Source organism: Hemicordylus capensis, chromosome 2, assembly GCF_027244095.1.
Source record: "Hemicordylus capensis ecotype Gifberg chromosome 2, rHemCap1.1.pri, whole genome shotgun sequence".
Classification (NCBI taxonomy): domain Eukaryota; kingdom Metazoa; phylum Chordata; class Lepidosauria; order Squamata; family Cordylidae; genus Hemicordylus; species Hemicordylus capensis.
The window spans coordinates 247685680-247820656 of record NC_069658.1 but is presented as its reverse complement, the minus strand read 5'-3'; the positions used below and the strand labels follow the sequence as shown (position 1 = coordinate 247820656).

Here is a 134977-nt window from a genome sequence, read left to right as displayed (position 1 = left end):
TGGTTATCTGGACAAAAGGTTGTTTAGGCCACACAGAGGATATCTGGTCCTCTCCTATGGCACAAGGCCCATAAGAGCTGGCAGCAAAGCAGAAAAGGGCCGGATAGCACCATGGACAGCTCCGTGGAACATGTTCATGCACATCCCTAAGTTCCTAATGAACTGAAGCTCAGTTCATGCACATCCCTAATCTAGGCTAGAGATGCAGAAGCATTTCCTAACTGTGCAAGTTGTTCAGCAGTCTACCTTTTTGTTTTCAAACAGAGGCTGGATGGCCATCTCTCAGGGATGCTGAAGCAGGTTCCGGCACTGAGTGGGGGGTTAGACTAGAAGATCTCCAAGGCCCTAAAATGATAAGCAACTTCAAGGAAGCAGATTCAGGCTAGACATTAGGAGGGATCTTCAACAGTGTTCTTAACTGTTGGAGACAGCGCCTTCAGCCTGCCTCACACAGTGGTGGGCTCGCCTTCCCTGGATGTTTTCAAACAGAGGCCGGACAGCCATCTGTCTGGCATTTCCAGATAACGAGTGGGAAAGACTCCTGTCTGAAACCCTGAAGAGTTGCTGCCAGTCAGAGTAGACAACGCTGAGCTAGATAGACCCAACAGTCTGACAGCTACCAATGAAATGAACCACATGCTTAACCCTTCCGTTGAAAGCCATGGGGCTTGGATGCTGTTTCCACAGTTTTGGATTCTACTCATTTTTCATAACATAAATCTTTTAGAACTTCCTGTTTAATCACAAAGTACTATGAAGATGCTTCTGTGGTGGCCTAGCATCATTTTGCCCATCCCCATTTCCTCCCCTTCCCTCTAGCTTTACCCCTTTATATCAGTAAATTCACCGACTCGACGGCACACTTTACCTTTTTACCTTACAAATAGGCCCACAAAAGGTACTGGGTACACAAACCTTTTCCTAGTCAACTTGCCTAAAAATGTGTGTGTGTGTGTGTGTGTGTGTGTGTGTGTGTGTGTGTGTGTGGTTCCAGTGGCTCCAGCTTTCTGTTTCTCTCCAACTTTATATACTGAAATAACAGGCACCAACTATAGTAAGAGAGAAAGCAAGTGAAGGAGGAAATAATATTATATTACCTGGTATTAATATCCTTTATTGATTAACAGAGGAGTTAATTCATGAAGAATGAGGAAGTACCACAGGGACCAATCTGCCTAGGACATTTTGTTTGTTACATTTGTACACCGCCCCAAACCCGTGTCTTTGGGTGGTTTACAACAAAAATAAAACAAAAATTAAAGCACTGACAGTTTAAAACCACAATTCTAGTTTAAAAGCTTGGGTGAATAACTGCACCTTAAGAGTTGTTTTAAAAGCTGTCAGATGCGGAGGCTCTTATTTCAGCAGGGAGTACATTCCAAAGCTTTGGGGTGGTGATGGAGAAAGCCTGTCCCTAAGTAACCACCAGATGAACTGGTGGCAGCTACAGATGGACCTCTCTGGATTCTCTCGGTGGGCAGTGGGGCTCACAGTGAAGAAGTTCTCTTATAAAGGAGGCTGAAGCTATCAAAATTAAGAAGTAAACTATTAACGTTAATTTTCAAGATTACCCCTTTAGCTGAAGAACACCCTGTTCATGCACCATTTGGTCTAATAAGCACTTACCTATTGATCAACAGCGGGAGTCCGGGTTGATTTCTTGTTCTGTTATATGATGTGTTTAGCAACAAATGTGGCTCATAACCATGCTTAATTTCCTCATCTAGTCACCTGGAGGCTATACTTAGCTCACCCCAGGCGAGTGGCTGTTTTACAAGTCTGGTAACAACTATTAGGATGTGAAGCCAAATATATGTTGATAGCAAGTTGCAAAAAGCCAGGCATTGGAAATGTTGAGGTTTATCCCCTTTAGTCCACTGTAGTAATAAGGTTATTTCCCCATATATAGCGGCAGGGGGAAGCCCTCAAATGTAGTACTAAAAACAGATTTGTACATAGAAAGTTATCTAGGAATGTATTCTTCCTTCACTTATTTCCCTCCACCGGCTCCTCCAGGGGTGGTTCCATGTTATTGGCCTAGTATTGCCTCCAAGTAAGGATGTAACTTGTGGTAGAAAAATATGCGACTAACTTGGTTCTAGAAATTTTTGTTCTAGGTGGCTTGGGATTTTTAGGATAAATTCTTAGCTTTTAAAAAAAAGTCGCTTAGAAAGATGTATTTACGGATATGTAAGGAATACTGAAAATAAATAAACTTTTTAAGGGTATTGGACAATGTATTTTTATATATATAAAGAGTTAATAATAATCTTGCTATGCATGCACTCCTGGAGTGGAAGAGCAGCACCAGAAGGGAGCAGGGGAGAGGCTGCCGGTTTTGTGACAACAGAAAAGCAGCACCAGAAAACATCCTGCAGACACCCAGGGACAGCCAAGGATTGCTGATATCCCAGGTGAAGCCTGGCTTTGGCACCCTCGCCCTCTTCACCCATGTGGGTGCCCCCTGCCCCCTTCGTCTGTGGGCGGCTGCCTCCCATCATCCAAGCAGGTAGGTGAGTCGGTGGGCAGTCCCCATCATCCGAGCAGGTGAGTAGTTCCTGTTGCCTTTCCACGCATCCACTTGCTGCCCTCGCCACTCGCTCCATTGCCTTCTTGCACAGCTCAAGCCCCTGCCAGCTGCCACTGGGCAGCCAGCCGGCCGCAGCATGTTATGATGACGTTCCTGCACGACGTGGCAACATTATGATAACGCTGCATGGCAGGCCAGGTGTCCAAAAGCAGATGGCATTGGCAGGAGCAGCAGGCAGTGAGGAGAGGAAGTGAGAGGCTGGGTGGGTGACAGGGATGGGGAATCTACGCTCATTCCAACAACCGGAGGTGTGCATGTGCGCCTGTGGGGTTGCCCACACAGGCAGAGAGGGCAAAAGCTGCAATAGTGCACCCCATAGGTTGCCGTCCTGCAGGGCCAATCCTGGTTTTGGCTTAAAAGCAGACCTCCTTTTAGCTTGCTGGATGGCACATGACCCAGGCTCTTGGTGCCCCTCTTCACTGGGCACCCTAGGCAACTGCCTAGTTGACGGGCTGGCCCTGTGGACACCCATGCACTCTAGGTTACTGTTGGGGTAGGAGCAGATCTGGCGCTGGCTTGGCCTCTTCCTGGTCAAACTCCAATTCACTGGTGAGGGCACCGCTCATGACACGCTGAAGGGACAGCATGCTTTTCTGGGAGAGGTCCAGCTGTCGCACAAGGGAACTCCTGATCTGATCCTTGCAGATTTTAAAGGTGGCTGGTGTGAAGGTTAGTGGCAACCAGTCCCCAGTAACCCAAATTGCCATCAAAGACAGGATAGGTGGAATTTGAAGCTCACCATTTGATCCCTGCAAGCTTCAAATGTGTCAGCGGGATTGGAACCAACATTTCTTCCGGCATTTCTGATATTCCTTTCAGAATTTCAGGATTCCCAAGGAGTAACTTGAAAGAACTATCTCAGATGCTTTCACCCCGTAAACCTCAAAGCTCAAAGAGGTAAGGCTTCGTGTGGATTCTTCTGATAAAAAGAGCAAAGGTAACCAGCCAGGCTTTTTGAAGGCCCCTCCTCACGAAGCTTGAAAACATTCTGGGGACAAACAACAAGCTCTGTGGCCAGCCACTTACTCTGAATGCACAGGGTCCCTGGTTCAATCCCTTGTCTCTTCAAGCAGGGCTGGGAATTTCCCATCTCCAGCCTTTTGTATGGTGGGAGGGGGTATGACGATGGCCCTGTACACAGTGCCACACTGGGAGGGAGGGTGGTCAAGGCATCACTTCTCCTTCCATGGAATCCCTCCCCAGCAGTGCCAGCAAAAACAGATGGGGGGCACTGAGGGGGCAAAGTGTATTTCTGGGGAAGGGTCAAGTTGTCCCAAAAATCCGAATGTTGATCCTTGCAGGCAGTTCAAAGGTAGCAAGGCGACAAAGATGCTGGCAAGGTCCCCTCCCTGATCTGAACTCCTGTCAAAGCCAACGGGTGGGTCAGACCCAGAGCTCTGTGACGAGGGGGCAGAGTTGAGCAGCTGCAAACTGACTTGTAAACAAATTAACACCTATCACTGCTTTCCAGAATGCAAGGTTTCTTTCCATTCTTGTCTCCGAACCTACAGCTCGGCTGCTCAGGGGACCTGCTACCATGGATTGAGGAGCCAATTCTGCGAGGCCAGAAGCCGCGAGTCGGCAATCAGCAAGTCCAGCAAATATTGTGAATGCAGGAAAAGAAGCCGGTGAATGGATTGTTTAGCTGGATGAAGTGGGGAGAGGGCTCAAGGCCTAGAAGGGGAATGAATAACTGGGGGTTGGGGTGGGGGAGTCTCACTTGGCAACATCAACCCAACATTGCTAATACTGAATCTAGGTGGCTCCTGGTTTGGAAGGGAAGCTAAGCTACTGGTTGCTGATGGTAAGGTTCAGGCTTTATAGGAATGTAGAAAAATCATACATTTATAAATTAAAAGAAAATGTGTCAAAAACCTCCAGACGGCCCTGTGGGTTTTTAGGATCTTCCCCAAACAAACAAACAAACAAACAAACATTATATGTATATGCCACCATATAATCATAATCTTGAGAGGATACAGAGTAATTCAAGTTATTGTCTGGATTTGGGGGTTGGGGCACTTTATTAATAATAATAATAATATTATTATTTTTACATTTATATCCCGCTCTTCCTCCAAGGAGCCCAGAGCGGTGTACTACATACTTAAGTTTCTCTTTCACAACAACCCTGTGAAGTAGGTGAGGCTGAGAGAGAAGTGACTGGCCCAGAGTCACCCAGCTAGTTTCATGGCTGAATGGGGATTTGAACTCGGGTCTCCCCAGTCCTAGTCCAGCACTCTAACCACTACACCACACTGGCTCTCTTTAGCCCTGTTTAGTACTTATGGATAGTGATGTGCGGTTCGGTCCGGATCCGGATCGGTTCGTCCCGAACCGGTCCGGATCCGGCGGTTCGATCCCGGACCGAATCGGGCCCTTCTGGGACCGATCCGGACCGAATCCGAGTCGGTTCGGCTCCGAACCGGCTCGGGTTTCCCGAACCGGTTCGGGAGTTCAATTGAGTCTCTGGAGTGTCCCTTTAAAGTTTGAAGTGTGTCCTCCATTTTGTGGCTCATTCCTGAAACTTTTGCTCCTAGCATCCATTTTGTGATGCTATTTTCAGGCATTGTATTGGCTGCGCTATTGATCCTTTGATTGGCCAGAATGAGTCCTTTGGTCTGGTAGGCTGCTTGGCTGTTGCACTGTTGAGAGCTGGCACCCTGTTGGCCGTGGGGGAGTGCAAAGGTGGGGGCTCCCAAAGGAGGGAATTTCAAACCTATATAAACCCAAGCCTCTTCTCTGGAAACTTCTCTTGGCTGCAGTTGTGGGATCATCTCTGAGACCTTGCTTGCTCTTTTGCTGCTGGTGTCTGCTGTGAGTCCCTGCTGACTGTGTGTCACATTAGTGTGTGTCTGTCTCTCTGCTCTCTGTGTGTGTTGTTGTGTGCCACCTTGTCCATCTGCCCTCTGTCTGTCTCTGTCCAAACCTCTTTAATACTTTCCCCTCAACTTTTTCCAACTTTTCCTGTTGTGTGTTTTCTGTTCTCTTCACCCTTTCTCTCTCAACCCTTCTTCCAAAGTTTTGGCTTTCCCTCCTTCCCCCCCCCCCACCCCCCTCTTCTGCATTGCTTTCCTGTTTTTGTGCCTTGCCTGACTTTTGTTCCACTTTTTGAGTTGCATTCAATTATTGCTTCTGTGTAAATTTATATATTTGCTGATTTTGGTTTTTAATTAATAGCTATTGTTATTGCTGGCTGCCTGTCTGAGTTGTGTTTCTGAGGATTTAGTTTATATTATTGCTGCAATTTGATTCCTTGTGTTCTGATTTTGATTGTTAATTTGTTCCCCTCTGGCCCTGCTCCTAGCTTCCCCCCTCCCTCCCTCCCTCCCACCCAGATAAGATTGTTTCCCTCCTGTGCTGCTGCCTGTTGAGCCTTGCATTCTTTGGATTTCTTTGTGGAATTAGGTTCTGGTTTTGGTTTTGCTCCCTGTGTGTGTCACCCACTCCCCCAGTCCCTCCCCCTGGTAGTTGTAAACCCCCCCCCCCCCGCCCTGAGACTTTCTGGCTGCCCTTTGGTTTCCTTTTTTTTACTTTGTGTATAGATTGTTTGGATTCAAATTTGATTGTTCCCCTGTGGTCCTGCTCCTAGCTTCCCCCCTCCCTCCCCTCCAGAAACCCACTCCCCCCACTGCCACCTCCTCCTCCACTCCTGCCCTGCCTGCCCCCTCCCACCCAGACTGAGTGTTGTTCCCCATCCTCCCTGGTGCTGCTGCTGCTGCCTGTTGAGTCCTGTCTTAGTTACTTTGGTTTTTTGTGTGAAATCAATTAGCTTCTTTTGGTTCTGGTTTTGCTGTGTGTGTGTCCCATTCCTCCCTGCTGGTTGTTGTTGGTTCCTCTCCCCCCCCCCCAGACTTTCTGCCCATTGTTCCCAGGTGTTGTTTTTTTTTTTTACCCCAGGCCCCCTGCCACAGACTAGCCCCCAACCACACACACCCTCTCTGCTCCCCCCACCCCACCTCTTTTCCTCCTTGCCCCCGACTCTCTCCACTCACCCCAGGCCCCCTGCCACACACTAGCCCCAACCACACACACCCTCTCTGCTCCCCCACCCCACCTCTTTTCCTCCTTGCCCCCGACTCTCTCCACTTACCCCAGGCCCCCTGCCACACACTAGCCCCCAACCACACACACCCTCTCTGCTCCCCCCACCCCACCTCTTTTCCTCCTTGCCCCTGACTCTCTCCACTTACCCCAGGCCCCCTACCACACACTAGCCCCCAACCACACACACCCTCTCTGCTCCCCCCACCCCACCTCTTTTTCTCCTTGCCCCCGACTCTCTCCACTTACCCCAGGCCCCCTGCCACACACTAGCCCCCAACCACACACACCCTCTCTGCTCCCCCCACCCCACCTCTTTTCCTCCTTGCCCCCGACTCTCTCCACTTACCCCAGGCCCCCTGCCACACACTAGCCCCAACCACACACACCCTCTCTGCTCCCCCCACCCCACCTCTTTTCCTCCTTGCCCCCGACTCTCTCCACTTACCCCAGGCCCCCTGCCACACACTAGCCCCAACCACACACACCCTCTCTGCTCCCCCCACCTCTTTGGACCGCTGCTACTGCTGTGTCCTCCCCCCACACCTGAATCCCCCCTCCCTGCTGCGCTGCGCTTCTCCTCTCTCCTCTTTCTCTCTATCATCTCTCTTTCTCCTCTCTCTCTCTTTCTTTTCTCTCTCTCTCCTCTCTTTCTCTTTGTCCCTGCCCCCCCTCTCTTTTCTCTCTCTCTTAGTCTTTTCTCTCTCTGCTCCCCTTCACTTTCCACCTCCTCTCCCACAGCTGCAGCCACACACAGTAGCCTACCCACCTGGCGGCTGCCATCGGTTTTTTTTTCTTTTTATAGTTTTTGGTTGATTTTGTCTCTGCTTGGGGGTGAGTTGAGCGACACAAACAGTGTTGTCTCCTCACTTCTGCCCCTCCATCGTTGTTGAACTACCCCGGTTGCCTGTGTGCCTCGTGCGGCCGCCCTGCTGTGTCTCAGCCCAGGGTGGCTGGCTGGCGGCGGCGAATCCGTGACCAGCAGTGAGCGGCAGGAGAAGGACCGGAAGAAGAGGGGTTAGTGCGTGTGCGATTGTGCACCTTTTGTTGCCCCTTTCTCTCCCTAGCTGGCGGTTTTAAATAGGGACACCCCTATTCTGAAATGCATTTGGGTGTGGGGAGGAGGGAGGGAACCTTGGAGAGGAGATGTACTGTTGTAAAACTTGTGTCTTCATGCCCATGCCCAGTAAAGAAATTGCTGCTGTGTGTTGCGTTGCATTGCATGCGTCTTGCAGGTGGTTTTTGAACAGGTGCCTTCCAGAGTGCTTCCTTGCCTCTGGGGCAGTCTGAGTGGGGTCCAGGGTTCTGATGCGATGCTGCCACTGCTGGGCCCATGCCATGCCAGAGTGCTTCCTTGCCTCTGGGGCAGTCTGAGTGGGGTCCAGGGTTCTGATGCGATGCTGCCACTGCTGGGCCCATGCCATGCCAGAGTGCTTCCTTGCCTCTGGGGCAGTCTGAGTGGGGTCCTGGCTGGTCTCTGATGCTGCCACTACATGCTGGGCCCATGCCATGCCAGAGTGCTTCCTTGCCTCTGGGGCAGTCTGAGTGGGGTCCTGGCTGGGCTCTGATGCTGCCACTACATGCTGGGCCCATGCCATGCCAGAGTGCTTCCTTGCCTCTGGGGCAGTCTGAGTGGGGTCCTGGCTGGGCTCTGATGCTGCCACTACATGCTGGGCCAATACACACGCATGATGATGATCATGATGTTCAATCCATGAGGCTGCCATCAAGTGTTTGCTGCTGCTTGCTTGCCATGGCATTGGGCAGGCAGAGTCACAGAGTGGGTGGGTTCAACCTCTGTGTTGGTGTGACTGGGTTCTGGTTTTGGTTGTGTGCAATTTAGAGTCACTAAATAGGCTGCATTGAGTTTGAACCACCCCCCAGAACCCACACTTTGTGTTCCAGTTCACTAAATAAGGGTTTCCTCCTTTGATCTGCAGGTTCCCAAGCGTTGACTGCATCCCTCCCCCACCCCCGGTAGGTGCTGTGCCCTCCCCCCATCCACTCCCCCCCCCAAAAAAGCTAAAAACTTGCCACCCACACCACAACTACTCCACCCAACTGCCCGTGCCACCCTCCCACACCGGGGTTCCACCCTTTAACCCCCTATTTTTCTAAAAAAAAACCCTCCCAGACCCATCTCCCCAATTGGCTTGGTGGTTGACTCCCAAATTCAAAAAGGACACCCTCCCCCTCACTTCGATTGGCTTCCCCCCCCATATCAAAAAGTCTTCCTTTCCCCCCCATTGGCTTCCTTTTTTCAAAACAAACTTCCCCCCCGCCGCCTCCAAATCAGCTGCCTTTTTTTTGGCCCCTAAGCCCCTCCAAATTATTTTTTTGACCCTGTCTGGCCTTCCTCCTAAAGTCTCCCTCCTTCTGACCTAGCAGCATGTCTGAGCGCCGTGTGGCGGGCAGGGCTCGCTCAAGGCTGGCAGGCAGAGGTGGGAGAGGCCAGGTGCGGGGTGCGCCTGCGGCACGGGGAGGGAGAGGACGCGGGGAGCCTGAGGACACCCCAGTTCTCCCCATTGGAGAATTCTTTGCTCCGGCCCCATCTTTGGTGCGCAGGATTCAGTTCCCCACGCCTGCTGCCGCCAATCGCGGCAGAGGCAGAGGCACTGTTAGGGCTGTGGCGGGTCCCTCCTCGCCGGCGGCACCAGGTGCTGCTGAGCTACCGCCAGTTGTTGAGGTGGAGGAGACTGTGGAGTTGGAAGAGCAGGTAGAGGGCGGTGAGGACCGTGCGGCTGGCAGCGATGCAGCCAGGTTCTCCCTCCCTCTGGGGCCCCTTCCCCCTATCCTTTCGCCGCTCAGTGGGGCCCCCCCTCGTGAAGCCCGACACTCTGGTGGGGAGCGGTCTGGCGAGGTGGTGGAGGAGAGGCCTGCCTCTCCGATGCCAGTTCAGCCGGGCCCTTCCTCCGCTGTGGAGGGCGGAAGGGGCGGGTTGGGTGGCAGCAGTGGGCAGGCAGCGGCGGCCGCCCCCCCCCTAGGACTGCAGCCACCCTGCGAGAAACGGCCTAGGACGGCGCCCAGGGCGCAGGAGGCCAAGGGCAGTGGTGCATGGGTGCATTTTGAGGTTCCTCAAGATGACCCATTCCACGCCCGCTGTGTCCACTGCAGGATGCTTGTCAGCCGTGGAAGGGACCCTGCGCACCTGGGTACGACGCCTATGTGGAGACACCTAGAGCGTCACCACCCAGGTCTCAGGGGACAGGCTGGCAGCGCTAGTGCGCCTTGTGCATCTGCCACTAGGGCGGGCAGCGGCAGTGTGCCAGCCAGCAGGCAGGCTACACTGCCCGTCCAGCGGTGGACGCAGTCCTCGGGCAGCCAGCGTATTGTTCGCGTGGACCATCATCACCTCACCCGCCTCATAGGGGAGATGATTTCCACCGATGACCAGCCGTTTCAGGTGGTCGAGAACAACGGCTTCCGCCGTATTCTCCAATACCTGGCTCCCGAATACGTCATCCCCTCAAGGACGACGTTCAGCCGGAACGTGGTCCCCTCCCTGTACCGCCGGTGCAGGGAGCTCGTGTCGGCCGAGCTGCGTGCAGCTCCGGCCGGGACAAGCGTGCATTTCACGACTGACCTCTGGACCAGTGTCAGTGGGATGCACGCTTCTTTCCTGGCCCTCACTGCCCACTGGTGGGGACCGGAGAGTGAGGGGACCTCCGCGGGCGATGCTTCCGGGTCCGGCGCGGCTCCCGATGCACTACGGCACAGGTGGGCCGTCCTGCACGTGGAGACGATGGACACGAGGCACACCGCGGAGGAGGTGGCGGCCGTACTCGACCGCCAGATAGAGGAGTGGATTGGCGGGTGTCCACACCTCTCCCGCGGCTTCATTGTCACCGACAATGGAGCCAACGTTACCGCCGCTGTCGAGACAGTCATGGACTGTGTGAACATACGGTGTATGGCACACACGCTCCATCTGACCGTCAGGGACGCCCTTGGCCTTAAGGAGCTGAGGGCGTCCCAGGAGAAGGGGGCCCGCCCCATCGCAGGTGCTGTTGCTGCCACGGCCACGCTTGTGGATAAGTCCCGCAAGCTGGCCGCCCACTTCCACCGCAGCGAGAAGTCCAGGAGACTGCTTCGCCAGAAGCAGGATGACCTTGGCCTTCCTCGCCATCTCATCCCTACGGATGTGGAGACGCGGTGGAACTCCACCTTCCTCCTGTTCCAGCGCCTGTTGGAGCAGGAGAGAGCCCTTGTCGCCCTGGCGAGGGACGAGTCCTTGGATGTCTGCGACTTCTCGAACGCAGAGTGGAAGCAGATGTCCGAGGCGGTGTCGGCACTCGAGCCCTTCCAGCTTGCCACGAAGGGCTTGTGTGGCGACACCACTCCCTTGAGCCAGGCGCTGCCCACAGCTGTTGGTCTCGAGAAGCTGATGGGTGGACTCCATATCTCTCTGACCACGCCAGAGGGTCGTGCTCTGGCTGGGAGGCTGAGGTCTGGGGTTGACAAGCGGCTCGTTGATGTGCTGGGAGACAGGGAGGAGTATGTCCTCGCTTGTCTCTGTCACCCAGCCCTCAAGGGCAATGCCGTGAGTGCCGACGACTTGCCCAGGTGGAAGGGCATCCTGGTCGAGAAGGTTAGGGAGGAGGAGGCCGCTAGGGCCCGCAGAGACCAGGGTGTTGGTAGTGGTGCGGGGGCAGCCCTCGCGGCCCAACCCGCACCCAGCAGCAGCATGGGCGGCCAGCCGGCGTCAGCTTCCCCTTCCCCTCCCTCTTCCCAGTCCAGCAGCGCGGCATCCCAGGCGGCGCCATCGCAGCAGCCATTTGCTACCGACTCGAGATCCGCCCAGTGGTTTCAGCGGTTCTGCTATGGCGCCATGCCTGGTATGCGGGAGGCTCGACCTGCCAGGCCCCCCTCCAGTGCTGAGCAATGCGTTGCGCAGTACTTGGAGGAGCCTGTGGAGGGAGACGGCGTGGACTGCGCACAGTTCTGGGCGAGCCGCCGCCAAGTCTGGCCGGACCTGGCGGTGGTGGCTGTGCGCCTCCTCTCCTGCCCCCCAACCAGTGTCCAGAGCGAGCGGGTGTTTTCACGTGCCGGGGACGTGGTGACACCCTCTCGCTCCCGCTTGGACCCTGGTCTGGTGGAGCAGCTGGTCTTCCTTAAGGTGAACCTCCCCTTGTTGGGCTACCCCAAGCTTGAGTTTGAGACGGGCGAGTGATTACCGTGGGTTGCCCCATGGTTGGTCACCTGCCTGGCTCGACCTCTGCTTATCCCTCCCCTCCCCCCTTCCACCTCTAGCTGAGCTGACGTGACAGATGCTGAGCCGTGCCAGCCAGTTGCAGCGTGTAGTGTGCCCACACAGAGATGCAGTTGTAGTAGTAGTTGTAGTGCTGCGACTGGCCAGATGTTTACAATGCCCACGCCCACCTAAAAAGAAACCCAATGCTGACCAGCACAGGCCCTTTATCTATCCACCTGTCAGCATTTGGGGACCTGGCGTGGGCACGGCACACCCCCCCAAAGTAGCACAGCCCACGGAGTACTAGACTTAGCGGCAGCGGCGGGTATACGTTCAAAAATGCAGTGTAGATATGTAAATACTGTATGTAAATAAACATGTAAATAATTTTTTCTTTAAAAACCCCATGTCAAAATCAAGCCTCAAAATTATGCAAAAGAAAGAAAAAAAGGTGACAAAGGGAGAACAAAATGATGAATGCCAAATGAATTGATTTTATTGAAAATGTCACCAGAAATCATGTGTGGGGGGCTTGGTTTACATGGAGAAAATGATTGGGTGATTTTTTGAAATGAAACGAATGAATTATTATCATCTTATGTTCATCTTGATTGTGGTCACTGTTGATGTTGGCTGATGGCAAAAAACCCAAAACCATCAGAATAGCAATGAACTGGCTGCCAACACAACATATTGATTGATAACTGTGCAGGGGGGGAATTGGGTCTGTGTGTGTGTGTGTGTGTGGTGCAGGCTCAGTCTGTCTCTTCCTGTTGTGTGTCTGTCTGTCTGTCTGTCTGTGTGAATGGATGCCTAGCACTGTCTCTGTGTGTGGATGCTTTCTGTGTGTAGTGTGGTGTGTGTCTGTCTACATGTTTTTTTCCTCCCCCCTCCAACTCCCTCCATCCTTCCCCTCTCATCCTCTCCCCTTCCTCTTCACCACCTTCCATCCTCCCTCCCTTCCAGCCCACCACCGCCTCAACTGCCCCCAACCCCGGTCTGGCAGATGATGAGAGTCTGGTCTCTCCCACCGAAGCACACACGTGAGCACGTGTGTGCACAAATATGTGGCTGACCAACTCTGAGCCGGACCCTCCCCCCTTCAATCCCCTCTACATCCCTCTCCCCCTCCCCTTTCCTCCCCCCTGCCTCCCAGCCTCCCTCCCTGCCTCCCTCCCCCCTCCTAGCTAGCAGCGCACACATACACACACAAAACACCTGTGGTGGCAAACACCACCAGCACACATGCACTCACACTGGTGCCACCACCTCTGCCTTGGGCCTCTGTGTCCTTGAGCAGATATGTGGTGGTGGACCAGAGAAGCATTTCTTTCCAGCAAGGCAAAAGGCATGCACTCACTGCACACACACACACACACACACACGAAGAGGTGAAGACGAGAAGAGGCAACTTCTAGAACCAGCAGCAGCAGGTGAGTGTCGTGTAATTGTGTTGCTTCCCAAGGCCACTGCCCATGCTCAATGCTCAGTCTGCTGAAACTAAAGAACTAGCTACAGTCACCCTTCCTCACATGCAGCTCAGCTCAGCTCAGCTCAGCTGCACAGCACACTGACTAACTAGACACTACAGCTGGTGGTAGAAAAAACAGAAGTCTAGATTCTAGAAGATGTCCTGGTGGATTTTAAACTTTCAAATCTGTGCTAGGATTGCCTCGCCCGCCTCCTCCTCCTCCTCCTCCTCCTCCTGCCTGTAATTGTGCCCTCTCCCCTTGCAGTTGCGCCGTCGTGATGGGTTGGTGATGTGCGTGCGCCGTCTACTTGTTAGCTCTCTCCTCCTCATGTTGGCTGGGCTTGCCAGGCACTGGCTGGCAGCAGCTGTTGGCTGTGTGCTAGGCTCAGGCTGTGGCGCGCGTGACTGGACTGGGAATGTTATTGTAGCGGCAACACTGGCTGTGGTGGTAGCAGTAGTAGCTGTTGTTGTTGCTGGGCTGGTGGCTGCTGGCCTGTGCTGACTCTGCGCACTTGGTCTGGTCTGGTCTGGTCATTGGGATGCAGATGTAGGGTGTGTGTGCATCATCCATGGGGAGCATCAGAGCAGAGCAGAGCAGGTTGGCTGGCTTCTGTCTGTCGGGCCTAGTCAGTGGCAGGCACTGAGTGAGGCGGTGGTTTCTTTGGGCATCACGTCACCCATCATGCGGAGCAGCAGGTCTGCTGCTCTGCTGCTCCGCCTCCTGCTTCTTCTCTGTGTGTGCTGCTCTTGTGCTTAGTGTGCTGCTCCGCTGCTGCTGCTGTGCTGGCAGGCAGCACAGCTGTGGCCTTTTTGTTAGATCAGAGAGTGGGTGTTGTCTCTCTGAGTGTCCTCCTCTTACTTGCTTGGATAGGAGTGGTGGTAGTAGGTAGGCATTAAGATGGACTGACTAGGTGTTACGTGTTAGGGCGCCCAGAGAGAGGCGCCAAAAAGATGGGGTGGCAATTGTTGGGTTGCTCCTAGTATTATTGGTGAATTTCTGAAGAAAAATTTTTTTTCCATTGGCTAGAATGGGGGTTCGGGGCTGCCCCAGACCCGCCTCTGTGGGGTGGCAGCACCCCCAAAGTGGGTCCGGGGCCATGGCAAAAATGCCCTCAGTCCCTCCCAGCAATCCCCGTAGAGATAGGAGTGATGGTTCTGTTGTTTTTCTGAGGTGTTCTGAGTGAGTGTGGATTCTGTGATAGCAAATGAGAGTGGATTCATGGTGTCTCATTGGAAATCTCATAAGCTATCATAGAATCTACACTCAGAATACCTCAGAAAAACAACAGAACCATCACTCCTATCTCTACGGGGATTGCTGGGAGGGACTGAGGGCATTTTTGCCATGGCCCCGGACCCACTTTGGGGGTGCTGCCACCCCACAGAGGTGGGTCTGGGGCAGACCCGAACCCCCATTCTAGCCAATGGAAAAAAAATTTTTCTTCAGAAATTCACCAATAATACTAGGAGCCACCAATTGCCTTGGGATTTTTGGGGTGGAGGACACCCATGGGTGGCTACCACCCACCCCAGCTTTTTTGCCCCTAAGGGCTCCACATTGTGAGTTATGGGCAAAAATTTATTTTTTGAAAAAAATTTGTAAAAAATCAGAGGAAGGTCCAATCGACTTGAAATTTGGGTGGCAGGTAGAACACAATGTCCCCTTCAAAACCAGCCACTTTTTGTGATCCGAACCGGTTCGGTTCGGATCCGAACCGGTTCGAAACCGAACCGGACCGGGGGGGTGGTCTGCCAAAACCAAAACCGAACCACCCCGGTCCGGTCCGGACCCGGTTCGGACCCGAACCGAACCGGGAGAACCGGTTTTATGCACATCCCTACTTATGGATTCTGAGGATACTTTACTGATGCAGAGAATCAACTGTACAGACAGAAGGAAGCTTGAGGAGCAATTCCTTACCTACATTTTGGGAGGAGAGCTTTTGGGTGACGGATAAAAATTGAAGATATGGTTTATGAGGTTTAGCAGGGGACTTCAGTAAAATGAAGGAACTCACATGTTTGGGGGCAGGATCTGCACCCTGCCCAAGCTTGCCCTTGCAAGCTTTGCCCCCGTGCCCCACCACTCTATGCAATAACAATAAGCTTTTGATGTATTGTTGATGTTTTAATGTATAGGCAGAATTTCAACAGGTGTTGCTTCCATCTTCATATGCCAGACAAATTGGTACCTGGTGAATGTCTGGCTGTTAGATAACTGTTAAAAGCCCTGGCCTCTCAGGGCCCTTACAAGGAACTCAGCAGTCCCTTCCCCTTATAAGGTAGAAGACTTTGGTAAAAGCCAAATAGGACTACGGCCTAGCAGTTTTGAGGTAAAATGGAGGAGGAGGGCACTGTCAGAAGGAGCCAAAATGTAACAATGGGGTGGGGAATGCATGTTTGGCCTACAAACACAACTTTAGGAACATAGGACATAGGAGGCTGCCATATACTGAGTCAGACCATTGGTCCATCTAGGTCAGTATTGTCTACACAGACTGGCAGCGGCTTCTCCAAGGTTGCAGGCAGGAATCTCTCTCAGCCCTATCCTGAAGATGCTGCCAGGGAGGGAACTTGGAACCTAGATGCTCCATCCCCTAAGGGGAATATCTTACAGTGAGAAGTGCTCACACTTCTAGTCTCCCTTTCATATGCAACCAGGGTGGACCCTGCTTAGCTGAGGAGACAAATCATGCTTGCTACCACAAGAGCAGCTCTCCTCCTGGCTTTGATCTTAGACCTATGGCTTAGATCTCTCTCAGCCCTAGCCTGGAGATGCTACCAGGGAAGGAACCTGGAAGCTAGTTGCTCTTCCCAGAGTGGCTCCATCCCCTGAGGGGAATATCTTACAGTGCTCACACTTCTAGTCTCCCATTCATATGCAACCAGGGCAGACCCTGCTTAGCTAAGGCGGCAAGTCATGCTTACTACCACAAGACCAGCTCTCCTATTTCAGGTGACACTAGCCTATTCCAACCGCTTCAGTCTCTTGTGGCTCTAGAACCGGTTCCCTACTTCCAGGCAGTTTACTTTGTTTATTCCTTATGGGCAGAGTGGCTCCAAAGCATCATCACCCAGATGGGGATGAGAGTGGAGCCGCCGAGCAGATGTTGGGAAATGCCGTCGAGAGCTCTGGGAGCCAAATGTAGGCATATTCAAGTCCAGGACTCCCAGGGTAGCATTCTCTGTTTCACATGCAGGGCCAGCAAGACAGGCAGAGTTGAGAGGTCTCAATGGGCAAATGAGACAGTGGTGCCGGGAGAAGAGGTTTAGATTTGTTAGGCACTGAGATGCATTTGGGGGCAAGAAAGCCAGTGTGGTGTAGTGGTTAGAGTGCTGGACTAGGACTGGGGAGACCCGAGTTCAAATCCCCATTCAGCCACAATAGTTGCTGGGTGACTCTGGGCCAGTCACTTCTCTCTCAGCCTAGCCTACTTCACAGGGTTGTTGTCAGGAGAAACAGGGTTGTTGTCAGGAGAAGTATGTAGTAAACCGCTCTGGGCTCCTTGGAGGAAGAGCGGGATATACTGTATATAAGTCTGTACAAAAGGGATGGGCTATATTTGAACCAAGAAGGAACCAGACTGCTAGTGCTTAAAATGAAAAAGGTTGCAGAGCAGATTGTAAAATGACACCTTGGCTGTGTGTGGGGGAGGGGGTTGCCCACAGGAACTGGGTGGTATCTGGTTCGGCAAGCAAAATCCCCTAAGGTGCAAGGGTGCAAACTCTTCAAATAAACCCGAAGGGGACAGAGTATAACCAGGAGTAGAACAGATGGACAGCTGGTCAAAAAGGTCAAATGACAATAAGGGAGATAGCACATGCCAATGGCAGGCAAGAGACTTGACATATAGGTGTTTATATGTCAGTGCCGGAAGCCTCTGAGCCAAGATGGCCGAGCTGGAGTGCTTGGTTGCTAACGAAAACATAGATATAGTGGGCATAACGGAGACATGGTGGAACAGTGAGAACCAGTGGAACATGGTTATTCCTGGATATAAACTCTATAGAAAGAACAGGGAGGGGCGGATTGGGGATGGAGTAGCACTGTATATTAAAGAAGGGGTAGAATCCAACATGCTAGAAAACCCAGGAGGACCGGAGTACTCCATAGAATCATGATGGGTGACAATACAAGGACTGAAAGGAAATGTGTTACTAGGGATGTGCTATTGCCCTCCAGATCAAAATGCTGAGAGTGACCTGGAGTTGGAGAAGCAAATCGGAGAGGAGTCGAAGAGAGACAGAGCTGTAATAATGGGTGGTTTCAATTACCCTCACATAGACTGGGCAAATTCATGTATGGGTATTGACAGAGAGGCCAAATTTCTAGTCACGCTAAATGTCTGTGCCTCAGAACAGTTGTGGAACCAAGGAGGGGAGAGCTGGTCTTGTGGTAGCAAGCATGACTTGTCCCCATAGCTAAGCAGGGTCTGCCCTGGTTGCATCTGAATGGGAGACTTGATGTGTGAGCACTGCAAGATATTCCCCTCAGGGGATGAAGCCGCTCTGGGAAGAGCAGAAGGTTTCAAGTTCCCTCCCTGGCTTCTCCAAGATAGTGCTGAGAGAGATTCCTGCCTGCAACCTTGGAGAAGCTGCTGCCAGTCTGTGCAGACAACACTGAGCTAGATAGACCAATGGTCTGACTCAGTATATGGCAGTTTCCTATGTTCCTATTGGGGAACAGTGACCATAGTGTGATCTAATTCAGCTGTTATGTGAGTTACTAGGACTGCTCCAGAGCACTGGCTTGATGCTCCAATTATCTTTTGGCTTTAAGTGGAGAAATTAGTTTGGCCTGGGGGAACAGTTTGGTTCCTGTATTAACTTAAGCAAGACTTGGTGTGTCTGGAAAAGATGAGAAAGCAAGAATACAGTTTTAAACTGTCTTAAGAATAAAAAATAGGGTCCAGAAAGCAAACATCAGGTTAAGGAGAGGCAATAAAACTTAGCTAATGTTCTAAACAGTAACCTCAATTGCAATAGCTTTGGCTAAAGTTCTAAACCAGAGCATGGCTTCAGGCTTTCAGTATAAGGTGCCAGAAAGTAGAAAAATAAAGAGGAGAGAAATGGTGAAAAAGAAGAGTAAGATGTCAGACCTAAGTTAAGAACAGCCCTGCTGGATCAGGCTCAAGGCCCCTCTAGGTCAGCATCCTGTTTCACACAGTGGCCCACCAGATGCCACTGGAAGCCTACAGGCAGGAGTTGAGGGCATGCCCTCTCTCCTGCTGTTACTCATCCTTCCTTAGTTAGTTGGACCATTTGTTGCCCATTGGTTAGCCTCTTCTCACTCCTTGATGGTACATGAGAGTCAGAGCCACCAACATGTTCTTGAGGATGGAAATACTTGTACGGTAAAACATATCCTGAGGCAATGGCCAAGCCATTCCTTCTTCCTCCTCCAAGGCGAGGAATGCTTTGTAATACAGGACAGTTCATTGTTACATGAGCTGAGTTCCTGGGTGGATTTGACCTGACAGCAGCTGAAGGCAACAAGCTATGAAAATGTGCTATGTGTGGTGAACTGAGTGGAGCAAGATTGCCTATCGCAAGACCAGGGTGTACTCAAGACGTGAGATTACCTATCTATAGAATTTGATAGGCCACTTCTCCACTGTCCTTACTAGACAATTTGTGATTCATACGGGTTTGGGAAGGTGACCTCTTATCTATGTAACTGGTGTGTCTCATGAAGAGTGATTTCTTGCACCTCTTGAGGTGAGGAAATTCGTCCCTGCTTGCTTCACCTTAGAAAGGATGTCTGCAGTGGCACGGTGATGCATCCCTTTAAGGGCTGGTATGTGTTGCATACCATGTGTTGCAAACCAACAAAGATTAGAATTGTCCGGACAATGGTTTTCCCCGTGACACTCTATGGATGCGAAAACTGGAGCTTGAAGAAGCAAGATAGAAAAAGCAAGATAGAAAAGCCCCTGGTGGTGCAGTGGTAAAACTGCCGCCCTGTAACCAGAAGGTTACAAGTTTGATCCTGACCAGGGGCTCAAGGTTGACTCAGCCTTCCATCCTTCTGAGGTTGGTAAAATGAGTACCCAGAATGTTGGGGGCAATATGCTAAATCAATGTAAATCGCTTAGAGAGCTCCGGCTATAAAGCGGTATATAAATGTAAATGCTATTGCTATTGCTATTGATGATTTTGAACTTTGGTGCTGAAGAAGACTTTTGAGGATACCATGGACAGCCAGGAAAACAAACAAATGGATCCTAGAACAGATCAATCCAGGATTTTCACTCAAGGCACAAATGACCAGGCACAAACTATCATACTTTGGACACATTCTTGAGAAGTCTATATAATGCTGGGAAAGTGGAAGGAAAGAGAAGAACAGGATGACCAGCAGCTAGGTGGATCAATTCGATTACAACAGCGATGAATGCACCACAGAGAGACCTTAAAGGCCAAGTTGAAGACAGATCATCCTGGAGAGAATCTATCAGGAGTGTAGGGAGGCTGGCGGTGGTCTGTGTGGAGCCGCTGATGTGGCTCCCTGGCCCCGCCCCCACATCTGATGTCAGATGCAGGGGCTGGCTAGCCATACGCCCGTGTCTGACATCAGATGCAGGGGCGTGGTCTCTCTCCCCAACAGGGCTGCGCTTAGACAGGGAGAGTCATTCTGGCCATGCTGCCAACGCAGCATGGGCTGATTTCAGTTCCAAACAGGGCTGTGCGACCCTGTTTGGGATCGCAATAACGCCCCCCATGTCTGACGTCGGACGCGGGGGGCGTGTCTGGGGCTGCGCTCGCGGCCCCCGATTGGTGGCAACCCAGGTTCTTTGAACCCGTTTGCCTAGTGGTGGCTCTGCCCCTGGAATCTATCTGTGTGGTTGCTAAGTCGACACCGACTTGATGGCACTTAATTATCAATCAATCAATGTGTTGCAAAAGCTGTTCCACTCCCGCCAGGAACTGGCATTGTTGCCCGACTGCCTCTGGACCAGGTAGATACCATTTAGCCACCATGGCTAATATGGGGGGGGCACTATTTGTCTGTCATATCTAGATGGCACCTACCTACCTACCTTTCTGCTGTGTCTGCTAGAGCAGTCTGCAGGGGGTAGTGGGAGTGTGGGAGAGGCACAGGCACCTTCCCGGAAGGGTGAGGGATCATGTAGCCTCAGACAACCTCTGCTAACTTGGCAAAGAGGACCTTTTAATGTGGTGATTCTCTTTATTTAGAAGGGGGAGAGTAACTGGCCCTCTCCACCCCCAGCACAGTACCTCCAGTGACTGTTGCTGGTGTCTATCTTGTGTTTCTTTTTAGATTGTGAGCCCTTTGGGGACAGGGATCCATCTTATCTTATTTATTTGTTATTTCTCTGTGTAAGCCATTTTTGGAAGGGCGGTATAGCAATCAAATAGAAAATAATAATAATAAGTAGCCCCACCACCACCACTGTGGGACTCTATGTGGGAACTCAAAGGAAAGGTACTTATTATGTACTGAGGAAATTATTTAGTTTCAATAGTTTCGTCGGAGCTCCTTTCCTTCTCAGTTGCCAATGAGAGGAGAGTCAAGGTTAGGGGTGTGCAAAAACCTAGTTTCCCCTGCACGATTTCATTTCATTTTCATTTGTTGTGCTGCATAAAATCTGTCCAGCCTCAGCCCACAGGTCAAACTAAACTAAACCTTGAGTGGATGGTTTGGTCTTATCCAGAAAGGACGCTCCTCGGGACTATCTCAGGGTTAAAGAAACAGAGTCGGGATCTCCCTAGAGCAGCCTGGATCCTGGGGAGGAAGGGGAGGAGAGCCGAATAAGGATTTCACTTCCTGTTCTGTCTGGCGTGGGAAATCGGCTGGTGAATTTCCCAGGCGCGCCATCCGAAGTTAGAGGAGTCTGGTTGGTCGTGTTTTCGCTTTTTCTTTGCTGTTTTTCTGGTGGATTCAAAGGGTAGGTGGGCAAAAGGGATCCAAGACAGTGCAGTGGGAGGGCGGAAATTACAAAGTAATGATTAGGAAGGAAGACATGAGGGGGAAATTGTCTTCTTAAAGAAAGTGGTTATGGAGGGAAGGTGAGCAATACCGCAAATGCACGACTGCAGTCAAAGGGGAGGAATCTGTGTAGCTGATCCAAGCCGATTTCTTTCCACAAACTTAAGAAGCAGTGGCAGAGATGGTGCTGAAATAATCTTAGAGAAGAGTTTTGCAGAATTGGGTCCCAGACGTCATTGGACTACAACTGCCATCATCTCCGGCCACAGTGGCTGAAAATGTTGGCTGCTGGGAGTTGTGGTCTGACAATGTCTGGGGTCCCAAGGTTGAGAAGCCCTGCTCTAAGATTTGACCTGTTAACTGGGGGAAATGAATGACTTAAAAAGGATTTACCCATGGCCTTTGGAAAGTATTGGCTTTTTCTGATGAGTTGTTCTGAAGATAAATGTTCATCCTCACTTGAATGCATTGCAGGGACCAGTGGGAAATATAGTGTATTGCATGCTCTTCACTTCTTTGAACAGTAAGTAACATAGGAAGTTGCCTTATACTACGTCAGAGAGCACTGGTCTGTCTAGCGCAGTACACTGACTGGCAGTGGTTCCCCAGGATTTCAGAAGGGTATTTCCCAGCCCCAGCCAAGAGATGCTACCAGGGATTGAACCTGAGACCTTCTACAGGCAAAGCAGATGACTGAGCTATGGCTCCATTTAAATGTTCCCCGGGGGTGGGGGCAGCACTACCTAGGTTTGGGTTTCCTGAAGAGAGCTGGTCTTGTGGTAGCAAGCATGACTTGTCCCATTAGCTAAGCAGGGTCTCCCCTGGTTGCATTTGAATGGGAGACCACATGTGAGCACTGTGAGATATTTTCCTCAGGGGATGCAGCCTCTCTGGGAAGTACATCTAGGTTCCAAATTCCTTCCCTGGCTTCTCCAAGATAGGGCTGAGAGACATTTCTGCCTGCAACCTTGGAGAATCCACTGCCAGTCTGTGTAGACAATATTGAGCTATATAGACCAATGGTCTGACTTAATATATGGCAGCTTCCTATGTTCCTTCGGAGAAGAGAGCACTGGAGACTTAAAGGTTTTAGTAATATTTGCTTTATTTACAAATATATGAGTAGATAGATAAGAACACCCTGGCTGGATCAGGCCTGAAGTCCATCCAGTCCAGCATCCTGTTTCGCACAGTAGCCCACCAGATGCCTCTGAGAGCCCACAGGCAAGAGGTGAGGATTTCCCCTCTCTCTTGCTTTTGCTCCCCTGCAACTGGTATTTGGAGGCATCTTGCCTCTGAGGCTGGAGGTGGCCTATAGCCACCAGACTGGTAGCTACTTGACCTTTCTGATTTTGTCCAAGACCCTTTTAAAGCCATCCAAGCTAGTGGCCATCACTAATTTGGATGGCAGAGAATTCCATAGATAAATTACACACTATGAAAAAGTACTTCCTTTTGTCTGTCCTAAATTTCCCGGACTTCAGTTTCATGGGATGACCCCTGGTTCGAGTGCTGTGAGAAAGGGAGAAATTTCTCTCTCTCTTTCTACTCCATGAATAATTTTATACACTGTCTCTCCTTAGTCCCCTCTTTTCCAAATTAAAAAGCCCCAGAGCCTGCAGCCTTGCCTCATAAGGAAGGTACTTCAGGCCCCTGACCATCTTGGCTGCCCTCTTCTGCACCTTTTCCAGTTCTACAATGTCCTTCTTAAGATACAGTCACCTTTATCCACGTGCCTGTCAAAGAACTCCAAAAGGACTCTCAAACTCTCAAAGAACTCTCAAAGACCTCCAAAAGGTTAGTGAGGCAGGACTTGCCCTTGCGGAAGACATGCTGGTTCTCCTTCAGCGAGGCCTGTTCTTCTATATGTTTAACAATTTTGCCCCTAAGTATGTTTTCCATCAATTTACCCAGCACAGAAGTTAAGCTAATCAGCCTGTAATTTCCCAGATCCCTTTTTGAAAATCTGGGTTACATTAGCTACTTTCCAGTTCTCTGGTACAGAGCCTGATTGTAGGGACAAGTTACTTACTTTTGCTAGGAGATCAGCAATTTCACATTTGAGTTCCTTCAGAACTCTTGGATGGATGCCATCTGGCCCTGGGGATTTAATTTGTGGTTTTTCAAGACAGTTTAGGACGTTCTCTCTTGTCACCTCAAATTGGCCCAGTTCTTCAGCCTCCAAGCCTGAGAAGCTCAGTTCTGGAGTGCGTATATGGTTAGTATCCTGTGCCGTGAAGAGAGATGCAAAGAACTCATTCAGCTTCTCTGCCGTCTGCTTATCCTCTTTAATAATCCCTTTCATGCCCGCATCGTCTAGGAGTCCAACTGCCTCCCTGGCAGGTTTTCTGCTTCTTATATATTTAAAGCAGTTTTTGTTATTCCCCTTGACACTCCTAGTTTTTGTCATTCCCCTTGACACTCCTAGCGATATGCTCCTCAAACTCTCTTTTATATCCCTGTCTCCTTTCTCATAGCTAAGATGATCCTGCAACAAGTTAAGGGGTTATAAATCCAGATGTTCAATAATGGTGGATTAGGGAGAGGCATTATCCTAACAGCTGCAAAAAAGGTAGTTTAGTCTTAGAGAAAATATGCAAGTTTGTATTTAGCTACATGGGATAAATTCCTAGATCTGTCTGCAACCTGAAGGCAAGTATGTGGTTTTGATAAATTGTGTTTTACTATTTTAATTGGCTTTGATTTTAACCCCTTTTCTGTAAACTGCCATGAGATTTTATAATTTGATGCTATAAAAATGCAATAAATAAATCATCTGATATTGGTGATAGGCTTGGTAAATTTAACCACTGATATTGCAGGTATGTCCTGAACAATGAATCAGGACTTCCTCAGTTTGACTCTTGCCTCTGCCATAAACTCACTATTGCTTTTATTTATTAAAAGATTTATATCCCACCTCTTTTCCATAGAAACTCAAGGTGATTGGCAACCAGATTTTAAAATCCAAATAAGCAATAAAAACAACAAAGCCAATTGCAAGAGAAGAGCTGTAACATTAAGACAACCAGTAAAGGGATTGAAAAAAAACCACAATGGGAACGTAACCACATAAATTAGCAGTAGTTAAACTGCTTTTAAATCTGACTAGTGTTACTTTTTAAACTTTTAACTGTTATACTTTTTATTATTCATCTGTTTGCTTTTGTGAACTCCCTTGTAGGGATGTGCATGGAACTGGTGGGTGCGCACACATCGTGCCCACCCACTCACGCGCCCGACATGTGGCAGCATACGCAGGCCCATCAAATACTTCTGGGTAGTTCCGGTAAACTACGCTGCCACCCTCATGGGCTTTAACTGAAATTGGATGCCGGCAGGGGAAAAGCAGCGAGAGGGGTAAGTGTAGCCTTCCCCGCCGGGTTCCATGCACATCCCTGCTCCCTTGAGCTGCTGGATTAGGCAGTATATATATATATATATGAAATAAGAGCCAGTGTGGTGTAGTGGTTTGTTGGACTAGGACCTGGGAGACCAGAGTTCAAATTTCCCCCAACAATGAAACTCACTGGATGACTCTGAGCCAAGCCTAACCTACTTTACAGGTTGTTGTGAGGATAAACATACAGTGCTCTGGGCTCCTAGAAGGAAGAGCAGTATAGCAGTGTAAGTATAAATAAATCAAAACCAGTTTGTAGTAGCTGGATTAATTATCAATAGACAGAATTCAAAGAGGGTGTGGATTGAGCTGTTTAAATCGGGGATCTCCAGATACTGTTGGGCTACAACTCCTATCATTCACAGTCACAATGGGGGTGATGGGAGTTGTAGTACAACAACATCTCAAGACCTAGGGATGCTTAAACAATCAAGTGTTCAAATTCTGTTTAAAAACCAGACTTTTAGATGAGTGACGTTTTTGTTGCTGCTGCTCTGTATTTTGTGGTCCCATTGTGTGTGTCTGTGTGTGTGTTAAACTTTTAATAAGATTTGTATTTTTATATTCCAATTTAATATTTTTATTGTGTAACTGTTTTACAGTCTTAGATTGTTTTAAAATATATGATAAACCCCCTTGAGGTTGTTTTAATGAAAGGCGGCATAAAAATTTAATGATAAATTTAAACCAGCTGTGAGCATACCATCAGCCCCCTCCCCTTTGCTGGGAGGTAAGGTGTGTCCAGTGTCCCCAGGCTCTGTTGGCTCTACCATTCAAAACAATGCCAAGTTGTTGCCAGTTATCTCCCAGTCATCAAGGAAACTGGTTGTTGCCAGTTATCTCCCAGTCATCAAGGAATGATGACTGGGAGATAATCCCAGCCTGCCTTCTTGATGGGCCTCTTAACAAGTGATCTCCCTAACAAAAGAAGCAGTACTACTAAGAATACCTTCTAAAGGGGTTTGGCTTCTAGAGAGCCAACCTTTTGCTGTCTGCACTGGGTAATTTTGCTTGCAGAGGTCCCCAAACTTGGGTCTCCAGATTTTGACTACAACTCCCATCATCTCCAGCTGGGGATGGGGAACCCCTGTTCTAGTGTAGATATACAAATATTTTCATTAGCAATATTTTTATTGGCAACCATGCAGACGGCATGATGTAATGCCAAAGTGTGCCATGGGAGAGAAATACCGTATTCACCTAAATCCAAGACTAGATTTCCCCCAAGTTCTTTGGTGTTAGAAATCGGGGGTGGTGATCATCTTAGTTTAAAGTCCTGTTCCTTTCAGGTAAATAAAAGTATAACCTCTCTTTCTTAAAGTGGTTGCTTAAATTCGGATTTCTCTTTTGGGTCAATATGAGTACTTTAAGTCGTTCACAGCTCCTAGGAGACTCTAGCACCATCCACAGAAGGCACTGCTCCCCCATCTCTGCATGATTCACTGTCCTGCTCTTGCCTCCTTCCAGTCAGCCTCCACTGATGATTGGTGCCACATATCTGCATTGGGTGTGATTGGCTCATTCAGTCACTCCCAGAGCAGTGATGCAATATAACTCCCTCAACAAATGCAACAGTGGCGACTCAGAGTGGCATGTCTTCATGATTCCCTGTTCGGGACTCACCTCTAGTCAGGGGCGTATCTAGGGGTAGGGCAGGCAGGGCACGTGCCCCGGGTGCCACTTGAAGGGGGGCGCCATTTTGTAAAATTAATTTTAAAAAAAAATGGCTGCCAAAAACAAAATGGCCACCGTGCATGCTCAAATGGCCTCTGTGAGGCTCTAGGTCATGCCAGGCTTTGCAGAGGCCATTTGAGCATGCGCGGTGGCCATTTTGTTTTCAGTGGCCTTTAAAAAAAAAAAAAAAAATTAAAAAACCGCCACTGCACTTGCTCAAATAGTCCCTGCGAGGCCCTAAAGGCCAGCGGGGTGAGGGGGAATCTTTGCAAACACCCCCAGCCTTTAGGAAGCCCCCCCAAAGGGGCTACGGGTAATAATAATAATAATAATAATAATAATAATAATAATAATAATAATATAATATAAGACACTGTACACATATTCAGTTTGGCACTATGTACAGAGAATCAGGGCTTGTGAATACTGAGCTGACGCTTATGAGCTAGGATTGTATTCATTTTCTCTTACTTTGCTTCTTGTGATAAGTGAGTTAAATGTGATGTCTTGCTAATATGGCTATTAATGGTGAGTTTGTCTTTGAATCAGTGTGAAATCCTTAGTATTAAGGCCCACTGGGAGTTTCTTGCTCTCTTTCTCTCATTTTAACTGTCTTTCTGAAAGACTAGAATATATTCCAAGCAGTGACACAGTTTACTCTGCATATCCTTTAATTATTTCCAGAGTATCTGGGAAAAGTCAAATTCTCCATTGATTTTTAAAACTTATGTAATGGTGATGCTACAATGCATAGTAGAGAATTAGACAGGCACTTCTGTTTAGTTTTCCAAGTACATCTCCACATAGTATTTGGGTATTTCATGAGCCCCAGCATACTGAAATTTGTAGTTTTCCAGCATTGTTTGGTCTGGCTAAGTCCACTGCTAAATAGTTTTTGAAATATTAAAAGATTAACGAGCTTGACTTGTATTTTTCAGCTGATATTATGGTAAAGTTATCTGAAAGATGGGTGTCAGATGCTTGGACAGGGGGCGCAATTTCAGTGTTTGCCCTAGGCGCTATTTTCCCTAGATATGCCTCTGCCTCTTGTGAATCAGAAGGCACATCCAGGACAGAGAGTTGCCTTCAGTCTGAGTAGACAACACTGAGCTAGAAGGACCAATGATCTGGCTCTGTATAAGGCAGGCTTGCATGTTCAAGACCACACAAACACCCTTCCTCCTGTACCACTGCTAGCCTTACAAGGCATAACTGAGACTTGAACCGAGGACTCATAGCTCACGCTCTTTTGTTTTAATTTTTAAAAGCCCCTTTCAGCTTCTACTAACTGTTTTTCCCCCCCAAAGGCTCCCAGATAAATTCAGACTATAAATCTTCCTTATTAATGCCCTATTCACACGTTTTGTTCAACACACGTACAGTTTTATGTGCAATCTGTGTTCAGTGTACGTATATACAGAACTGTGCACATGTATAGTTATTCACTCAGACAACATGATGTTCGAATTGGGCTTAAAAGTACTCATTGCAGTCTAAATTAGAAGCAGATGACGTTTAGGTCCTGATCCATTCCAACTTCCAGAATTCTATTATTTGTAGCCAACTGCAGGATCCTTTCCACCAGTAGCTGAATCCTGAGAGGCATGCATAGGAGCAACATTTGCAGCTGGTGAACCCACAACACTTCCTAGCCCAGAAAATGCAGAACTGGGTCAGAGAAGATGACCCCCAGGCTTGCACCAAAGCGTCGGTCCTGACGGGGGGTTTCCTACAGAGGCAGCAAAGTGCTGAGAAGGTAAGAGTGTTTCATAGTAACTTTCAAAAGGTTGAGAGTGTGGCCAAGAACCAGTATGCACTCATTATTCATTTAGTGCCCTCAGTGTGCATGGCAATTTGCAAATAATGGTTTGCAAGTCCCTGCCCCAAGGAGCACACATCTAAAACCAACATAAGGGAGTCCACACAGGAAGGGAAGGCAAATGGAGGAAGGGTTAAACAGGAGGAAAATGAGAATATTTCACATTAAGAGCCAGTGTTGAGATCTTTATTTTTACTAGCCAACCGCAAAAAAGGGGGGAAGATCTCCCAAGGTGCTGATATATTTGCTTAATATGTTTTTATTAGTACACTTTGATAAAATTGGTTCAATGTTGCCTTGCACGTTTTGAGACCAAAACAAAAGCAAGGGCGATCACGGAAATACAACCAAGCAAAACAGAGGGGGGGATAAAACCCAACCGTGACTAAGGCGAACGTGTATAAAAATTGTATATAGCAAACAAACAATAGAGATATGTATAAATATACAATAGACCAACAGTAAGGTAATCTCTGATTTGTAGCACTGATAAAAAATTAATAATTAAACCAAACATAACAATTCAAAATGGAACATGAATAATAACATGTACAATGGTGATCAAAGACATCCCCAGTTTCTGGGCATCCTGAGGGAGGAGATGCTTGATTTTCCTGGGCAGACAACTGGCAGAAGCCACCCTCCCGGCTGATCGACCAGGAGCCTTCTCAGGTGTACCTTAAACCATAATTATGGTTTATGTTCTTCATTATTTTAAATTGATCAGTGTGTTGTTTTTTTATGGAGCCTGCTTGGCGTACAAAATGATACCAATATTATTTGTAAATATATGCAATTCAAATTGATAGAAAAGGCAGGGTATTGATGAAGTGTGTGTGTGTGTGTGTGTGTATGTGTGTTTACCGCTGGGAGGTGTACACAATTTAAAAAACAGATTAAAATACAAAAGACACAATAAAGTATACAACAGTTATTAAAACAAATTATTAAAATTAATTCTAATTAAAACCTTGCAAGAACAGGAGAGTCTTGAGGGTTTTCCTGAAAACAAAGAGAGAAGGAGATGCTCTTATTTCAGCAGGGAGCATGTTCCAAAGCCCCGAGGCAGCCACAGGAAAAGCCCGGTCCTGAGCTGCCACCAAACGAGCCGGTGGCAACCGTAACCAGACCCCTCCAGAAGATCATAACATGAAGCAGGGTTCATGACAAAGAAGGCGCTCTCTTAAATAGCCTGGACCCAAGCCATTAAGGGCTTTATGGGTAAAATAGTAAATACTAAGCCAGGCCTTGACAAATTTGCTTTAGATCTAGGAGCCAGCTAACGGAACACTTGACAAAATGACCAGACTTATTGACGGACATTTGCGGGGGGTGGGTGGGTTTAAGGGCTTCTCTTTATCCCCTTCATAGTAAATGTGCTTTGAACAGAAACATGGTCCCTGGGACAAATATAGATTTTATTAAATAACTCTATCTCTTGAGTTAGAAATGTAGCCGTGGTGCCTAGACTTAAGTCCACTGGCACCCTGTACAAGCTATTTGTTAGTAATTTTTTATTATTACTATTATTATTATTATTATTATTATTACATTTATATCCCGCTCTTCCTCCAAGGAGCCCAGAGCGGTGTACTACATACTTGAGTTTCTCTTTCACAACAACCCTGTGAAGTAGGTTAAGCTGAGAGAGAAGTGACTGGCCCAGAGTCACCCAGCAAGTATCATGGCTGAATGGGGATTTGAACTCTGGTCTCCCCGGTCCTAGTCCAGCACTCTAACCATTACACCACGCTCAGTAATCTATTATGGTTATTGGCTGACATGCCACACAGCAGAATGTCATTGTTGGGGACTTGTGCAGCATGGAATGCAGCCTGTTGTGGCAGCCGGGCGACAGGGCAGCTACAGAACAACTTAAAACTGCTCTGGGGCTGCTGTGCAGTGCTACTTCCCCGGTGGGTCCCTCCTGCTTCTCATCTGCTGTGCACGATATTGGCCACCCTTATTAGCATCCAGTGTGGTGTAGTGGTTAGAGTGCTGGATGGGGGACACCTAGGTTTAACTCCCCTCCCCACTCAGCCTTGAAGCTCACTGGGTGACCTTGGGCCAGTCACTTGCTCTCAGCCTAGCCTACCTCACAAGGTTGTTGTGAGGATAAAATGGTGTGGGGAGGTTGTTTGTTGGTCTGAGCTCCTTGGGGGAGAGAGAAGAAAAAATGCCACAGAAATATAGAGGACAGAAGTAATATTATAATATTCTTAATGGAATCCAGTTTCCAGTGGTGGTGCTGGAGGAGGAGGAGAGGACAGAGTCAGAGAGGACTCCAACATGCAGCTGGCAGAGAGCACCTCACAGGATGAGCAAACACGCAGAGGACGAAGATGCCACCTGGCTGGGTGAGGAGCCCTTGTTCCTTGTGTGGGTGCTCTTGAGATTTCTAACAAAGACTTTCCCTCAAGCCTGCCTCACTCACTGGTGCCACAGAAGTGTGGCCTGGGAATCGCTTGTCTCTAGTCAAGATGGCAGGAAGGATAATATTAAAGCTTTGAAATCAGTTTCTCCCTCCAGTAGAAGGGTCGGTTCTAGGAAGAGCCATAGAGTTGGGGGACAGGGCTAGAGTGACAAGCAGCCTGGCAAAAATGGAAAGCCTCCATTGGCCGCAATCCTCTACTTATGTTGAGCAGCATGGTAGAGCAGTCCTTGGGGACCTGGAACTCTTGGGTTGGGGTAATAAAGCTGGGAAGTATAGAGTGTGGATTATCACAGATTATTTATCTCTCCCAGAACTTGTCATGATATATGAAGCTGCCTTAAACGGAGCCAGAACATTGGCTCTCCTTGCTCAGTGTTGGGCCAGTTGAGACAATGCCTTGCCAGCTTATGTGATTAGGATGAGGCGAGCGTGTCCATCATGACATAGGAACATAGGAGCATAGGAAGCTGCCATATACTGAGTCAGACCATTGGTCTATCTAGCTCGGTATTGTCTACACAGACTGGCTGCGGCTTCTCCAAGGTTGCAGGCAGGAATCTCTCTCAGCCCTCTCTTGGAGATGCTGCCAGGGAGGGGAAGATCTTACAGTGCTCACATGTGGTCTCCCATTCATATGCAACCAGGGTGGACCCTGTTTAGCTAGGGAGACAAGTCATGTTTGCTACCACAAGACCAGCTCTAGCAGCTGCCTTATACTGATGAGTCAGTCCATTGGTCCATCTGGCTCAGTGCTGTCTGCAATGATTGGTGGCAGCTCTCTGGGTTTCAGGCGGGAGGCTCCTCAACCCAATCTGGGGTTGCCAGGGATTGAACCTGGGGCCTTCTTCGTGCACAGCAGATGCTCTACCAGTGTACTACGACCCCATCCCCATATCATCTTCTTGCTAGTATCATCTGGTTGACTGCTGTGAGGAACAGGATGCTGGATTCGATGGACTTTGGACTGATCCAGCAAAACTCTTCTTAGGTTCTTAATCATACTAGCTCAGGCTTCCCCAACCTGGGGGCCTCCAGATGTTGCTGAACTACAACTCCCAGCATCCCTAGCCACTATTTATTGTGTTTGGGTATGCTGGGAGTTGTAGTTCAGCAACATCTGGAGGGCCGCAGGTTGGGGAAGCCTGTGCTAAATGGAACTTTCAGATTTAGAGGCAGCCTACCCCTGAATACCCGCTGCTGCTTTTGGAGAGGCATTTATAAGTCTTAACTGGCTTTCTGAAATCTTCCTGTCACCTTTCTCTTCCTTGCAGGCAGCGGGATGGCATCGCTGATACCATATAGACCATTTCCTCTTTGTGGTGGAGAGGAAACTGCTGCCTGGAATCAGCCACTTCAGGTACATAAGAAGAGCCCTGCTGGATCAGGCTCAGGGCCTATCTAGTCCAGCATCCTGTTTCACACAGTGGCCCACCAGATGCCTCGGAGAAGCCCACAGGCAAGAGATGAAGGCATACACTCTCTCCTAGTTGCTCCCCTGCAACTGGTATTTATTTTCCCTCTGAGGCTGGAGGTGGCATATAGCCATTAATAGACCTCTCTTCCATGAATTTATCTAAACCCCTCTTAAAGCCATCCAGGCTTCTGGTGGTCACCACATCCTGTGGCAGAGACTTCCACTTCTTCTTGTTGTTGTTAATTTGATTTCTATACTGCCCTTCCAAAAATGGCTCAGTGTGGTTTACACAGATAGATAGATAAATAAATAAATAAGATGGATCCCTGTCCCCAAAGGGCTCACAACTTAAAAAGAAACATAAGATAGACACCAGCAACGGTCACTGGAGGATAGGGCCAGTTATTGGGGCCATAAGGGCCATAAGTTAATTATGTGTTGTGTGAGAAAGTACTTCCTTTTGTTGGTCTTAAATTTCTTGGCAATCAGTTTCATCGGATAACTCCTGGTTCTAGTGTTATGAGAGGGGGAGAAAAATTTCTCTCTCTCAACTTTCTCCACACCATGCATGATTTATAGACCTCTATCATGTCTCCACTCAGTCGTCTTTTTTCTGAACTAAAAAGCGCCAGGTGTTGTAGCCTTACCTCATAAGGAAGGTGCTCTAGACCTCATCTTGGATGTGGGTGTCAGTCTGTCTCTCCCTGCCCCATAGCAGTTTCTCTCTAGCCCTATAAACACATTATGCCAACACTCGTACAATCAATGTACAGTGGCCATCGTGACTGTGGCTGATGGGAGTTGTAGTTCAACCACATTTGGGGACCCAAGGTTGAGAACCTCTAGTTTACAGATTATTTTTTTTGGTAAGGGGGTTACCAGTAAACACTTTCTTAATACGTCAAGAGATCCTGTTCATCATCAGTATTTCCCAGATCTGTTCAGACCATACAGAAGTGGATAGAATTCTGGCTCAGATTCTCACAATTAGTGCATGTGGCAGCACAAAGTATTAGAGGAATGGATTCTCTGATCATGAGAAGAACGTGTTCTCTTCTTTCAGGAGCTGGTGACCTTTGAGGAGGTAGCTGTGTATTTCTCCAAGGAGGAATGGAATCTACTGGATGCCTCACAGAGAGCCCTGTACGAGGCAGTCATGCTGGAGAATTATAGAAATGTGATCTCCCTGGGTAAGGACAACAACTCATACAGGCCAAAAGCATGGACTCCTATTGCTTCTCTCCCTCCTCACTGCTAACTGAGCAAAGAGGCACCTTTTTAAAGAGGTGATTCTCTACTGAGCAGGGGGAGAGCCACTGGCCCTTTCCATCCCCAGCACAGCATCCCTCCAGTGGCTGTTGCTGGTGTCTATCTTACATTTCTTTTTAGATTGTGAGCCCTTTGGGGACAGGGATTCTTTCTTTCTTTCTTTCTTTCTTTCTTTCTTTCTTTCTTTCTTTCTTTCTTTCTTTCTTTCTTTGTAAACTGCTTTGAGAACTTTTGTTGAAAAGTGGTATATAGATATGTCATATTCTTCCTGCCCTGCCTGCACCTGCTTGCCACACTGATCTCTCTACAACACCAGCATTTCAGGCTCTTTCCTGGCCTGCTAGGTCGAAGGCTCTAGGGGTATCTCGAACTAGTGCTCCCAGTCAGGGGTGCAGTTATAATTGAGCGGATGGGTTCAAACAACCTGGACCCCCCATCTCCACCCCTCCCTATTTTCTTCATTCTCTCCCTCACACTGAGTGGCCACTGGGGAATGGGGTGAACACAGGCCCCCTCTCCCCTAGCTACGCCCCTGCTCCCAGTGGCCAGGCTCTGGTGGCTTATCTCCTGCACTGCATTCCTGGCAGAGTGTCCTGTCAAAGTACTTCTATTATTTTTCAAGCAGGGGCCACTTTGGCAGAAAAAACCTTTCAATGTGAGTGCTATTTCCCTCTGTGCCGATCTCTGCATGTTACTGTGCTTTTCTTGGTATTTGGGAGGGCCCTTTAAGAGAGATGGAGCCCTCTCTCAAGAGCAATAAGGGGAAAGTGCTGGGAAGGACTACACTTCCCAGCAGTCTCTGGATGCCTTCCAAGATGGCGCAGGAGCTCCAGAGGGCTCCGTTTCACTTAAAGGAGCCCACTGACATTAAGCCAAGTGCAGCACTACATGGCAGGAATGGTTGTCTCCACCTCATGCCAGAGGAACAAGGCACAGTATTCAGCTTTGGCTGCAGCTTCACCCAGGCCCAATAAACAATTAGTTGCCACGCTTAGGGTTAAGAACATAAGAGCAGCCCTGCTGGATCAGGCCCAAGGAGGCCCATCTAGTCCCGCATCCTGTTTCACATGGTGGCCCACCAGATGCCGCTGGGGAGCCCACAGGCAAGAGAAATGGGCATGCCCTCTCTCCTGCTGTTGCTCCCCTGCAACTGGTTGATAGTGGCCGCCACTGGCCCTGGGCCGTAAAATGAAGAACCCTGATCTAGGCTGCAGTACTGGCCAGTCTGAGCATCCAGTCAGCTGACCCCCATAGGGCAAACCCTGTGGTGTAGTGGTTGGTGCTGGACTAGGGGAGACCCGAGTTCAAATCCCCATTCAGCCATGAGACTTGCTGGGTGACTCTGGGCCAGTCACTTCTCTCTCAGCCTAACCTACTTCACAGGGTTGTTGTGAGGAGAAACCTAAGTATGTAGTACACCGCTCTGGGCTCCTTGGAGGAAGAGCAGGATATAAATGTTAAATTAAATAAATAAAATAAAAAATATATAATATAATATTATAATAATAATAATAATTAATAGACCAAAATAATCCCAGTGGTAATTGGCGCCCTGGGTGCAGTTCCAAAAGACCTTGAAGAGCACCTCGACACCATAGGGGCCACAGAAATCACCATCAGCCAATTACAAAAAGCAGTTTTACTGGGAGCATCCTATATTCTGCGACGATATCTATAACAGCAACAACATTGACAATAAAATTCAGCCATCCCAGGTCCTTGGGAAGGACTCGATGTCTGGATAAAACAAACCAGTCAATAACACCCGTCTGACTGTGTAAATAAATAAATAAATAAATAAATAAATAATAAAGCCCTAGCCTCAGAGCCCAATCTGAGCAACATATGTCTGAGGACACATGTTTAGGCTGCTGACCGCTTCTGCTGTTCAGAGCATCAAGAATAAATGGTTTGTTTTTCTTTCCTCCCGAGAGGGGCTTTTGATTCTCAACCGTAACTTCGTCTCTGATCTGGAAGAAGAAATGGCAGACCTGTTTGCCCAGAACTGGAACTTTGAAGATGAGCCGAGATCAAGAGGTAATGGCTTGGGGAGGTGTGGACGGGGTCCATTTATGACCCTTTTACAAGGACAAAAATCTAATTTATTAGATCAATAAATAATTTATTAAATTAATAACTAATTAATGATTTAATCTGATTTATTAGATTATAAATCTAATAGACAAACAATCTAACATTAGAAGGGAAAAGAATAAATTAGGCCAGGGTGACCTTCCCAAAATTTTGAGAAAAACTTGCAGGCTGTGCTTGCGGGATCACTTTGGCAAAACAGTTGGGAGGAGAATGCAAACAAAGTCGAAATGTCAGTGGCCTTCACTCTCTTTTTCAGCTCCTGGGTGCCTTTTTTTTGTTTTGGCTAAGATCCTTCCACTCCTTCCTCTCCAGACAGGAAGTACTGTTTCCTCCTTCTGCTGTCACTTGAATTTTGCTTCAGAACAGTACTATCAGAGTGAGGGCAGAAGAAGGAAGCAAGGCTTCTTGTCTGGAGAGGAAAGAAGGCAAGGAACTTTGACAAAATGACACCCAGCAGCAGAGAGGAGAGGGACTGAACAAGCAGTAGGCACAGAAAAAACGGTGAATGAGAGAGCGAGCAAGATTTCAGGAAATCTGAAACGATAGGAACATAGAAAGCTGCCATATACTGAGTCAGACTATTCGTCCATCTAGCTCAGTATTGTCTTCACAGACTGGCAGCGGCTTCTCCAAGGTTGCAGGCGGGAATCTCTCTCAGCCCTATCTTGGAGAAACCAGGGAGGGAACTTGAAACTTTCTGCTCTTCCTAAAGTGGCTCCATCCCTTGAGGGGAATATTAGGGATGTGCACGGTCCGGAGCAGTCCGGACCGGCACCGAAGGGGGGCCTTACTATAAGGGCGGGGAGGGCTTACTTACCCCTCCCGGCGCCTCTTTGTCCCCTCCAGCGCCCGTATTCAACAGAATAATGGGGCGCTGGAAACCAGCCACCACCACCCCGCTTTGCGGGCCTCCGGAGGTCGGCGTGCTTTGCGGTGCGCGCATGCGCGCGCGCGCAAAGCTTCTTCAGTATGGTACAGGACTCCCTAACGAGAGGAGCTTTGTTCGCTAGCTCCTCTCATTTTTTTCAAAGAGATTGGGTGAGGACTTGGGCGGGCGGGCGGGCAGCTAGGAGGGAGGGAGGGCTGGCGGGCGATGGCGGCGGCATTTGTACCTTGAGTTTTTGGCCAAATCTGCCCGCAGCGGGGGGGGGCGGCTGGTTTCCAGCGCCCTGTTATTCTGTTGAATACGGGCGCTGGAGGGGGCAAACAGGCGGGAGGGGTAAGTAAGCCCTCCCTGCCCTTAAAGCAATACCCCCCACCCGGACCCGGACCAGCCAGGGCCGAACCGGTCCGGCAGTTCGGCCATTCTTTAGAATGGCCGCCGGACCGGTTCGGACACACCCCTAGGGAATATCTTACAGTGCTCCCGCTCCCAGTCTCCCACTCACATGCAACCAGGGCAGACCCTGCCCAGCCAGGGGGACAAGTCATGCCCGCCACCACAAGACCAGCTCTCCTCCAAAGAATCTTGAATTGGTCCCCGAAACAGATCCTTATTTGTCGTTACATTTTTATATCAGCAGATCATGAACTCTCTTGGGGATGGACTAATAATTAAAACAATAAAACAATTTAAAACAGCTAAAACAAAACGTCGACCAAATACCTGATCAAACGTGTATCTAAGGCTTTCCTAAAGGCTGCCAGAGATGTTTGGTCTCTTATCCTGGCAGGGATTACATTCCAAAGCTCAGGGGTGGCTACAGAGAAGGCCAAACCCTGAGTCACCAACAGGTGAAATAGAATCCGCTTCAGGCATTCTCCCTAGTTTAAGGGCTTTAGCTTCTGCTCTGCTTATTCAATGCTCTAAATGGCTGTCTTTCTTGGTAAGCCTTGCCCTGTATCCCTCGGATTCTAAAATTAGTTTTGGCTCACATTGCCTGTGTGAGGGGAAGGCATTCATGGCAGGACTCTCTGTTTAACCCAGCAGGTGATAAGAAAGAAATGGGTGTGAGGGAGCAAAACCAGCCAGAAAGTTCTAGAGAAATGGATTCATGTGACTTGTGGTGGAAGAAAGCCAAACTGAAGACGGCACTTCTTAGCGGTTCAGAAGAAGGCTCGGAGAAACTGCAGGGCTACTACCCATATGAAGACCAAGTCAACCTAATCAATTTCTTGGGAGGGTACGAGGAACCTGATGGCAGCTTGGTCCAGTGGGCAACCTCCAAGACCGGCCGAGGATTGGAAAGTGAGAAAGCCTTTGGATGGGGACCCGATCTTCTGGCACGTGCAAAGAAGCTGACGGGAGAAAAACCGCACAAGTGCGCCGAGTGTGGCAAAAGCTTCCGCTGGAGGACAAAGCTGCTTGTGCATGAAAGGACCCACACAGGAGAGAAGCCCTTTAAATGCCCCGATTGTGGGAAGGGCTTCAAGCAGCAGGTGCACATTAGCATACATCAGAGAACCCACACGGGGGAGAGACCCTATCAGTGCCCCGAGTGTGGGAAGAGTTTTGCTGACAGCACCTCCCTCAAAAGGCATCAGAGAATCCACACGGGAGAGAAACCCTTCCAGTGCGCCGACTGTGGGCGGCGCTTCAATGACCGGACATCCGTCAAGAGGCACCGGATGATCCATACAGGTGAGAAACCCTACAAGTGCACAGAGTGTGGGGAGAGCTTTCTGTACCAAGTGCAGCTTATTAATCACGAGCAAATGCACCCAGGAGAAAACCCATATCAGTGTTCCGTTTGCAAGCAGATCTTCAGCAAGCCACAGTCCCTGGCCAGCCACAAAAAAATCCATGCAAAACAAGAACGTAGGAATGAGCAGATGCACCCGGGAGAGAAGAAAGCGTATCCATGCTCAGTTTGTAAGCAAAGCTTCAGTAGGCTGCAGTCTCTTGCCAGCCACAAGAAGATCCACTCAAGACAACTGGGTGAGAACAAGGAGATGCAATTAGGAGGAACGGCATATCGATGCTCAGTTTGCGAGCAAAGCTTCAGTGAGCCACAGCCTTTTATTGACCACAGGAAAACCCATGCTATGGAGCAGTGCCAAGACAAGCAAATATATCCAGGAAACGAAATGTATCAGTGCTCCGTCTGTAAGCAGAGCTTTGGAGAGCTCCAGTTCCTGCTTAGCCACAGGAAAATTCATGCCGAGGAGCAACAGGAGGACAGGCAAATGCAGCCAGGAAAAGAAATGTATCAGTGCTCAATTTGCCAGCAAACCTTTGGGAAGCTGCAGTTCTTTATTAACCACAGGAAAATCCATATTAAGGAAGAACGCGAGCATCCACAGGACAGAAAGGGCTTCCCACAGGAAATGCAGCTGGCTGTGCATCAGATGATGCCTGTGGCAGAGAAGCAGCAGGGACTGGAGTGTGGCAGAGCCGTGCCTGCCAAATGCGCTTTTGTGCAGGTGGACGGAGAGAAGGCATTTGTGTGTTTGGAATGTGGGAAAAGCTTTGCTCAAGGGAAAAGCCTGACTGAGCACGGGAGAACCCACACAGGAGAGAAGCCCTATGTATGTGCGCACTGTGGGAAAAGCTTCAGTGATCGGTCATCGGCGAGGAGGCATAAGAGAATCCACACAGGAGAGAAACCCTATCAGTGCCCTGACTGTGGGAGGCGGTTCAACGACGGAACGTCCTTCAAGAGGCACATGACCACTCACACGGGCAAGAGGCCGCATATATGCTTACGCTGTGGGAAGAACTTTCTGTATCACTCACAGCTTATTAATCATGCGAGAATCCATGCAGGAGACAATCTGTAGAAATGCTCTTGTGTGGGTTGGGGGGAGAGGGGTTGGACATTTCAGTTCAAAAACCATTCTTGTTCATTTGAAGTATATATCCAAAAGCAGGCAACAGAATTCGGGTTCCTGAGAATTGTAGCAAACAAATAAATAAATATTTAAAGCACCTTCCTCATCCATATGACTCACAAAATATACTTGAAAGCATGTAGTAAAAGCTGTGAAGCTGGGACCAGCGTATGTAGCTTCAGTTCCTCTATAGTCCCTTGCCTTCCTGTGACTTGTGGAAGTAGAATTATCTGCATATCTGGGCAACTGTGCTTAATTTGCATAATATGGCTCCTAGGATTTGGTTTTTAGGCAGGATGAAGAGGGCAGCATGAAACTGTCCCCACCACATGCATTAGGCCTGGTAGTAGAACAAAGTTGAAACTTGGCAAATGGACTGCACTAATTTTGACTGCTGTGGGGGGGGGGGATTCTAGTTTTGAATACTTTGTGTAAAGAAAAGGGGGAGAAACCTCCCTGCAAATAGAAAACTAGGACAGCACACATCTGTCTAGCCCAGCTGCTCTGTGCCAGTTGAGTTGTGTTTCTGATTGCAGCTCTTAAAATGGATTATTTTAAAAATATTACTCCTCCACTTGCAGGTAGTGTGAAGTGGTACAGTCTGTTTTCCTGTCTCCGCAGTCTAACACCTCGCTTTGCTGCATGTATAAACCAGTTTCTAGTTCCTCCAGATTAAAAAAAGCATTTGTTGTGGCCAATACCGAAAATCAGATTTGGTGTCCAAAATGGAAAAATATCTGGCTAATATTTGGCGTACAGTAGAAATAGATAAATTGTCATATTAAACACACTTGAGAGTATGAGTGGAATTTATGTTTTGATCATATTTTGTTAAAATTCTGGGAAGCTGTTAAAATGCAGATTATAGTTGTAATTAACTAGTTTATATGTCCCAATTTTTATTTCCCCCCCTTTGTTTTGTGTCTTCTGTATGAGGTATGTTAAATATATTTTTAATTACCTCTCTTGCATAATAAGCTTTTTGTTTGCTCATTATAGTACTGTAACAAGAAATGCAAGAAAAAAGAGACTATAAATAAAGAGTTCTTTGCGGGGAGCGGGGGAGTCCTGTAGATTTCAGCCCTCCAGCTACATTGATTTTTTAAAAACATATAATTTATATTCATGGCACTTTTCTCGGTGTTCCAATTTTCCAAATATACAAAAAAACTCCAACATCCATGGGAGAATAGAATTCCAGTTGGAGTGTGTAGATGGACATGGACAGGAAGAGGAGGAAATAGACAGGAAACTGCCTCATACCAAATCAGATTTTTGGTCCACCTTGCTCAGTATTGACATTGTAGCTGGGGATTATGGGAGTTGTAGTTCAGCAACATCTGGAGTAACACAGGTTAGGCACCTCGATCTGCACTGACTGGCAGCAGCTATCCATGGTTTCAGGCAGGCGTCTCTCCCAGCCCTCCTGGCGCTGCTGCCAGGGATTGACCTTAGATGCTTTCCCACCAGCTATGGCCCCATCCCTTAAGAGGAATAGTGCTCATGCATGTACTTATTTTATTTTTATTTTATTTATTTACTACATATACATATACCGCCCCAAACCAAAGTCTCAAGCCTGTTCACAATAATAAAACAATACAAATTAAAACATTAACATCAGTGAAAACTCCAAGAAGCTGCCTAAAATGAAAACAATTTACAGTATTTAAAATTACAAAAGCTAAAAGGCCTGGTTAAAAAAAATGAGTCTTTAAAGATCTTTTAAAAACCGCTAGAGATGGGGAGAGTCTTATGTCAGCGGGAAGTGCATTCCAAAGTCTCGGAGCGACAACGGAGAAGGCCCATACCTGAGTGGCCACCAAATGACTGAACACCAAATGTTCACGAAGAAGTGAACCCTCTTAAATACACTGGGCCAATGGTGCAGTGGAGAAGTGGTTGCTGGTTCGAATCCTTGCTGGTATATTGGGTAGCAGCGATACAGGAAGATGCTGAAAGGCATCATCTCACACTGCGCGGGAGGAGGCAATGGTAAACCCCTCCTATATTCTACCAAAGACAACCACAGGGCTCTGTGGGCGCCAGGAGTTGACACCAACTTGATGGCACAACTTTAAGCCATTCAGGGCTTTACAGGTAATAACCAACCCTTTGTATTTTGCCCAGAAACTAATTGGCAGCAACTAGTGTAGTTCTTTTAAAATAGGAGTAATGTGGTTTCTATGGGCGCCGCCAAAGACCAACCTGGCCGCGGCGACACATGAGTAGACCCCCGCCAGGAGGCTGCAAGCAGCTTCCCGGGCTCGGGGAGGGGGGTTCTCTCCAGGATGCCCCTCGTGCTTGCTCAGGGCATCCTGCAACTTCTGGGGGCTGCACGGCTCCCGATCCTCACAGCCCCTGCCGGCTCTGTGCAGACCTCATTTTGACAAGTCTCACTGATCGTGAGACTCGCCACTCTGAATCACCTAGCCCGACCAAGGAAGGTTGGTGGCAGGCCTATAATTGCCTAGCTCTGACGGCAATCGCCTTCTTATTTATCTTATTTATTTGTTATTTCTCTGTGTGAACCGCCCTGAGCCATTTTTGGAAGGGTGGTATAGAAATCGAACAAACAAACAAACAAACAAACAAATAAAATATTTAGAAGGAGCATCCCAGGTTGGAAAAGGTTTCTACAAGATGGTTGCTACGAATGTTGACGGATGAGCAAATGGCAACTCAATTGCAAGTCCCCTGCTAACTGCTGGGCAAAGAGGCACCTTTTTAAAGTGACAGTTCTCTTTACTGAGCAGGGGGAGAACAACTGGTCCTATCCATCCCCAGCACTGCATCCCTCCAGCTGCTGTTGCTGGTTTCTATCTTACATTTCTGTTTTAGATTGTGAGCCCTTTGGGGACAGGGAGCTAATTAATTAATTAATTTTAATTGAGAGCCCCTGGTGGTGCAGTGGTAAAACTGCCGCCCTGTAACCAGAAGGTTACAAGTTCGATCCTGACCAGGGGCTCAAGGTTGACTCAGCCTTCCATCCTTCCGAGGTCGGTAAAATGAGTACCCAGAATGTTGGGGGGCAATATGCTAAATCATTGTAAACCGCTTAGAGAGCTTCCAGCTATAGAGCGGTATATAAATGTAAGTGCTATTGCTATTGCTATCTATGTAAACCGCCTTGGGGACTTTTGTTGGAAAATGGTATATAGATATTATCATATTTGTATTCACAACTTTTGGAACAGTTCATTTGAGATTCTGCAGACTTTGAGTTTCGATATGTTATCATGGATGGAACATGGGTTCACTGTTTCAATCCTGAGACAAAACAGCAAAGCATGGTGTGCAAACACATCTTCACCACCTCTGATGAAATTTCATGTTTCACAGTCAGCAGGCAAGGGCATGGTGTCCATTTTTGGGGGTGCACAAGGAATTTGGATGATCAACTGTATCCAATGTGGAGCAATGATCACTGGTGGACTACTATGCACGGTTGACTGGGAAATTATGGCAGGCTATCAAAAATGAACAGCATGGCAAATTGTGCCATGGTGTGCTCTTTTACCAAGACCTGCACACAGGTCCATTGTTGCAATGGCTGCCATCAAAAAAGCGAGGATCCAATTTGTTCCACACTCTCCTTATTCCTCAGAGTTGGCCCCCATGACTTCTACCTCTTCAAAAACATGAAGGGGAACACTTTTTCACACTTGGAATCCATGCACTGGAGCACCACTAGGAAAGGTGTTTTGACCTTCAGGGGGTCTATGTGGGGTGTGGGGGCAGGAAATTCCTGCTCTCTATGTCATTCTGTGGACCTATTGATTGGCCCTCATAGATGGCTTGAAAAGATTAGACAAATTAATGAAGGACAAGTCTATCAGTGGCTTCTATGCCACTCCAGTTATGAGGGAGCAACTGTTATGGGCTTCCCAGGGGCAACTGGTTGGCTACTGTGAGAGCCAACGCTCATCTAGTCCATCCCCTGGACTAGATGCTGGACTAAATGGATGGATCTTTGACCTGATCCAGCTAAGCTCTTCTTAACTCTCCCCTCCCTCCCTGTAGAAGAATATTCATTCATGTGCCTCCCCATTTGCACTCTGAAGTGGTACAGCCCTAAACCAGGTTATCACTTCAGCGAGAGAGAACCAGAATTAGTTTTTCCAATGGATTGGTGTCATAAGTCCAATTCCTCCAGTGTTATTCCTCTTTAATGGCTGGGCTCTTGGGGCTGAAGCTTTCCTTCCTTAAAAAAAAAAAAAGCAGAAGAATGCAAGGGGCTTTATAGAGTTTCAAAAGTAAAAACACACACACACACACACACATCTAGGAAGCTTTACAATCTAAAATACACGGTGTATGAGACAAGGACAGCAAATAAAGAATAGAAGGAAATGCTAACAGTTTTTTAACACTAGAAAATCCAGCGCTGGGTCAAGATCAGGGAATTTCCATGTTGTTGGGCAGAACTGCATCCTTTGAAATTCTATCTCATGCATTCGGTAAAGACGCAGGACGCTGCTTTTAAAAAAAGAATTAAACGCTTGACAATCCTCAGTATTCATTGTTTTCTGTTCCTCTCTCAAAGAGTTAAATAAACCGAGGCTTGATTCCTAGAGAGGCCGGGGTGGGGGTGGGGCAGAGGATGTAAAATGAAAAGAGTTGCTTCCTGCCCTGCTTAATCCTGAGAAAATACTTTGAATGGTCTGTGACATCTGATGATTAGTAGAGCAGATGCTTTGTGGTGGGCTTCTGAGAAGAGATCAGGTGAGTGTAAACATGTATGTAGATGAAGAGGGGATGAAATTTAATAATATTAATTTTTAATTAGGACATTTTGAAATGGGGTTGCAGGAATGTACCCAGTCCTATTCCAGCAGTGTGGTACAATAAAAGCAGTGCAAGGAACGTGTTTGGTTTCGGGCAAATTCTTGCTTTGCAGTTGAGGAATTCTGGGATGCCTGAGCAAGTGATTCTAAACCTTTGTCTGTACCTCTTCAGATTACTGGTAGCAACTGATACAGTTGCATGCTCTTCCATAACAAAATTCCTATGCATAGAAAACCAGCACATCGGGACGAAGACTGAGCTAAAACCATTTTTGTTATATTTTTATGGGGAAGAATTTTTGTTTGTTTTAACAGAGGACTAGGATGTGAGTCCCTGCCTGTACAGGTTGAGTAGTGATAGTGATATACCACTGATAGGTTTTTTGGTGTAGTGGTTAGAGTGTCAGACTAGGACTTGTGAGACTCAGGTTCAAATCTCCTCTCTCCGACATGAAGCTCGCTGGATGACTTTGGGTCAGTCACAGACTCTCAGCCTAACCTACCTTACAGGCAGGTGGTTGTAAGGACAAAATGAGGGCTGGGTGAAGATGCCATGTACACTGCCAAGTTCCTGACAAAATAAGAATACTGAGAACCATGTCTATCTTCCAACCTAACCTGCCATGCAAGGTTGTTGTTGAAGCAAGGTTTACCCTCTAAGCTTCTTGGAGAAAGCTGTAATGGACAAACAGTAGTATGAGTACCTCAATTAATAGTGCTAGTTATGTGGGGCAAGTTAAAAGCCCCACAGGACTATCTTCTCACAAGAAAGAGCTGGTCTTGTGGTAGCAAGCATGATTTGTCTCCTTTGCTAAGCAGGGTCTGCTCTGGCTTGCATGTGAATGGGAGACCACATGTGTCAGCACTGTAAGATCTTCCCCTTAGGGGATGGGGCCACTGAGAAGAGCATCTGCATGCTTGCAAGCAGAAGGTTCCTTCCAAGTTCCTTCCCTGGTATCTCCAAGATAGGGCCGAGAGAGACTCCTGCCTGCAGCCTTTGGAGAAGCCACTGCCAGTCTGAGGGTAGACAATACTGAGCTAGATGGACCAATGGTCTGACTTGGTAGAAGGCAGCTTCCTGTGTCACTATGATCATATGTTCATGGGGAAGGGGAAGGGGCAGGAAAAAACAATGTCTACTGCCCTGAGAAAGAGTGGGATATAATTGTAATGTAATAAACCAATATGCTGTTCTTAAGACTTAGAAAGATGGACTGCTTTCTAAGGTTTTCAGATGTGTAGTTCTCAGCTGGACTACAAATCCCAGCCACTGTGGTTGGGGATGATGGGAATTGTAGTCCAAGAAATTCCAGCAACCCAAGTTTGAAAACCCCAGGGCTACTGGGTTCAGTCAATGGTCTAGTGTTACACTGGTAGAAGTCTTTCCCATGAGTAATATCCATTTTGATGGCTAACGCTGCTAATAATAATACCCCTGCTAACTTGGCATTGTTAGTAATAATAATACCCCTGCTAACTTGACAAAGAGACACCTTTTAACGTGGTGATTCTCTTTATTTAGCAGGAGGAGAGTAACTGGCCCTATCCACCCCCAGCACAGTACTTTCAGTGACTGTTGCTGGTGTCTGTCTTGTGTTTCTTTTTAGATTGTGAGCCCTTTGGGGACAGGGAACCATCTTCTTTATTTATTATTTCTCTGTGTAAACCATCCTGAGCCATTTTTGGAAGGATGGCATAGAAATCAAATAAATAATAATAATAACAATACTATTTTAAGAAAGGTGGTGGTTGTTTAATGGGATTAACAAATGACTTTTCTTTGATAAGGAAAATGGCTTCAGAGCACAGAGCATTGTCGACCTTGGGTTTCCAGCTGCAGGCTGTGTTAGGACAAGGAATGAAGCAGGAGGAGTTGGATTCAGTGTGCCTGCAATCTGAGAATGGAGCTGGAAAAGACCTCCCTGTCATCCCAGCCAGACTGACAGGGGAATTCTGGGACGGTACTTCCCCGGAGCAAGTTGAATGGGACCTGAGGGAGCGGTTGCAACACCGCTGGGAAGCCCAATGGCAGGAATTCCTGAAGAAAGTGGAGTCCAGCCCCTCAGGGCGGAGCAACCCGCCAACTGATGATGCCAAAGGCACAGCAGGTTGCAAGCAAGTGAAGGAAGAAATCCTGGATGAGGAGGCTAGCAGCACAGAGGCACAGCGCCAGCACTTCAGGCAGTTTGGCTACCAAGAGGCTGAGGCACCGCGGGCGGTTTGCAGCCAACTCCAGGAACTTTGTCATCAATGGCTAAAGCCAGAGAGACACACCAAGGAGCAGATCCTGGAGCTGGTGACCCTGGAGCAGTTCCTGGCTATCCTGCCCCAGGAAATGCAGAGCTGGGTCAGGAAAGGGGGGCCGGAGACCTGTCCCCAAGCAGTGGCACTGGCCGAGGGTTACTTGCTGAGGCAGCGAGAGGTCAAGAGGCAAGAAACACAGGTGAGAGTGTATGCAAAGATACAGAGGCAGATTCTGCTCGGAAGGCAGGCCTGTAGTCAGGGATCCACAAATTTAAGCTTCACTCACTAGTCAGCCATGACTTGTGGTCGCCACCAGTGTCTTCCCTCAGACCTTTTTCTGGCACACAGGCAGAGGGGCCTAAGAGAGAAGCAGGTCTTCTGTCATTAACGTTGGGAGATGGAGGTGGTAAGGAATGGTGGGAGGTCGCTATTGCTGAGCTACTGCTCAGGAAGGATTCCTGCTGTTTCTTATCTCCTTTAAAATGGAGACCTTGGGGGAGGAGATCTGTGTGGTACCAGGTATCCGGTTGGGGGGGTACTTGCCGCTGGCCACCTGGCAAGTGGATTTGTAGATGCCTGCCTGTAGTCGTGAGGCACTTGGTGGCCCGTGGCAAGTGCTGAGTTTTAACTAGGCCTGGAAAAATATTGGGGGTATTTGCAAGTATGGACCCACAACAAAATGTTGTAGTGCAAGTGGACCTCGTCATCCGTGGGGGTTCCGTCCTGCCCTACAACTGCGGATAATGAAAGCACAGATAACAAGGCATTGAGTGAATGGGAATTGAGGGGTTAGGTTCATGGAGGGCAAAAAAAAAAAAGCAGAAATAGGAGGAGAACAGCAATGTACCATGTTCTCCAGCTGTCCAGCAATGTCCCCCAAAACTCCCAATTTGGCCAATATTCTGTGAAAAATTGTGGGGAATATTTTTTAAAATAAACAAAGAGTCACAAAATGGCTCTTTTCAGCAAAATGGTGGCCAGAAATGACCTTGGAGATCATTTCTAGCCACCTAGGAACTGTGGATATGCGGATTTAAATGCTTTTAAAAACCGTGTATACCGGTTGGGTCTCCATTGTTGGGTGTTGGGTCACAATGTTGGGTCACAATGTTGGGTCACAATGTTGGGTCTCCATTGCCTGACCACAGATACGCGAATGGGTGGGTGTCGGGACTGTGTACGCTGAAGCCCACCTGTGCAAATCTGATTCTCCCTGGTGTGCAAGTGTTATCTGAGCCTGAGCATAGTGAAAAAACCAAAGTTAGCAATTAAGCCCGGAGTGCCTGCTCTAACTTGCATCTTTCCTCATATGCAAATTTGATTCCCTCCCCCCTGTTTTGTTTTTTGGTTTGTTTGTTTGTTTATTAAAAACTTCTTGTATATTGCCTCCTCCAAAGACTCTTGGCAGTGAACAATAACAATAGCAATAATTTTTTTAAAACTGCTCCAGGAACCGTTTTCTGGGTGCCTTTAGGTTTGGGCACTGGCGCTTAGTCCCAGGCTTTGTGGGGGGGGGGAGCTGCGAAGGCAGCCTGTCTCAACCACCCACCTTGCCTCCACCAACCTCGCTACGCGCCCATTTCAGATCATGGCTTATTTCAAGTATATAGGTTCGAGCAGGGCTTCTTAGCCTTGGGCCCTCAGATGCTGTTGGACTACAACTCCCATCATCCCCAGACATGGCCTCTGTGGCTGGGAGTTGTAGTCCAACAACATCTGGGGGCCCAAGGTTAAGAAATCCTGGGTTAGAATGAACCAAGATGGGTCAGTTCAGACATCATGTCTGATCTTGGTTTATTTTAACGTAAATCGGAAGGAGATGCTTACGTGGGCATGGGAGAGGGAGTGCGTGCTTTTGAGGCTCAGGGACATCGCACAGAACCACTCTTTAATCAAGGTTCTGAATGAAAACAATTTGTTATGGGATGGCTAACAAAGCTGATGATCTGAACCAGCCAACTAGATCGCACTCAAGGGGAGGACCGGGATCCTGGCTTTCAAGAGAAATCAGAAACTGTAGACCTCCGGAGAGAGGACGCAATACTTACTCTGCATCTTTCATTCCATATTCCTGTTTCTGTTCCTTGAACGGGATCCTCCTTGTTGCTGTGTTTCAGGATCTGGAGCTATTGAAGAAGGCAGCAGTGGATTTCCCTGAGACAGAGGGTGCTCCTTCTGATGCCTGGCGAGAGACACTGTTCCGCGATATTAAACAGGAGAATGGTGGAGTTACCAGTTTCTTGGGTAAGTAGCCTTTGGGTTCCCAACCCACCCTGGGATCAGAGTGTCCAAAGGCCTGCTTTCCCTCCTGTGAACCTGCTTATTTGCTAAGATTATTTGCTAAGGCCCTGCTTCAGTGCCCTCACCTTTGGAAGCTGGGTGGGGGCTAACTGATATGGGGCCTTCTTTGTGGTGGCACCCCATTTATGGAACACACTGTATTTAGAAGTATACTGCTCCTGTAGACTGAAGCTCTGTTTGTTTTTTAAATGGGAGGAGAGCTGGTCTTGTGGTAGCAAGCATGACTTGTCCCCATAGCTAAGCAGGGTCTGCCCTGGTTGCATATGAATGGGAGACTTGATGTGTGAGCACTGCAAGATATTCCCCTCAGGGGATGAAGCTGCTCTGGGAAGAGCAGAAGGTTTCAAGTTCCCTCCCTGGCTTCTCCAAGATAGGGCTGAGAGAGATTCCTGCCTGCAACCTTGGAGAAGCCGCTGCCAATCTGTGAAGACAATACTGCGCTAGACAGACGAATGGTCTGACTCAGTATTTGGCAGCTTCCTATCCCCCCCCCCCATAAATAACCGTGATAGCTACTAGGCACTGATGTACATAATTTCCATGAAGTGTAATTCAAAGTTGGCAGAAAGGGACCATCTGCCTGCTATTGTAGGCAAATGCAGTGTCCTCTTTCTCTTTTGTGGTGCCAGAAAAATTCACACGAGAACTCCTTTTTTTTTTTTTTAATTCCACCAGCTGAAGAGTGGGTGAGTGGAGAGAAGAAAGATTGCCTTGGAAATTCCACAGATAAGGAAACCTGCAGGATGTTGTCGGGAGGAGCTGAGCAGAACACGTCTCAGTGTCTTGATCATGGAGATTTGGCCTCTGGGAGTCATCAAGGCAATCCAACAAAAAGGGAAGAGAGTACATTAATTAATTACCAGAGCAGGTACATGGAACTGGAGGACAGAACACCCCTGCAGGGTATCCCTAAGGAAAAGACAGAGAATGCTCACTTTGAATGCGGAAATGTCTTTCAAAAAAAGTCTGATCTTGTGGATGAAATAACTCAAACAAATAAAGGGCCATTTAAATGCCCAGATTGTGGGCAGACTTTTAGCAGGCGATCAGTCCTCGTTAACCATCAGAGAATCCACACCGGGGAGAAGCCATACAAGTGCTCAGTTTGTGGGAAAGGCTTCCGTCAGCACTCGCAGTTAATTAACCACCAGAGAATCCACACAGGTGAGAAACCATACAGCTGCCTTGACTGTGGGAAAAGTTTTGGTGACCCCTCACACGTTATCAGGCATAAGAGGACCCACACGGTAGAGAGGCCGTACAAATGCTCGGCCTGTGGGAAAAGCTTTTGCACGGGGACCGAGCTTCTTGTGCACGAGAGAACCCACACGAGTGAAAAACCCTGCCAGTGTCTTGACTGCGGACAAAGCTTCAGCAGGATGTCAGTCCTCATTAATCACCAGAGAATACACACAGGAGAGAAGCCGTACAAATGCACACAGTGTGGGAAGTGTTTCCGCCAGCATTCGCAGCTCGTTAACCACCAAAGAATCCACACGGGAGAGAGACCCTACGTGTGCTCGGATTGTGGGAGAAGCTTTAGTGATCCATCGCATCTTATTAGGCATAAGAGAACCCACACAGGAGAGAAGCCTTGTAAATGCTCAGTTTGTGGAAAGAGCTTCAGTACCAGTGCCTACCTTATTACTCACTTGAGAATCCACACGGGAGAGAAACCATATCAGTGCTCGGAGTGTGGGAAAAGCTTCAACCACAGTTCGGCACTTATCGCACACGAGAGGCTCCATCGAGGAGAGAAGCCGTACAAATGCCCAGACTGTGGGAAAAACTTCAACAGCAGCTCACAGCTTATTACGCACCGGAGAATTCACACAGGAGAAAAACCATATAAGTGCACTGATTGTGGGAAGGACTTTACCAGCCGAACCGAGCTCGTCACTCACCAAAGAATCCACACCGGAGAGAAGCCGTACATGTGCTCCGAGTGTGGGAAAAGCTTCAGTCAACGATCGCACCTTATAACACATGAGAGGATTCACACAGGGGAGCGACCGTATGTGTGCTTAGACTGTGGGAAGAGCTTCAATAACAACTCAAGTTTCATTGTGCATAAGAGGACTCATACTGGAGAGAAACTGTACACCTGTTCCGTCTGCGGGAGAAGCTTCAGCGACCATTCAAACTTCAATAAACATCAGCTTATGCATGGCTAAACCGTTTACTAAAACCCACCATAAATACTATTACGATTTAAAGTGTTTTTATCCCATCTCTCCCCCAGCACACTGCTGCTGGAAGTAGCTCACTATAAAAACTATAATTACAATAAAAATCAACACAAAACAAGAAGCAAAAGTTCAAAGCAACAACACAAAAGCCAAAACTGAGTTAAAATGGAGAACTGATTCAAGGTTCTCCTTCACAAGCAGAGACTGAGTGGCAATTGGTTAAGGCTGCTGTCGCAGATTCCTGCACTGAGCAGGGGGTTGGACTAGATGACCTCCAAGGTCCCTTCTGGCTCAAATCCTAGGATTCTGTGAAAAGCAGATTTAAAATGCCTCTGGGAAGAGGAGAGTGATCAAGCTCTTTTAAAAACTCAGCAGGGTGGGAGACTAGTGAAGCTTTTCAAGGAGGACATTCCAAAGACAGGGGGCCATTATTGAAAAGGCCCTGTCCATGATCACTGCGAACTAGTTCTGTGTCAGTGGTGGGGCAAAGAGTTAGCGAAGAGGAATGAAGGAACTTGGCAGATTCACATGGGCAGATACAGTCTGATAGATGTTTAACATGAAGGCAGTATTTGCATATTCTATACCATGCAAGGATGGTGGGAATGACAGACAATGGTGAATAATACTGACGTGTTAGGGAGCATGAATATTAAAAATAATCAGTCCACAATTCTCTCTTTTGCCTACATTATTGATAAAAACTGCACAGGGTTTGGATAAGTCCCTTAATATTAAAGCTACTAATTTGGTTAAAGGTAAAGTGTGCCATCCAGTTGATGTCGACTCCTGGCATCCACAGAGCCCTGTGGTTGTCTTTGGTAGAATACAGGAAGGATTTACTATTGCCTCCTCCCGCACAGCATGAGATGATGCCTTTCAGCATCTTCCTATATCACTGCTGCCCGATATACGTAAAGCTAAATAAAGCATATTTACTGTTTCAATGAGAACAATGAGCTTGCCTGTTCCTGCTTTAGGTTTTCAAACCTTGGCTTTTGAGGCTTCAGCCTCAGAGGCAAGATGCCTCTTAATGCCAGTTGCAGGGGAGCAACAGCAAGAGAGAGGGCGTGCCCTCACCTCTTGCCTATGGGCTTCTCGGTGGCATCTGGTGGGCCACTGGGTGAAACAGGATGCTGGACTAAATTATGTGGCTCCTAATTGAATTTAAGGTTCCATGTCTGTTTTTTATCAGTATTTCCTCTTTATAGTGGCAGCTCCTGAAAACTCTGATTCACACAACTAGGAGTTTGCAAAGGGATTAGGTTTTTTTCATAGTTTTCTCTCTCCACCCTATGCTAACTGAGCAAGGTAAAAGGTAAAGTGTGCTATCAAGTCGATTTTGACTCCTGGCGCCCACAGAGCCTTGTGGTTTTCTTTGGTTTACCAGGAGGGGTTTACCATTGCCTCCTCCCTCACTGTATGAGATGATGTCTTTCAGCATCTTCCTATATTGCTGCTGCCTGATCTAGTAGCAGCGGGGATTTGAACCGGCAACCTTCTTCTTGTTAGTCAAGCATTTCCCCGCTGCACCACAAGAGGCACCTTTTTGAAATGGTGATTCTCTTAAGTGAGCAGGGGGAGAGCATCTGGCCCTATCCATCCCCAGCACATCATCCCTCCAGTGGCTGTTGCTGCTGGGTCTGTCTTATGTTTCCTTTTTAGATTGTGAGCCCTTTGGGGACAGGGATCCATTTAATTAATTTGTTTATTCCTGTCTTTAATTCTTGGGGAACTTTGGTTAAAAAGCGGTATATAAATATTTCTTGTATTCGTATTCATTTGCTGTACTCGGCTTGCTTGCATGCAACTCCAAAACTCAGGAAGAGACTTCAGCTGGTATGTAAAGTGGCTCTGGAGAGAGCTGCTCCAGTGTCTCCGTGGCGCAGGCAGGCAGAGAGGGAGGCACTGAGGACAACCACCCAGCGGCTCATCTGCTGCTCACAAAGCTGAGTGCCACGGTGCTTCTTTGGCCAATGGGTGGGAAAACAGTTCCCCTTCGGGAGACTCTTGCTAGAGCTGCCAGTGTGCCTGCCCTTGGCTTTGTGAGAGGAACAGAGTGGTTATCAGCTCCTTTGTCTGCCTCATGGGAGCTGCTGTATACCGAGTCAGACCATTGGTCCATTTAGAACAGGGCTGCTCAACTTTGGCCATCCAGTTGTTTTTGGACTACAACTCCCACAGTCGCCAGCCACAGGGGCCAATAGTGAAGGATTATGGGAGATGCAGGAGAACATCTGCAGGAGGGCTGAAGCTGAGCAGCCCTGATCTGGAACTGAGGAGAACATAAGAACAGCCCTGCTGGATCAGGCCCAAGGCCCACCTAGTCCAGCATCCTGTTTTGCACAGTGGCCCACCAGATGCTGCTGGAAGCCACAGGCAAGAGGTATGTGCACGACCTCTCTCCTGCTGTTACTCCCCTGCAACTGGTACTCGGAGGCATCCTGCCTTTGAGGCTGGAGGTGGCCTTTAGCCCTCCAACCAGTAACCGTTGATAGACCTCTCCTCCATGAAGTTATCCAAACCCCTCTCAAAGTTATCCAAATGGGAGGAGAACTGGTCTTGTAGTACCAAGCATGAATTGTCCCCTTAGCTAAGCAGGGCCCACCCTGGTTGCATTTGAATGGGAGACCACATGTGAGCACTGTAAGATATTCCCCTCAGGGGATGGAGCCACTCCAGGAAGAGCAGAAGGTTCCAAGTTCCCTCCCTGGCAGCATCTCCAAGATAAGGCTGAGAGAGATTCCTGCCTGCAACCTTGGAGAATCCGCTGCCAGTCTGTGTAGACAGTACTGAGCTAGATAGACCAATGGTATGACTCCGTATATGGCAGCTTCCTATGTTCCTAAGTTAAGAACTGCCCTGCTGGATCGGGCCCAAGGCCTATCTAGTACAGCGTCCTCTTTCCCACAGACTGTGAGAATGATGTAAAAATAAATGTGATGCCCTTGATATGGAAAACAGAACTATCCGCCACTGAGTCAATGTGTGGAATTCTTTGCCATAAGATGTAATGATGGCCTTTGACTCAGAACAGTTCCTCAGTCTTGTAAGGAGCAAGTATTCGCTGATTTCTGAAATGTCAAAGCACAACCTCAGTTTTGCATTGGTTTTTATATTTACAGCAAAATGTGCCATAGGTTGGAAGAAGTTGTAGTTCCAGATCTGGGGACCCTGCCACGGGATGTGTGGTGGCCACTAGCTTGGATGATTTTAAAAGAATCTTAGACAAATTTATAGAGGACAGGCCTATCAATGACTACTAGTCAGAGGGCTATAGGCCACCTCCAGCCTCAGAGGCAGGATGCCTCTAAACACCAATTGCAGGGCAGCAACCGCATGAGAAAGGGCATGCCCTCACCTCATGCCTGTGGGCTTCTCAGAAGCATCAGGTGGCCTACTGTGTGAAACAAGATGCTGTTCTGTTGGGCCTTGGGCCTGATCCAGCAGGGCTGTTTTTATATTCTTGTTTTTATGAGGCAAGCCCAGAAGGCCTCAGGACAAGACAGACCATGTGAGATAACTTGGTGGGGGCAGTTTCAGTTTTGCAGCAGAAGTTGGTAGTTTTGCAGTAGAAGTTGGCTTGGGCCTCTATGATCTCCTCAGGGGCCTGGGCAGTCATAGGCTCAGATGGGTGAAAAACTCAGGTAAGCTATGCTTTGCATGCCATAATATAAGTTTTATGCACTGGCCTTTTTTCATTGAGTCGTTAGCAGTCAAATGGTGGTGTTATTGGAAGAGGTCTCCTGTGTGGTGCCGTTCTCACATATTGAATGCTCACTGACTGACAGCCCCACACCATCCATTTAGCCACAATCATGTGCTCAGTATACGGCTGATGGTAAAAATATTTCCTCAAAGAATGCTTATAATGCTTATAGGGGAAATCAAGTGTTTCTCAAAGTGCTGCTTCTCTGAGCAGGAGAAGACAAAGCAAGAGGCTTCAACAATCCTATTGGTATGTTTTATAAGCACTAATTAAAAGAACAGCATTCTCTTTTCTTCAATTTGGCAATGGCATTTACTTATGTCAACTCAGTGTGCAGCAGTGACAAATATGATCGATTCCATGGTACTGATTATTAGGAAAGGGACTGATAATAAAACTCCCAGAATCAGATTGCCTTTATTTAAATTAGTTATTATTAGCTACATATGTATCCTGTCCAAGGAGTATCAGAGTGGTGTACAACAGTGTTTCTCAACCACCGGTCCCTGGACCGCTGCCGGTCCCCGAAGGCTTGAGTGCCGGTCCCTGACTGGGAGTCAACCCCCCCCCAACTGAAATCAAGGCACTCACTTCCTCAATTTTGCACATGGCACGGAAGAGGAAGAGTATCACGGAGGCATGGGACCCTTCTTGTGCCTTGCCTCCATGTGCTGCTGAGATCTTCCTACAGCTATCTTATTCCCTATCTTTACAGCTTCAAACTGTATGCGGTGCGGGGGCATGGAGGAAAAAGTATGGCAGTGGGCGCCACTTGAAGGGCTGCTGGTTCTTGCATGCTCATTGTTTGCAGCCAAAGGTTGGTTGATTGAAACCCAGCTGCCTGTTGTGGTCGAGGCGCCTTGAGAGGGAACGCTGTTTCCCTTTTGCATCAGTGGGGCTTGCTTGTATGTTGTTTTCATTGGCCCCATGTAGCTTTTGAATTTTTCTAATGGCCCAACATACCCTCTCCACTGAGTAATCAGAAGCACCTCCACCCCCACCCCACACATACTGAAGACATACTGGAGACAAATTTGTTCACCCAGGCTTTTAGATTCAGGGGTTCTCAACCTTGGGTACCCAGACGTTGGTGGACTTCTACTCCCATAATCCCCAGCCATAATGGCCAAATGCCATTGTTGTTGGGGGTTATGGGAGTTTAACTGAGGGACCCAAGGTTAAGAACCCCTAATATTCCATGTTTGCAAAAGATTCCAAATTTAATTATTTTAATGCTTATATTATTTTCATTCTAAACTGCCCAGAGATGCATGTTTGGGGCAGTATAGAAGTCTGATAGATAGATAGATAGACAGACTTGAAACCAACCCCTTTACTAACTGCTGGTCCGGGAAACTGCGCATGAAGAATGTAGCGGTCCTTGAAACTCTGCACGAAGAATTTAGCGGTCCTTGACTCCAAAAAGTTTGAGAAACACTGGTGTACAAGGTTCTCCCCTCCTTTTCTCCTTACAGCATCCTTGTGAGTTAGGCTAGGCTGAGAGTAGAATAGAGCTTATTCATAATTCTGTTTTGATCTTCCGGTTCTTGCTTGGAAAAGTCCCAACTTTGGTTCAAAGCTGTTTGCACTTATATGAGGCCTATCACTGACCAGGCAAAGTAATTTTGCAGAGATTACATCTATAGGCAATTTGAAGAAATTAAATATATGTAATAGAATTTTTCAATTAATGTGCTTGCAAACAGTGTTAATGGAACTGCTCCTGGGGACTTGGCAGGACTCCAAGCTTCCCCACACTTTTAGGCTTGTGTGGGGAATTGGCTATTTTGAATGGAGCAGCCCCAACTTCATAATAGGTTTGTCCAAAGCTTTGATTGCGGAAAGAACTGAATCAAGAGGTTTGAGTTCAAAAACAAAGTAGGCTTTTATTTGAGGGTTTGGGGGTACAGAAAGGGGAGGGGGGAAGATAGTTATTAAGCAGTTATATTTAAGTAATAAAGACTAATGAAACCAACAAGTTAAAGAGACCTTAAGGTAAGGCTCACAAGGTGGCAATTTGGCTTTTGAATTAGATTCACTCAAGGCTGGTGAGAGAGAAACAAACAAGTTTGGATTTTTGGAGAAATGAGGGGAAAGGCAAGTATAGTTCAGGGATAGGGGTTATATACTACCTTGCTTCCTCCATGAGAGAGGCGTCGAAACCTTGCAGCTCAGTCTTGGCTGAGAGGCTTCTCTTCTCTGGGGCAGGAAGGCAGAAAGGCAGGAGCAGTGATCCAGAGACCAGGCAGAGGTCCAGGAACCAAAAGGAAATCCAAAAACAAACAAGACCTTGCAGCCACATGTGCTGGGCAGACAGAGTTAGGAAAAGCCGGTATGGAGGTGTATGCCAAGGCAGTGCAAAATGGAAGCGCCGATGCCAAGACGTGAGGAAGAAAATGGTGGTTCCGAGGCTCACAGAAGGCATGGGTGACCCAGAAGACAGAACAGACTGATGGTGTCCTCACTAGTTATAGGGAAATCTTTACCTGAGGGTGTTATGCACCTGGCAAAGGTGGACAATAGGGACAAAACGTGCCATTGTGCTTTTTAAAAGTGAGGAGTGGTACTCTGCAGGGGCAGAGCCACCATTGGGCCAACGGGTTCAAAGAACCCGGTCCGCGCCCAATCAGGGGCCGCGCCTTGTGGCCCCAACACGCGCCCCCCCCAATCTGATGTCGGACACGGGGGTGCTGGTTTAGCTCCCGAGCAGGGGCCGCACAGCCCCTTCAGGAGCTAAACCCAGGCTGTTGCTGCGTTCACAGTGCAGCCAGGAGCGGCTCTTCCCTGCAGGGGAATGTCAGACACAGGGGGCTGCCGGCGGTCAGGCTCCGCGCCTGGTACTCTGCTTGGACAAAAGCAGGAGAAGGTGCTAAGGGCAGTACTGGGCAATATGTGGTAAACAGATCAGTGGATATCTGCATCTTTAGAAAACAGCCGTCAAGTCAACAGAGCCATGTGGTTTTCTTTGGTAGAGTACAGGAGAGGGGTTTACCATGGCCATCTCCCGCGCCGCATGAGATGATGCCTTTCAGCATCTTCCTATATCGCTGCTGCCTGATACATGTGTTACCAGCAGGGATTTGAACCAGCAACCTCTTGCTCCCTAGGCAAGTTACTTCCCTGCAGGGCCATTAGGTGGCTAGCCTTAAAAAACCGTGGAAGTGACTAATATTTGCAAACCCGCAAGCCTCCTGCACCTGGCGTTGATCATTAGCATACTAATTAGCGAAGAAGATACTTGCTGCCTAATTAGCGAAGAAGATACTTGCTGCCTTATCAGTTCTTTCTGAGCACAGATAGCATTATTTAATCCGTGATGCTGACACAGGGAGAACTCTTGGCTTTTCTTGAAAGAATAGCCCTTGAATGAGTCATGCCATCTCCTTGGCATCTTCTCCCTTGAAGGTACACAGGGAGTTGTGCACTGAGACAATATCCTTCAGTCCCGAGTTAATTATCTTGACCTGAGAGCAATGATCTGAGGCAGCTCATCAGTGACATGCCCTGTTAAGTTAGCTGTAAGCAAATTAAAAATTGAGATCTCATGGTCCCATGAGGTCTGAGCAACAGAGGTGGGTGCTATGGTCCTGTAGCCCCAAAACTGGTTAGAGGGGTACTCTGGGGAGCCCCCCAAACAGGCTATCTTTGTAACAAGGGGAAGTAAAAGAACAGTTTGAAATGTGTGGGATTTCAACTTCAAACATTTATTTTGTTGAATAATGACCATATATGGTAAATTTAAATGGTAAATAGTAAATCTGAATCTGAGAAAGGACTCCTGCCTTTCTTGGGCATGAGGTTGTTTTGGCATAAATGATCTGATTGTTAAAAATCTGTTGAGGGGGAAAACCAGTTAAAATATGATGAATATATTCAGAAATTTGTCTAACAAAAATACAGTGTTAAAAACCTTTCCTTGAGCATATTCTGGTGTAAAGCATGGCACATTCAGCTAATTTAAGTGGCAGGATTGTTCATGCAAAATTTGGTATTTATGCGTAATCGGGAAGTATGATATTTTGAATTTCTTCCAAAAAGTACCAAAAAAAACCCTTAAATTTTCACCATGCATATTTCAGTGTAAAATGTAGTGCATTCATGTAAAATTTGCTACCTGTAGGTCATCGGCAAGCATTACTTTATTTCGCACAAACAAATTATTCAATACACACACACACTTTTTAAAAATCCCAATGCAGTTCACAGTTCACAGACATCTCTGCAAGAAAAAGTTCACAACCGATAAAAGTAAAAATACAGCACACCAGAGAGCACCAATAATAAAAAGGAGAACCTAAACAGCTTAAGCCCTGTGTATTTAAGAGAACGTCTTCTTCGCCATGAGCCCCACAGCCTGTTAAGATCATCCAGAGCGGTTTGCCTGAAGCTCTTGCCAACTCCTCTGGCGGCTACTCAGGAACGGGCCTTCTCCTTGCTGCCCCTGGACTTTGGAATTTGCTCCCTGTTGAATTAAGAGCCTCCCTATCTCTGGCAACTTTTAAAAAGGCACTACAGACACCTTTATTCACCCAGGCTTTTAATTAGATTTATGGTTTTAATATTTTAAACATTGGGTTTAAAATGATTTTAATTGTTTAATTGGTTTAATGTTTAAATGATTGTAATTGTAAACTGTCCAGAGCGGCAAGTTTCAGGTGTTATAGATATATGTCAAATAAATAAATAAACAGTATCCCTTAAAACCCAAACGCCTGAGTAAAAAACCCGGCCTTTGCCTGCCTCTTAAGGGCAGTGAGGTGACTGAGCAGTGAGTGTCTTTTGAGAGAGCATTCCAAAGCCTGGGGGGCAACAATTGAGAAGGTCCTGTCCCACATGCACGTCATGCTACTTACCCATACCTTTGGGGTGCCTTTTAAGTTAGCCAATGACTGGAAGACAGAGAAATTGCAAGGGAGCTCAATGGATTATTTAAGAACATAAGATTATTTAAGAACATGAGCCCCTGGTGGCGCAGTGGTAATACTGCCGCCCTGTAACCAGAAGGTTACAAGTTCGATCCTGACCTGGGGCTCAAGGTTGACTCAGCCTTCCATCCTTCCGAGGTTGGTAAAATGAGTACCCAGAATGTTGGGGGCAATATGCTAAAATCATTGTAAACCGCTTAGAGAGCTCCGGCTATAGAGCGGTATATAAATGTAAGTGCTATAAGAACAGCTGGATCAGGCCCAAGGCGCACTTAGGTAATCTTGGACCCTGGACCTAAAGAACTTTGAATCCGCCCACCCCCCCCCCCCCCGGCTGCAAATTATCATCCCTCTACACACACACACACACACACACCCCGTGACAAACATGGTATTTTAAAACATGGGTTCTTGAGAATTAGAGCCCAGTCAGGCACCAGTGGCCTCTTCCCTTACCATGGCAGCAGACTTGGCAGGCCAGCAATAGCAAGTCCAGCCAGTGGCTGCAAACCACCATATTTTTTTCACCTATTCGGTCCCGTATAGTATCACTTTGGCTACTACAGTGAGGAGAAGGGGGCCCACTGAGGCAGTGTCTGCACACAGGCCTAGCAAGGCAGCAGCCCTTCCTGGCTGGCAGGCTGGCCCTGAGCCAGAGCAGTTGCCTGAGCTCACCTCTCCCTCCTCCTGAATAGGCCCATTGGGAGGTGTAGGCCCAAGCAGCCAGCTGAGTCCTCAGATTCTGGTGCTGGAGTTTGGTCCTGGCATGGTGTCACCTCTGTTTCTAGGGTCCTGGGGAGATGGGGAGGGTTCTGGGGACAGGATCCCTTTGCTGGGGCACCAGATTCCCAGAGCTCAAGGACTTCTCTGAGGGGGTGACTGGAGGGGTCACAGGCTTTAGCTGCTCGGGGTCTGTTTGATGATGATGTAGGGAGTCTTACTGAGGTCGGGGTCTTGACTGAGGCATCCTCGTTCTCCTCTTCCTCTGAGATGCTCTCCTCCACGTCAGAGTCTGGGTGGGTCCCATGAGAGATCACTTTGCCAAGGGATAGTACTCAATCTTGGCCAAACCTCCCTTAAAAGCTAAAAGCCTTCTCAGCCAGTGTAATGGGTTGGGCTGACACACTCATTCTCAGGTGAGTTGACTCATGAGCTACCAAGGGAAGATGCTCCTCGTTCCCTCGCAATGCCTGTAGACGACCCCCCACCCCTACTTTTAATAGACAGACTCTCTCCCTGCCTTTTTACATCTTCACACTAACCAGAATGAAACAGGCAGAGAGATGCAGTGATTGGCAGAAGGAGACTTTATTGTTTAAAAAAAAATACAAATGATGAAGGAGAAGGGGATATGAAAAAGGGTTATAAAATAATAAATCAGGAGGGAAAGTGCTTCTGAAATTCTTCTCCACACCATGGAATGGGTTCTGAAGACAACAAAGATGGTGAGGGGTCCAGAAACCAAATCCTAAGGGGCTGTGAATATCCGCAAGTTTCACCACATACACTGATCCTCTGGCTCAATTTCTGGGGTGTCCAATTGAGAAAAGTGTGGCAGCTTCAGACATCTATGCACCAACATCATCCACCGACAGGCTTCAACAGGGTGAGTTCCACCAGCTTTCATCTACAAACATCCACCAGCTTCTTCCGCCTTGCAGCAGAATCCAGCGGCTTCCAAATACAGACGTACGGCCACGGGCTTCTGTACCCACAACATCCACCAGCTTCTGCCTGGTCTGCTCAGCTGGCATCCATCAGCAGGCTTCATGAGCAGACTCGCCTCCATGCTTCTGTACAAGTCAAGAGAACTTGCCTCGTCTCTGCATCCACTGCATGACCGGCTTCCGTCTGTGTAGAGATCGCTTGGGATGGGTTCCGAAGACAACAAAGATGGTGAGGGGTCCAGAACCGAAGTGCTAGGAGTTGGTGGGAATCCACAGGTTTCACCACGTCCACCCATCCTCTGGCTCAATTTCTGGGGTGCCCCCATGAGAAAAGCACGCCAGCTTCAGACATCTCTGCAAGAAAAAGAAAGACAGCCGTGGAAGGGGTCGGCTTATCCGCACCATCCGCGAGCAGCGCCCGGGCATATCCGCCAGTTTCAGCCAGTCAACATCATCCCCGACTTCCACCTATCAACTTCCACATAGCTTCCACTGCTTCAATCCACCGGTTATCCTTTCACACATCACTATTTACTAACATTCGCCTCGACCACATTCACAACCATGCACACACACATTCGCACACCAGGGCAGCCCGTGAGGGACACCACCGACATCCATTCACTCCCTTTCGGTCACCAGCCATTCACATACACTCCCCAGCTTCAATCCACAAGTATCTACTAGCTTCTGGAGATGGGCTTCAACAGGGGGACTTCCAGCAGCTTTCATCCACAAACATCCACCAGCTTTCATCCGCCTAGCGACAGAATCCAGCGGCTTCCGAATACAGACGGCCACGGGCTTCCGTACCCCCAACATCCACCAGCTTCCGCCAGGTCCACTCGGCCGGCGTCCACCAGCTTCAAGCCACTGGCATCAGCAGGCTTCATGCGCAGGCTCGCCTCCAGCCTTCCGTGCAAGAGAACTTGCCTTGTCTCCGCAGCCACTGCATGACCCGCTCCCGTCTGTGTAGAGATCGCTTGGCTCCACTGCTGCCAAATCGTCTCCTCCAACCTGGTGTCAGTCAGGCTTCCTCTGCATGCTCCCAGCAATCTTCCTGGGAGGGAAACAATTGAGAACTGTTATGGATATTTGGAAGGAAACCACCCCATCTCTCCTTGATTCCATTTTGATTCAGCTAGGCCTAGAGACGATGGCCTACTTGGAACACTTTTGACCTACAAGCTTTGCGCCTTCAACTCAGTCTTTTTCAAAGATGCAGCTTACGTGAACTAGTGGTTGCACAGGATGTTTGAGGAACTCATTTGCTCTGGCTTCTTACACATTATTATTTATTTATTGAATTTTTATACTGCCCCTCCCAATTTAGCCCAGGGCAGTTTACAAACAAAAGAAAAACATTTAAAACCATTAAACAACAACAAAAACACCATACCATAAGACGAGCCTGGTGGCTTACAAGTGGCTAACCCACTTGAGAAGCCCTCCCCTAAGCCCAGGTTAGCAGAGCGAGCGCTCTGCTAACCGGGGTTAACGGATCGTGTGCTGCTGCGGCGCGACTCCGCGCTGCAGCAACTCATGAGGGGACCCCTGATCAGGAGGCTAAAAAGCAGCCTCCTGGCTTGGGGGTCTCTCCAGCATGCTCTGTGCACTCGCGCGGCCCCCGAACTCCCAAGCCCCCGCCGGCTCCATGACGGAGCCAGCAGTCGTGTGGGCAGCTGATCCGGCCGCCCAGGCAGGGCTTGCTGATTGTCTGCGAGGAAAGCGGGCTAAGCCCTCTCTCCCCACAAACCATTTCAAAGCGGATCTCAGTGATCATGAGACCCGCCTCATTGTCTTCTAACTTGTTAAAAACAGTTGGGAACCCTTGGTTTATGTTATTGTGCCAACATATGCTGTTAAGTTGTGCCGTTGAGTTGTTGTTGACTCCTGGGAACCACAGATGCCTGGAAATTTTCTCTTTAAATATTTGTTTATTTATTTATTTATTTATTTAATTTCTATACCGCCCTTCCAAATATGGCTCAGGGCAGTTTACATATTTTCATTACAAAACCCTTGTGAGGAACATGAATCCGGTATAATTTCTAGGTCGGAGCCGTGCCCGGGACAGTTTCTCGATATAGCTTAGAGCTAATCTAATTTAAATAGAGACATGTGAAGGGGTTATTCACCACAGGCAAACTCTAAGATGCTTGTTTTAAAACGACTTTTAAAAACACACCTGTTTCATGTTCTATTCTTAGGTTTAAGTTGCTGTTTGTTTACTTGTATATAAGGCAGTATATAAATGTGTTAAATAAATAAAATAATATGGATTCATTGAAGAGTGCAGGTACAATTCTGCCTCAGTCCCACCAAGTGACAGATGGCACACACACCCCCAAGACAGGTTCTCATGATGTACATGTTCTTGGGAGCGTCAGGGACCAGTCCTCACCTTGGAATACTTTAAATCAAGAACTCCACAGGCCAGGTGAGCGTGACCCTCCTGTATGTCCTGCTGGCCCCGTCTCGCCGTTCCTGTCCCTTGGCCCCAGCTTCTTCTGGCCTTCCCTCCTTCTCCTGGGACTCCTCTCGCCTCCATCCCTCCTTGGCACTGGCAGTGGCTCACTTCACCTCTAGCTCAACCCTTTGTGCTTCACGCTGCCCATGTCCCTTTGTGACATCACAAACAGCCAGCAGCCAATGACAACAGCTGGGGAGGCATCACCAGGATCCCCTGACTTTTTTTCCATGTTATTCAGTTAAATCATTCATTCTTCATCAATGTATATACACAGACAGACAGCTTGCTTTCAAGTAAAAATCCATCCAAACATAGGGTTGCCTGCTTTGACTGAAGCTATTCCTGCAGATTATCCCCTCAGTATTTTTTATGCAAAACCAAAGCACCGAAATGAAATGAGAATGTGTTCAAGAGTCAAGATCAATGTCCATCCTGGAGAGCTGGCCACCCACAATAGCATAGCAATGTGACCACAGTGCCACAAGCCCTCTCAGGCCTCGCACATTGGTTAGATGCTGATCTCTACAAGGAAGCTTAGACTTGCCAGAGAGAAATCCTGTTTGCTCACCTACTGGAAAGGGCAGCTCCAGAGTGGGGGGGAGGGAAAGTGCACCCAGAAAAGTGGCTCCCCCCCACCGCCCCCATTTCTGTTTCAGAAATTTAACATGTGAAATGCAGCTCACCCACCCCAAAAAACACTTTGCCCCTTCTGTGCCCACCCCCAGTTGTTGTTTTTCTGGTCCTGCCACTGGCCCAGTGGCAGAGTTTGTTCTTTGCATGCAGAAGATCCCAGGAAATCTTCCACATGGGGGTTTTAGCTCTCAGCTTCTCCAAAATGGGGAGTATGCATTCACACATTGCCTGGATTGGCTCCGAATTCTGTGTGAGTTATTGTAGGCAGGGCCGCAGGGGTGTAGCGAGCTTCCCGGTGGCCGGGGGGGCGGGGGACAAAGTGCAGCCAGGGGTCTTCCAGTGTGTGTGCACGAAGCGCATGCGTGTGCCCCAGGCCACGCCCCTAACATCTGATGCCAGACGCAAAGGGGCAAGGCAACCTAACCCACCCAAGCCTTCCCCTCCCCGTTTCTCACCACGGGGCCAATTTGCTGTTCGGGGCTGGTCCCATTCTTGCAGCCACCATCATGGTGGCCGCTGCCCAACACCGAGCTGTTGCCTGGGGGCGGGGTGTGTGTGTGTGCCAGGGCTTGGTGCAGAGTGCGATCTGCAGGGTGGCTGAGGGCGGCAGCAGATTGGGGCCAGGCAGTCCCTCCTCTGATGGCTCCTGCATGGCTGTGGCGGCCAGGGAGCGGAGCAGTATCAAGGGCGGTGAGGGGCTGTCTGTGGAGGAAGGGCGGGGGGGGCAGAAAAAAGGAAGCCCCCACCCAAGCACACTTCTTCCCATCACACATGTGCGCCCCAGCTGCAGGGCACCAGCACCCTGGGGTGGAAAGGGGGAGCAGGGAGCATCCCAAGCCTTGTGGGCCCCGTGACCCTCTGGGCCTGGGGACCCAATGTCCCCCGCCCCCTGTCCAATGGACGCTACGCCCATGCGGGGCTGGGAAGGTCCCTTGCCCGAAGCCAGGGTGGATGATAATGAGATGATAATGAGCTGAGTTATACAGCAGGGTTCTCCTGCCTTTTTACACGAGGGAGGGCCACATGGCCATTTTTAACTTCATTCATTCATTCATTCATTCATTCGATTTCTATACTGCCCTTCCAAAAGTGGCTCAGGGCGGTTTACACAGAGAAATAATAAATAAATAAGATGGATCCCTGTCCCCAAAGGGCTCACAATCTAAAAAGAAGCATAAGATAGACACCAGCAACAGTCACTGGAGGTACTGTACCGGGCATAGATAGGGCCAGTTATTTAGTGGGCCATGAGCAAATTTTAGAATAATAAGGCTAGAAATGTCTTGTACTCTTATCAGATTTGCTAGCCTGCCTCATATAATACCACTTGACATTACATTCCTTGAAAACAGCTACTTTTTCCAGACACAGTCTGCTTCTGCTGTGCTGCAGAACAACAAAATAATCTGTCCAAGACAGAGGTGCACCTAGGTAATTTTGGAGCCCCTGGACCTAGAGGCCTTTGGAGCCCTCCCCCGCTCACTGCAAGGTAAGCATCATCCCACTACACACACACACACACACACAAACATGCGCACAGCATGACACAAGCAGTATTTTTAACACGTGGGTTCTTGAGGGCACAAACAGCAACTGAACTCACAAGAATGTAAGAATATAAAACAGGTATATTTATGCAAATATATATTAGCCGAAATATCTCAACAGGCAAGGTAACATAGTCCAATCCTGCATATTTCTTTCCCCACTTCCCCTCTGTCTCTAAAGCACCCAGATTATGTCACAATCACACTTGGCCGCCTGGCGCAATGCAGGCCAGCGGCGTCCACACTACCCAGGACAGACTAAATTGGATTTGGGGGCCCCAGGGGGTGTGGAGGCCCTAGACCTCGGGCCAAGGTCCAGGGGTAAGAGTGCCACTGCATCGTCCAGCATCCCCCCTGCTTCTGGGAAGCCCACAGGCAAAAGATGAAGGTGTGCCCTCTCTCTTGCTTTTGCCTGGAGCACCTTTCTTATGAGGCAAGGGGGCTACAACACCTGGGGCTTTTTAGTTTAGAAAAAATATGACTGCAGGGAGACATGATAGAGGTCTATAAAATCATGCATGGAGTGGAGAAAGTGGATAGAGAGAAATTCTTCTCCCTCTCACAGAACACTAGAACCAGGGGTCATCCCATTACATTGATTGCCAGGAAATCTAGGACCAACAAACGGAAGTACTTTTTCACACAATGCATAATCAACTTGTGGAATTCTCTGCCACAAGATGTGATGACAGCCAACAACCTGGATGGCTTTAAGAGGGGTTTGGATAACTTCATGGAAGAGAGGTCTATCAATGGCTACTAGTCTGAGGGCTATAGGCCGCCTCCAGCCTCAGAGGTAAGATGCCTCTGAGTACCAGTTGCAGGGGAGTAACAGGAGGAGGGAGGGCATGTCCTCAACTCCTGCCTGTGGCTTCCAGCGGCATCTGGTGGACCACTGTGCAAAACAGGATGCTGGATGAGATGGGCCTTGGGCCTGATCCAGCAGGGCTGTTCTTATGCTCCCCCTGCGACTGGTATTCAGAGGCAACTTGCTTCTGAGAGCAAGGCATCTTGCCTCTGAAGTAAGGCTTTTGCAGTGGTCTGCACTATAGAATGCCTTGGAGAGAGATCCACAATAATTGTCTCTACAAGTGTGTTCTTCAACCTCTGCTAAGGTATACCCTTTGTACTCTGCACATGCTCAGGGTCAGCTTGAGCTTAAGTCAGTTATAGAGAAATAGAACTTGGTTCCCACCTGGTCAGAATCCTATCAGCTTGACTAGAGCAGGGCATCTCCAACTTGGATCCCCATATATTGTTGGACTACAACTCCCATCATCCCCAGCCACAATGGCATTGGATGATGGGAGCTGTAGTCCAACCACATCTAGGGACCCAAGATTGGGAACCCCTGGGCTAGAGGATTTCATTATCCAAGTTTCACTCCTCTCTATGATGATGTAAACCTATTCTATATTCTCAGAGGTGAATGGCATTCTGCCCATACCCATCCTTGGAGGTGCACAGGTCCATTAAAACAAAAACAAAAAAACTTGCATCCCCTTGCCTTTCATAGAAAAGGCAGTCTGCACTTGCTCATTGCTTGAACTGAGAGAATACTTGAAAACAAAGTGGCAACCCAGCTCCATCTGATACTGGGGAAGAAGCTTCACCTGATGAATGCTTGCCTGTTATGCAGCTGCTAAAGGCTTCTGATGGGGAGGTTTTTTTTAAAAGCTAGCAATTCTCTTCATCCCGTCTCTCGCTTTTGTCCTGAAGGGTTAAGTTGCTCGAGTCCTTGTTCCTAGAGAGACTGGAATATTTGAGAGGAGGGTCCTGAATTGCGGACCGAATCATTTCATTTCCTCTGCCCTTTTAGTGTAGCAGAAATGCAGCTCCAACTTCCTCACCAACCCCCTCATGCATGCACACACCCACCCACTCCCCTCTTGCACCTGTGACTTACAAGACTTTCCTTCTAATCAATTAGAAGAATCTAAGAATCTGGTGAGTCAGAAACGTATTTGCTGCTACAACAGTTCAAGTAAGGATGTGATTCTAGATGGGCAGAAATCTCAGACAAGAGGCAGGAATTTGAGGGGGAAATGGGCACCACAGGAATAATCAAAGCAGGATCAGGCCAAAGGGCCAGCGTCCTGTTTCCAACAGTAACCAACCAGACATCTCCAGAAAGGCAGGGTACAGGGGCGGTGCTGGCTACTTAAAAGATCTGGGCCTGCAGGCCCACAGCCTCAGCAGCTGCTGAATGCTAATAATTAAACCTTTTCATGCTCTGAAAACCGTCCTGAGCCATTTTTGGAAAGGCAGTATAGAAATCAAACCATCAAACAAAAACAACCAAATAAAGGAATCCCAACACTCTTGATGTCATGAATCACCAGGAGCTTCTTCAGAGAGCGACTTTACCGCAACTTTACTTGGGAGGAGTGTGTGTGTTCATATATTGGCCAGATGTACCCCGAAGTCCTTGCGATACTTCAGAGATGCTTCAAATTCACACATGATTTGGATTTCTCCCTCCATATTGGAACCTAGCCCGATTTATGTCTGAGGTTAAAAAATCCTCCTTTTGCATCAGAGTATCAGTTATGCCCTGATTGCGCAGTAAAAGCTGGCGGTAAACCCGCAGTAAAGCTTGCTTTCTGGAAAAAACCTCCAGGACATCCTTGTTATATCTGCCATGTTTTGGCCAGGGGTGTTGCTAGGGTAGAGGTGCAGCTAGGTAATTGTGTACCCTGGACTTACTGGGCCAACAGGGGGCCCTTTGCAACATAAGCATCCTTTCCATCTACCTACCTATATACATACCTATACCTATACACATACACACCAGCTTTTTGAGAGAGAGAGACACATATGCATACGCACTCATTTTTGCTGGCTTGGTGCACGAGATCTGGCTAATTTCTTTGAAGCTCCATGTGGATATGCACATTTAGACATTATGAAAGCACCTGTAGAATAAACAAAGTGTAATAAGCAAGATCTCAGAAGACACTTGTTTCCTGCTTTTCCACCAGCAACATCTTACAATAGAACATTACATACACAGATAGTAAAAATAAAGCATGTATGTAACCATGCTAGCTGGGGATAAGCAAGAACTTTTTATTCCTTTTGTCTTTAGCCCCATGTTATGCTGTTATCCAAACATCATTGTGGCCTTGAAGCTTATATCATCTCATACCATTATCATCTCATACCATTATATCATTGTATGATACCATTACTGTATATCACACCACAGGAACCATGAATATTGCAATCCCCAAGTTTTTGTGAAAACAGTGGCATTTACCATCATTGTGTCTGCCAACATTTAAATAGCAGTGACAAACACAGATTCAATCCTGCCAGTTAAATTGGCTCACACCACAATATGGTTAGGGAAAGGTTAGAACTTTTTTTTTTTTGGTGGGGGGATATTTTTAGAAGAAATTCTGAATAGGAGACACTTCCAACTGACCAGCAGATACCACATTTTGCATGGACAATCCTGCCACTTAAATTAGCAGAATGCATTACTTTTCATACCACAATATGCTCAGGGAAAGGTTGAAACATTTTGGAAGGGCTATTTTAATAAGAAATTCTGAATCAGACACTTCTCACTGACCTGAAGATATAAATTGTGTATGGGCAGTCCAGCCGCCCTGTTTGAAGCCTGGGAGTGAGAACTAGTCCCAGTAAAAGCAAGTGAGGCAGGGTGAGGGGACACAACACTGAGGCAGGAAGCAACTCATCAGCAGGCATGGCTGGAGTGCGTGGAAGGTATGTGGCGGTGGAAGGAAACAGTCCCGACGAGTGGGGAAGAATGCCACTGCTTTAGCGGGCAGGGAGGAAGAAACACGAAAACAAGCAAATCTCCTCCCATCCCTGTCCCACAGCAGTCAGAATACAGCCCTCCCCCCACCACTACGGTATTGCCTTTCTCCCACCGCTCACCAAAGTGGAAACATTTCACCTCCTCGCTGGGGCTGGCTCCCATCGCCACAGCATTCCTCCCCCCAACTCTGCCTGCACCTGCTGGCTGCTGCAAAAAAGCCAAAGTGGGTGCCACAGAAGTGTGCACAGGCATGGTTGGGAGGCACGACTCATTCTCAGTCGTGCAGGTGAGTAGGCTGTAGCAGCGCCGTATCACACAGGTCAGTGGTGGCCCACCACTTCTCTGCACCTGGGAGGGAATTTGAGGGCCCCAAGGCCCACGGGGGACTGGACTTCTGCCCAGAAGGCTTACCTCTTCTGTCTTCCCATTCCTTTGTAGCAATTCTTGACTTACCTCTTCTGCCCTCTCTATTCCCTTTTGTAGGCTTACCTCTTCTGCCACCTGGTTCCTTTGTAGGAATTCTTGACTTGCCTCTTCTGGTCTAGAAGAGGAGAAGTACTTTCTCAGCCTTACAGTCAGCAGGATGGCATCCCTGACGCCCTCTGGGTCACCCCATCTTCACAATGATGTTGCAACAGCTACTGTGGAGTCAGCACAGGTAGGCAAAGGGTCATTCTCTGCGTAGCTTTCACTCAGAGAACAATGGTTATGGGGCGACTGACCAAAAAAGTTGTTATTATCAGGGTCTGACATGGAGTGGTGGGTGGTTTGCAGTCTGCCAGCTTCCCTTTGCTTCTGTATCAGCGGTGACTTATATGTGGTGGGCCCCTTCTGTCTCCTTTCAGGTGCTGGTGACATTTGAAGAGGTGGCTGTTCACTTCACCAAGGAAGAATGGGCTCTGCTGAATCTAGCCCAAAGAGCCCTCTACAAGGAAGTCATGGTGGAGAATTATGTGAATGTGGCCTCACTGGGTAAGGATCGCTTTGCCCCAAGCTGGCTGGTGCCAAAATGGGAGGGGGGGCGGGTGAACATACGGAAGCATGCAAGTGTGATTTCCTTGTTTTTCATTCTGCATGGATGAGATTCCTTAAGCCAAAGGTTCTCAGTCTTGGATTACAAGTCCCATCATCCCCAGCCACAGTGTCCTTCAGGATTATGGGAGTTGTAGTCCAATGATATCTAGGGATCTAAGTTTGAGAACCTCTGACTTAAACCAAGTGAAGAGGAAGGTTCCATCTCCCATTCTATAAACACTGCCTTTCCTCACCAGGCATTGGAGATATTCCTTGTTCATCTCCTACCACCTAAACTGTGTCTTTTATGAAGCCCCACTTCTTCTCCTGTCCTATTCACAACCAGGAGCCCATGAGGCATGAGAAGGCATCTCAAGAGTGACAGACCCAGCTGTAGTCTGTTAGTTTATCTGTCTACTGGGGATGGGGTCACACTCCCCCTGGAAGGAACAGGTACACAGTCTGGGGATGCTTCTGGATCTGATCCTCTCCCTGGTGTCCCAGGTTGAGGAGGTGGCCAGTGGTGCTTTTTATCAGCTTCAGCTGATACGCCAGCTGCATCCGTTTCTTGAGAGGAACAACTTCTGAACAGTAGTACATCTGCTGGTCACCTCCAGACTTGACTACTGCAATGCGCTCTATGTGGGGCTGCCCTTGTATGTAGTCCGGAAACTACAGTTGTTCCAGAATGCGGCAGCCAGGCAGGTCTCTGGGTCATCAAGGAGAGACCATATTACTCTTGTGTTGAAAGAATTACACTGGCTACCGATAAGTTTCCGGGCAAAATACAAGGTGCTGGTTATAACCTATAAAGCCCTAAACAGCTTAGGCCCTGGGTATTTAAGAAAATGTCTTCTTCACCATGAGCCCCACCGCCTGTTAAGATCATCTGGAGAGGTTCGTCTGCTGTTCCACCAACTTGTTTGGCGACTTACTTAGGGACGGGCCTTCTCCGTTGCTGCTCCTGGACTTTGGAATGTGCTCCTTGTTGAAATAAGAGTCTCCCCATCACTGGCAACTTTTAAAAAGGCACTGAAGACATATTTATTCACCCAGGTTTTTGTTAGATTTATGGTTTAAATTTTTAATGCTGGCTTTAAATGATTTTGATGTTAATGTTTATAATGTTTACATGATTTTAATTGTTTGACTGAGTTTTGATTTTAACTGTTAATTGATTTTAATCATTTTTATTTTTTGTAAACCGCCCTGAGCCGTTTTTGGAGGGGCAGCATATAAATCAAATGAATAAATAAATACCAGGTAGAGTGAGGTGAAGGCTTCAGACAGCTCCAAGTTGGCAAATTGCTCCAACAAGGTTTGGAGCTCAGAGGTGGCTTTATATCCCTCTTGTGCCAGAAATCAGTGGGCTTAAGTGCACTTAATTCTGTGTCAGTTTACACCACGGCTGCCCAACTTTGGCATTTTCCTTAAAAGAAGCCCTATAATTTTGTAGTTGGACGTGTCAAAAGTAACTGACCGGCATGATGCGCAGCACAATGTCTGTTGTGGGTGCTGGTTGTTGTCTGGTTGGCTGGTGCTGCTCTGCATGTGACAGGTAAGGCCCGGTGCTATTGTGCAACTGTTTAAAACTGAATGCCCACATATACACAGGGCTCACTGGCATTGCTAGCGCATGGGAGGCCCGTGTTCACCCCCTGGCGTTTGGCCTACCGGTAGGGTTGCCAACAGTCCTGGATTAGCCGGGATGTCCCGTATTAACAGGGGAAAGTGGTTGTCCTGTCTGGGATGCCATTTCCCCCGTATTTGGGCTCCATGGCTCATGCGCACCATCAGTGGTTTGAGGGAGACACGTTTCCCCTACTTGCAGGGAGCCGCTGTCTGCTCCGCCGAGGACACTGAGCGGACAGGTGAGAAAGGGCTGGGTGGAGCAGTTGCACAGGAGCTGGGCCCCTCTTTTCCAGGCGGCCACCACCTCTGTGGCAGACGTGGGCCATCCTCTAATCCAGGGGCGTAGCAAGGTTGGAGTGGGCCCAGAGACAAGATTTTAAAATGGCCCTCCCTCCTCACTGAAGCTCAGCTCATGAAGTAAAGAAATCTTAAATGAGGCTGAATAGTGGTAACAAAAAGCATAGTAAAATATACCCTATGTGCCACAATAGAACATCATCCTAAATTATTTTTAAAAAGGTTTTGTAAATTGTGGACGATGCAAGTCATTGAATGGTCCTAGAGAAAGACATGCTGTTCTGGTAGCTCCAGGTCTTAACACTCACATCAGTTTTGGAGAATGAATACAACTGAAGGAAGCCTGGGTGGGTGTGCAGCTGCGGGAGTCAGTCCTGTGACTTGCCTCTCGGGGGGCCCCCAAGGCAGTGGGCCCCCAGACAACTGTCTCCCTTTGCCCTATTATAGTTACGCCCCTGCTCTAATCCAATATGCAGTCACAGTGACCTTTGTGTGGGTTCTCCTCTGCCAGGGGCTTCAACCAGCACGGAGGTTAGAAGGGAGCTGTCGCCGCCTGAACTTCGTGGGTCCCTGGCGAGTGGCGATGGATTGGGCCTAAGCAGGCTGGCCCCGCCCTTGCGATGGCCCCGCCCTGAGGTGCCCCACCCCCAGACTTGTGTACTGTATTCAGGCAACACCGGTGGTATGCGCTGCATGGGCATCCTCACTCACCTGCAGTGGTGGGGCCGTGGGGGCCAATTTACTCTCTACCACCGCCATTGTCCTCTCCCTTCTCTCCTCTCCACCTCCTTTTCTTTTCATCTCATCCTCGTTTGCCCATGCTGTTTGCCAGCTGTTTGCCCATGCTGTTTGCAAGCACTTCCTGCTTCCACAGGAAGCGGGAAGTGCTTGTAAGCAGAGGTGCTCTTACTACTAGACTTCGGGGCTGAAGTCTAGGGCCTCGGGGCCGAAGTCCAGGGCGTCCACAGCCCCTTGTGGCCCCCAAATCCTCTTTAGTCTGTCCCAGGTGGTGTGGTCGCCCAGCAGAGCATGATGATGCCTAATTTTCAGGGGAGGGGATCCTCCAAAGTCCAGGGTCACATAACCTAGGTGTACCCCTGCTTGCAAACAGCACGTGGGCAGAAGGAGAGGGAAAGAGGAGGCTGACAGGGAGGGAGGGGAGAGGTGGAAACAAGCAAGTGGGTATAGGCGGCAGGAACAGCCAGGTGGCTAGAGTGGGGGCGGGGGGGGGGATGGACACCTGTGTTGGATGGGCCCCTGCTCTGCTGGCTCCACCCCTGGCAAGGCTACTTATATTAGAAGCAATGCAGGTAGCACTGTGCAAATGTGGGGGTGTAGTTTTAAGTAGCTGCACCACTGCCCACTTGTGCAACACCTCTGGGGCTGTGTGTCATGTGCACAGCAGCGCCATCTGATGGCCAGCACCAGCATTGTGTGCTGCACATCATATCAACCACTGTTTTCTTAATCCTGCTTATGCACATTTCTTTCTGTCCAAAGGAGGATCTGTATTCCCCAAGCCTGACCTCATTTCCTGGTCTAAAAGAAAAGTGCAGTGTTCAAGGCGCCAAGGAAAGAGAAAGGAGCAAAGTATCCAAGGTGCCAAGGAAACAGAGAGACTCACAGGTAGGCAATGAAATACAAAGCATGTTTAGGGTTGCTTGTCAGTTCACCTGAATCTTATTGGTTTGGACAGATTTTCATCTTGCTGTCTGGTTGCCTGAAAAGAGAGATATAAGGCCAGCTAGTACAATGTGTTTTGAGATTTTTAATCCACGAAAGGAACTGAGGTGGATTGCAGCCCATTGGAGAAGGAAACAAATTATAAAACTTTTTGTTCTGCAACTCCATGTTCCAGGTCAGGGCTCAGTCTTAATGAGGTTAATTACCCTCTGGTGTTTCATTCATTGCCTTCTGGTAATATTGTTTCAAATTGCAGTTTTTACTAATATGGAGATTGGGGTATCGACAGCCTCTATTGCATTGCATGGGGACTGAAATTACTATGCACCTGCTGGATCAGACTGAAATTTCACTTGGGGCTCTTCCAGGCAAGATTAAGAGCTGCTGTTCCAAGTGCAGTTTAATTTGGCTTCCACACACAAGACAAACCCATGCTCTGTCTATATACACAGCAGGGTCCTTGTGCAATTTTAGCAGTTCCACTTCCTGGCCGGCTCTTGCATTCTGTAAAGAACCACCATTTGCCAAAAATATAGTAATCAGTTCTTTGCAGAAAACAGGAGCTGATCAGCAGGTGATGCTGCTAAAATCATAGGAAGGCCTTATATAGAGCCAGGCTGTCAGGATGTATAAAAGAACAGATTTCCTGTAAGGCAGTGCTAGAACAGAAAGTGCAAGTCATTGATGATGTAACTCAGATAGAAACTGCTGACAGAGTGAAACTATGCAGAGGTTATGTAACAGATTATGTGAGTGAAACTGAAACTGAATGTGATTGGCTAGGGTCAGTATATATACAGACCCTATGTAAAGAATCCTTTGTCCACTTTGTGACTCACATCACACTGTGTACCTTCTGCTGCAATCTATGTTCCTGTATTATGGGTATCTGACTTCTGAACCGTCCTTGGACTTTGTATCTTGTAAATGTCCTTCAACTTAATACAACTGTGATTCTGCTTGCGTCTCTGAGTGTTTACTAAGACCTTGCTGAGGTCTAGCAACTTTGCTCTTCAACTACTGCGCAGTTCCAACACAGGCCCTTGGTCCATCTAGCTCAGCTTCGGGCAGGGATCTTTCCCAGCCCTACCTGGAGATGCCAGAGAATGAACCTAGGACCTTCTGCATGCAAAAGGGGTGCTTTGCCATTGAACTATGGCCCCATCACAAAAGGGCCCTGAAGTGTGTATGGATTTGTGAGAATTTGCAATGGAAATGGAATTTGCAAGCCTGCTGAAGTGTGTGTGTCCCAAATAAAATTGTGCTTGGAATGTACTTCTTAATGTAATTTGGAAGACCCCCTAGTCCAGCATCCTGTTTCCAGCAGTGGGCAGCAAGATTATTTCCAGAAAACCCACCAGCAGGACATCAAGGCGACAGTTTGTTTGTTCCCCAGCAACTGGCACACAATGGTAGACTGCCTCTGAACCTGGAAGTTCAGTTTAGCAGTCCTACCTAACAGCTGTTGATAGACTTCCCTTCTTCCATGAAGCTGTCTAACCCCTTTGCAAAGCCACCTACGTTAGTGGTCATCTCTGCATCCTGGGGCAGCAAATTCTATACACTATGTGTGAAGAAGTACTTTCTTTTGTAAGTGATTTCCTCCCCTTCTGGACACACATTGATGTCCCACTCACTCCATTTTCTTTCTGCCTGTCCTAAAAGGTGACGAGATAGTATGCAAGGTCAAAGAGGAGAACGTACAGCAGGAAGATTCACTCTTGAAAAAGACCAAGGTTTTACCAGGAAGACCTCGGCAGCCTATTTCCTCTTTGGGTGAGTCTGTGTTTCAAAGGAAAACACGTGGAAATCATGTGTCAATCTGTACCCAGGTAGAGGCACAGAATAATTGAATTGTATACAGTAGTTTGAAGGGGCATAAGAGGTCTTCTAGACTAGGGCTGAGCAGATTTCCAAGAGCTTCCAGGAGTTACTCCTCCCACCCCTTTGTCAGAGCCTTAGGTGCTGCCAGAATCTTTCCCAGACAGCAGGCTTTACTGCAGGTTTTCTGTGAGACTTAGTGAGTTCAAAGTTGCCTCCCAAAAATGATGCAAAAAATGGATTTTTTTTAACCCCGGATATAAATCGGTCTACACTCTAACGCGCGATGAAATACCCGAATTGTGTGTGAAGTGCTTCTCGATAGTTCGCAAGGACTTTGGGGTAAATTTGGCTGATATGTGAATGCATACCCTCCATTTCGGAGGAGATGCGAACTAAAAGCCGGGTGTGAAAAACTTCCTGCATGAAAAAGTGGCTTGGGGAAGCAAAGCGTCACAAAATGGCGGCTTGGGGAGGTTGAACCGGTTGCAAAATGGCAGCTTCTAGAAAAATTTGCATCCATTGAATAAGGGACTTTAACATCAAAACCCTGAATTCCGGGACAATTGTGTTGCAGAACAGGAGGGGAACAAGAGAGGCAGCTTTGTGGGAAAAGAAACTGGGAAGAAATCAATGGGAGACAAAAATCTGAGAAAGGAAATCAAAGCACGCAAAGAGAGAGACTAAAAACGGCGTGGCCATGCCCATCCCATTCAGCCAGCCAATCGGATTTGCAGTATTGGCTGGGAGAGGAGGGAGGGAGAAGCAGGCCCAAAGGCCTGGAGAGCTACTTCAGATCAGCCTGGCCCTCCCGAGTAAGATTGTCAGCATTCCATTGTCGGGATAAGGGACATAGAGGGGGAATATGTGGGGGTAATCAGGGGTCCCTGAGTAGCAGTGCTGTATGTGTTTTAACCACTTTGGACATAAACTATGTGGTTACAACTTAGATTGCTTCTCCTCTGTTTATTGATATAACCATGGTTAGCTGAGTTGTTGTTAGCCAGCAGTGATAGGTTTCACACACGAGTACTATCTAGTAATCATCACTTGCATTATTTTTATGATTCTGACACCTGGAGAATGGTAAGTTAGCCAATCATTGATGGCTGTTAATGTGAATGTCCCCAATATGGGACTGTTGGCAACCCTAGAATATTCTGGGAGGGAGGGAGAAGAGAAAGGAGTCAAAGCTCATGAACATTGCCTTTATTTCATTCTTAGTGAAAATAACTGATTTGATCTAAGCCATAGGTCTAAAATCTAAGCCAAGAGGAGAGCTGGTCTTACATAGGAACATAGGAAACTGCCATATACTGAGTCAGACCATTGGTCTATCTAGCTCAGTATTGTCTTCACAGACTGGCAGCAGCTTCTCCAAGATTGCAGGCAGGAATCTCTCAGCCCTATCTTGGAGAAGCCAGGGAGGGAACTTGAAACCTTCTGCTCTTCCCAGAGTGGCTTCATCCCCTGAGGGGAATATCTTGCAGTGCTCACACAACAAGTCTCCCATTCATATGCAACCAGGGCAGACCCTGCTTAGCTATGGGGACAAATCATGCTTGCTACCACAAGACCAGCTCTCCTCTCTCCTTGTGGTAGCAAGCATGATTTGTCTCCTTAGCTAAGCAAGTTCTGCCCTGGTTGCATACAAAAGGGAGACTAGAAGTGTGAACACTCTAAGATATTCCCCTCAGGGGATGGGGCCACTCTGGGAAGAGCAGAAGGTTCCAAGTTCCCTCCCTGGCTTCTCCAAGATAGGGCTGGAGAAGCACTTTTTTTTTCGTGCGGAAACATATCGGCAGCCTGTTAATCTCAATGCGAGAGCACACACACAGACGCACACTTTATGGGGTACCTGAACTGAACGTTTGCATTAGAAGGGGTACACTTATTTAAAAATGTCAGGATGCCCTGAAACAGGAGAATTGGATGTTGCTTCAGCACTAGCTCTCTCAGACTGAGGCCGTAAATAGCTCTGACCCAGGACTCTTGTCACAGGCTCCTCCCCTATCTTCCAGGAACTGCTCAGGCTTAAAGGGATGGGGAACGTTCCACAGACCTAGGCTTCTCCTATGGCGGGGTGATGCCTCCTTTGGAGAAGGCTGAGGAGTCTTCAGGCATGGAGGGTAAATGCAGTGGTGGGAGGTAGCAAAGGAAGTGGCTCCAAGGGTCCAGGGCCTACTCCCCAGCCTCATCCCCAGAACCCCCTGTGGCCACCACTGACAAGGGTGCCTGCAGGATCAGTTTCATGACCATTTCCTCTCTTTCCCCCCTCTTTGACTGCTAGGTCTAGCATCTCGTCCTTCCGATCTCCAGAGTGTGGGGTATGAGACTGTCTTTGTGAATGTCGCAGATCAGGAAGAATACTCTGGAGACTTGGAAACGGAGAGCTTGCCATTGGGAAGAGCGGGAGAGGAGGGAGAGGCCTCCAGGAACCTCCTTGTGGGGGAGAGGGAAGAGATCTGCATCCAATATGGCAGAATCTACCGATGGAAGTCTTACCTTATGCCGCGCCAAGGGAGCCCGATGGGCGAGAAGTCACACAAGTGTGCCATCTGTGCCAAGCGCTACAGCACCAGATCCATCCTCAAGACCCACCAGAGAATGCACACTGGAGAAAAGCCCTATAAATGCTCCGAGTGTGGGAAGAGTTTCAGACAGCGAACACACCTAAAAATCCACGAGAGAGTTCACACAGGCGAGAAGCCATACACCTGCCCGGAGTGTGGGAAGAGCTTCAGGCACTACACCAGCCTGGTGGTCCACCAAAGGATCCACACGGGAGACAAGCCATATCTGTGCTGTGCATGTGAGAGGAGCTTCTGCGAAAAATCTAACCTCACTAAACACATGAGGACCCATTTGGGAGAGAAACCGTTCAGCTGCACCGCGTGCGGGAAGAACTACAGCAACAGATCAGGCCTCATGAAGCACACGTGGATCCACAAGAGAGAGTGACCTACTCTGCTGTGAACTCAGTGCGTGATCCTGTAATATTAGCATGATGGCAAACTCTGTCATAGGCTGGATGTTGACCGGAGGGGCTCTCAAACATGGATCTGCAGAGTTGTTGGACTACAGTTCCCACCATCCCTAGCCTTCTCAAGAGTGCAGCCTAGACTGTGGAACATCTTGCCACTAGGAAATCCAGCTAGTCCTGCTCAAAGGCAGTTCACATGATCATGAGCTGGGTAGGACGGGGCCCTACCCAGCTTTGGGAGCTGTAGGCACTCTCAGTTTTGGGTCGTGAGTGAGTTAAAAGCTTGGTTGGAGGCGGGGGAAGTGATCGTGGGAAGTGATCGGGCACTGGTTCTGACCACGTCCTACCCAGCATTTTTACCCAGCATATTACCAAGGTAGGAGGAAGCGCCGTAAAAGCCTGTGTCTGCCTCTCACATGACCACTTTCGCCTCCTCCAACTTAGCTTTTCACTCTCATACAACCAAAGATAAGAAGCATGCAGAGCAGCTCCTGACGCATGTCCTACCCAGTTGATAATCATGAGAACAGCCCTAGTGTATGTTTTCAGGCACGAACTGAAGACCTTTTTCTCCAGGGACACCTTTCCGTAACTTTCTGTGATTTTGTTTATTGCTTGTAAATCTGTAAATTTTTAAATTTAATTTGTAAATCTGTTAATTTAATTTGTTGCTAGTATTGCTGCTGCTCTTTCTTAAAGTTTTATTTTTAAAATTCTGGTTCTAAATTACATATTTTTTTCCAACAGAAGTTGTTCACTTCTTTGGTCTTTTCACTTGTTTAATTTTATTAATCTTTTATTTTACATTGTATCAATTGTATTAATGTTGTGAGCTGGCCCGAGCAGTAGTGTACTGGAGGGGCAAGGTATAAATATTTAAAATAAAATAAAATAAAATAAATGTGTGGCTTCATTGTGGAACTGAAAGGCAGGTTAGTAATACTTTTATAAAGAAATCAATGCTAGGCACTTTGTATATCTGTGCCTCCTTTTTAAAAAAAGTTTTATTGAAGTTTTTCATGAAATAACAAAGCTCCTATGGAACATAGGAAGCTGCCTTATTCTGAGGCAGCCCACTGGCCCATCTATCTCAGTACTGTCTACTCTGACTAGCAACAGCTCTCCACAGTTTCAGGCAGGAGTCTTTCTCAGCCCAACCTGGAGATTCCAGAGACTGAAACTGGAACTTTTAACATGCAAAGCAGATGCTCCACCACTGAGCTACAGCCCCATCTAACAAAGGTGGGGGACAAGGGAGGAAAAAGGGGCTGGGATGGGGAAAGGGAAAGGGAAAGAATGCAGGGAGAGAAAGGAATCAAGACAATTATTGGCCAGAGAGAAATGGGAAATTATGCCAATAGATTTAATAGTCTTTCCACAGGTTGGTATGTGACTCTTCTCTCATCAGATGACACTATGGTGCAAGTTCAAATGTAGTCAAGATGGAGAGCTCTTTCATCTATTATTATTGTTATTATTATTATTATTTCTTCGATTTCTATACGGCCCTTCCAAAAATGGCTCAGGGTGGTTTACACAGAGAAATAAGAAATAAATAAATAAGATGGCTCCCTGTCCCCAAAGGGCTCACAATCTAAAAAGAAACACAAGATAGACACCAGCAAAAGTCACTGGAGGTACTGTGCTGGGGGTGGGTAGGGCCAGTTTCTACAAGCAAGAAAATACCCTGTGTGTATCTACTTGGGGATGGGGCCATATCTCAGTGGTAAAGAATCTGCTTTGCATGCAGAAGGTTCCAGGTTCAATCCCAGGCAGCAGGTAGGACTGGGAGAGACTCCTACCTGAAACCCTGAAGAGTCACTGCCAATCAGCATAGACCAGGCCTGGGGGCCAAATCTGGCCCGTGTGGACATTTTTGATGGCCCAGGTAGCCAGCAACAGTGGGAGCCCCAAAATTTGGCATTTGTGTGGGGCTGGAACAGTCACGTGCCCACTGACTGAGCAGGGACAGGACTTATTTTCTGGCTACTATCCTTGGTTAAAATTGTGGGCCCGTGTGGGGAGGGAAGGACCCACAACTAACTAGTAATAACTAATATATATCTTTATAATTAATTTTATTGCCAGCGTGGTGTAGTGGTTAGAGTGCTGGACTAGGACCGGGGAGACCCGAGTTCAAATCCCCATTCAGCCATGAGACTTGCTGGGTGACTCTGGGCCAGTCCCTTCTCTCTCAGCCTAACCTACTTAGGAGAAACATACGTATGTAGTACATTGCTCTGGGCTCCTTGGAGGAAGAACGGGATATAAAATGTAAAAATAATAAAAATAAATAATAATCATCAATGCACTGAAAATGGACTTCGGCCCCTGCCAGGGTGGTTTTGTTTCTGGTCCGCTGGGACGTTTGAGTTGTGCACCCCTGGTGTAGACAATACTGAGCTAGATGGACTAATGGTTTGACTCGGTATAAGGCAGCTTCCTATGTTTCTGGGTACTGAAGGACAGGTGTGAGCTTTCCAGTACTGCAAAATAATATGCTTGCCAACCAGCGGTGCCTGGGAAGAAGCCATGACCAGTGGACCCTGGAGAGATTCCAGACTTTGGACTGGTATACAAGAAGGAATGTGTTGCCATTAAATCTAAAATCTAGATTCCACACCACATTGATGTGAAAAAAAATACTTCTTGCTAAAAAGGAGTTTTCACACGACAGTCCCACGCCCTGTGTTTTAAGAGAGCCTTCAGCAGCGCCAAGGCCGTGGTGTGTGCACATGTTGGCACATTTGCTTCATTTGCATTCCACCTTTCCTCTTAAGTTGGTAAGGATGGCACATGTGGTTCTCACTTGCCAGTATTGGACCGGGGAGACCCGAGTTCAAATCCCCATTCAGCCATGAAATTCCCAGGGTGCCTCTGGGCCAGTCACATCTCTCTCAGCCTAACTTACCTCACAGGGTTGTTGTGAGGACAAACATACACCACTCTGGGCTCCTTGGAGGAAGAGTGGGATAGAAATGTAATAAGTAAATAAATAAATATCCTTACAACAGCCCTGAGGTAGGTGAAGCTGAGAAAAAGTGATTGACCCACAGTTACCCAATGAGCTTCAGGGATGAATAGGGAACCCTGGTACAGTGGTAGTCCAGCTCTCCTCAACTGCAGTCCAACTCACACTATTTGGAGCAGGGCACCGGGCACAGTGGTGCAGTGCTGCAGGGATTGCTAGGGGCGCAGTCCACTACTACTACAATGAATATTTATATACCGGTTTTTAACAGTGACTTTAAATTAACGTCTGAATAGGGCTTGTGTACCTACGTTCATTCTAAAAATAAACCTGTGTACAAACCTCTTCCTACAGAGAGGAAGTGTTCTGCTGGTTCAATACAATGCTTGTGTGCAGATCTGTACTTGTGCGCAGTGCACACTTGTACAAGTGTTGAGATTGTTTGTTTGTTAGTTTAACATATTTTTATACCGCCCCAAACTCACGTCTCTGGGCAGTTTACAACAAAGCAAACAAACAGAAAAAGCTAAAACATGAGTTAAAATAAATGACAACAGAAAACTTAAAACATTAGTTAAAACAAAATAAACAATACAGTACAAGTTAAAACATTACAATGATTTAAATTTTAAAACTACATTTTAAAAGAATGTTAAAATAATATTTAATTAAAAGCCTGGGTGAATAGATGCATCTTTAAAGACTTTTAAAAAGTGGTCAGAGATGGGGAGGCTCTTATTACAGCAGGGAGCGTGTTCCAAAGCATTGGGGCAGCAGCTGAGAAGGCCCGTCCCCAAGTAGCCACTAGAAGAGCCAGTGGCAACTGCAGACGGACCTTTCCTGATGATCTCAGTGGGCAGTGGGGTTAACATAAGAATATAAGAACAGCCCTGCTGGATCAGGCCCAAGGCCCATCTAGTCCAGCATCCTGTTTTACACAGTAGCCCACCAGATGCCGCTGGAAGCCACAGGCAGGAGTTGAGGGCATGCCTTCTCTCCTGCTGTTACTCCCCTGCAACTGGTACTCAGAGGCATCCTGCCTTTGAGGCTGGAGGTGGCCCACAGCCCTCTGACTAGTAGCCATTGATAGACCTCTCCTCCATGAAGTCATCCAAACCCCTCTTAAAGCCATCCAGGTTGTTGGCTGTCACCACATCTTGTGGCAGAGAATTCCACAAGTGGATTATGCGTTGTGTGAAAAAGTACCTCCATTTGTTGGTCCTAAATTTCCTGGCAATCAGTTTCATGGGATGACCCCTGGTTCTTCTGTTATGTGAGAAGGAGAAGAATTTCTCTCTCTCCACTTTCTCCACACCATGCATGGTTTTATAGACCTCGTATCATGTCTCCCCGCAGTTGTCTTTTTTCTAAACTTAAAAGCCCCAGGTGTTGTAGCCATTGCTGACACAGATCCTGCTGGTGGGGACCAGGGACAGAGTCTTCTCGTTAGGAACGGCCATCTTTGCAATGCCCTCCCCTCCCTTCATCTGTCTCCTTACTTGATTAGTTTTTAAAAGAATCTGAAAACCTCCTTTTAAAAATAGCACACAGGACTAAAACTGACTAAAGCCATTTTTAAAATGCTTGTTTCTCTTCCTGTCATTCTGTTGTAAGGTTTGTTTTAATATTGTTTTCTTGTTTGTAACGTTCTTTTATTGTAAGCTGCCCCTAGCAGCAGGGTTCTGGCTAAGCAGAACAGAAATGTTTTCATTAAATGAAATACAATAAAATACAGGGTGCTGTCATAGGAAGCGGCCTTATACTGAATTGGACCACCATTCAGTCCAGTATTGTCTACACGCCACAAAATATCATGAAACACAATTATAAGTACATAATTAAACTTTAAAGAAATTCCGATTCCAAAAACAGACAGTACAAGAAGGGGGGCTATCCTATGGGGGCCATGAATCATCAGAGTCACAATTCACTGGCCCCAAACCCAGACAAAAAGGACACTATTTAAACGTCTGCAAAATACCAGGAGAGAGAGATAGTGTAGATATAAATACATAGACATAGAGAGATAGAGACAGATGGTTCTGTTTTTCTCTCCTGGCAAGAAAATAGAAATAATCACCTCTTGCCTTTGCGGTTTCAAAGGGAGGTGTTTGTCTTTGAAGGGTTACACTGAACGAGTCTGAGTCCAGATGACTAGAGAGGCTCTTTGGGAGGAAGGCATGAATGAGTCGTGAAAGTCACTTCCTGCCACTCCTCTTGTGGGAAAGTTGCCTTTGAATTTCCAACGCGCGAGCGGGTAGTACGCACCAGTGGCTGGGCTAGCTGGGCATCGGGTGAGTGCTGCCTGATTGTAGCGGGGCCGGGGCAGAAGATTGGGGAAGGCCAGACTTGGACGAGCCTGGGTAGGGTGGGTGGCCAAAGCTCCAGCAGGATGGGCGCTGAGACCGGACCACATCCACATGTTACATGACTGCAGTCCTGGGTTTGGAGAGTACGCTCAAGCTGCCGTCATCTTGGCCCTTTGATTAATGTGCCTGTACGACGGCTGTGAGCCCAGGCAGCTAAGAATGGACCCTCCATGTTCAGGGGCAGTGTACCGCTGCATTCCCGTTTCTGGGGGATATGCAGTCCAAAGAGGAGGGTTGTTGCATTCCTGCTTGTGAGCTTCGAGGAAACTTCCGGACTGGTACGCCAGTGCTGAAGACAGGATGCTGGGCTGGATGGCTCCTTGGGTCTGATCATTACCTCTTATGAAATTGTTTAGAACTAGCGTGATGTAGGTCAGTGTTGGACTGGGAGTGGGACCAGGGAATCCTGGATTTAAAGCCCCACTTGGCCCACTTTGGGCCAGTCATTCTCTGTCAGTCTAAGGAAGAACATGTACACCACCCTGAGCTTCTTGCAGGAAAGGTGGGATAATGCAATAAACAAACGAACAAATGGAGCATTCATGGAGGAGAAAGATATCAATGCCTATCAGCAATTAAGCTAAATGGAACCTCCAGATGCAATGGCAGTGTATCTCTGGATGTCAGTTCTGACTGAAGGCAGGCAAGATAAGAGAGAGGGTTGTTGCTTTTTATGCACTCCTGGAGGCATCTGGCTAGGAACACAGGAAGCTGCCAAATCAGACCATTGGTCTATCTAGCTCAGTATTGTCTACACTGACTGGCAGCAACTCTCCAGGGTTTCAGGCAGGAACAGAGAGATGCATGGTCTGATCTGGAAGGCGCTCTCTCTCTCTCTCTCTCTCTCTCTCTCTCTCTCTATATATATATATATAAAATGGGGGAGGGAAGTTTAAAAAAACACACCTTAGACTACACAGATCCTTTTAGATCCTCATGATTTATATATGAAGACCCTCTCCCCATCCCAAACTGACCAAAACTCACATCTTACCATATGGTCCATGGACAAGGATATGAGCTTTGATTTGAGGGGCCTGCACCCAGATTCACTTTTTAAATGAATTCATGTACAGCAGTGTTCCCTCTGACAAGGATTCCCAAATGTTGCTGACAACAACTCCCAGAATCCCCAACTGCAATGGCTTTTGCTTGGGGATTATGGGAGTTGTAAATAACATCTGGGAATCCCTGTTAGAGGGAACAATGATGTACAGCCATTCTCACAAAACATTGACTTCTGTACCAACACCTGTGCACATGTGCAATGTACTATCTGAATAGTGCTAATGTGTGAACTGCTGCACACAGTTTGCACTGCATTAAGCATCATGTGGGGATAGGGCTTATCAAGAAGCTGTTGTCTACTGAGTCAGACCATTGATTCATCTTTCTCAGTGCTGCCTACTCTAACTGGCAGGAGCTCTCCGGGGAATTTTTCACACAGGAATGTTTCTCAGCTCTACCTGGAAATAGCAGAGATCGAACCTGGGACTTCCTGCATGCTAAGATGTAGCTCATCTACCACTGAGCTACAGCCTCATCCAATTGTACATATGTATATAACAGAGCCAGCGTGGTGTAGTGGTTAGAGTGCTGGACTAGGACCGGGGAGACCCGAGTTCAAATCCCCATTCAGCCTCAATACTAGCTGGGTGACTCTGGGCCAGTCACTTCTCTCTCAGCCTAACCTACTTCACAGGGTTGTTGTGAAAGAGGAACTTGAGTATGTAGTACACCGCTCTGGGCTCCTTGGAGGAAGAGCAGGATATAAATATAATAATAATAATAATAATAATTAATAACTTTTCATATGTGAACATATGGAAGTTTGTTCTGCTGAGTCAGACCACTGGAGTCCCTCTAGAGCCCTATTCAGACATTATATCGTACATGAGCTCAAGCATCCATACACATGCACAGGTTCTTCTGTGACTGACTACATGCATTTGCTTTGAAAGTGGACCTGGGTAGAGGCCCCCTCAAATGCAGGGTGTTGATAGAAAGTGTACAACTGTATGTGAATTACTGTACATGTATACAGATCCATACACCAATTGTACATGTGTTGAACAAAATAGGCCCATTCACATGGTATGTTCAACACCTGTACGAGTGTACAGTGCACACAGGTACACAGGTACAGTCATTCACACGTTATATTGAACAGCAGTACACTTCCTATTTGTACCATGCATTTGAGGGGCCTGTACCCAGGTTCATTTTTAACATTAACCTGGCAGGCAGGCAGGCAGGCACAATCATTCACACATGTGGAGTGTACAGACATCTGTACACTTGTTCAGCATAATGTCTCAGTGGGTCTAATGCCAGTATTGTCTATTGGTAGCAGCTCTCCAAGGTTTCAGGCAGGGACCTTACCCAGTCCTATATGAAAATACCAGGGATATTGAACCTGCTACCTTCTGAATGCAAAGCGGTGCTACAGCCTGTTCCCTTGTGACTTTTACACATAGGAAAATTCTAGAAAGCCATTCTTTATTGTAGGAACTTCGACTGCCTGTGGCCTCTTATATTCTCTCTGATTCATCACATAGGCTGAAGCCTCCGTCGCTAGGAAAATTGGCTGGCAAAACAGCTGGGAGCACCAGATCTTGGTGGTATCGTTATGAGACAACCAGTGATCGCGAGAGATTGACCAATAGCTCCTGAGGCAGCCTCATTTGGCTGGAGAGGGAAAATGGCGACAAGGCACAGAGAGGCACCAGCGCTAGGCCTCAGCCTGGAAGCTACACGACAACAGGGCTTGAAGAGGCAGGAACTAGTCTCAACAGGCCCTGCACTAAAGAAGGGAACTGGCGAAGGCCATCCCATTGTCCAGGTTGGGGATATTGGGGAATTCTGGGATGGAAGTCCAGCGGAGGACGTTAAAGGGGAACCCAACGAGGGGCTGCTGCAGCGCTGGGAAACCCAGTGGCAGCACTTCCTGAAGACGTTGGAGACCCCTTACTCAGAAGAGAGCAAGGCAGAGCTGCCCACCCCAAGTGGTGACTCCCGGGCTGTCCTCTCTGCCTTCAAGGGGGCACCTGATGCCAGTCAACAGCCTAGAGAGAAGAAGGTCCTCCAGCTCTTGCTTGACTTCACTAAGGAGGCCCATCGGCCTGCTGACATCACCTTGGCCAAGGACAAGGTAGACTGCAGGGAAGTGAAGGAGGAAGTCTCCAATGAGGAAAAATATGAAGAAGTTATCCTGGGTGAGGGCGCCGTCGGCTTGGATGCAGAGCGCCAGTGCTTCAGGCGGTTCTGCTACCAGGAGGCCGAGGGGCCTGGGGAGGTCTGTAGGGTGCTCCGGAAGCTTTGTTGTCGGTGGCTGCATCCAGAGAGACACACCAAGGAGCAGATCCTGGAGCTGGTGATCCTGGAGCAGTTCCTGACCGTCCTGCCCCAAGAAATGCAGAGCTGGGTGCAGAAACACGATCCGGAGACCTGTTCTCAGGCAGTGGCTTTGGCGGAGGATTTTCTACTAAGGCAGGAACAAGAGGTGAGAGCATTCATCCTGTTACGGGTATGATAAGGTATGGTTTTCTTCCCCATTGTGCACATCTGTATAGGGAATGGAAGCTAAGAAAGTCACTCTCTGCCTGTTGTCTGCCTCTGTTAGATTAGTTCGCTCTCCAAATCTTTAATGTCTGAATTAATTTTACCATTTAATTTAATTTCCTGCATTTAATTTTGCTGTCCCCCAATTACTATTGTATTGTATTGTATTGTATTGTATTGTATTGTATTGTATTGACATTTACATTTCTGTACCGCCCTCCGTCCTAGGATCCCAGGGCAGTGAACAATAAATTAAAAATAGCAGATAAAACAATCACCAAAAGATCACTAAAATGTTCTAAAAATAACAAACAGCTACAATCAAGGGAAAACACAGGGGAGTTACTCATTAACCCAGGCCTTGACAAATTTTCTTTGGATCTAGGTGCCAGCCCCCAAATGGCCAGATTGGACATTTGAGAAAATTACCAGATTTAGTGATGGACATTGTGGAGAGGGAGGGTAAATAGCCTTCTGTTTATCCCGTTTACAACTAATATGCTTAGAACAGAAACAGGGCTACCTGGGACAAAGAAAGGTTTTCATTAAATAATTCTACCTCTGAATATCCTAGTCTAGGCACCACAGTTAAATGGTGGTCTAGTAGTCTAGACCACCATGGTGGTCTGTAGTCTAGGCGCCACAGTTAAATTTCTAGGTGCCATGGCTCCCTGGCACCTGGGGTTTGTCAAGCCCTACTTTAACCAACAACCTAATTAAAAAGGGCAGTCTTCAGTCACCTCCAAAAGTGAGGGAGCCATGTGGATTTCATCTAAGAGTGAGTTCCAAGGCCCTGTACAGCCTTCTCCATTATATAAAAATCCAATATGAAAGCTGCTTTCCTCCTAAATCAGAGAGTTTTTTTCCTCTCTTGCCCATAAAACAAGAAATGAAGTGGTGGTATAAATTCAATGGTGGTTTAAATAAAAAGACAAATGAAATCATGTATTACTTTGTAAAAGAGAAATTAATTTATGGAACTCACCACCACAGGATTTGGTGATGGCCGTTGACAAAGATGGCTTTGACAGTGGGGTTTAGACAACGTTCCTGGAAGAGAGGTCTATCAATAGCTAAATGGGACATTCACAGTCAGAGGCAGTATATCTCTGAATACCAGTTGCTGGAGGGTGGGAGAGAATGCTTTGCTGTCATCGTGGCCTTCTAGTGGGATCTGGCTGACCACTGTCGGAAACAGTAAGACAGATGTTCCTTTGGCCTGCTCCAGCAGGGCTTTTTGTAATGTTCTTATTTCTGCTGAAGGAATTTGAATCATGGTGGCTTTAATAAAATAAACCCTCTTTGTAGGAAGGTTCCACTGAACTTTATTTAATAATAATATATCATAATTTTACCTATACCTAATATTGTCCTTTTGGAGCCTAGTGCTGCCTGGGGAGGTGCTGGGAGAAGAGTTAGCGGCAGGAATCAGCAAATGGGGAAGGGTGAGCCTTTTGCTCCTGCCAAGGTTCCCCTAGAAATGTTCCCCCTCCAGCTTAGCCACATTACCCCCATGGGTTGGTGGTGGTAGTACTAGTAGTGGTAGTGGGTGGTAGTAATAATAATAATTAATAAATACAAACATTTATACACCACTTTTTAACAAACACCTAATGGCACAGTGGGGAAATGACTTGACTAGCAAGCCAGAGGTTGCCGGTTTGAGTCCCCGCTGGTATGTTTCCGAGACTATAGGAAACACCTATATCGGGCAGCTGCGATATCGGAAGATGCTGAAAGGCATCATCTCATACTGTGCGGGAGATGGCAATGGTAAACCACTCCTGTAGTCTACCAAAGACAACCACAAGGCTCTGTGGGCGCCAGGAGTCGACACCGACTCAACGGCACACTTTACCTTTAACAAACAAATTATCCAAAGAAGTACCTCCATGTTTGCTGGGGGTTGTTATGGTGGTGGTTATTAGTACAAATACTTATACACCTTGAACACAAAAGTAGTTCTCAGAGTGGTTTATATAGAAAAGTAAAATAAAACGAAGAGATTGTTCCTCATCAAAAAGGTGCTCACCATCTAAAAAGAGACACAAGGGAGACCCCAGCCACAACCACGGAGAGGGATGCTATCCTGTGCCGAACAGGGGAGTTGCTCTCCCCCTGCTAAAGACAAGGCAGCCACCACATGAAAAAGTGCCTCTTCGCTCCGTCAGCTGGGGTGATTCCCAAACCGTATGCCCCAAGAAGGCCTGAAGATGGCTCCCTGTTGCAAAAGGGCTCCCACTCTAAAAAGAAATGTGAGGGAGAGACCACCAGCAACAGACAGTGGGAGGGATGCTATCCTGGGCTGGATAAGGACGGTTGCTCTCCCCCAGCAAGGGGGGGGGTGGTAAGAGAGCCACCACTTGAAAGAGGTGCTTTTGGTGTCATGCTTTTGGTGCCCTGACTCTTCCGGTTATCTTCATTCTTCCCTGAATGGCACCTTTGCTCTTGTTTCAGGTGCCCGTGCAATTCGAGGAGGAGGGGAAGGAGGCTGGTTTCTCCAGAGCAGAATGGGCGCCATCAGACTGTCCGGAATGGCTGCTCTTCAGAGAGATCAAGGAGGAGGAGGAGGAGGAGGAGGGCCATGCTACCTCACTGGGTCAAGGCAAGAGTTTCGTCTCGTCTTCTCCAGGCTAAACATACCCAGCCCCTTCAACCGTTCCTGACAGGTCTTGATTTCCCGATCCCTCCCCACCTTTGTTGACCTCCTCAGAACCTGTTCCAGTTGATCAGGATCCTTCCTAAACTGTAGTGTCCAGAACAGGGACGCAGTATTCCAAGTGAGTTCTGACCAGCACCCAATAGAATCTCTGGGTTCAGAGGCAGTCTAGCTCTGAATGCCAGGTGTTGGGGGACAATCAAGCTTGTAGAGTTTCCTGGAAACATCTGGTTGTCTGCGCTTGAAAACTAGACTGGACCTTTAAACTGATCCAGCAGAACTGATCTTGTGTTCTAATAAAGCTTTCTTATTATTTAGACATTTTGACCCCGATAGTTAAGAGTAGAGGCCGGCATGATGGGCAGCTGTCCCATCTCTGGAATGCCGTACATCGCAGCAGAGATGGGACTGTAGCTCAGTGGTAGCGTATCTGCTTCGCATGCATTCCATAGCATCTCAGGTGGGACTTCGGAGATTTTATTTTTTTAACCTTTTTATATTCCGCTCTTCCTCCAAGGAGCCCAGAGCGGTGTACTACATACTTAGGTTTCTCCTCACAACTACCCTGTGAAATAGGTGAGGCTGAGAGAGAAGTGACTGGGCCAGAGTCACCCAGCAAATATCATGGCTGAATGGGGATTTGAACTCAGATCTCCCCAGTCCTAGTCCAGCACTCTAACCACTACACTACGCTGGCTCTCTTCCAGGAATTTTCAGGAATTCCTTCCTGAAATCCTGGAGAGCTGCTGCCAGTCAGCGTAGACAGTACTGAACTAGATGGGCCAATGCTCTAACCCTGTAGGCAGCAGCTTCTTATGTTTCTAGAGTCATTGAGATACTGCACATCATGTTGGTGACTATCCCTATGTACAGAGGTAGTTTCTCAGTGCAAGATTTTGGGGACAAACAGTAGGAAGAACGATAGCCCTTGTACACAGGTTGTGAGGCATCTGATTGGCTACTGTGAGAAACAGGATGGTGAACTAGATGAAACTTCAGACCAATCTCTTCCTTGCTCCCGTTTTGCTCATCCATGATTTGACCTGGTTTAAAGTTATTTTTCTCCCTGGCGCAGGGAATAGGAACATAACATAAGAAAATAAGAACAGACCTGCTGCATCAGGCCCAAGGCCCATCTAGTCCAGCATCCTGTTTTGCACAGTGGCCCACCAGATGCCGCTGGAAGCCACAGACAGGAGTTGAGGGCGTGCCCTCTCTCCTGCCATTACTCCCTTTGCCCTCTTACCTGCCATTACTCACCTGCCATTACTCTCACCTGCCATTACATAGGGACTGCCTTATATTGAGTCAGACTGTTGGTCCATCGAGCTCAGTGTTGTCTACACCGCCTGGCAGCGGCTCCCCAAGATGTCAGGCAGCAGTCTTTCACAGCCCTATCTGGAGATGCCGGGGATTGAACCTGAGACCTTCTGTATGCAAAGCAGGAGCTCTACCACTGAGCTATGGTGCCATCCCAATCACTGATGGGAGGATACTCTCCTTATTCTTGCAGGTGGTGAGAGACTGCGTGCGGAGGAGGATCACCCGGCAGGAAATGCTGAGGAAATGGAGCCATGTTGGGTTTTATCAGGCAAAGGGAAGCGGAACATTTCAGACTCCTTCAACCAGCGAGAAGACGCCCCTGAAAGCCAGCAGAATGGCCCTGAAAAGGGGGAGGACAATTTTCTTTATTCTCAGGAAATCCACTGGGGACTCAGTGAAGAAAGACTCCAAGAAAGAAGCCTTGCAGGTGAAACAGAAAAAACATGCATCCAGTCTGGATTAATCTTTCAGTGCCCAGCTGAATTAATTCAGGATCAGAGGACCCACATCAGAGTGAAACCATACGGCTACTTGGGCTGTGCCCAAAGCGTCTGTGATGAAAATACACGTGTTGTTCTCCAGAGGATACACACAGGAGAGAAGCCATATATATGTTCGGCATGCGGGAAAAGCTTCGGCAACCACTCAATCCTCGTTACACACGAAAGAACCCACGGCACTGAGAATGCATATCCATCTGGGGAATCAGGCCCCAAAGTGCCTTGTGGTTCTCTGCTCACTAAGGATAAAAGGATGTCTGCGAGAGAGAGACCTTACAAATGCACGGACTGTGACAAGTGCTTTGGCACCAGGGCCATCCTGATTAGCCACCAGAGGTCCCACACAGGAGAGAAACCTTACACATGCCCCGAGTGTGGGAAGTGCTTCAGCATGGCATCCGCCCTCATTCGGCACAAGAGGACCCACACAGGAGAGAGGCCCTACCAATGCTTAGAATGCGGGCGCTGCTTTGGCAACAGGTCCGGCTTCAGTACCCACGCGCGGACCCACACGGGAGAGAAGCTGTACCATTGCCTGGACTGTGGGAAAAGCTTTGGACGGCAGGCACACTTGGTCGACCACGAGAGGACCCACACGGGCGAGAAGCCGTACAAGTGCTCCGAGTGTGAGAAGTGCTTCAGCAGCCTGTCGATCCTCATTAAGCACAAGAGGACCCACACGGGAGAGAAACCATATAAATGCCCCGAGTGTGGGAAGTGCTTCAGCATGGCGTCCGCCCTCATTCGGCACAAGAGGACCCACACAGGAGAGAGGCCCTACCAATGCTTAGAATGTGGGCGCTGCTTTGGCGACCGGTCTGCCTTCAATACCCACGCGCGGACTCATACGGGAGAGAAGCTGTACCATTGCCTGGACTGCGGGAAAAGCTTTGGACGGCAGGCGCACTTGGTTGACCACAAGAGGACCCACACGGGCGAGAAGCCGTACAAGTGCTCCGAGTGCGAGAAATGCTTCAGCAGCCTTTCAATCCTCATTAAGCACAAGAGGACGCACACAGGAGAGAAGCCGTACAGATGTTCATTCTGCGGGAAAAGCTTCAGCCAGAGCTCGAGCTGTATGAAACACGAGAGGACCCACACAGGAGAGAAGCCATACAAATGCTCGTGCTGTGGGCAAAGCTTCAGTCAGAATTCCAGCTGCGTAAGGCATGAGAGAACCCACACAGGAGAGAAACTGTTTAAATGAGCCTGTTGTGAGAGGAAAAAGTTCATTCAGCAGCAACAACAAATATTTATATACTGCTTTTCAACAAAAGTTCCCAAAGTGGTTTATATAGATATAAATAAACAAACTCTTTCCCTTCTTTAAAAGCTGGGGGCAGGGTGGTGTATTGCTATCTCACTGGAGCTCCAATGCTCTGCTGCCTGAGGTGACCACCTCACGTTGCCTCATGGACGAAGGGAAGAGAGCTGGTCTTGTGGTAGCAAGCATGACTTGTCCCCTTAGCTAAGCAGGGTCCGCCCTGATTGCATATGAAAGGGAGACTCAAAGTGTGAGCACTGTAAGATATTCCCCTCGGGATGGAGCTGCTCTAGGAAGAGCATCTAGGCTCCAAGTTCCTTCCCTGGCATCTCCAGGATAGGGCTGAGAGAGATTCCTGCCTGCAACCTTGGAGAAGCTGCTGCCAGTCTGTGAAGACAATACTGAGCAAGATGGACCTATGGTCTGACTCAGTATATGGGAGCTTCCTATGTTCCTATGAAGGGCCCATCCCCAATTCAGGGCCAAACTAGATGTCCTGAGATCTGAGTCTTGGCTGTATGTCTAAACCAGTGTTCTTCATTGCAAGGCCCACAAGCCAGTGGCTGCTTCCCCTGACCCTAAGTGTGCCCCCGATTATTTATTAGGCCTAAGCAAAACTTCGGCCAAAGCCGAATAATCCACATCTCCCCCAGCACTGTTCAGAACCAACAATTACCACCACACAGTCTTCTGTACTCCTCAGCTTTTGTTCCTCCCTCCCTCCTTCCTGTCTTTCCTTCCACTAACATATTTGTATATCACCCATAACTTAAGTCTCTGGGCAGTTTACAATAAAATGCAAATTACAACAAATAAAAAGGTTAAAAAACATCACAATAATTTAAAATTTAATGTTAAAACTATTAAAACAAACAAACCAACTATTAAAACAGTATCAAATTATCTCCACAGTATCTTCACTTGCCTTTCCCCGGCCAGGGTTCCCAAATGTGGGTTTGGCGTGGTTGGGAGAAAGACATCCGAGAGAACGGTGCGCTGAGGAGAAGTGGCGGGAGGAGAAGAGGTTTATATATTTTATATATGTGTTTCTCTGTCTTTGCATCTCATCCGTGGGACACCCAAGGCAGCTAGCAGCAGCAGCAAGACTTAGAAACACTTTTAAAAAGAAGAAGTTGCAGATAAGTTTACAGAAAACCAAGAGGTGAATACATATTCAAGAATCAGTCATGCCGTAGGTTTGGCCATATGCAAACATTTTTATTTGGTGCCTAGAATCCATCAGGGAAGGAGCCTGTGAGCCAAATTAAAAGGTGCCTCTTTGCCAAGTTAGCAGGGGTATACCATATATGCTTTTGCCCTTTCTTCCTGGCTGTCAGGCAGAAGCAGACTTAATCTGCTCATTACTCTGGGAAATCCACGACTGATTTCCAGATACATATGTCAACTAAACGCAGCTGAGAATACATGCATATGATATGAAGCTGCCATATCCTGAGTCAGAATATTGGTCCATCTAACTCAAGATTGTCTACTTTGACTGGCAGCCGCTTTCTAAGATTCCGAAGAGGGATCTTGCCCAGCTCTACTTTGTGTTACTATGGATTAAAGCTGGGATCTTTTATGTACAAGGTATGTGCGCTACCACTGAGCTGCACTCCCTCGCTGAAAGCAAGAGCTTGCACAAACTGGCAAGTTCATGGTGTTGATAAAGAAGTGTTTAATCCAGGCCCACAAATAAGTGTATAAAAGTTTGGTTCAGGCTCCTAAACAGAATGTAAGGCCAGTAGGCCAGAATGAAATTGTTTGAGTCAAGGATGTGAGGCCCATCAGCCAAGAGGTAAAAATACCAGAGCCTGACAGGAGACAATGTATGTGACAAGGGTCACGAGACAAATCCCCCACTCAATAGAAAAGAAAAATAGCTGGCACCAGGAGATACTGATAAGGAGTAGGGTCAGCAGAAAGGCCAAACAGTAACTCATGTCCAAGGCTCTAATTGGCACCACGGGAAAACATATGTTTCACCACAAATGATGTGTGTCGATGGATGTACTGACTTGCTTTTAACCTATATAAACTGACAACTGTGTGCCCTGAGTGCGCAGTGCTTGTCAGAATTCTGGCTTGTACTCTGCCTTCATGATTGTGAATAAAAGCTAATTTGAGCACCACCCTCGTTGTGTTGACTTGTAAAAAGGGAATTTCTCTGTCAGGCAACGAGCTCTATTGCGGGAACCTTGTCTAATCCTCTAGTTCGGTTAGACACCCCATTCTCTGTCAATTTGATGGAAGGATGATCGCAAGGGGGTGAATTCAACAGGAGGGCAAGGTTCCAGAGGATTTTCCCGCAACAGTGTATACTGTGCAGGGATCTGAAATGGTGTCCTCCTGCTATTGTTGGACTATAGTTCTGATCATTCCCAGTAATGATGGCCAGTAGGGACATAGGAAACTGCCATATACCGAGTCAGACCATTGGTCTATCTAGCTCAGTATTGTCTTCACAGACTGGCAGCGGCTTCTCCAAGGTTGCAGGCAGGAATCTCTCTCAGCCCTACCTTGGAGAAGCCAGGGAGAGAACTTGGAACCTTCTGCTCCAGTAGCCATCCCAGTAGCCAGGGATGAAGGGACCTGTAGGCCATCATCTGCAGGAGGGCTTCTGTTTGAGAACCCTGATGTAGGGCCTGGCAGAGTCAGCTGTGTTCGTTTCCATATGTTCCACAGGGGAAACCAGTATTTTTAAGTCAGATCAATGGGACCTCTTTCCACTCCTTTTAACAGGGTGACTCTTACCTATGACCCCATGTGCTGTGAATTTGTTTTGTATCTGACAGCACAAAAGGGTTTTGTCAGCATAAAGGGGTGCCTATACTTTGAGTGGCCACCATCTTGAATCAACATGGCAGAGCTGCAAAATAAAATAAAATAAAATAAAATAAATAATTTAAAAATGGAGAGATTCCTTAGGCCCTCCCCTTCATGTGCAGTGAATTTGGTTTGTATCAGACTGTCAACACAAGAGTTACCAAGGGGTGTTGCTTGTACTTTGAGTGGACACCATGGCAGCTAACCAAAAAACAAACACCAAACCCAAACCACTGCGGATCCCCTAGGGCTCTCTCTTATGTGCTGTGCATTTGGTTTGTATCTAATTGTAAACACAAAAGTGTTTAGCGTGGAACACACAGCACACACACAAACAAGGCGATCTCCTAAGCCTTATGAACATAAGAACAGCTCTGCTGGATCAGGCCCAAGAAGGCCCATCTAGTCCAGCATCCTGTTTCACACAGTGGCCAACCAGATGCCGCTGGAAGCCTACAGGCAGGAGTTGAGGGCATGCCCTCTCTCCTGCTGTTACTCCCCTGCAACTGGTACTCAGAGGCATCCTTCCTTTGAGGCAGGAGGTGGCCTATAGCCCTCCGACTAGTAGCCATTCATAGACCTCTCCTCCATTAAGTTATCCGAATCCCTCTTAAAGAAAGCAGGCTAAAAAATACAAATGCCTGTTCCTCTTACCCCTGAGCAAATAGGGTTGGTTCGTTTGGGGGTGCATCTAATCAGGAAAATGATACAGGGAGAGAGGATTAAACCACTCCAGATGTTGCATCACTCACTGGATCAAAGCATAATTAACCTATGGAATTCTCTGCCACCAAGATGACAGCCAACAGCCTGGATGGCTCTAAGAGGGGTTTCGATAAATTCATGGAGGAGAGGTTTATGAATGGCTACTAGTTTGAGAGCTATAGGCCACCTCCAGCCTCAGAGGCAGGATACCTCTGAATGCCATTTGCAGGGGAGTAACAGTAGGAGAGAGGGCATGCCCTCAGCTCTTGTCTGTGGGCTTCCTAGAGGCACCTGTTGGGCCACTGCGGAACAAGATGCTGGAATAGATGGGCCTTGGGCTGTTCTTATGTTCTTCTAAATTAGCAGCTCCACCCAACACTACATTTATTAAACAAAAAAATTGATGGGGGGATCTGTTATAGATCCCTTAGAGTAATGTGCAGTATGGCCCTTAGACATATTTATGTGGAAGGAATTGCCACTGAGTTCAGCAGAACCTCCTTCATTTGAAGTATGCGGCAATCTAAAAAAAGTGCCAATCTAAATAAGGAACAGGGGAAAGCACCTTTGCCCAATGTCTAAAATGCCTGCAAAATTTAGGATTTCCCTCCAGAGAGTATACAGGGAGTACAGCAGGATTTCCTCCAGACAATCTGTGTCATAAATGCTTGAATTGTTTTCACTTTGTTTTGAAGTTCTGTTTGAAGTATACAAAATTAGGCTCTCGTTTTGGATCTGCAAAGAAACCTGAAAACGTGTAAAATAAAAATAAAAAGGTTCAAAATAAAATGTGGGCAAGAGTGTAAATGAGAAGTCTGTTCTTTTTATATGCATTTTTATCCCATCTGTTTTCCAGGGAAGGTCAGGGTGGCATATACAGGGAGTTAGCCCAGTGTTCTTCATTGCAAGGCCCGTGAGCCCCCATCAACCCTAAGTATGTCTCCCTAATTACTTATTAGGCCTTTGCAAAGTTTTGTCCAAAGCCAAATAGTCCACACAGCCCCCCTAGGACCACATGGAGGTGACAATTCCCACCACGCAGGGCTGTATTTCTCCCAGTGCCACTGGCCTCCTTTCGGAGCCCTCTCAAGCCCCAGCCGCCACCTTGGAAGGCACGCATGGAATGCTGGGAACAGAATTATTTATTATTTATTACATGTATAAACCACCCTATCCAGAGGCTCTGGGCGGAGTACAATGGTAGTGTTCTTCATTGCAAGGCCCGTAAGCCAGTGGCAGCTCCCGTCAACCCTAACTGGGGCTCTCTAACTACTTGTTTATTAGGTCTCTGTGAAGCTTCAGCCAAAGCTGGCTATTCCACACAGCCCCTTGGCATTGCACTGAGGCAACTATTCCCACCATGCAGTACTTTCCCAGGCACTGGTGGTGGGGCTCCTTTAAGAGAAATGGAACCCTCTCAAGCCCCAGGGCCATCTTAGAAGGCATGCACATGGAGTGCTGTGTAGATCTTTCCAGCACTTCCCCAGAGGGCTCTCTGGGGAAACCTTGGGAAGGACTACATAAGAACAGAGGAAGCTGCCATATATTGAGTCCGACCATTGGTCTATCTAGCTCAGTATTGTCTACCCAGACTGGCAGCGGCTTCTCCAAGGTTGCAGGCAGGCATCTCTCTCAGCCCTATCTTAGGGAAGCCAGGGAGGGAACTTGGAACCTTCTGCTCTTCCCAGAGCGGCTCCATCCCCTGAGGGGTAATATCTGACAGTGCTCACACTTCTAGTCTCCCATTCATATGCAACCAGGATGGACCCTGCTTAGCTAAGGGGACAAGTCATGCTTGCTACCATAATGATGTATAGCCTGAACCACAGTAACGCCATTTGCTTTTAGGATCATGCATGTGGCACATAAAGAGCGGGGCGGGGCTGTGGAGTACTATTTTATTAGGAGCTGTTATCCTTGCTGTAACGGCCATGCAAGCAGGAAAGCTTGGGCATACGCTTAGGTGGTCAGTGGAGGAGTACTGACTGTGAAGATGATTGGGGGGAGGGGAAACCTATTTCTTCTGTCTTATCTACATGGTTGGGGGACTGAGCTCATCTTTTCTTGAGAAACGAAACTTATTTCTTATCTTCTCTGTATAAATACGCTGCCACGTCAAAGAGCAGGCGTTCTGGAGTTTGAGCGTGAGCAGACCAGAACCTCTGCTTACCATGGAGCAAATAAAAAGCCTTTTGAACCCTTTCTCATCTGGTGAAGTCTTTGGCTCGCTGACCCAGAAAAGAGCCACATTTGGGGTGGTACATCAAGACCAGCTCTCCTCTCTACAATTCCCAACACTCCATGCACACCTTCCAAGTTTCTGTATGTTTATATTACAAATATTATAAAGAACAAAAACATTAATAATCAATTTTAATCCATAATAATAATCATCTTAGTCCATTAAGATTTATTTACTTGAGTAACAGTCATAATTGAGATTAACGGAACTTACTGCCAAGTAAATGAGATTTTGTTAAAAAGAGGATTTGAATCAGAAGTTGTATCCCCTTTAAATGAATCTTTCACACATTACCCTTCCCTCTCCTGTCTTGAATCAGTTTTCATAATCACTACAGGATATACTTTTTGACTGTAAAAACCCTACATTGCCTGTCATGCAGCTCTGAAAGGCACAAAAACCCTGACAGGGGAAAAACAAACATGGCAAGCACAAACTATTTGGTTGCACTTTGCATATGCTCACAAATTATCTTGTCTTGAGACACACATGGTAGTACAATTCATCTAAAGCGAGTTGTGTTACAGCTCTGGCCAAAGACCTTGGGAATTGTAGTTTGGGATGGGGAAGAAAGGCTGAAGCTCTCAGCTGCAACAAAGTCAAATTTCTGCAGAAGGAAGCGGGGGGCGTGCCCAGTGTCTCCCACCCCCTAATATTAAGGGGGATTGAGTTCAACAAATCTAGTGAATGGATACCCTTTAAAGAGCTAAAACTAAAAGAGTCCAGACTCCTAGGCAAGCTTGAGTGTGGGGGGAAAGAACAGGATCGTGGAGACCCCTGAACAGGAGTTTTCCTAGCTGACCATCGCTGGAAACCGAATGCTGGGACGAGGCGGACCTGGAAAAAACAGCTATGTTACCTAAGTTCTTCTCTTATGTGACTGCTCAAAGGGGTTAAGGCGAGCGAGCGTTAATTCTTAGAGAGGCAGGAAGTGTTCAATCGTAGGAAAGCAGCACACTGAAAAAAGCCACTTCCTGTTCCGGTTCCCGTGGGAAAGCGGCCTTTGAAATTTCCCACGCGCATCATCAAGGGCTAGAAGGAGCTTTTCGGTGAAGGAAGCAGGCAAGTTGAATAGGGCTCTGGGAGAGGAGAGGTGGCGCCCTTAAGAGCTTCAGGACAGGCAAAATATCAGCTGGAGGAACTCTCTTTTGACATAGTGCTTGTAGACGCTTCACTGGTTGAATGTCTACCTGTCGTGCAGCGGGAGAGAAGTTAAAACAAATCAAAAGCTGCTTAAAACGGGGAGAAAGGGGTGGGTGTTGTAGGTGGCACAAGCCCCGACAGGAGCAGAGAGGGGATGAGGCAAGAAGGAACAGGGTAATGGATTATTGCTTCTTTTCTTCATCATCCTCATCATCATCATTAATAACAATAATAGTAACATTATATTTTTCTAATTTTTAAAATGCCCAGCTGACTCTCAGCATGCAAATCATCATAATAAAATTCCATTATGTTGAATGAAGTGGTAGAATTTTGGACAACTTGCACCACTTTAAGCTGTATGTATATATTTTTAAATGCTCCCTCACATTTAAAGAAAAATAATATACCTTTTATAATAACTGGCCCTCACAAAGTAGCATTCAAAATTTAAAGTTCAACAAAATTCAAGCAAAAGAAGCATTATGTTGTATTTGGAAGCTTCCATGATGTTCGTGTGTGTGCATGTGTGGAACATACCATATACAATACTGCCATATATAATGTACTTTTGTATTATAATGGTAATATTGAGTCAGACCATTGGTCCATCTATCTCAGCATTGTCTACACTCCAAGGTTTCAGACAAGAGTCTATTGCAGCCTTTCCTGGAGATGCCAGGGATTGAATCTGGGATCTTCTGCATGCAAAGCAGGTACTCTACCACTGAGCTATAGTCTCTTGCAAAAGGAATATATGTGTGAAACTGCCTTATCCTGTTTGAGACTATTGGTCCATTTAACCCAGTGCTGTCTACTCTGGGGTCTTCCCCAGGTCTTGAGGCGGGGGAGGGATGCTTACCTCTGCCCTTTTAACCTGGAGATGTCAGCAGTGGTCCCTCTTAATTTTTTTCCATCTCTGTGTGGAATAAGTTTTGTTCTGGGCAGCAGTATTAAGGCAATGTGCACGCACATGTACTCATGTGGGGCAGTGTTCCCTCTAACAGGGATTCTCAGATGTTGTTGACTACAACTCCCAGAATCCCCAAGCAAAAGCCATTGCAGCTGAGGATTCTGGGAGTTGTAGTCAACAACATCTGGGAATCCCTGTTAGAAGGAACACTGGAGTGGGGCCTTCCTGATTCAACCTGAGCGGGTTCTAAAATGAACTGAGTGGACATCTAGAAACTTGTGAGCACATGCATGTGCGCACGCCTTAGAGGGAAGAGTGGATGTCAGGGATTGAGCCTAGGACCTTCTGTATAGAAAGCAGGTGTTCTACCACAAGAATATCCCCCAACACACCCCATGAAACATATTATTTTACTGTCCTGTGTTGAATTTTTCTAAGGGACAAACATGGTGATGGGTGCTTCTTTTCCTGTCTGCTGTAAAGAAGCAAATCTGAGACAAAGAGTAATTACTTTGAAAACTGGCGGGGAGGTGGTGGATGGCAAGAACCCAAGAGGAATGAGGAGAGGGGGATGCTGGGAGAGGAAAGAAGTAACAGGTTATCAAACCTTTCTGTACATTATGCAGAACAAGGCAGTAGAATTTTAGACTGGCCCACCTGCTTCATGTTGCAAATGGTGTGTGTATGAGAAGATCATGTTTTAAACATCCCCCAATTAAGAAAACTTGTTTTTCATAGGATTATTATTATTTTGAAATTGCTTTAGATCAGGGTTGTTATTTTTCCAGAAAACTTTTGCATTGGAAAATTTTCTAGGGAAACTAGGAAAAAAACCTCTGAAAAAAATTTCCATTGCAAATTTTTCCCATTTACATTACATTCTCAGAAAATTTTATTGCGCAGGTTTTCCTAATGCCCTAAATAGGTTATGATCTGATTTGGCATGCTGTTTGACCTATATACAAAACTCTATACTACCTTCCTATTTATAAATCGATAAAACATATCCATACTCACAAACTTCCTAGGGGTAATAAATTGAAAAACATTAATTATAACTTTGAAATTGCCAAGCTTGCCTCATATTGCATTAGTATCCATCCATTCATTGTTAATAACTTATTTTATGAAACAATGAATTTTTAGAAATTCAGATTTATGCACAGAAAAATAAAATATGGGAATGCGGGGGCTGGGAGATTTTCCATGGTTCAACCTCTGATCTCTGCTTTAGTACTGAATCAGTCCATTTAAATACAAATTCTTACATACAGTCAAATATGTTTGATATCTAATGTATTATTACAGAGCTATAAAATCTAGGTATAGATTTCTCCCTTCCTATTTTTGTTATCAGCTCTTTCAGTCATGAGATTGTGCGACTAGGCCAACTTTCCCTCTGCAATTTGGAAATGTATGATCAGTAATGTTCTTGCATTTGTTTTGTTCCAAAAGACTGCAGGTATTTCTAAATTCTTGTTACCATTTTTAAATTTGCTGTGGTGATTGGCAGACTGTATCTTATATGAATTTGTATGAAATCTTGACCATCATATTGAATATAAAAACAGGACTTGACAAATCCCCGGTTCCAAGGAGCAGAGATGCCTAGACTAAGAATATTCAGGGACTTAAGATTTAATTAAAAAGATTTAATAAAATATTTTTGTCCCAATCAGCCCAGTTTCTGTTCCAAGTGTGTTACTTGTAAAAGGGATAAAGAGGAGTCCGTTTATCCTCCCCCTTCACTTTGTCCATTGCTAAATCCCGTAATTTGGCCAAGTGTCCATTGCCTAGTTCTGACATTTTGGGGCTGGCTCCTAGATCCAAAGAAAACTTGTCAAGGCCCATTTTAAAACTCTCCCTCCATGTAGAAAGCTAGTGTTTGAGGGAGAAAGCGTTATTCCCTCTCCACCACTCAGAAAGTGGTGACTCTCAATTCTATATGATGTTTTTGTTCTCCTTTTGAGAGTAGAGCTGTCACCTCACTCGGCATCTTAGTGGAGAGAGGATGGCCCACCTCCTGCCAGATCTTTGCAGAGAAAGCCAACTGACTGACAGCAATCCATGGGCCAATGACAAAGCAGACTGCTTGAAAGTGAAGGAGGAGGTCCTGGATGAGGAGACCACCACCTCTGAGATTCAGCGCCAGCACTTCCGTCACCTTGGTTACCAGGAGGCCGAGGGACCTCGAGAAATTTGCAATCGTCTCTGGGAACTTTGTAATCTGTGGCTCAAACCAGAGAGACACACGAAAGAGCAGATTCTGGAGCTGGTGGTTCTGGAGCAGTTCATGGCCATCCTCCCACCAGAAATCCATAGCTGGATCCAAGATGTGGACCCTGAGAACTGCTCCCAGGCAGTGGCCCTGGCTGAAGACTTCCTGATGAGGCACCAAGAAGATGAAAGGCAGGAAGAACAGGTGAGGGCATCTGATGCGGGAGCAATTGCTCTGGACGTGTTAGCAGAATTGAGTGGCAAAGCTTTTCCTCAACTGTGCCTTTTCAGGTTGTGGGTGAGATGCTCCAATCTTAAATGCTTTAAAGTACAACAAAAGGCTCCCAGCATGTAGAAAACTAGTATGCAAGGCTACAATGGGGAGTTCTTTCTAGCATGTTGGCTTGCTGTAAAACTGTTTCCTTTTGGAATGCTGCTTGAAGCATAGTACCATGTTTGATGCAGTGTGGTGTAAATGCCTTTGCAGCATTGGTTCTAAAAAAGTAAACTCATTTACAAATACACACATACACAAAAACATACTTAACTAGAAAATACACATACCTTAGGTGGACATAAGAACAGCTCTGCTGGATCAAGCCCAAGGCCTATCTAGTCCAGTCTCCTGTTTCCCATAGTGGCCCACCAGATGCCTCTGAGAAGCCCACAGGCAACAGGCGAGGACATGCCCTCTCTTCTGCTGTTGCCTCCCTGCAACTGGTATTGAGAGGCATTGTGCCTCTGAGCTTTGGTTTTATTCAGAATCCTGATACTCCTCTGGAAGATTCAGAAAGTAGAGCAAACTTCGAATCTGGTCTTTATTTTACCTTATTTATTGTATTTATATACCACCCGATATATGATCTCTGGGCAGTTCACAATTAAAACTCAACAATAATTAAAACCTAAAATCATATAAAACAAATTGAAACAACCATCAGCAAAACTTTTAACACATTTTGAGAGAAATAATAATCTAGCAGGGGTAGCCAACCTGAGGCTCTCCAGCTGTGGTTGGACTACATCTCCCATCTTGCAATAACTTGCAGTAGGGGTGATGGGAGTTGTAGTCCATCAAATGGCTGGAGAGCTACCCCGATCTAAAGCCTACATTTTCTTGAAGGACCTCAAGGACGGTGTTTCTGGGTGTTGCCGCCCTGCTGAATATCACAGTTGATATTTGCAGTTTCATAGGCTCCTCCCTTGACCAGTATATCTTTCTATCTCATCCTGGTGTTGTCCACATTATGGAACCTGGGCTGCCATTTCAGCTGCTGGGGCCGTTCAAAGAGGAGGAAGCTCATTTTCCTGAGGCTGAAGAAGCTTCATCCGATTCCTGGCAGCAAGTGATCTTAGGGGAGATCAAGGAGGAGGACGATGATGCCTTGCTGGGTAAGGACTTCTCTTGCATGAGTTATGGAGTGCTCTGAAATTCCTACAACAAATTTAGCAACCTCCATGCAAGTAAAAAACTAGCATATTCAAGGAGACAGGTTCCATCCCTGCTGCGCTAGTTTTCTACTTGCAGTGAATGTATAAAAAGTTGTAGGGAAACATTGAAAAATATCTTTTGCCTGAATAGAAGGTGACTGAGCTTAAAATAAACCCCTTAAACAATACCTGTATAACCTGTATTTACCTGAAAGAAAGGAAACTCTAAATTTAAGATGACTTCCCAGTTTCTCCCATCAAAGAACTTGGAAAAAACCTAGTTAAGAGAGCTGGTCTTGTGGTAGCAAGCATGACTTGTCCCCTTAGCTAAGCAGGGTCCACCCAGGTTGTATATGAAAGGGAGACTAGAAGTGTAAGCTCTGTAAGATGCTCCTCTTAGGGGATGGAGCCTCTCTGGGAAGAGCATCTAGGTTCCAAGTCCCCTCCCTGGCAGCATCTCCAAGATAGGGATGAGAGAGATTACCTGCCTACAACCTTGGATAAGCCACTACCAGTCTGTGTAGACAACTCTGAGCAAGATGGACCTCAGTATATGGCAGTTTCCTATGTTCCTAGTCTTGGATCCAGGTAAATACAGTATAATTCCTCTGTCTTCAGTCTGAACAACTCACAGTCTATTCTGTTGCCTTATACCTGTTCCATCTCAATCCAGTACTTGTGTGGACTTACACACTTTGTGTAAGTTGATGTGCTCTGTCTCCTGGCTCAGGGAGTGAATGAAGAGAATGGGTCCTAGCTTTGCATGTTTTGCATGTGAAAGGTTCACTCTCCAGCAACTCCAGTTAGAAGGTGCTTAAGTACCAGGGATGGGAGAGATCTTATTTATTTATCATATTTATATACTTGCTGACAGGTGCATCCCCAGGCGGTGAACATAACTTAAAATACAAGGATAAAACAGGATAAAATGATTAAAACAATTTCATGATATAAAACAAGCCATTTACAATCAATCGATTAAATGCCTGAGAAAGCAGGTTTGTCTTAAAGGTCTTTTTTGAAAAACAGCCAGTGAGGGATCTTACAAAGGACATTACTGTCAAGAGTAGACAATATTGAGCTAGGTGGGGATGGGGCCATGGCTCAGTAGAAGAGCATCTACTTTGCATGCAGAAGGTTCCAAGTTCAGCCTGGCGGCATCTCTAGGTAGGGCTGGGAAAGACTCCTGCCTGAAATCTTAGAGAAGCTGCTGCCAGTCAGTGTAGTGCAGGCCTGCTCAACTTGGGGCCCCCAGCTGTCTTTGACTACAATTCCTATAATCCCCAGCCACAGTGGCCAATAGCCAGGGATTATGGGAGTTGTAGGCCAACATCTTCAGGAGGGCTGAAATTGAGCAGCCCTGGTGGAGACAATACCGAACTAGTTGGACCAAGTGTCTGACTCGGCATAAAACAGCTTCCTTTGTTCCTATGACCAAGAGTCTGTCTCTGTATAAGAGTGTCTGTATAAGACAGCTTCCAATGTTGTGCTTTGGATTCTTGGACAGGTGATGAGAGGGTGTATGGGGAGGAGCCAGAACGTTCTGGGGAACTGAGACTGCATGGGACATTGTTGGGAAGAACCGAACTGAACGTTTCCCACAATCCCGAGCTGGGGGAAGCCTCCAAGAGCCAGCCAGGCGGCTGCCATGGGAAGGAAAAGGAAAAATTAATTTGCAGTACGCAGGGGTACCAGCAAGTCAAGGGAGCAGCAGGCCAGCCAAGAATCCAAGATGAGCGGTTGAAAAAATGCCCGGAATGTGGCAAAGGCTTTGTGTGGAGATCCGAACTTATTGAACACCAGAGATCCCACACGGGAGAGAGACCCTATTCATGCTCGTACTGCGGGAAAAGCTTCAGCCGCAAATCATACATCATTAAGCATGAGAGGATACACACAGGGGAGAAACCTTACATCTGCTCCCACTGTGGGAAAGGCTTCATTTCCAAGTCGGACCTTATTAAACACGAGAGAACCCACACAGGAGAGAAGCCCTACATCTGCTCGGACTGCGGGAGAAGCTTCAGTAGGAAGCAGTTCCTTGTCACTCACCGGAGGACGCACACGGGGGAGAAACCCTACAAATGCTCCGAGTGCGGAAAGAGCTTCAGTCAGCGGACGTGTCTGGTCATCCACGAGAGGGCCCACACCGGAGAGAAACCGTTCAAATGTTTGGTTTGTGGGAAGAGCTTTGGCCGGAGGGACATCCTCATGACGCATCAGAAGCTGCACAACAGAGAGAAGGCATACCAGTGTGCTGACTGGTTGTGAACTGGTTGTTTGTAGCAAGCATGTATGCTTTGAGTTTGAGGGCGGCTTCACACGGCTGGCGGCAAGTCTGGTTGCCACAAACCACCCGTTCCTGGTGAGCACACGCTTCCAGCATGAGCCACGAGTTCCAGTCCTGGCAGGTCATGCAAACCCGCCCATGTCTGGTTCCTTAGCCACCCTTCCCTTTGCCACCTGACATCTGTACCCAAGATTTGAAGTTGGGTGCCATGTTCATTTTTTTTCATCTGTGTGCGGAATGAGTTTTGTTCTGGGAGGCAGTATCAAGGCATTGTGTAAATATGTGCATTCAGAGTTGGGCCTTCCTGATTCAACCTGAGCAGGATCTAAAACCAGGGAGCCAGCGTGGTGTCGTGGCTAGAGTGCCAGACTAGGACCGGGGAGACCCAAGTTCAAATCCCCATTCAGCCATGAAACTAGCTGGGTGACTCTGGGCCAGTCACTCTCTCTCAGCCTAGCCTACTTCACAGGGTTGTTGTTGTGAAGAGAAATCCAAGTATGTAGTACACCGCTCTGGGCTCCTTGGAGGAAGAGTGGGATATAAAATGTAAAAAAATAAAAAATAAAATAAAATAAAAACTAACTGAATGGACATCAGAAAACATGTGAGCGTGCGCATACACACATACCTTAGGGCAGGCCTGCTCAACTTAGGCCCCCAGCTGTTTTTGGACTACAACTTGCATCATCCCCAGCCACAGTGGCTAATAGCCAGGGATTGTGGGAGTTGTGGGCCAACATCTGCAAGAGGGCCGAAGTTGAGCAGCCCTGCCTTAGAGGGAACACTGGTTGGGTGGCGGAAGGAAGGGCATCTGGACATTAGCGGGTTTGCACAATGTGACAGGATGAACTCATGGCTCAGGCTAGGAGTGCATGCACACTAGGAACTGGTGGTTTGCAGCAACCACTCTGTAACTGTATATATTTGAGAAGTACATTAAAAAGCAAAGCTGAGAGTACAGGAAAAGAACTTGAATGGTGTAAAACCACAGGGCCCCTTCACATCTAACGCTATTCAGTCTCAGATGCTTTTAAGTGAATATCCAGACATGTAATGTGTGAATGAAGCACACCCTTGTACCAGACAGATAATGCTGATCAGAGAGCCAAGCCTGGCTGCATTTCCCTGATGAATTTTCTGTTTACATACATCAGTCAAGAAGTTTCTCACAAGCCCTAAAAAATAAGAGTCAAACCCTGTTTTTTTAGATTGTATGCCTGGGCCATAAACTCTCTTTTAGTATTGTACAGCATCTAGTGTTCCTTTCAAGCCCTTGATAGAAAATAAATAAAGGAATAGGTGTGTGTGTGTGTGTTCTTTCTGAGGAGTGTGGGGCAGATGACAATTAGAAAGCATTGATTTATTTTTATTATTATTAAATGTTTATTTAAATGTTGATATAGTGGAACAAAATAAAAAAACAATTTTACCACCTATCAGTACACAATTTCCAGAGTGCATACTCTATGCAGGAATCCTTCCCAATCCTCACCCCACCCCACAATACATAGAAATGTTTTTTTTTAAAGAAATTTTAAGAAATGTTTATATCCCCATAGTAGACAGAATGACATACAAACTAAGTGTACTAACCAATATCAAGTCTGTGAACCAAACTGGACATTCAGAGCATAGGCTCAAAAATTTGGCCACTTGTCCCCCCCCAAGACACTTTCTCCTGGGCTGCGAAGCCTTCTGTTGTCCAGCCTTCAGTGTCTGAGAGTGATGCTCCTTTCCAGTGTCAAATGATTTAGCTACAAGGAAGGCTGTGTGTACCCATCCTATTAACCCACACTTCAGCCAACCTTCTCATGGCCTAATTCCCAACCATATAAAACTCTGGAATTGTAAGGAACAGGAAGAATTAAATGAATTGTCTTCATTGCTTCTATCCGAAAGGGCTGGATGACTTTGCAGGACCAGAACAGGTGAGTTGTGTTAGTTCCTGGAAAGCTGATGATTTAATTTCCAGGCTCTCTGTGTGATTTATTGTTACAAGCTTACAACTACCGTGCAGAGTATTATTATTTTATTTATTATTTATTCGATTTCTATACTGCCCTTCCAAAAATGGCTCAGGGCAGTTTACAGAGAAATAATTAAGATGGATCCCTGTCCCCGAAGGGCTCACAATCTAAAAAGAAACATAAGATAGACACCAGCAACTGTCACTGGAGGTACTGTGCTGGGGGTGGATAGGGCCAGGTACTCCCCCCCTGCTAAATAAAGAGAATCACCATGTTAAAAGGTGCCTCTTTGCCAAGTTAGCAGAGGTTAGGAGTAGAGTAGCAGGGGTTAGGAGGAGTAGGGCAGTGCTCTCCTCCTGCTCTCTCATAGTGGTTTAAGGTTGAAGGCCAATGCTTTGCTTGAGCCCTGTTGGGGTTTATGAATATTTAGCAAAGTGCCAAAAGAAGCTACCCACTCCAGTTACAGAGCAGAGTGCAGAGTGGTTGCTGTTATTTAAAGAACATGTATGTATATAGTTGTACAATCTAAACTAAATCGATGTATTGGTGAAGTACATTTGAGATAGGAAAGACCTAGTCCTATTTAACAGCTACATAATGAATAGGTAGGGAGAGAGAGATGTCTCCATCTGTTCTCTAAGAGGAAAGGATGAGGACTGACTCACTTCAGGAAGTACTGGAGGAGTCAAGGCAGGGGTCATAGAGCAGAGGCAAGCAGGGACAGGTAAGGAGACTCTCACTAACTACCTCTACTCTCAGTGCCCCTAGTGGTCCTTAGGATAGTTGGTGCAAAAGGTCAATGCACTGGAACTCCGTCTCCAACAAGTCCACCAATTGAGTTTGTGGCTGAGATCAGAGTTGAGCCCAGAGACTGCTTTCCAGCTCACGATCTGCGGGCGAGCGTTTGTAGATTTCAGCATGTCTGCATGCTAAAGATTCATGGACAAAGGGAGCCGGCTAGGGAGAAGGCTAGACTGCAACTTACTCCCTGGTGTGCTAGCTTTCACCATGCAAGGCATTTTTGTATGCAATGGAGAAACATTCCAGCATGTCATCCTTTACCCGCAGGCTGAAGCACTACAACCTAGGAAAGGTTTTACTACTTGTATTTGGCTTGACTGCTTGCATAAACTGAGCCTGGATTTTCTGATCCTGGGTAGTGACCTGCCTGGCCTTTATGTGTTCCCACTTTGGCCTGCAGCTCCAGCAGGGGTTCCCAAACTTTGGGTCTCCCAAAGGTTATAGGATTATACCACCCATTATCCGTTACCACAATGGCCAGGACATTGTGACAGGGGAGGATGAGAGTTGTAGTCCAATAACCTCTGGGGGGGGCCAAGATTGGGGACCTCAGCTCTACAGCAGTTCCTCTGATTAGGTTTGATCTGGTTTCTAGCTGAGCTGAAAAATCAGAGTTGGGTGTGTTTGTCATAAAAGGGGAGGGCTGAAAATTAGGGGTAAAGCACAGGAACACAGGAAGCTGCTTTTTATGGAGTCAGCCCATTGGTCCATCTAGCTCAGTATTTACACAGACTGGCAGCGGCTTCTCCAAGGTTGCAGGCAGGAGTCTTTCTCGGCCCTATCTTGGAAATGCCAGGGAGGGGACTTGGAACCTAGATGCTCTTCCCAGAATGGCTCCATCCCCTGAGGGGAATATCTTACAGTGCTCAGACTTCTAATCTCCCTTTCATATGCAACCTGGGTGGACCCTGCTTAGCTAAGGGGACAAGTCATGCTTGCTACCACAAGACCAGCTCTCCTCTCCTTATATACCTTTCTCCCATACAAATATTTTGTATGCTTATTCTATCCATATTTACCCATTAAGCAGTGCAAGACCAGGTCCGCACTGCATGTAGAATGTTCCAGGTTGGATCCCTTGTGTCTCCATATAAGGCTGGGAAATACCCATCTGAAACTTTGCAGAACTGCTGCCAGTCAGTGAATACTAGGGATTTCCACCCTTGGGCTGCCAGATGGTGCTGGGCTATAATTGCCATCATCTGGTGCCACAATGGCAAATACCATTGTGACTGGGGATGATGGGAGTTGTAGTCCAACAACATCTGAGGACCTAAGCCCCTGAGGTAGACATTTGGGATGAAGGGTCCGACTCAGTAGCAGGCAGCTTCTAGAATGAGAATAAATACAGCTCACCACTGTGAAGCTGATGACCAATGAGCTGTCTGCTCTCAGTCCGAGTTCTCAAGGTCCCTGCTTCTTAACCATCAGTTCATCTCCTGGTTAGGTTTACCACACACACACAGGCCTCCTCCCTGACGGGTCGCCCAACCTGCTGCTCTCCCCAGCCAGGCCAGCAACTTCACCTCTTTGGCTCGAGGCAGGGCCTCTGCATGCTGGCAGTCTCCCACTCATTCTCTATGACTACAAACATTTAACAGCTTTTCAGCTGGAGGTTTCATGGTGGTTTCCACAGAAAGATAAATAATAAGAGGTTTCCCTGTCTCCAAAGGGTTCACAACCCCAAAAAACACACAAGGTAACACCATCATCAGCCACTGAAGGGATGCTGTGCTGGGTCTGGATAGGGCCAGTTGCTCTAAATCAGGCCTGCTCAGCTTCAGCCCTCTGACAGATGTTGGCCTACAACTCCCATCATACTCCTGGGTATTGGCCACTATGGCTGGGGATTATGGAAGTTGTAGTCCAAAAATAGCTGGCAGTGCGGGGGGGGGGGGGGAGCTGAGCAGGCCTGCTACTAAATAGAAGAGATTTGCCTCTTTAAAAGGTGCCTTTTTACTCAGCAGGGGTCACTGCTGAGTAAAGTTAGTTACCTAATTGCTAACCTAGTTAGTACTTAATAAGTAACTTAGTTACATAAGTTACTAAGTTAGTTAGCTAACTGCTAATGTGCTAACGGCCCACAAGAAGGAAGCAAACTTAACTTGCTGGGCCCACCTATTTATGCTCCTGCATCACATGGCTCTGCAACTTGCCACTCAAGCAGAACCTCCCCTCTCATTTCCCCATTGGATGGATTGTTAAGTAGGATGCTGGCAGGGGAAGGAGACAGGAAGAAAAGCTGCTCATTAGAGCAAAGTGTTCTGAATGAACAAAATGTTCCAGCTGCTCCACAGAACTTCAGACACCACAACAAATGCAAGAAAAAGTTGTTTGGTCTCCAAAATAGTCTCTTTTCCTCCTAATGCAAAAAAAAAAAGAAAGAAAGAAAGAAAAGAAAAAAAGGGCCACTTGGTCCTCCAAATAGTCGCATGTCCTCTATAAAAATGCCTAGTTGGCAACCCCATACCTGACACCTCTAGGCTGGGAAAGACTCCTGTCTGAAACCTTGGAGAGCTGCTGCCAGTAAGTGTAGACCAGGGCTGCACAACATCAGCCTTCCTGCAGATGTTAGATTACAACTCCCATATAATCCCTGAAATCTGAACTGAACATGAGAAGAGATCTGCTGGATCAGGCCCAAAGTCCATCTAGTCCAGCATCCTGTTTCACACAGTGGCCCACCAGGTGCCGCTGGGAAGCCCATAGGCAGGGGATGAGATCATGCCCCTTCTCCTGCTGTTACTACCCTGCAACTGGTGCTCGGAGACATCCTGCCTCTGAGGTTGGAGGTGGCCTATAGCCCTCCGACTAGTAGCCGTTGATAGACCTCTCCTCCATGAAGTTATCCAAACCCCTCTTAAAGCCATCCAGGTTGTTGGCTGTCACTACATCTTGTGGCAGAGAATTCCAGAAGTTGATTATGCGATATGTGAAAAAGTACTTCCATTTGTTGGTCCTAGATTTCCTGGCAATGAAATTTCATGGGATGACCCTTGGTTCTAGTGTTGTGTGAGAGGGAAAAGAATTTCTCTCTCTCCACTTTCTCCACACCATGCATGATTTTATAGACCTCTATCATGTCTCCCCATAGTCGTCTTTTTTCTAAACTATAAAGCCCCAGGTGTTGTAGCCTTGCCTCATAAGAAAGGTGCTCTAGGCCCCTGGTCATCTTTGTTGCCCTCTTCTGCACCTTTTCCAGTTCTACAATGTCCTTCTTTCGATGTGGTAACCAGAATTGTATGAAGTACTCCAGGTGTGGCCGCATCATAGTTTTGTATAAGGGCATTATAATAATAGCATTGGTTTCATGGTATGGATCTTTCTTGCTAGTTGCTGTAGATCAATCAGCTCTCCAAGGAACAGCTATATCCGTGATTTAAAAGTTGCAATTTATTAGAGCTATCAAAACAATATATTCGGAGCAATGTGCTAAAATTATCATAAATGGGGAAGTTTCAAATAATTGTAAAATTCAAAAAGGAACTAGACAGGGTTGTCCGCTTTCTCCATTACTTTTTATATGAGTTCTTGAAGTGCTTTGTAGAAATATTAGAGAAGATGATCAATTACAAGGACCAAAAGTAGGTAAACAGGAGCATAAACTTAGAGCCTTCACAGATGATGTGGTTTTTTCCCTGGAAAATCTGTTAGAAAAGGTTGGAAGGCTTTTGCAAAAAATAGAACAATTTGGCCAACTGGCTAGGTTTTATATTAATAAAAACAAAACTAAGGTGTTGACAAAAAATATGGATCAGAAACTAAACGATAAATTTTATGAGATAAGTGAATTGAAAGTGGAGAAGAACATTAAATATTTGGGTGTCGGGTTGACAAACAAAAACTTTTTATTGTTTTCAAATAACTATGTTTTAAAATATGGAATACAGTGAGAACTGATTTGCAAAGATGGTCTAGAATGAACTTATCTTTAATGGGAAGAATTTTGGTGGTGAAGATGAATGTCTTACCTAAGATGTTATTTCTTTTTCAGACTATTCCTATAATTAATACATTAACCTGTTTCAAGCAATGGCAAAAGGACATAACTACATTTGTTTGGCAAGGGAAAAGACCGAGAAATAAATTTAAGAATTTAAAAGATGCAAAAGAAAGAGGTGGTCTTACCCTGCCAGATTTAAGGTTGTATTTTGATGCTGTTTGTTTGACATGGTTGAAGGAATGGATAACATTAAGAAATCCCAGAATACTTGACCTGGAAGGATTTGACAGAAGGTTTGGCTGGCATTCATATTTGTGGTATGATAAAGTCAAAGTACATAAAGACTTTCTTAATCTTTATGTGAGAAGGAGTCTGATGGGAATATGGGTAAAATATAAAGAATGGTTGGAGTGTAAAACTCCATTATGGGTATCCCCGATCGAGGATTTGGCACGTAAAGAGATAAGCATGCAATCTAAATGGGGTACTTATAGGGATCTGTTATGTTTTCAAGAGAAGGGCTGTAAATTAAAAAATTTGAGTGAAGTATAAAGTATGGTTAGTAATTGGTTTCAGTATCATCAGCTAAATGAAATTTATAAAAAGGACCTTAAGGTTGGGTTTGTAGATCAAATTTCAAGATTTGAGAAGGATATGTGTGAAAACAATGAAAGAATAGTCTCTAAGATGTATAAGTTGTTGCTTTTGGAGGAGACAAGAGATGAAGTGGTCAAAACGACAATGATAAAATGGGCTCAAGATGTAGGTCACAATATAGATATGGCTGCTTGGGAAAAATTATGGAAAACGGATTTAAGATCTACTGCATGTTATACCTTAAAAGAAAATTATTATAAGATGATGTATAGGTGGTTTTTGACACCAAAAAAATTAGCATTGATGTATAAAAATGTTTCAAACAAATGTTTGAAATGTGGAGAATGTGAAGGAAATTTTCTACATATGTGGTGGTCATGCAGGAGGGCAAAGGCCTTTTGGGATATGATATATAATGAACTGAATAAAATTCTCAAAATGACATTTTTCAAAAGTCCTTCCTGCTGGGAATAATTCAAGAAGAGCGTCTAAAAAGATATTTAACATTTTTTATGTATGCAACCACAGCGTCCAGGATAGTTTATGCGCAGAAGTGGAAAGACACTAAAATGCCCTCAAAAGAAGACTGGTTGATAAAAATTTTGGAATATGCTGAGATGGCAAAGCTTACAACATTTATAAGAGATGATAATTTCAAATGCTTTAAAGAAGATTGGGAACCTTTTTTCCTTTATTTAAAGAATAATTTTCCCAATATGGACTTCTCGGTAGGGTTTGAAATATAGTAATAGGAGCAGGTTGGGGTGGGTAAAAATTGAGCAGTAAGTATTGAATGCAGTTTGAATATTTTGAATTATTATAGCAGTGGCCTATATGTATAGTTATTGTGAACCGTGCAGATAGGTGAGCTGGAAGTCAACATTTATTTATGTGTAGAGTTAGGAAATGAATGTAATTGAATGTAAAAGTTATTGTAAAACCTAACAAAAATTTAAAATGCAAAAAAAGAAAGAAAGAAAGAAAAAGGTGCAGATCTATATATAGCAGCATCATGTGGGCATAATTAGCATTTCTTGGCTATGAAGGGGTTAAAGTGCTGGAGTCAGTTCTAGAGAAACAATGTCTAAGTAGGAGTCTATGGTTGCTAAAGTCACTTCCTTCCGGCTCCTGTGGGGAAAGTCACCTTTGAACATTCCAAGCTTGCTATCTGTATGAGGGGCTTCAGTCTTAAAGGCTTTCTGAGAGACTTCTGGTTCCTAATTGCAGTTGGAAACTTGGCAGAAACCTCCATGCGTGGAGCAAAAGTGCTGGAAATGTATAGGAATTTGATGTAAAAACTTCAAATCAGATAGAGTTGAGGCTTGCTTGAGAAACCTTGTTACTGTAAATGCTCTGCAATAACCTTACATAGGAAGCCACCTTATAGCAAATCAGACCATTGGTCCATCTAGCTCAGTATTGTCTATACAGATTGGCAGCAGCTTCTCCCAAGGTTATAGGCAGGAGACCCTATCTGGAGATGCCAGGGAGGGAGCATGGAACCTTCTGCACGCAAGTGTAACTGGGTTCTGAAGGGCCCAAACAGCAATGGAATTTTGCAAGAGAGCATTAACCATCCCCTAGGCTCAAACTATCATACTTTGGACACATTATGCAAAGACCCACCTCCCTTGAGAAGTCCATAATGCTGGGAAAGGTTGAAGGCAAGAGAAGAGGACGACCAGCAGCAAGGTGGATGGCCTCGATTAGGACAGCAATGAATGCACCACTGAGAGACCTTAAAGGCCAAGAAGAAGACAGATAATCCTGGAGAGAATCTATCTATGTGGTCGCTAAGAGTCGACACCGACTTGACAGCACTTAATGCTGTGCCGTGCTTTAGAAGCCTCATCCTGTATTTAAAAAACAGAAAACAAACTAAACCATGTTTTAAAATGTGTGTGTGTGTGTGTGTGTGTGTGTTGGGGTTACTTTGCCTTTCAGGATTGTGTATCAGGCATAAATGATTGCTTGGAGATTATTTCTTATTAAAGGAACTCAAGGTTTTCCAATGCAATTGATCATTGTTAGATTCAGGACATAAAACTATCCAAAAACAGCATTTTGTTTCTATTGTGAGCGCCTTGGGGCAGAGAGCTGTTTTCTTGTGTGTTACTCAGTAAAGCCCCATACATTTACCATATGTAAATATTATTATTTATAAAGCAGTGTGGTGTCATGGTTAGAGCATTTGTGCAGGACTAAGGAGACCTACATTCAGATGCCTGCTTACCATGTTAGCCGATCTTAAAGGTAAAGGTGAAGTGTAAAGTTTGTCGTCGAGTCGGTGTCGACTCCTGGTGCCCACAGAGCCCTGTGGTTGTCTTTGGTAGAATACAGGAGGGGTTTACCATTGCAGTCTCCTGCACAGTATGAGATGATGCCTTTCAGGACCTTCCTATATCACTGTTGCCCCATATAGGTGTTTCCCATAGTCTGGGAAAAATACCAGCGGGGATTCGAACTGGTAACCTCTGGCTTCCTGATCAAGTCTATGCCAGATCTCTCAGAGGAATCAAACACACAGGGTGGTTGTGAGGAATAAACGTGGGTGGGATGAACCATGAACTCCGGGATTCTTGGAGGAAAAGCAGGCCATCCAATAAATCTGAATATGGCCCCATTATTTAGCTGGAGATTTGTTTGTTTTATTCATTATATTTCTATACCACCCACTCAAAATATCTCTAAGTGGCTTACAAAAATATTAAAACCAATATTTAAAAACAAATTAAAATGGTTAATGCAACACAGCACTGATTTAAAAAGTGTTGCGAAGAGATGACATTAGCCATATTTAGACATTGTGTGGTTCATGCATACGGAGGTTTTTGTATGAACGACAGTACATGTGTGTTCACTAAAAAGTGAACCTCTCAAACCCTCTCGAATTCATGGAACAGATAGGAAGTGTACTGCTGTATGTGGTTTCAACATAACATGTGAAACACTGTATGTGCGTATAGATCGGTACACAGATATATGCGCATTTAATATAATGTGTGAACGGGGCTTTAATTTTCAACAAATTGTATGAAGAAGGGTGAGGAAAGGGAGAGAGGCTCGCTTTAATTCCATACCCCCCCAACCCCGCAAAAGAACATTAATGTCTTAATTGGATCAGCCTGCTCCCTTCTTTGGCATGATTCTTTCAAAACACTTCAGACAAAAGTAAGCCCAGCTTCCTCTCCTGTCTGATTTATTACATTTTTGCCCATTGATTCCTGTGGATATTTGCACGCTTTCCGCCTCACATGGAGGATGCTAATAGGAACCGGAAGTGAGGGCTGCGAAACTCTTTTTGTTTTTTACTGCTCTTTGAATCGGAGGTTGGAAGACTCTTGTTTGCTTCAGGGGGGGCAATCAGGTGAGTGCAAATTAAAGGAAACAAAAAAGGGGACAGAAAAACAAAGAAACGCAGGAATGTGAGAAATCGGAAGAGCAAGAAACGGGAATCCAGAAGAGGGCGGGGGATAGGAAGCGATCATCTGTCCTAAGTTGCTGGAAGAGCTGCTTATGTTCTTCATCTAGGGGTGCCAAATGACCAGGAAACAAGTGAACTGCCCTGCTCCTACTCCTTAGAGAGAGGTCTGGTGAGCAGAAATCTGCAGAGGAAGCTTTTCACAGAGTGGAACTAAACACAATCGTCTTCTTACTGCTGTATATCAGACGCCTGTTAGAAGTAGAGGAGCAAGGACAGGTTGCAAAGTTGGCAGTCTTAGCTCTGTCTCTTTCTCCCATCCTTTTTGCCATTCTTTTCTCTTCTGCTGTCCTAATGAATATGTAAAGCTTGTACTAAGTCAAGAATCCATATAGTTCACTTTTGTTTGCCCTAACTACCAGTAATGCTGCAAGGTTCTGGACAGAGGTACTTGCTATCATCTGCTACCTTTTAAAAACTGGATTGAACCTGTCCTTTTTGGGGGGTGGGTGGGTTAAATTTGTATACTGCCTTTCATTAAAACAATCCCAAGGTGGTTAAAACTGAATTGATTATAAAATTATAAACCACCCAGAGATTTATATATGGGGTGGTATAAAATGTGTTAAATAAAGAGATATTATTGTTATGAATATTTTTATATACCCAGGGGTGAGGAAATGTTGGCTCAAGTTTATCAGCCAGACAAAATATTTTACTCGTCAAGCGATGTTGGTACATTACTCATCAGGACTTTTTTCACGTGTCAAGCATCGTTTTTCACTCGTCACAGACAAGTAGACTAGTGGATTTCTGCAGCCTTGTATATAACTATATAAAATATGATTGCACTTTTGAAAACTGGGATAGGGGGAGACCCGGGGGCAGTGACTGTGTGAGCACTGCAGCAAAAATAACTAAGTCATGTGGTACCTTAAAAATAGCACATTTATTGTAACAAATGTTTCTGGCTATAATCCTCAAAAGCTTTTGCTATAATAAATTTAAGTTTAAACCCTCATTGTGGCTGGGGATGATGGGAATTGTAGTCCAATAACATCTGGGGATTCAAGCTTGAGAATCCCTGGCCTAGAGCTCACAACACAATAGATCTATAATCTTTAATGTGCCACAAGACTCTCTTCTCTTTTTTGTCGTATTTACTGTTCAGTTTTTATACTGCCTTTCATAATGAATCTCAAGGCAGTTTACAAAAGTTAAAATACAATAAAATTCCATAAAAGTTGCATTTAAAACTGTAAAACCAGTTAAATATTATTTGGTGTAACAGACTAACGCATCTACCCCTCTGGAATTTGTCACTCTTTAGTATTAGAAACCCCAAATAATTTTGTGGCAACAATTACCCAACCTAACAAAAATCCAACAATTTTAATGAAAGAGAAGCAAGCAAATAAATAAATAACCTAACAAGTTTGCAGTGTCTGAGCTTTTACTATTATTATTTTTAAATGTTCCCACAGGTAGAAACAAACAAAAATTAAAACAATTTAAATATAGCAGAATATGTATCATGTCAAAATAAAAAATAAAAAGATTATTAATACAATCTATATATATTTCTCCTGGGTGTGCCCAGGAAAAATGCGTCCCGGCAGCCCAGCTGATTGGCTGAGCTGCGGGGGCACCTGATTGGTCCTGGCGCACGCCCAGGAGAATTATGCGAGGCGGCGGAGGCCATGGCCGGGGAGCCAGGCGGGCCCAGCCGCAGAGGCGAGGTGGCAGGCCTGGCCGGGCCCAGCCGCAGAGGCGAGGCGGCGGCGCTCTGGGGCCGGCGGCGGCTGCACTCTGAGACCGGCCGCGGCGGCGGCGGCCGCACTCTGGGGCCAGCCGCCGGAGAGAAGAGTGCAACAGGAGCCGGTTGGGCCGGCAGGCGGAGCGCCGCCACTGCCACAAGGAGGAAAAGGGGTGTGTGGAGGGAGGAGGCAGCGGCGGCATGGGGGGCGAGGCGGAGGGAGCCGCCAACGGCGGCGGCACAGCTGGCTCTGCCCCCAGTCCCCGAGACGGCAGGGAAAGGCTGTGCCACGCTAGAGGCGCAGATGCTCTGCGCCCGGGCCCACTAGTCTAACTATATTACACCAGGTGAAAGAAAAGGCTGACTATTACCTCACATTGCATTTCAGGTGGTTTTTCGAACTACCTCCCAGCTGGCTGCATATCTTACAAACCTAAATCAGAGGAGAGCCTTTTCAATGGCTTGGTTTAATGCCTTTGGAAGGCAGATTTTATTTTATTTTACATTTTATATCCCGCTCTCCCTCCAAGGAGGCCAGAGCGGTGTACTACATACTTGAGTTTCTCTTCACAACAACCCTGTGAAGTAGGTTAGGCTTATCTTAGATTTAAGATAATGCTCCTCAGGAACCGTCTGTCACGGGTAACATGGAGTCTATTACATATGTTTTTGTAATACTGTCTATTTTACAGATATTTGCATTGCTATGATTGAACCACTTATAAAGAATGGCTACTAGTCTGGTGACTACAGGCCAGCTCCAACCTCAGAGGCAAGATGCCTCTCAATACCAGTTGTAGGGGAGCAACAGCAGGAGAGAGAAGGCGTGCCCTCACCCCCTGCCTGTGGGCTTCCCAGAGGCATCTGGTGGGCCACTGCACGAAACAGGATGCTGGACTAGATAGGCCTTGGGCCCGCCTGACCCAGCAGGCCTGTTCTTATGTTCTTGATATGCCAGGTAGATTGGATGAGTATTATGTTTCTTTCCTACTAGCAGACCGGCATGCACCAATCACGGTTGGGGCAGCAAGATTCTGTGCTGCAGCATGTAAGCTGAGATGGGAATTAGTTGGCCAATTAATAATTTAGATTCCTGTATGTATGTTATGGTTTTTCCTCCCACCCAGCTCTGCGGTTCTGATTTTGAATTTTAACTGCTAGTCACTGACTGTAATAAAGATTCATTCATTCATATTGTATTGCTCCAAAAAAATTATAAGATTCCAGTTAAGTTGGGTTCTCAAACTTGGGTCCCCAGATGTTTTCGGTAATCTCACAACATCTGGGGACCAAACAACGTCTGGGGACCCAAGTTTTAGAACCTCCGAATTACCCCTGCTAAAAGAGCAAAGAGGCACCTTGTAAAAGTGGTGATTCTCTTATATTTAGCAGGGGGAGAACAACTGGCCCTATCCATCCCCAGTTCAGCATTCCTCCAGTGGCTGTTGCTGGTGTCTATCTTTATATTTCTTTTTTAGATTGTGAGCCCTTTGGGGGACAGGGAGCCATTTTATTTATTTATGTATACTTATGCAAACCACTTTGGGGACTTGGGTTGAAAAGCAATATATAAATATTTGTTGTATTCGTATTAAGTATAAATTGACCTTCTGGATATCTACCTTCGCACTTTCAATTGTAGTTGGTCAATTTAACCAGTCAGTTTAAGATTCCATGTTTTAATTAAATGAGGTGTAAGCTTTTGTAGGCAAGAGCCATTTTGGAAACCTTGACTAATGAAGAGGCCTAAATATTTTTCAGATAAAATAAATCCAATGTGATTATGGAAACTCTAGTCAATCCTCTAGGCATGGTCTGTTTTTGATAACTCTTTCCTTTTCTACCCAGGGAGAAGCCTCTGGTTCTTCACAGATTCTAAATACTGCATCAACCACTGTCTGGTCTGGAGACCAATCCATTCTCAAGAACTTGCACGCTATTCAGGCCACCCTTCTCCCGAGAGGGAAAATGGCAGCAGAGCAGCAGCAACCTGTATCTGAAGTGGCATTCCAGCTGAGGGCTGCACCAGAGAGTGGAATGAATGTGAAGAAGTTGAACACAGCAGGCTCCAAACTTGAAAAGGGGGTGGAACAAGGCCTTCACATTACCCAGGTTGGGAGTACTAGAGAATTCTGGGAACTAACACAGCAAGTGACGAAAGAGGAGCCGGAGCAAGAAAAGCAACGGTGCTGCGAAGCCTAATTTCAGGGGGTCATGAAAACACTGGAGTCCCCTGAGTCAAGTGGGGAAAATGTTCAGCAGCTGCAGTCTTTGCCAAGGGATGACAGCAAGGGTTTTTTGTCTCCTCATGAAGGCCTTGCTGACTCCAGCCAGCAGCCTAAAGAAGTGAGAAAGGCCCAATTCCTGCCAAGCCACTGTATGGCATCGCAGCTGACTGACATCTCCTTGTTGGCCAAGGTCAAGGCAAGAAACAGGAAAGTGAAGGAAGAGATCCTGGAGGAGAAGGCTGCTTGCTCAGACTCCCCATGCCAAAGGTTTAGGGGGTTGTCTTACCAAGAAGCAGAGGGGCCCCGGGAGGTTTGCCAGAGCCTGCAGGAACTTTGCCATCAGTGGTTGAAGCCTGAGAGCAACACGAAAGAGCGGATCCTGGAATTGGTGATCCTGGAGCAGTTCCTGACTGTCCTGCCTCAAGAAATGCAGGCATGGATAAAGGAATGCAACCCAGAGACCTGTGCCCAGGCAGTGGCCCTGGCAGAGGATTTCTTGCTGAGGCAGCAAGAAGATGTGAGGCGGGATGGGAAGGTGAGGGTGCTTGTTCTGTCTTGTCTTGGTGCAAGTTGGCCAACTCTAGGAGACTGGCAAGGCCTTGTGGGACATTACAGCACTGGGGACTTAAGGGGTTTTAGTAATATTTGCTTTATGTACAAATACAGGTGAAACTCAGAAAATTAGAATATCGTGCAAAAGTCCATTAATTTCAGTAATGCACATTAAAAGGTGAAACTGATATATGAGACAGACGCATTACATGCAAAGCGAGATAAGTCAAGCCTTAATTTGTTATAATTGTGATGATCATGGCGTACAGCTCATGAAAACCCCAAATCCACAATCCCAGAAAATTAGAATATTACATGGAACCAAGAAGACAAGGATTGTAGAACAGAACAATATCGGACCTCTGAAAAGTATAAGCATGCATATGTATTCAGTACTTGGTTTGGGCCCCTTTTGCAGCAATTACTGCCTCAATACCGCGTGACATGGATGCTATCAGCCTGTGGAACTTATGAGGTATTATGGAAGACCAGGATGCTTCATTAGCGGCCTTCAGCTCTTCTGCATTGTTTGGTCTCATGTCTCTCATCCTTCTCTTGGCAATGCCCCATAGATTCTCTATGTGGTCAGGTCAGGCGAGTTTGCTGGCCAATCAAGCACAGTACGCTGTATACTTTTCAGAGGTCCGATATTGTTCTATTCTTCAATCCTTGTCTTCTTGGTTCCATGTAATATTCAAATTTTCTGAGATTGTGGATTTGGGGTTTTCATGAGCTGTACGCCATGATCATCACAATTATAACAAATTAAGGCTTGACTTATCTCGCTTTGCATGTAATGCGTCTGTCTCATATCAGTTTCACCTTTTAATTTGCATTACTGAAATTAATGGACTTTTGCACGATATTCTAATTTTCCGAGTTTCACCTGTATGTGAGTAGATAGATAAGAATAGCACTGCTGGATCAGGCCCAAGGCCCGTCCAGTCATAGGAACATAGGAAGATGCCATATACTGAGTCAGACCATAGGTCCATCTAGCTCAGTATTGTCTTCACAGACTGGCAGTGACTTCTCCAAGGTAGCAGGCAGGAATCTCTCTCAGCCCTTTCTTGGAGAAGCCAGGGAGGGAACTTGAAAACCTCCTGCTCTTCCTAGAGTGGCTCCATCCCCTGAGGGGAATATCTTACAGTGCTCACACTTGTAGGCTCCCATTCATATGCAACCAGGGTGGACCCGGCTTAGCTAGGGGGACAAGTCATGCTTGCTACCACAAGACCAGCTCTCCTCTCCTGACCAGCTCTCCTCTCCAGCATCCTGTTTCACACAGTGGACCACTGGATGCCTCTGAGAGCCCACAGACAAGGTGGGGGCATGCCCTCTCTCCTGCTGTTGCTCCCCTGCAACTGGTATTTGGAGGCATCTTGCCTCTGAGGCTGGAGGTGGCAAGTTGGCCAACTGTAGGGGAATGCCAAGGCCTTGTGGGACATATGTTTGGACTTTCAGCACCCCACCTATCCACTGCTGGCCTTCATCCCCCCCCAGCCCACCCCCACCAGCTTGCTTCCGTTTGCCAGCTGCGGCGCGGGATGATGATGTCACTGCCCCAGCGTAAGTCCACCCCAGGTGATGTCATTATGATGCATTGCAGCTGGCAAACGGAAGCAAGGCAACGTGAATGGGGACCGCGGGGACCAGCAACAGGTGCTGTAGTGGAAGTGAGTGGCGAGTGAGCATGGCAACCCCATGGGCCTCTGGCAGCCTGTGTGCAGAACACATGGTCGCTCAGTGGTAGATCTGCCCTTGCTCACATGGGAAGGGCCATAGCTCTGTTAGAGGTGGTTGATTTTTACCCACAATAAGTAAAACAGCAGAGCACTAAGGAATGAGCACACACTCCAGTTACAGAGAAGGTAGCAGAGGATGGTTTGGATATTGCAGCTATTTAGAGAAAACACATGGAGATCCTTGTGTGACTAAACACTAAATATTTATTGGTTAAATACACTTAGATAGGAAAGACCTATCTCTAATCTAAAGGACTACATAGTGGATAGGTAAGGAGAGAGAGAGAGAACTTTCCATCTGCTCTCTAGGAGGAAAGGAAGGATTGTGACTCAGCACAGGAAGTGCTGCAGAGTCAGTTCAGGGGTCATAGAGTAGGGACAGATAGGGAGACCCTGACTCACTGTCTCTACTCCCAATGCCCCTAGTGGTCATTAGGACAGTTGGTGCAAAAGGTCGATGCACTGGAATTTCATCTCCAACAAGCTCAGTGGCAGATCACCTGCTTTGCAGGCAGGAAGTCCCAGGTACAATCTCCAACAACTCCTGTTGGAACAGTGGTTGCTAAATTTGGGTCCTCAGATGCTGTTGGACTACAACTCCCATCATCTGCAGCCCCAATGGCCTTTGGCAGTGATGGGAGTTGTAGCCCTAGAACATCTGGGGACCCAGATTTGAGAACTCCTAGTTTAGGGTTTTAAATGGTAAAAGCAGCATCATGAGCTTTCCCTGACAGCAGGCTTTACCACAGATTTTCTGCAAGGCTTTACTGTGAATTCAAAGTTGCCCAAAAAAACCAATGCAAAATGTAGATTTTCTTTTACCCCAGATATAAATTGGTCTACATTCTAACACATGATGAAAAACCCGAATTGTGTATGAAATGCTCCTTGATTGCTCACAGGGACTTCGGGGGAAATCTGGCTGATACGTATACGCACACCCTCCATTATGGAGGAGATGCGAACTAAAAGGCCGGTGTTAAAAACTTTCATGGGAACTTCCATGTTTCAGTTCTCAGAAACATGCTGGGCTAATAAAGTTCTTTTAACAAAGGTGAAATGTGATCAGACAGGTGCCTCCTGGTTGGTAATAAAGCTGCCAAATTCTAAACAGCTTAATTTTCTGAATGGTCTTCAAGGGCAGCCCCACGTATAATGCACTGCAGTAATCTAACCTGGATGTCATAAGAGCCTGGATATTTGTAGCCAAACTATCCAAATGGAAGGGGGAAAGCAGAATATGGCCCTTCCTGTCCTTTTCGACTGAATGGTGTCCTCGTGATGTTCCAGGTGTTGGAGCCATTTAAGGAGGTGGTGGTTAATTTTCCCAAGGCAGAGACAGCTCCAGCAGGTACCTTTGTGGAGATCAAACAAGAGAGCAACTGGGATGCTACTTTGCTAGGTAAGATTCCCTTTCCATCTGAGCTAACAGATGCTCTGAACTTCCTAGTAAAATTGAGACCTCACATACACTCCAGCCCCCTACTGAAAATAGCCACCCCAGATTATTAATTCCTTTAATTACATTTAAAATAAGTGCTGTTTTATTCAATGGAGGGCTGTGTTTCTGGAAAGGACAGCAGGCAACAACATGAAACAGAGTAAAAAATAATGTTGATAGAAAAATAAAAATACCTGTTAGGGTCATAAGAACAGCCCTGCTGGATCAGGCCCAAGGCCTCTCTAGTCCAGCATCCTGTTTCACACAGTGGCCCACCAGATGCCTCTGGGAAGCCCACAGGCAAGAGGTGAGGGCACGCCTTCTCTCTCCTGCTGTTGCTCTCCTGCAACTGGCATTTACAGTGAGGGAAATAAGTATTTGATCCCCTGCTGATTTTGTCTGTTTTCCCTCTGACACAGAAATGACCAGGCTATCATTGGAATGGTAGGTTTATTGTAGCTGTGAGAGACAGAATAACAACAAACAAACCCTCAAAAGCCCAGTGCCCAAAAGTCAGCGATGGATTTGCATTGTAGTGAGGGAAATAAGTATTCGATCCCTTCACAAAAGGGATTTTCTATGGGATTAAGGTCTGGAGACTGGCTGGGCCACTCCAGGACCTTCATGTGCTTCTTCTTGAGCCACTCCTTTGTTGCCTTGGCTGTGTGTTTTGGGTCATTGTCATGCTGGAATACCCATCCACGACCCATTCTCAATGCCCTGGCTGAGGGAAGGAGGTGCTCACCCAAGATCTGACGGTACATGGTCCCGTCCATCGTCCCTTCGATGCGGTGAAGGTGTCGTGTCCCCTTAGCAGAAAAACACCCCCAAAGCATAATGTGTCCACCTCCATGTTTGATGGTGGGGATGGTGTTCTTGGGCTCATAGGCAGCATTCCTCCTTCTCCACACACAGCGAGTTGAGTTGATGCCAAAGAGCTCGATTTTGGTCTCATCTGACCACAACACTTTCGCCCAGTTCTCCTCTGGATCATTCAGATGTGCATTGGCAAACTGCAGACGGGCCTGTACATGTGCTGCCTTGAGCAGGGGGACCTTGCGGGCACTGCAAGATTTCAGTCCTTCACGGCGTAGCGTGTTACCAATTGTTTTCTTGGTGACTATGGTTCCAGCTGCCGAGAGATCATTGACAAGTTCCCCCCGTGTAGTTCTGGACTGCTTTGTCACCGTTCTCATGATCATTGCAACTCCACGAGGTGAGATCTTGCATGGAACCCCAGACCGAGGGAGATTGACAGTTATTTTGTGTTCCATTTGCGAGTTATCGTGCCAACTGTAGTCACCTTCTCACCAAGCTGCTTGGTGATAGTCTTGTAGCCCAGTCCAGCCTTGTGCAGGTCTACAACCTTGTCCCTGACATCCTTCGACAGCTCTTTGGTCTTGGGCATGGTGGTGAGTTTGGAAGCTGAGTGATTGCTTGCTTCTATGGACAGGTGTCTTTTATACAGGTACTGTAACAAGCTGGGATTAGGAGCACTCCCTTACAGAGGGTGTTCCTCATCTCAGCTCGTTACCTGCATATAGTGAAAAGACACCTGGGAGCCTGAAATCTTGCTGGTTGATAGGGGATCAAATACTTATTTCCCTCACTACAATGCAAATCCATCGCTGACTTTTGGGCACTGGGCTTTTGAGGGTTTGTTTGTTGTTATTCTGTCTCTCACAGCTACAATAAACCTACCATTCCAATTATAGCCTGGTCATTTCTGTGTCAGAGGGAAAACGGACAAAATCAGCAGGGGATCAAATACTTATTTCCCTCACTGTAGAAGCATCTTGCCTCAGAGGCTGGAGGTGGCCTATAGCCACCAAACTAGTAGCCATTGATAACTTGTCCTCCATGAATTTGTCCAAGCCCCTTTTAAAACCATCCAAGCTAGTGGCCATCACCACATCCTGTGACAGAGAATTCCATAGATTAATTATGCAATGTGTGAAAAAGTACTTCCTTTTGTTGGTCCTAAATTTCCTGGCCATTAGTTTCATGGTATGACCCATAGTTCTAATGTTGTGAGAGAGGGAGAAAAATTTATCTCTGTCCACTCTCTCCACTCCATACATAATTTTATACACCTATACCTTTATAATGTCCCATCGTAGTTTCCTCTTTTCTAAACTAAAAAGCCCCAGATGCTATAGCCTTGCCTCCTAAGGAAAGTGCTCCAGGTCTCTGATCATCTTGGTTGCCCTCTTCTGCACCTTTTCCAGTTCTACTTTCTTTCCAATGTTCTTCTTAAGATACAGTGACCAGAACTGTATGCAGTACTCCAAATGTGGCTGCACCATAGATTTGTATAAGGGTATTATAATATTAGCTTTTTTATTTTCATTCCCCTTCCTAATGATCCTTAGCATGGAATTGGCCTTTTTCACAGCTGCCGTACACTGAGTTGACAGTTTCAACAAGCTGTCCACCACGACCCCAAGATCTCTCCCCTGGTCAGACACTGACAGCTCAGACCCCATCAACATATACTTTAAGTTGTGTGTTTTTTGCCCCAATATGTATCACTTTACATTTTCTAACACTAAACCACATTTCCCATTTTGTTGCCCACTCACCCAGTTTGGAAAGATCCTTTTGAAGCTCCTCACAATCTCTTTTGGATTTCACTAGCCTATGCTTGACTAACAAGCAGAAGGTTGCTGGTTCGAATCCCTGCTGGTCCTATATCGGGCAGCAGCGATATGGGAAGATACTGAAAGGCATCATCTCATACTGTGTGGGCGGAGGCAATGGTAAACCCTCCTGTATTCTACCAAAAGAAAACCACAGGGCTCTGTGGGTGCCAGGAGTCAAAATCGACTTGGTGGCACACTTTACCTTTAAATTGTTTAGTATCATCTGCAAATTTGGCCGCTCTGCTGCTTACCCCAACTTCTAGATCATTTATGAATAAATTAAGGAGTATGGGTCCCAGTACAGATACAGATCTCTGGGGGACCCCACTTCTTACTCCCCCCTTGTTAAAACTGTCCATTTATTTCTACCCTCTTCTTGTCCCTCGATCAGTTACCAATCCACAACTGCATTGGGGTGTGTGCGGACCAAAGTTTGTGATTGGGTCTCTGTTAATATCCACACAATGCACCTATGTGAGGGTAATTGAAGTCACCCATGATTACAACTCTTTCTCTCTTTGACGCCTCTCTGATTTGCTTCCCCAACGCCAGGTCACTCACAACGTTTTGATCTGGAGGGTGATAGCACGTCCCTAGTAACACATTCCCTTTGTCCTCGTATTATCACCCATAATGTTTCTGTGGAGGACTCCAGTCCTACTCGGTTTTCTAGCTTGATGGATTCTATCCCTTCTTTAATATACAGTGCTGCTCCACCCCCCAATCCTCTAGGACTCTGTCCCATGTGCTGTGAATTCAGTTCATATTGGACTATAAATGCAAAAGTTATTAGAGGGGGATACAGTCATGGTGATCTCATAAGCTTTCTTCTCTTTGAAAAGGAGGCTAAAAATAAAATCAGAACCAAACGAAGAAATAGGTTGGAAGAATTTCAAGAAGTTCTCCCCCCACCCCCCACTCCCGGTGCAAAAATTATTTGTGTTTTGGATGTTTTGCTTATTCTTGCAGGTGATCAGATGTCATTTGGGGAGAAGCAAAACAAGCCAGAAAACTCCGGGAAATTGCAGTTGCTAGGGATTTTGTTGGGAAGATCCAAACAGAATGTATTCCAGTATCCAGATCAGGGGGAAGCCTCTGAGATCCAGCCAGGAAGCCACCCAGAGAAGGAAAGTGAAAAATTCATTAACAGTCAGGGCAGATATGAAGAACTCGAAGAGGAGACAGGTCAGCCGAGAATCCTCCAAGATGAGAGGTTGAAAACGTGCCCCGATTGCGGGAAGGGCTTTGTGTGGAGGTCTCAGGTGATCGAACATCAGAGGACCCACACGGGAGAGAGACCCTATGCGTGCTCGTACTGTGGGAAGAGCTTCAGCAGCAAATCATATGTCATTAAGCACGAGAGGATCCACACAGGCGAGAAACCATACAAGTGCCCGGACTGCGGGAGAAGCTTCAGCCGGAGGGATGTCCTCGTTGCCCATCAAAGGACACACACAGGGGAGAAACCATATAAATGCACACACTGTGGGCAAAGTTTCAGTGCTCGTGAGCGCCTCCTTGTCCACGAGCGAACACATACAGGGGAGAAACCATATAAATGCTCCGAGTGTGAGAGGTGCTTCCGGGACCGATCGAGTTTTTATGCACACAAGAAGACCCACAAGGGGGAGAAACCCAATACTTTTCACAGATTGTGGGAAAACATATAGTTGTTGTTCAAAACTCTTTAACCTTCCAAAGAGAAGCCATATAAACGCAGGAAATGTTGCAAGGACTTGCTTTGTAGAGCTTTCTGTAATGAAATACTTGAATATCCTCACACTGGAGAAACTCTACAAATGGCTTGGTAGAAGGTCTGTCCCTAAAGGACATAATAGCAGGTGGTGGAGAATAAGAACATAAAAACAGCCCTGCTGGATCAGGCCCAAGGCCCATCTAGTCCTGCATCCTGTTTCGCACAGTGGTCCACCAGATGCCGCTGGAAGGCTATAGGCAGCCACAGGCTGCTCCAGAAAAGATACCTTGCAAGTGTCCATGCTGCAGGGAAAAGCTTTAGGCCAGGCATATCAAACTGTAACCCTCCAGCTGCTGTTGTTGGACTACAGCTCCCATCATCCACAGTCACAATGGCCAGTATCCAGATGTAGGGAGCTATAGGCCAGCAGCAGCAGGAGGGCCACAGTTTGAATCTCCTGCTTTAGATGGAGGCTTAGTTTTCATTAGGTTGGTAAAGTTGTATCTGGGCTATACCACTTAGGACTTCAGATGGGGGTTGACATAATGGAATGTTCCTACATACAAAACATTTTCCGGTTCATAGAAACCTAGCATGTCAGGGAGGAGGGCCCAAATAGAACCTGTCTCCCAGACAGGCGAGGTTTCTGTGTGCAGGAAAATGTTTTGTATGAAGGAGCATTTCATCAAGTGAGCCCCCGCCTGCAGACTGAAGTGATATAGCCCAGACACAGAATAATATAATGTGTGAAGCATCCTCTAGTGCCTGCATTTGTGAGGTGAATTGGTAGGGTTCTTAGAAGTTTTAATACATTTTAACATAAAAATAGCTGTGCTTTGTTGTTATTTGCTTTGGAGGATTTTTTGCAGGGGGTGGATTTTGTAGACATAAAATTAGATAATTTTTATTATCGACAGTTAAACATAGTTATGTGTTTGTATTTTTTTTAATTAAACAAAAAAATTAAGTAAAAACAAAGGCCGGTTTATGGTTATTGAGTGGCTACTGCTGGCTATTTTTCTTGCTTCTCAGTGTGTTTGGGTTTGTTTTTAAAATGATGTTCAAAAACTATTTATGAGCCAACTTTCCTGTCAGAAATGAATGAGCAAGGTGGCATGCAACATAAACTGAGATTCTCAGTCTATCAATACAACCAAATGACCAGGTGAAGGGCCTTCTCAGGCATGGCACCACCGTTGTAGATTGCCCTCTACAAAGAAGCTCACTTAATGCTGACCTGGCTGTCGTTTTGGCATCAAAGATAATTTGTATTTGCCCAGGCATTCCAGAAGTATGTAATGTAATCTGGAGAAACCCCACCACCACCACCTTTTTAAATTTACACTGCTTAATTTTATAGAATTTTATTACTGCCTTATTCTGAATTTTGTTTAACTGTAGTTTTATATTAGTATTTCATTGTTTCCTAGATGATTGTTTCCCCAGATTTTGTTGAATAGAGGAGTTGAATAGCCTCAGAGAGTTGGCAGTAGGAACATGGGGAGCTGCCTTCTACCATTGGTCTGTCTAGTTCAATATTGTCTACACAGACTGGCAGTGGCTTCTCCAAGGTTGCAGGCAGGAGTCTCTCTCAGCCCTGTCTTGGAGATGCTGCCAGGGAGGGAACTTGGAACCTTCTGCGTGCAAGCAGGCAGATGCTTTTCCCAGAGCGGCCCCATCCCCTGAGGGGAATATCTGACAGTGCTCACACTTCTAGTCTCCCTTTCATTTGCAATCAGGGTGGACCCTGCTTAGCAGAGGTTCTTGAAATGTGAGGAAAGTTACAGTTGGCCTTATGAATAAATCCACAAGTTACTAGTCCTGAAGACTTCTTACTAGCCTGTTTACCAACATCCACCTATGTTAATCTTTTATAGGGTTGCGATGTTACGTTATTTGCTCTAATACCAAAGACTTGAGCCAAGCCTGCTCACTTGCTGAGTGAGAGTCAGCTGCTTGGGCTTTTCAACTCTTTAGCCCTTAAAAGGAGGAAGCCTCTGCTGAAGGCACAGCCTCTGGCGCAGGTCAACAGCAGGTAGCCACCGAAGCTGGCCGCCAAAGGGGGCTGGCCTTTGTTAGCAGCCTTCAGGGGTGGGGTTGAGGGGTGGGGCCAATGCATCGTTTTAGACTGCTGGAAGGGGACCCTCCTGTTATATTGTTGCTGCCTTGTGATTAGCTGAGCCTGGTGTAGGTATACGTCTTGGGTCATCCAGAGATGGGGAGGCAGGGGGCGTCTCTGGAGCAGCTATTCCAGTGGTGGTGGGGAATCGACCAAGATTTTGCACTGACATACAAAACATAAGAACAGCCTTGCAGGATCAGGCCCGAGGCCCATCTAGTCTAGCATCCTGTCTCGCACAGTGGCCCACCAGATGCCGCTAGAAGCCACAGGCAGGAGTTGAGGGCATGCCCTCTCTCCTGCTATTACTCCTCTGCAAATGGTACTCAGAGGCATCCTGCCTTTGAGGCTGGAAGTGGCCTTTAGCCCTCCAACTAGTAGCCGGTGATAGACCTCTCTATAAAGTTATCCAAACCCCTCTTAAAGCCATTCAGGTTATTGGCTGTCACCACATCTCGTGGCAGAGAATTCCACAAGGTGATTTTTTTATTATTTATTTATTTAACATATTTTTATACCGTTGTGTATATTATATGTTGTGTGAAAAAGTGCCTCCGTTTGCTGGTCCTAAATTTCCTGGCAATCAATTTCATGGGATGACCCCTGGTTCTAGTGTTATGTGAGAGGGAAAAGAATTTCTCTCTCTCCACTTTCTCCACACCATGCATGATTTTATAGACCTCTATCATGTCTCCCCGCAGTCGTCTTTTTTCTAAACTAAAAAGCCTCAGGTGTTGTAGCCTTGCCTCATAAGAAAGGTGCTCTAGGCCCCTGATCATCTTGGTTGCCCTCTTCTGCACCTTTTCCAGTTCTACAATGTCCTTCTTTAGATGTAACAAACTGAAAGTGATTCAATTCAGTCCTACAAGAGGGGTTGCTGGGAACCTCTACAATAGAATCCGCAGTAGCCTAGTTCAGCACGGATACAACATATTTTATCTGCAAAAAAAGTTGTTAAAAACATCACGGCAAGTGACAGATGGTTCCAAGTTCAAATTCAAGTCGGAGGGGGCATGAACTAGCCCCCTCCTCACAACCCTAGACAACTCAGCTGAATGTGAATTTGTAGAAGCAATGTGGGCAGAGAAGAACCAGTTCTGTGCCATCCGCGCTGCCAGAGCATAGATCCTCAAATGAGCTCTGTGTTGCAATCTGTCAGATTTGCACTGAGCCTTCCTCTACTTGTGCTCTAGTCGTCTTCCTCGCTGTTCAACTCCCATCAGTTCATCCAAATACCACGAAGATGACTTTAAGGCATGTCAGAGAGGACACTTAGGAGCAATTGTGTCTACCACTCTAGTAAGTTTATTATTCCATATTTGCACCAGAGCATCGACAGAATCACTAGTAGAGCCAGCACGAAACGCTTCCAAGGCTTCTTGGAATCCTGTTGGATCCAATAACCTTCTTGGGTGGACTAACCTAATGGGTCCTTCACCCCTGCAGAGGTGGGTTGTGGCTGCAAGTACTACCTTAACCAGATGGTGATCCATCCATGACAGTGGGGAGATAACGGGTCCTCACCCATGGGACAGAACCTTGATCAGAGCAAAAGACCAAGTATTTTGTGTGTGACCTGCATCATGAGTTGTTCCAGAGACCACTTGGGATAGGCCCACAGTTGTCATGGCTGCTATGAACTCCTGAGCCACCCCTGACAACCCAGTCCCAAAACTGACATTGAAGTCCCTCACCAACAACAACCTGGCCCACTCTAATGCCAACTCTGCAACCAGCTCCATCAGCTCAGTTAGGGACAGTTGGACAATGGGATGATCGGTATACCAACAGAAGTCCAAATCTATCCTTGGTCCCTAGAGTTAGAAACACACGTTCAGTATAGGCCAGCTCCCTTGGTAAGGGAAATAATATTCTGGTAGACCATAGCCACTCCACCTCCCCACCCACATCTTCTCACCTGCTCCACCATTGGGAGGAGCTGGGACCAAACCAGGACACTAGCCTCTCCCTACCAGGTCTTTGTAATGCACACCGGTTGGCATCTTCATCCAAGATCAAGTCATAGCTGATCTCAGGCTTATTTTGGTGGTACACATGCTGGTAACCTCTAGGCTTGACTACTGTAATGCACTCTATGTGGGGCTGCCCTTGCACATAGTTGGGAAACTACAATTGGTACAGAATGTGGCAGCCAGACTGGTCTCTGGGTTTACCTGAAGGGACCATACAACACTGATTCAAAAAAACTGCACTGGCTGCCTATATGTTTCCGAATGAAATACGAAGTGCTGGTTATCCTATATAATAAAAGGCTACGGCGTGTTCCCGTGTGCCCGTGTCTTTTTGGCCCATTCTGGGCATGCGCGGAGCGCATGCCCAGATCGGGCTAAAAAGATACGGCCGCCCAGACACGGGCGGCCATGTTCGGGCCCAGAAGCGGCGGCCTCAGAGAAGCGGCGGCCGCCAACGGGAATAGAGTGCTGGCGAGGCGGCGGCAGAGCCGCGGCCTCGGCCAGAGGTGGCGGTGGCCACGGCGGGGCAACTGGCCCCGATGGCGGCGGTCGCCACCCTACGGGAAGTGCGGGTGAGGCAGCGGCGGGCCGACTGGCCCCGATGGCGGCGGCAGCCGCCGCGGAAGTACGGGTGAGGCGGCGGCACTCTGGCCCTGTCAGGCCCCTTTTTTGGCTCGCTGCGGCCGGGGGTGAGTGAATGGGCCGATTTGGCCCTTAAACGTGGGGGATGGGTGGAAAAAAGCAGCTGGGAGAGAAAAATAGTAGGGGGGGAGGGAGGGATCAGAAACCAGCTGGGAGGGCGGCCGGACGGGCGGCAAAGAGGGGAATGGCGGCAGGGGGCCAGGAGTGCCATAACTAGAGCCCGTAT

At 46.9% G+C, this 134977-nt stretch overlaps 5 protein-coding genes across 18 annotated transcripts; all 5 read left to right on the top strand.

Moving 5' to 3' along the window:
- The first annotated feature begins 20099 nt into the window (after nucleotides 1-20099).
- LOC128342594 (zinc finger protein 883-like) lies at nucleotides 20100-40195 on the top strand. Of its 12 annotated transcripts, XM_053290050.1 has the most exons (9): nucleotides 21062-21206; nucleotides 23725-23819; nucleotides 24432-24607; nucleotides 27882-28077; nucleotides 30374-30497; nucleotides 31846-31931; nucleotides 33052-33178; nucleotides 35190-35294; nucleotides 37279-40195. In XM_053290050.1, exons 4-9 carry the CDS (start codon nucleotides 27982-27984, stop codon nucleotides 39069-39071), a joined length of 2331 nt encoding a protein of 776 aa, XP_053146025.1. In that variant the 5' UTR covers nucleotides 21062-21206; nucleotides 23725-23819; nucleotides 24432-24607; nucleotides 27882-27981; the 3' UTR covers nucleotides 39072-40195. The 12 variants fall into 12 exon arrangements, with proteins under 12 accessions (XP_053146031.1, XP_053146030.1, XP_053146033.1 ...); XM_053290051.1 differs by lacking the exons at nucleotides 23725-23819; nucleotides 24432-24607 and adding an exon at nucleotides 24814-24874; XM_053290049.1 differs by lacking the exon at nucleotides 23725-23819.
- A 3496-nt stretch (nucleotides 40196-43691) lies between these two features.
- On the top strand, nucleotides 43692-79727 carry LOC128343929 (zinc finger and SCAN domain-containing protein 2-like). Its single transcript, XM_053293361.1, has 9 exons — nucleotides 43692-43847; nucleotides 45698-46352; nucleotides 48271-48397; nucleotides 49130-50623; nucleotides 69909-70042; nucleotides 70230-70356; nucleotides 73828-73953; nucleotides 75676-75786; nucleotides 78122-79727. The coding sequence occupies exons 2-9, from the start codon at nucleotides 45702-45704 to the stop codon at nucleotides 78790-78792; spliced, it is 3441 nt and encodes a 1146-aa protein (XP_053149336.1). The 5' UTR covers nucleotides 43692-43847; nucleotides 45698-45701; the 3' UTR covers nucleotides 78793-79727.
- Nucleotides 79728-83971: 4244 nt separating this feature from the next.
- LOC128342684 (zinc finger protein 396-like) lies at nucleotides 83972-90690 on the top strand. Its single transcript, XM_053290381.1, has 3 exons — nucleotides 83972-84079; nucleotides 86713-87656; nucleotides 90173-90690. The coding sequence occupies exons 2-3, from the start codon at nucleotides 86856-86858 to the stop codon at nucleotides 90350-90352; spliced, it is 981 nt and encodes a 326-aa protein (XP_053146356.1). The 5' UTR covers nucleotides 83972-84079; nucleotides 86713-86855; the 3' UTR covers nucleotides 90353-90690.
- Nucleotides 90691-91795: 1105 nt separating this feature from the next.
- On the top strand, nucleotides 91796-95590 carry LOC128342660 (zinc finger protein 883-like). Its single transcript, XM_053290310.1, has one exon. The coding sequence runs from the start codon at nucleotides 91941-91943 to the stop codon at nucleotides 93402-93404; it is 1464 nt and encodes a 487-aa protein (XP_053146285.1). The 5' UTR covers nucleotides 91796-91940; the 3' UTR covers nucleotides 93405-95590.
- A 4596-nt stretch (nucleotides 95591-100186) lies between these two features.
- LOC128342672 (oocyte zinc finger protein XlCOF22-like) lies at nucleotides 100187-130995 on the top strand. Of its 3 annotated transcripts, none has more exons than XM_053290347.1 (5): nucleotides 100318-100551; nucleotides 103266-103712; nucleotides 104779-104899; nucleotides 106446-107190; nucleotides 129535-130995. In XM_053290347.1, exons 1-5 carry the CDS (start codon nucleotides 100417-100419, stop codon nucleotides 129989-129991), a joined length of 1905 nt encoding a protein of 634 aa, XP_053146322.1. In that variant the 5' UTR covers nucleotides 100318-100416; the 3' UTR covers nucleotides 129992-130995. The 3 variants fall into 3 exon arrangements, with proteins under 3 accessions (XP_053146320.1, XP_053146322.1, XP_053146321.1); XM_053290346.1 differs by lacking the exon at nucleotides 129535-130995 and adding an exon at nucleotides 100999-101093 and having other exon boundaries at nucleotides 106446-108664; XM_053290345.1 differs by lacking the exons at nucleotides 100318-100551; nucleotides 129535-130995 and adding an exon at nucleotides 100187-100296 and having other exon boundaries at nucleotides 106446-108664.
- The last annotated feature ends 3982 nt before the right edge of the window (nucleotides 130996-134977 follow it).

Bases quoted from the DNA above. Each gene is read 5' to 3' on its own strand.
- LOC128342594 (XM_053290056.1), top strand. From the start codon at position 27,982: ATGCAGAACTGGGTCAGAGAAGATGACCCCCAGGCTTGCACCAAAGCG. The intron at 30,498-31,845 runs GTGAGGAGCCCT...TCTTCCTTGCAG, and splicing joins CGAAGATGCCACCTGGCTGG to GCAGCGGGATGGCATCGCTG. The intron at 35,295-37,278 runs GTAATGGCTTGG...TGTTTAACCCAG, and splicing joins AGATGAGCCGAGATCAAGAG to CAGGTGATAAGAAAGAAATG.
- LOC128342672 (XM_053290347.1), top strand. From the start codon at position 100,417: ATGTCTACCTGTCGTGCAGCGGGAGAGAAGTTAAAACAAATCAAAAGC. The intron at 100,552-103,265 runs GTAATGGATTAT...TTTTGAGAGTAG, and splicing joins ATGAGGCAAGAAGGAACAGG to AGCTGTCACCTCACTCGGCA. The intron at 103,713-104,778 runs GTGAGGGCATCT...CTGCCATTTCAG, and splicing joins ATGAAAGGCAGGAAGAACAG to CTGCTGGGGCCGTTCAAAGA.
- LOC128342684 (XM_053290381.1), top strand. From the start codon at position 86,856: ATGGCGACAAGGCACAGAGAGGCACCAGCGCTAGGCCTCAGCCTGGAA. The intron at 87,657-90,172 runs GTGAGAGCATTC...CTCTTGTTTCAG, and splicing joins TACTAAGGCAGGAACAAGAG to GTGCCCGTGCAATTCGAGGA.
- LOC128342660 (XM_053290310.1), top strand. From the start codon at position 91,941: ATGGAGCCATGTTGGGTTTTATCAGGCAAAGGGAAGCGGAACATTTCA.
- LOC128343929 (XM_053293361.1), top strand. From the start codon at position 45,702: ATGGCTTCAGAGCACAGAGCATTGTCGACCTTGGGTTTCCAGCTGCAG. The intron at 50,624-69,908 runs GCTAAACCGTTT...GTAGGAATTCTT, and splicing joins TAAACATCAGCTTATGCATG to GACTTGCCTCTTCTGGTCTA. The intron at 70,357-73,827 runs GTAAGGATCGCT...TTCTGTCCAAAG, and splicing joins TGTGAATGTGGCCTCACTGG to GAGGATCTGTATTCCCCAAG.